Source organism: Saccostrea echinata, unplaced genomic scaffold, assembly GCF_033153115.1.
Source record: "Saccostrea echinata isolate AGI-Se365-2 ecotype Australia unplaced genomic scaffold, CSIRO_AGI_Sech_v1 ptg000014l, whole genome shotgun sequence".
Taxonomy (NCBI): Eukaryota; Metazoa; Mollusca; class Bivalvia; order Ostreida; family Ostreidae; genus Saccostrea; species Saccostrea echinata.
This window is the reverse complement of record NW_026889763.1, coordinates 6,544,435-6,671,538: the sequence shown is the minus strand read 5'-3', so window position 1 is coordinate 6,671,538 and position 127,104 is coordinate 6,544,435. Positions and strand designations below refer to the sequence as shown.

General features: G+C 34.2%; 4 protein-coding genes across 6 annotated transcripts; 2 read left to right on the top strand and 2 right to left on the bottom strand.

Moving 5' to 3' along the window:
• Positions 1 to 5,719: 5,719 nt before the first annotated feature.
• LOC133186684 (synaptojanin-1-like) lies at positions 5,720 to 28,190 on the top strand. The gene is made up of 27 exons (XM_061321936.1): positions 5,720 to 5,848; positions 6,305 to 6,391; positions 7,082 to 7,346; positions 7,642 to 7,867; positions 8,061 to 8,144; positions 8,306 to 8,464; positions 8,854 to 9,020; positions 9,200 to 9,281; positions 9,789 to 9,944; positions 10,128 to 10,284; positions 10,673 to 10,861; positions 11,217 to 11,319; positions 12,017 to 12,157; positions 13,570 to 13,762; positions 15,938 to 15,958; positions 17,062 to 17,220; positions 17,627 to 17,786; positions 19,234 to 19,312; positions 19,777 to 19,977; positions 20,093 to 20,171; positions 22,760 to 22,925; positions 23,106 to 23,189; positions 23,431 to 23,588; positions 23,762 to 23,885; positions 24,361 to 24,446; positions 25,276 to 25,426; positions 25,803 to 28,190. The coding sequence occupies exons 1-27, from the start codon at positions 5,728 to 5,730 to the stop codon at positions 26,957 to 26,959; spliced, it is 4,755 nt and encodes a 1,584-aa protein (XP_061177920.1). The 5' UTR covers positions 5,720 to 5,727; the 3' UTR covers positions 26,960 to 28,190.
• Positions 28,191 to 29,526: 1,336 nt separating this feature from the next.
• On the bottom strand, positions 29,527 to 44,410 carry LOC133187163 (PIN2/TERF1-interacting telomerase inhibitor 1-like). 3 transcript variants are annotated; one of them, XM_061322527.1, is made up of 6 exons: positions 44,338 to 44,410; positions 38,391 to 38,513; positions 32,920 to 33,073; positions 32,374 to 32,509; positions 30,193 to 31,886; positions 29,527 to 29,706 (listed from the first exon to the last, which is right to left on the bottom strand). In XM_061322527.1, the coding sequence occupies exons 1-5, from the start codon at positions 44,408 to 44,410 to the stop codon at positions 30,207 to 30,209; spliced, it is 2,166 nt and encodes a 721-aa protein (XP_061178511.1). In that variant the 3' UTR covers positions 29,527 to 29,706; positions 30,193 to 30,206. The 3 variants fall into 3 exon arrangements, with proteins under 3 accessions (XP_061178511.1, XP_061178513.1, XP_061178512.1); XM_061322529.1 differs by having other exon boundaries at positions 31,163 to 31,886; XM_061322528.1 differs by lacking the exon at positions 29,527 to 29,706 and having other exon boundaries at positions 30,188 to 31,886.
• Positions 44,411 to 44,631: 221 nt separating this feature from the next.
• Positions 44,632 to 52,834, top strand: LOC133186683 (serine/threonine-protein kinase PLK1-like). Its single transcript, XM_061321935.1, has 13 exons — positions 44,632 to 44,885; positions 45,751 to 45,858; positions 46,019 to 46,135; positions 48,087 to 48,304; positions 48,541 to 48,636; positions 48,824 to 49,023; positions 49,158 to 49,271; positions 49,386 to 49,487; positions 49,604 to 49,699; positions 49,855 to 50,008; positions 50,200 to 50,329; positions 50,816 to 50,932; positions 51,120 to 52,834. Exons 1-13 carry the CDS (start codon positions 44,781 to 44,783, stop codon positions 51,351 to 51,353), a joined length of 1,791 nt encoding a protein of 596 aa, XP_061177919.1. The 5' UTR covers positions 44,632 to 44,780; the 3' UTR covers positions 51,354 to 52,834.
• Positions 52,835 to 64,843: 12,009 nt separating this feature from the next.
• Positions 64,844 to 69,787, bottom strand: LOC133187162 (cholecystokinin receptor-like). Its single transcript, XM_061322526.1, has 2 exons — positions 69,558 to 69,787; positions 64,844 to 66,306 (listed from the first exon to the last, which is right to left on the bottom strand). The coding sequence occupies exon 2, from the start codon at positions 66,304 to 66,306 to the stop codon at positions 65,116 to 65,118; it is 1,191 nt and encodes a 396-aa protein (XP_061178510.1). The 5' UTR covers positions 69,558 to 69,787; the 3' UTR covers positions 64,844 to 65,115.
• Positions 69,788 to 127,104: the final 57,317 nt, after the last annotated feature.

Sequence of the window (127,104 nt, the reverse complement as noted above, 5' to 3'; positions counted from 1 at the left end):
AAAATATTTTACCCTGTCACTACAAAACTATGTAACTAATAATACCTCTACTGATTTTTTCCCTATATAACATTAAATCGTTAGATTTGACTAATTCCCTAGAAATCGTTATGAATGGACTAATCCCCGTGCGTTAGTCAAGTGAGCTAATCCCTGCATCAAAAGCTAATTCCTGGTTATCCGTAATCCTCTAGATTTTACTTTTACATTGGTATGATATGTGAATGGACTAGGCCTAATCCCCATGTGTTAGTTCAGTGAGCTAATCCCTCCTGTGAAATCACGCTATCTGAATCCTCTAAATTTTATGTTTGTATCGGTGTAATAAAACAGTTAAATGTGTATCATTGAGGGAGTTAGCAAGATTCCAGTTCCCCTCAACCAGGACTATTTCCCTCGGCTTCGCCTCGGGAAATAGCCCTGGCCTTGGGGAACTGGAATCTTCCTAACTCCCTCAATGATATACTTATTTTGAATAAGATAAGACTGCTAGAATGAGCTGAAATCCTGATGACGTCACAATGCTACTGAAGTCAGGATGACATCATAAGTCTATAGATTGATTACAGGAAATCAAAATTGGCGGCAAAAATTGCATGAAATTTTTCCGAGGGGTGGATAATACTATCCACCCCTCGGAAAATTTTCATGCAATTTTTGCAAGGGGTGGATAATACTATCCACCCCTCGGAAAATTTTCATGCAATTTTTGCCGCCAATTTTGATTTCCTGTAATCAATCTATAGACTTATGATGTCATCCTGACTTCAGTAGCATTGTGACGTCATCAGGATTTCAGCTCATTCTAGCAGTCTTATCTTATTCCAAATATTTGTTCAAAACTTTTATAATAATTTTTTTTTTCATGTTTTTTCTTATCGAACTGTAGTATCAGGTAAATCCAACCCTCAAAAATTATGATATACATCAGTATAATAAAACGCTTATCCACTGGCTGTGACTGGGATAGCTCTTTCATCACTGAAAAACCCTTGACAGGAACTATTCCCCTCGGGGAATAGTTCCTGTCGCGGGTTTGATAAAAGAGCTATCCCACTCACAGCCAGTGGATAAGTGTATAATATCTTCCAATATTTACATTTGCAAATGCTTTCCTTTATATAACACTATTGAAAGCAATGTGTATCTATTTTAGGAATGACTCTAATTCTTGGCCAAATTATTCGAGTATAACCTGGTTTGGGTCAGTTTACGCTGTTTTATAATCCGCGAAGCGGATTATAAAACAGCGTAAACTGACCCAAACCAGGTTATACTCGAATAATTTGGCCAAGAATTAGAGTCATTCCTTATAATTTAATTTTAAAATCATTAAATAACTATGGGTGTAAAATTTCGTTACTTTTTATCAGTTCAAATTTGCCGCTCAATAATACAACCATAGTAACGGAAGTAACGGAAGTGATGGGAATCGAGGGGAGGTAAAAACTGATACATAGGCATAGCAGCCATGTTGTTTGGTTACATGTGGTAAGATCGAATTATTGTTTGAAATTAAAGGTACATTTATTAAATCTTGAATTTTCCATGAATCCCGAGGACTGGAAATGAGAGGACTGTATGGATACAGATGATTCAGCTGGTTGTCAGGGGGGTGTGTCCCCATACCAAACCAGGTTATACAGAAATAATTTGTGTTCCTTTTTGGATATTAACCAATCAGAGGCTAGTATACAAGCAAAATTAAATTATTTCTGTATAACCTGGTTTGGTATGGGGACACACCCCCCTGACAACCAGCTGAATCATCTGTATCCATACAATACTCTCATTTCCAGTCCTCGGGATTCATGGAAAATTCAAGATTTAATAAATGTACCTTTAATTTCAAACAATAATTCGATCTTACCACATGTAACCAAACAACATGGCTGCTATGCCTATGTATCAGTTTTTACCTCCCCTCGATTCCCATCACTTCCGTTACTTCCGTTACTATGGTTGTATTATTGAGCGGCAAATTTGAACTGATAAAAAGTAACGAAATTTTACACCCATAGTTATTTAATGATTTTTAAATTATAAGGAATGACTCTAATTCTTGGCCAAATTATTCGAGTATAACCTGGTTTGGGTCAGTTTACGCTGTTTTATAATCCGCTTCGCGGATTATAAAGCGTAAACTGACCCAAACCAGGTTATACTCGAATAATTTGGCCAAGAATTAGAGTCATTCCTAAAATAATTTGTGTTCCTTTTTGGATATTAACCAATCAGAGGCTAGAATACAAACAAAATTAAATTATATCCGTATAGACACGGGTTCCTCGCGTCATAAACGTTCGACGTAATTTCTCAGTGACGTCATAAAGGGTCAACGCGCAATCAAGGGATCAAATACATGCCGCTGAGTTTGAAAAATAAAAAAATAAAACATTTCACGCGTTAAAAATTATAATCAGGAAAATATAAAATGTGAATAAGTCATAAATGTAAATATAAGTAATAATGTATCATTTTTAAACATCTATCGGGATATAAATACGGGTTGGTCACGAGATCAAATATCCATAAAGCCCGAATTGTTTTAGTTTATGTTGGGCTGATTTGGCGTTCGGGTCATTTTTGGTGTGCATGTGTGATTTTGAAAAGGGATGGGGGTGGTGGTTACGTCAATCTAATAGACTTTTTTCAACAAGGTTTCAAATACATGTGATCAGATCTTCTGAAGGGGGGGGGGGGGGCTATAGGAAGTTTATGTATTACAGTGAATAAATCGAAGAAAATCCTAACTCAGCCCTAACCCCCACCACCACCCCCCAACCACCAGACTTTCAATATGGGAACATTTATTCCCTTTTCCACCTGGTAATTTCTTTACTTTTATTTTACTATTTTTCATAAAAAGTTTTTATTAAACTTAGGTGATTTTCATATAGGGCCTAGAAATTGTTTTTTGGATTTATTTTCAGATGAGTTTATACGTACATGTGTAGACATATAATCAATGATTAATACCCTGTTCACCATGGTTCACACGAATGCCCATTGTTTAAGTATATAGATCCTTCATATAATATATTGTGTGTCTTTAAATATTCTATTTGAAAGATTTTTTAAAATTAAAAACATTGAATAGGTCTATGAGAAATTAAATCGGGCTCGAGATTAGGGAAAGGGGAGGAAACTTGAAAGGAATTCTGGATGTTTCGGGACCGCGATGTTTCGGGACCCCGACGTTTCGGGACCTGACAACACGTTTCGGGACTTGGGTTAACACGTTTCGGGATTTGGGCTAACACGTTTCGGGACTTCTAAATATTTTGTAAAGGAAATGAAATAAAACTTGTTTACTTGTGTTTTTATGTTTATACATGTATAATTTCTCAGTTTGATACACAATTTATAATTTAAGAAGCACTGATTGGAGTTTTTATTAGTTTTAAAGTTTGCCTGCGGCATGGAGCACGCATGCCGAGAAAATCAAACGCCCGCGGTGTTGTCTCTTTAATTTCTTATTACAGTATTTGATATATTACCTTTATAAAGTATTTGGTTAACACTTGACCAAAATTTAATTCAATTTTTTTTTTAAAATATGTATTTGATTTATTTATAGTGTTTGATACGAGAGTTTGTAGAATTAAAGTCGGGAGACAATCGTAACTGCTGTGTGAAGACCACGGACGTGTTTTTTTTTTTTCTAAGACTTTCCTTATCTCCTTTTTAATAATAATTTTGGGTATTTGATTTCATATTTGTTTACAAAATTTACAAAGGCTCAAGCTAGCACATGTGCAGTAAAAACTTTACGTTTTACGGGTAGTTGTTTTGAATCAGAATCTGAAATATTCCATGTTCAACTTTTTAAACATCTATGTATAAAATTTATAATTATTATTTCAGGTTATATATGCAACAAAATCATAAAAGCAAATTTATACAAAATGTTACGGGTAAGAGAAATGTTATAACTTAAGCTATAAACTTCCTACACATCCATGTATACGTTAAGCAGAGAAGGAAAAAAAAAACGAAATGGGTAAGAAAATCAGCATGTATTTGACATTTCAAATATATATAACGTCAAAGAACAGCTTGTAAAGTAAATTTTACTGAAAGTATGATGTGTATATATATACCATGTATGCAACATTTGGAAATAAACCAAACTTACTAATTTTCAAAATATAAACACGTTTAACTTATTTTTCATCTTAACGTTTCAAAGTTAGACAATTTCTTCGTCTATGCAAAGTACATGTACCCGATGGCTTAAGAAAAATGATGAAAGTAATCGATTTTATTCATTTATTTTAATTAGAAAAAAATTATTCCCACGAAAGTCGCAAATATTCCCGCTATATATTATTGTACTATCAAAATTGTTAATTTGTCTACAATGATACGGATGTCTGAATTTATGTTTACTGTGTATACACAGACTACAAATCTCAATGAAACTCAATTATCGATCTTCTAATATACCCGACCAGTGCGTAAAATTATATGTGGTGTTACATAGTTAGATACATGACAAACTTTAAATAATACTGTAAATAAATACTAAATATTATTTAATTTGCAAATATTAAATTTTTCATGCTACATGTACGTTGTAAAAGTGTTTAAAAGACATTCCACATTGACTACGTTAACAGGTCAACTTAAATTTCAAATTTCCACCTTGCTACATTAAATAGATAAAGCTATGATGAAATTTAAAATGTTTTTAAAGACATTATTTGAAACGATATCAAATGAAATCATGTTTTTTATACCATTTAATGCTTTTTTTAAAGTATGGTATTTTTTTTTTAAATTTAGGGCCAATGTTCTCGCAACATTTGTAAAATATGTTTATTTACAATGTTTTGGAAACTTTAAAAATGTTTTCGTAACATTTCCAGGGAAGAATCTTACAGATACTATGCCAAAACTTTTTGGAAAAAAAATATTTGAAACCGTTTGGGAAAAGGTAGACAAAATCAAGATCAAAACATTTTGAAAACCTTTATATTTTGTTGAACTATTGTTTGATTCTGAATTATTTCATTTACCAATAAACAAACGATATTTTTTCCATATTTTTAGATTTTTATTTTCTTAAAATAATTTCAAAAGAAACCACACAATCTTTTTAGTTCCCATTACCGGCGGCGTCTTTATACATGTACGTAACACCTCCCTATGTACAGAGTATCAGTTGGGATATGTGTACCTGATCCCAGTTGTTGTTTTAACAATTTACTGACATGTTTTTTAAAAGATATATTCGACGGTAGCTGGAGATCACTTGAATATTTTAAAATATCTATCATCAACCTGAGAAGATTAAATTTTGGAACCCCCCCCCCCCCATCACCACACACACAAGAAAAAATAACTAATAAAAAATGATAAAAAAATAAAAAGAAATAAAAATGAATATTGTAAAGATTTATTCTTCTTCGTCTGTTATGAAAAAACCCCCATCAAAGTATATCGATCTTTATGACAATTTTTATTATATATATATATATATATATACATAAAAACTAAAATTCGGATTTAGCTTGAAATATTACGTACTATGTGTAATTAGAATAATATGCTATGTCACCATAATAAAATAATTTGTTTAGATCCCGAAAAAAATTAACTCAAGGCCCGAATCGTCTTTACCCAAGTCCCGAACCGGCTTGTTGCTAGTCCCGAAACGTCGTATAAGTCAGGTCCCGAAACGTCGTGGTCCCGAAACATCGTGCACCCACTTGAAAGTTGAAAATGGCGATGATTAAAAATTTCCGGATATTTCACAAACTAGAACCGCCGTATAGTGTTATTATTGAGAACAAAAATTACGAAGAATCACTACTTCTGGAGTCCAATGCTTTAGCAGTTTTACGTAAGAGAAAAACTTGTTTTTTATTGTACTTAAAAAAGATTGTGTGGAGGGCAATCGATTTATGAAAATAAGCAAATGGATGGGGCAAAGTCAACTTGATTATTTGATAGTCAGAAACTGATAAAAAATAGAACTTTTAATTCACATAAATTTTAACTTCAAGTTAAATTATTTTATCGTTTGGAAAGTGTAAATTGATGAAAGAGGATTTGCAATTTGTGCATAAACTGAATCGATTTTTACCACCACCATGAACGACGAAATGATAATGACTTATAGTTTCTTCCTGAATGTTAGATAATCATGGTAATATAACTGTAATGAACTAGTTTACCCGGAAATCAAATAATTTAAAGAAAACCTACTGTTATTAAATATTGAATGTTTAATTGGAGACACAAATGACATAATACTGTATTTCTCTTGGTTTATATTAATACAGTTTATGCACTTCAGATTCAAGTGAAGCTGAGCTGGTAAAGAAACAATACACAAAAATACTTGATGCCTATGGGTGTCTTGGGGTCCTGAATTTTGCAATTGGTAAGTTTCCTAGGAATTGCAAAAAATACATGTAATCACTATTGGCAGAAATGAAGACAATTAAATACGAAATTTTTAGTATCATTTGGTGAAGTAAGCCGGTAAAGAAAAATGACTGATTAGGTGCTCGTGATTTATATTCTAAAATACAGAGACAAAGAGCGTACTTTAAATGTGATGAGTTATTATTATATTCAGATCCATCAAGAATGACATCAATATTTTATATGTATATATGAATATATATATATATATATATATATATATATATATATATATATATATATATATATATATATATATATATATAATATATAATATATATAATATATATATATATATAAAATATGAATATTTTACATGTGTGTATGGGTACATGTAACATTGTGCGAAAGGAGTTAGAAAATATTCAAAATAACAATAGATAGAACTTAAATTTGTTTTTCATTCTGCTGTTTTGACATTTAAAAAAATGATTTTAATTGTCATCAATGCAAACAGGCTCGATATCTCTCATCACTTTATGTTACAAAATATTAATACAAGTTTAAGGAACTAGCTGCACAGATCCCATACAGTGGGTATTGATGATCCTCATCATTTGACTTTCAGAAAAATTGCAAGTTGGAGAGTCAGACCTCAGTCTTTTCAAACATTTTCACTTGAATTATTTGATTTTGTTTTTCGGAGAAGATAATGTACTTTTCCTAGTACTGGTCACTGGTTGTTTGTCTGTGGGTAAAATATGCGATTCAGAAATATTTCGGATCACATCAACCCACTTCCTATCTCTGAGGAATGGCCAAAGTGATGAGGAGAGGATCTCTGAGGTTAAGAAACTTCTGAATTCGGGGACTTTCTACTTTGCTTGGTCTGCAGCTGGGACCACATGGGATCTCACTTTGTGTGCCCAGAGAAAAATCCAGGAACATGACACGGATAATAGATTTTTCTGGTAGGAATTGTAATACAAAGGAAGAAATGTGTCTTAATTACCATATTAATTTCTAGACAGATTGTTGTAAAGCAAAGAGTATTTTAGACATCTTTTATTTATTCAATTTTCATTTTTTATTCATTTTTCATGAATCTTCTGTTTTATGAATGTCATGTGGCATATGACAAATATTCATGAAAATTGATATTTTCTTACAGTTTGGTTATATTTACGAGAAAAAGCATGTGATGTTTTGTAAAAAATATTAGAATTTTTTTTGTATAAAAATCATTCAACAAATTTTTACTTTTAGGAATAGAATGCTGCATGTACATTTCCAGAGATTTGCTATTGACTGTGACAGGTGGTTGTTTAAGATGATATGTGGAGGTGTAGAGATTAGGACAATTTATGCTGCTCATCGACAAGCCAAGGCTTGCCTTATATCACGACTCAGCTGTGAGAGGGCTGGAACCAGATTTAATGTTCGGGGGACAAATGATGATGGCCATGTGGCCAATTTTGTGGAGACAGAACAGGTTTTAATTTCTACCCCCAAAAATTATTGAAAATTTATGTATTCTTATTCCCATTTTTATATCTTGTGTACAATGTGAAAAGAATATTCCTTAATGTATGTGAACTTGTTTTTTTCTATTATTTTTAAATGTAAATGTACTTATCTAATTAAAATGTAACAAATGATACATGATTTCACCTTATTTATTTCAGGTTATTTTCTTAGATGAAAAAATATCATCGTTTATTCAGACCAGAGGTTCAGTTCCATTATTCTGGGAACAGCCTGGAATCCAGGTAAAATGGATTACCTGTGTCTTCTTACTTTATATTATTAATTTGCAGTTGATGTAGAATGTTTGTTAATATCCATTCTGAAATTGAGAGTACATGTATATTATAACATCACTGTAATGCAGTGATTTTTTAATTAATACAAATGATTCCTTAATTGATAGGTTGGGTCCCATCGAGTGCGGATGTCCCGAGGTCATGAAGCTTCAGCCCCAGCATTTGACAGACATCTTAACATGCTTAAGGACTTGTATGGGGATCAGGTGCTGATAAATCTGCTGGGACAGAAGGAGGGGGAACACATGCTCAGTCAGGCATATCAGGTAAGTGAAACCAGTTAGGGTAGAGTAGGAAAGATAAGTGTAAATTGTTAAATGTTTAGTAAATTAATTGTGATTATTAGTGCTCTTACACAGATACACTGTTTGGGGGATTTTTTTTTTTTTTTTTTGATTTGCAAGTGTTTCTATAATATTTGCTGAATAATGGGTATTACTGTAACTGCTGATGGGAATATTAAATACTTAAGAACATTGTAATGTTTGTAATTTCTACACAACTTAAGACTCTATATGTACTTATTATGGTCATACAAGTACATGTATTATCATTTGAAAGAGTTTGATAGAATAAATGGCAGATGATTATACATTATGTATGTTTTCCACAGAGAGAACATCATGTTTAATTTTGAAATTCTTTTGCTTCTCAGAAACACCACAAAGCTTCCACATTTCATCAGAGGATACCATTGATTAACTTTGACTACCATTCTGAGTGCCGTGGTAGTACTAAGAATCTGGACAAATTAAAACACAAAGTTCTGAAGCAACTGGTGGACTTTGGTTATTTCTACAGTGTGGACAATCAAGGGGATAGGTAGGAGCATGCCAAACTCGCAATTAAATGTCAGATTTAGCTAAATAAATGCCCTCCTTTACTTTGAAATGTTCATTATCGTTAGATATGGAAGATCTGGATTTTAAGTTTTTATTTTACCTTGAAAGGTTCAATTTTAGACATGTTTAAAAAAAATCATTTAATTTTTTTTTATATAGATTTCAGTCAGGTACCATGAGATCCAACTGTTTAGACTGTTTAGATAGAACCAATGCCGTGCAGTCCATGCTTGGGATGGAGGTGATATTTTGCTTTAAATCAATACCTTCATACTCTGTTTTTTTTTAATGCTCTTATATCAGATATTCCGGGGCATATAGTTTTTGGTCTGTGTGTCTGTTTATCTGTTTGACTTCAAATACTTTAACCTCCACCATTATCCATAACTTCTGAATGGTTGGTGCCAGGGCTTTCATATTTCACATGTATATTTCTTGTGATGAGAACTTTCTGTTGATACCAAAATTTTTGACCTCATGACCTTGATCTTGGAGATTGGCTTACTTTTGAAAAGCTTTAACTTTGCCTATGAGCTGCCATATGGGGGCATCAGTGTTTCACAAACACATCTTGTTTTATATTTAGATTACAAATATTTTGCCAATATTTGTAGTGACACATGTATATGTTTTGTTTTTTTAAAACTTCAAAATAAATAAATGAATAAAGTACATGTAAATAAATACATGTATTGGCTATGGTTCTTAAAAATTATTTACATTTTATACATACACTGTATATACATAGATGCTACCTCGTCAGTTGGAGAGTTTAGGACTGGCTGAGAAACAACAGATGGTATCCAGGTTCTTAGACATCTATCGTCAAATATGGAGAGCTAATGGGGACCATGTCAGCAGAATTTATGCTGGAACTGGAGCTCTTGGAGGGGGCAGATCAAAGGTCAAAAAAAAAAGAATCATGATTGAATTTCTTCAATAAACTTAAATTTTAAGATTTTGCATAATTTAAGCAGGAAATGTCTTATTTTTACATGTGCTTACAAAATGGAAATTCCAAACAAAGAATTGAGGTAACTGCTGATACCAATCATACAAAATGTGAAAAATATTTCAACTTTTTCAGTATTCTGATGCCACCCGCTCAGCCTCACGTACCATTCAGAATAACTTCCTTGACAACAGTAAACAGGAAGCTATAGATATTCTGTTGCTAGGCAACACATTAAGGGGAGAGTTAGCAGACAAGGCTCGTGCATTGCTAACTACAAGAATTTTACATGGTTTGTAGACTGATATTTTAGCAATATGGCATGGTATTTTGAAAGCAAAAATATTTCCTGATCTAGAAATCTTGCATATAGAATAATGAACGTATATTATTTGTATTCTTTTGGATAAAATATGTAGAATTTTTTTTCCTTGGAATGATATTTGTAAAATATACATGTAAATTGCATCTGTACTTAAAACAAATAGCAAGCACTTGTTAATCGATTTCCATGTAACAAAGTGTTCATGTAGGGGGTTACTTTTGGTGGAAACTGAAAAAAAATACAAAATGTATAGGTTGGTTGTTTAGTATAATGCTTTTAATGATAGTAAAATTCACAGAAAATTCCACCAGGCAAACACTTCCATGTTTACAGTAGTAAACTTTAAAACTTTCAGCCCCTCCAGCTATTCTTGAGGCAATGGTCAACAGTCATTCTGAGTATACAGAGGTAGAAAATCTGAGGATTTTCATTGGAACCTGGAATGTGAATGGAGGAAAACACTTTAGGAGTATTGCACACAAACACGAGTCGATATCAGACTGGCTGTTAGATGCTGCCTCCATTACTAAAGAAAAGAATCCAGGTACAGTGTACACTCGTATATCAGAAATGAAAAATCTGTAGAACTTGTGTAATACATGTATATATATTTGAATAGAATATTTCAAGGAAAATCCATTTAACATATCTTGTATCAAATGTGATGGTGTCAAGAAATTCTTTTCACATACAGTCAAACCTCGTTATATTGAACTCAATGGGACTGAGAAAAAACTTCAAAATATCCAAGGAATCAAGATATCCAGGGTAAAATACATAGAGAATAAGTGGATAGGACTTCCAAATCACTTCAACATATCCATGGTATTCAAGATATTGGTGTTCAAGATACTGTAGGTTAACTGTACTGTTTTATCATTTTTTTGGTTGGTTTTCAGAAATGGTGGACAAATCGGCCGATTTGGATCGACCAATGGATATTTTTGCCATTGGTTTTGAAGAGATTGTTGATCTAAATGCCAGTAACATCATGAAAGCCAGGTTATATATTTTCCTTCATAAGTTGATATCAATGTTCCTATTGGTTAATATGAGTTCCAATGGAACAGAAAAGTATTGTGCATTATTTTGGTAGTTGATACATGTTTAGCTCAACTGAGCCAGTGGATCACGCGAGACCAAAATAATGTATGCAATCCTGTTCAGAAATACATACAGGGTATGTATAATCAAAGATCGGCCGAAATCTTCTGAACAACAAAACCACAAGTCTGCTATTTTATTCACCAATTATTTTAGTTTAGAATTAGGATTGTACAAATATAGCATTTTGGACCAAAAATGTTAATCCACCTCTGTATCAATATAAAATTAACATACATGTATTGGTACATGTTAGTATAGAAAAGTAGGAAATCATACTCTCAAGAACAGAAATGCTTTATTCTGTCCATTGACTGGTTCAGTATAAACCTAGAGTCCAAATCTGGGATAGAAAGTATGCAAGATTTTTTTGGGGTGAAATCAAGACACATTTAAATACTGTTTGTCAGGTTGACCCATTATAGAAGATTTTTGAATGGTGTATAATGAAAGGCATACCCCTAGTATAACATATCAAAACATATTTTGAGAATTATCTGTGTGTATACTTGTGCAAATAAATAAAGTGTACCTTGTACTGTGAATGTACATATGTAATTGTATGATGTCAGTAACTTCCATACTTTTCCAACAGTACCACGAATGCCAGGGAATGGCAGAAGGAGCTGTTAAAGATTCTCTCTCGTGACCATAAATATGTGATATTGACCAGTGTCCAGTTGGTGGGGGTCATTCTCTATGTGTTTATACGTCCTCACCTGGCTCCATTTATCAGGTATGTACTCTCAATTCAGATGCTTAAATATGAAACTTCAGTTAGTTTTCACATGCAGTTTTCTAAATGTTTTGACTGTCATTACATTTGCTTTTGATGAAATGAAACATGCTTGTAGAGTGTGAAAAATTGTGAATGCACCACAGGACTTATGAATGCATTTTTAGCTCTACTGGTCAGAGACCAGAAGAGCTTATTATACCCCCGCTCCGAAGGAGAGGGGGGTATACTGTTTTACCCTTGTGTGTCTGTCTGTCCGTCAGTCCGTCCGTCTGTCTGTCTGTCCGTAACAAATTTTGGTCACAGTTTTCTCAGCAACTACTCATTGCAGATGCTTGAAATTTTAGCACAGTCTTTGTTTAGGCATGCCATATGGTGGGATTCATTTTTGTACTAATCTGATGTCAACTTCCTGTTTATCTGTGCATCTGTCCGTACCATACATAACAAACTTTGGTTGCAGTTTTCTCAGCAACTACTCAACGCAGATGCTTGGAATTTTAACACACTCTTTGTTTAGGCATGCCATATGGTGGGATTCATTTTTGTACGAATCTGTTGTCAACTTCTTGTTTATCCATGCGTCTGTCCGTACCATACATAACAAATTTTGGTCGTAGTTTTCTCGACAACTACTCAACGCAGATGCTTGAAATTTTAACACACTCTTTGCTTAGGCATGCCATATGGTGGGATTCATTTTTGTACTAATCTGATGTCAACTTCCTGTTTATCCGTGCGTCTAACCGTACCATACATAACAAACTTTGGCCGCAGTTTTCTAAGCAACTACTCATCGCAGGTGCTTGAAATTTTAACACACTCTTTGTTTAGGCATGCCATACATTGGGATTCATCATTTTTGTACAAATCCGATGTCGACTTCCTGTCTATTCGTGTGTCTGTCCGTATCATACATAACAAATTTTGGTCGTAGTTTTCTCATTAACTACTCATCGCTTGAAATTTTAGCACAATCTTTGTTTAGGCATGCCATATGGTGGGATTCATTTTTGTACGAATCTGATGTAAACTTCTTGTTTATCCGTGCGTCTGTCCGTACCATACATAACAAATTTTGGTCGCACTTTTCTCAGCAACTACTCATCGCAGGTGCTTGAAATCTTAAAACAATGTTTGTTTAGGCATGCCATATGTTGGGATTCATTTTTTACTAATCCAATGTCAATTTCCTGATTATCACTGTGTTTGTCCATAACTGAACTTGTGTATTCACATCAGAGCGGGGGTATTATTAGTGAGCATTGGCTCACAGACTTCTTGTGTATGATGTCTTCCTGTCTGTAAACAGTTTTTCAAAATCCTACAGTTATGGACCAAATATCAATAAAATTTGGTATACAAGCAGACTACACTGAGATACATAATTTTATGTATACTTTTGAATACAGGGATGTTGCTACAGACTCTGCTAAGACAGGATTAGGAGGTGCCGCTGGTAACAAAGGGGGCGTGGCCATACGTTTTCTGTATCAGAGCACATCATTGTGTTTTGTTTGTGCTCATCTGTCTGCAGGACAGTCACAAGTCAATGATCGCAACAGCGACTACCACGAAATTTCACGCAAAATCTGCTTCCCAATGGTGAGAGTTTTTTTTTATTGTAATTTGGTATATGCTAATTCATATCATCTCCCTGCACTTTTATTTTATCATTTATTCTTAATTATCATCAAAGCAAAATACAGATGTATTTTTATAACCCTATCTTTCATACAAGGCAGATGGTAGCTTCTTTCTTAAGAGGATAAAAAAATCTTTCTCTTTAATCATTATAATTATTCTTTCATTTTTTAAAACATTATAATTCAACATAATAATTTAAATATTACATATTAAATAATAATCATTCTGTTGATATACAGGAACAGTGTATGGTAGGATATTTACATATTTAGCATGTATATTGATATTGTATGATGTATGTTTCAGTGTTATTTGTCATTGAGATGTATGTTTGGGTTTAGTTGAACATTATCCTTTGGATGTTTTTATAAAGACCTGAATTCAGACATTTAAAGAAACCTGGATGTTCCTATTTATTATTCTCTGTATGCATGCTTGTAACCAGAGTAATACATTTAGATAGGAAAATACTAACATCTTCAAATTATTTTGTATTTGTATTAAGTAAATGGGGTACATATAATGCCAAGTAATAAAAAGACAGCAGGGAAATGCAATGTAGTGTAGCAAAGGCACACCAATTCATGAAATGAATCATAAGACCAAAAAATGTTTGTTTCCTGGAACCGGCTTTTATGTAGAAAATATATGTACAGTCAAACCTTGTTATCTTGAACTCGATGGGACTGAAAAAAACTTCGAGATATCCAGGGGTTTGAGATATCGAGGGTAAAATACTTCAGAAATACGTGGATAGGACTTTCCAATCACTTCAACATGTCCATGGTATTCGAGATATCCGTGTTAGAGATACCAAAGTTAAACTGTATATATGCATTCATGCACATGTATATATATGTATAATGAAGTACTTGCAACAAAGACAATTTGGCATAGTTAGGATACATGTAACACATTCCAAAGAATTGAACAGCCACGTCAATTACCCTGTAGTTCTTATTTTTTGTGGCCACAATATTGACAAAGGTAATTTTAGCAGGAAACAAGCAGCTGCATAATATACATGTATACTGTGAATTCACTAATTGTCGTGGGGGTTTAATATTTGATGTTTTCATGATATGAAGAGACCCATGAATTCATGTCCTCCTCAAATGTAAAATTTCAAATAAATAACAACTTATCACTTCATCGTCCAAGAAATCAAATCCCCACAAACTGATATCATTTCCCTAAACAGCGAAAATTTGATCCCACGAAAATATGTGATTTTACAGTAGTTTTAAAATGCCTTATATTATATTTTATCCAGTTCCATCATCATATATTTTGGAAAAGAATCGGATTATAATACCCAGTGCAGCATTTATATTTAAAAAACTCATAGAGGGCTGTTTTAGAAGGTTAATCATGTACAGTAAACAAACTTTTTTTTTTTTTTCAAGGCTTTAGTTACAGTGTATATATGTTTTTGTGTTAGACACTTTGTTATGCAGTATTAGGTGAACTGTATATAAGGTTTTTTTTATCATTTGTATTACATTATTTATTACTCAGTGTTGTCAAGATGTTAGATATCTGTGACTATTACTTGTACAATAGAAGATTCATGTAGTTTAGTGTTTCATGGTATCACCATTTAGTAGGTAACACCTATGTAGCATCTACTTAACCTTTTTGGTAACAAAGGTCAAGGTGATGAAGTAACTGATCTAGAATATTTTGACATTTTAGTCTTATAGGAGGTGCCCAGAGGAACGGGTGCCCAAAGGTCAAGGTCAGAGTAATTAAATAGTTCATATCAGTGCTATAATCCTGTGTGGAAAACCATTTGACCTTTTTTCCTCATACTTGCTGTGAAGAAGTTTGATGGCCCAGGGTCAAAAGGTCAAAGAAAATGATTAGTGTTCCTAATGTTGTGAACACCATATCAATTTAGTATGTGTGAAGCAGTGTTCTCTGAAAGAAAGCATGATTTGATAGGATCCTCCTTTGTGAGGTACCATTGAATTCTTTTATATTAATTTCTTATTGCATGCAATGTGTTGGCTCATTATTGGAGACACTGTGTATGTCATTCAAAATGGAAATTGCATTACTTCAAAAGGTCTTTGTGTAATGTGTTTTAAACAGGAAATAGAAAAATAATGCACATTTTTTGCTTTTTTTTAGATTACACCAACCCTTCGGAAGGTTGCTGAAACATTGCAAACATGTATTCATTTAATCCTGTTACAAAACAAACCATTTCACTTTCATGCACATGAAACCTTTGCTTAATAATTACACAAATTGTTTATGCTTCTGATTTTAAGAATATTTCACTAAGCACTGCTATTATTTAAGAAAAATTATGACAAAATACCGGTAATTTTTGTTTCCAAAATTTTAAAATCTTGAAAGTGAAATGATTCCAATACTTTCCCTATTTATCAAACATAACTGGAACTCTCCCTCGCTCTTCAGTTGATGATGTATAAATTGCTGACTTCCATTTTAGCTTTTCAGAGCTACACCTTCAAATATACAGTTCAGAACAATCTCTTCTTTGCAAAATGTATACAATACATATAATATATATATATACTGTATATACAGAGGAGTCTTAATGAAGTCGAAAAATTTAAAACATTTATGATAAAGAAATGACCAAATTTTACCTTGTAGTTGCTCTCCACAAATAAAATTGTAGATTTTGAGGATAGGGTTTTGCATTGAAATCTATCGATCTTTTACAAATTTACATTTCCATGAAATCTTTGCAAAGTGGTAGTCAGCTTTGGGTCTTCATCAATTACCCTATACATTCTTACTGAGGGATAATATTAACATTGTAAAATGTTTTCTCTGTGAAAATAAAACACACAAAAAAATCTTCAAAAAATAATTTATTTCCTCTGTAATGTTCAGTATAATTGTTTTACTAGATGGAATGTAAAACATGGAAATATACTAAAAACAATTTTTTCATGGAAATAGAATTACTATAAAACCATAATTTTGGCAATATCTACCAACCAATGCAAAGAGCATGCATTTATATAACAAAAATAAATTCTGTACAATACTTTTAATTATTATTTTCTTGTGTACTAAATATTTATACATGAACTGTACATTATACAATGTACCATATTTAAATTTTGAAAACATAACAATATGAAACAAGAAAGAAAGGGGTAACAAGATTTCATCATGAAATAATACATATTAATTTATTTTCATCTGTACTCAATATTTTACACCAATTCATTTATTCCTGGATCTATATGAATCTTTTGCACTGATTTTTGTAGGGGAGGACAGTAGGATCCCATGACTATGTATTCTGGTGTGGGGACTTCAATTACAGAATTGACCTTCCTCGAGAGGAGATCTTGAGTCTGATCGAGGACAAAAACTGGGGTGCTCTCCAGGCATGTGACCAACTCAAAGTCCAGAAAGAGGCTGGCAATGTAAGTCTTGGAAGTTCTGATACATGTGGTGTTAAAGGGGACTAATGTTAAAAGAATTCTTATCCTGCTTGATTAAAGATCATTACTTGGTGTAATTTGAACATACAAGTACTCTGATGCCATTTTGTTCTGTGTACAGTGTTAGTTTGGCTTAAGAATTCTTTAGTTTGGTTCCTTTTTGGTTTTTACAATATTCTATTCATATTGATTTTGTGTTTTTGTTAAGTTACTTTCACTTTAAAAGTACTAGTATATTTTCCATGTTTTGTTCTACCCCAGAAAAACAGATTCTGAAATAATAGGACCGTCTACACTATAGTTCTTCTAAAATATCAGTCAGTATTTTAAGAATTATCCAGATATATTGAAACTACCCTCAACTGTATTGCTGTATTTTTATTAAAAGGTATTTAAAGGCTTTAGTGAGGGCCCTACAGACTTTGCCCCGACCTACAAGTACGATCTTTTCTGTAACGACTATGATTCCAGTGAGAAGTGTCGCTGTCCAGCTTGGACAGACAGAATCCTCATGAGAAGAAAGCCCCTCATTCACCATCAGCCCAAGTGTGAGTGCTTGTTATGTATAAATTTAGTGATTAACAATCAATAATATTCTTATACAAAAATAGACTGTATGTATTCAAAAACTACTTTCCATGACAAGTACTGTGTATGTACTTTATATACATGTATTTGTTGTTACCCCTTTATGTTCTTATTTATTTATGCCATAAAAGTTTATAAGGAAATAAGCATATAAATGTAATACACAGAAATGCTATTTGTGTTAATAATACCCCCAGCAAATGAAGTTTGGGGAGTATATAGGAATCACCTTGTCTGTCTGTCTGTCTGTCCATCCAGCTGTCTATCTGTCCTTGTTATATAACTTTGTAACGAAGAATTATTGGATGCTCATACTTGTTACAAAGATTGTTTATGATGTAAGGGTGTGTTTTTACCTTGACCAAAGGTTATACTGGCAAGTTCAAGGTCACTGGCAGAAAAAAGTGTCCCATTTTCAACTTCCTAAAGGAGAAACATTGAAAGTTCATACCTCATACAAAGGTTGCATATGACCTAAAGGTTTGTCATGATTTAGACCCAGGGTCATTTTATCAAGTCCAAGGCCACTTTAGAAAAATATTTAAATTCCTGTCTCGACCATATCTTGTAATGGAGAACATCAGAGTTTCATACTCATCACAGATATTGCATATGACCTGAGAGTATGTTATGATATTAACCCAAGGTCATTACAGCAACTTCAAGATCACTGGCAGAAAAAGTGTATTTTTTATGTTCAGTCTATTATTCTCAAATGGAGGCTAATTGGAAGTTGAAACTTGACACAAGGATTGTTTATGACTTAAGGATATGTCTTGAGCTGACCCATCCAGGTCATTTTCGCAAGTCTTTGGTCACTGGCAAAAAATAAAATGTGAAATTTGTGTCTGGCCTCTAACTTTCTAATGGGAAAACACTGGAAGTTTATACTTAACACAAATATTTCTTATATCCTCAGGATGTGTCTTGATCTTCACTCAAGGTGATTCTGGCAAGTTCAAGGTCACTGGCAGAAAAAGTATAAAATTTGTGTCTAGTTCATTACTCTCTAATGGATAAGTACTGGAATTTTAAACTTCAAACAAAGATTATTTTTGAGCTGAAGATATTTCATAACCTTGACCCAAGGTCATTTTTGCAAATTCAAGATCAATTTAGAAATGTGTATATGGCACTTCTAAAAAACTGCAGTGGGGATTATAATTTTGTGAGCTTGCTCCCAGCACCTCTAGTTCCATGATTGAATGATACAGTACCAGATCTATTTTGAATACGCTATTTTGAATACCAGTGTTACATGTAGAACTTAGTAGTCACAGTTTTTCAGAAGTTCTTAGGGAATGTTAAACCAGGGAAAAATAGTTTTATATTTTATTAACAGTAAAAGATAATAAGAATGTGTTAGGTCTTTTAAAACTTTATCATTGTTTGGTTTTGTAATTTCAGTGTTACAGGATGGACCAGTTTGGAATCCTGGGAAAATGATTTTATACAACAGGGTAGAACTAAAGACATCAGATCATAGGCAAGTTTAGTGTGATAGTCAACAATGGAGAGAATTCCAATTTTAAGTACATGTATTTATTAACATTGTGTAATAGGTCATGTGTTGTGATTAATAAGTTTTATAGCTCAATAACTTAGGGAGTGGGGGGGGGGGGGGGGTAGGATGATAGATATTCCTTAGCTCTATTGTGATGGAAGTAGAAAATAAAAGTTAGACTTTTTCCAGTATTTTTATAAGGATCATTGAAAAAAGATTGAATGGAAGAAATTAATCATAGATTTTCTGGTGTACTAACTTTCAATAATTTCTACATCTTAAAAGAGAAGGATTTTTGTACATATGTATAATTATTTGATGAGATATACCGGTACATGTAATCTGTTACAGAAGTGAATCTGAGTGTTTGTGTGGGAGTGTCATATAAAGTTGTTTCAGAAACTGTGTTTCAAATTACAAATACACAATCGTATGTGTTACTTTAGGCCGGTGCTGGCACTGTATGACATTGACACATTGAAAGTGGTTGAAAACAAGAAGGAGCAGAAGTTACAGGAAATAGTGAGTCAGCAGGGCCCACCAGATGGCACTGTTATTGTTTCTGTGGAAACGGAGGAAATGGAACAAGACTTAGTGGAAGCCATTGTTCACTTCTTCTCAGATGTTGGAGAAATTGTTCTTATCAGGTAGACATATTGTTTACAAAGTGTTTAATACCTTTTTGTACCTGTAAAAATTTTAAGTAGAGAAATAAATGAGGTACCTTTTCAGAGTTCATACATGTATTTTGTTGATTTACAGATTTGTAGAAGCTGATTTGTGGTTAATCTTCAAGACAGGACAGTTTGCACTGAAGGCATTGAACTATGATGGCACAGAGGTAAAATGTTTAGGTCACTGAGTCACTCAAGTGACCTATTGCTATCTGTTTTTGTCCGTCATCATGCTTCAACATTCAGGGTTCGACACTAACGGTAGGCCGCTAGCCCGGGACACCTGAAAATTGAGGTCAGGCTTCTAAACATGTCTTCGAGCTTGTCCTGCAGGGCTACTGCAATTTATTATCAAACACTCACTCAGAGCATTTAAAAATTAATTTAAAAATGCACAAGTCCCGTCGATTTTGTTACTTTCCTAAAAACACCCCATGTTTCGCGATTCTCGGTAACTTACCTTATCGCTTTACATTGCACGACACATCCACGTGTGAAAACCAACCAGTTATCAAAAGACTTATCAGATACAAAAAAAAAATTAAAGAGATAAACATCATGTGTTAATTAAAAAATTAGCAATTAAATTGATAAAATTATCCTTATTGAAGAAATATACGTGTTGAAAACGTTGCATGGTTTTCCTCATCCATGTCGTAGCATTGTTGGTGGGTGCATTAGGAATTGACAGATTGATAGAACGGCAATTTTAAAAGCTTCCATGAGCATTTATTGTGTTTGACAATTCCTCAAAATTAAAAAAAGAATAATTACTGCATTTGTAATCCCCTACAGTTTGGGTTGTTTCAAATCACGTGTGTACATGACCGCAACCGAACAAATTGCACACGCTGCACACTTGCTGAATATGTCAGATATTTTTGTAACATGTAGCTTTCTTTAAATGCAAGGAATATAAAAGTTAAAGTATGAAAAAGCAACAGCTATTAAAGATTACTAGATTAGCCTGAGTATATATTGGTCAGTGTTGATCTTTTTAATCATACACTGAAATACATTTCACACAAATCTATACAAGCATGCCGGTACATTCATGTTATACAGAAATAATACATGTAATACTTTGTTTCTGATATCAATTTTCATTTTCATACATTTTTGACTGTATTGAAGATGAACTTGCCTTGTAATGTAGATCTGGTTTTTCATATACAAAATGTACTTGACTTTTCTTTAATACTAAATAACCAGTTACGAACTTTTTAATCAGATTGTTTGCAGTCAAAATGTAAAAGGTGATTCAGAATACCCTAAATGACTGTAAATGTGGAATTTTTCAATAAGAAAAACGTCTTTTGTTCAGTCATGAAGTGACATATAATTTTACCCAAAAATGTAGCCAGAATGCAGGATTTGGCAACTCTAGTTTTAAAATTTTCTGGGGGAGGCCCCCCATACCCCCTCCAGCAGGAGGGGGAAATCCCCTCCCGCACCTACCCCCCTCGTCGCTTTGTGACTCGGCCAACAGCCTTTGGCTGCTGGACAACTAAATCATGATCAGGGCTAGTAGAAATTAGAAATTGCTAGCCCTGTGGGCGATTATGGTTTAAAAGTTAGTGTTGATCCCTGACGTTTGAACATTTTCAGCTTCTCCTCAGGAACTGTTCAACCAATTTCGGCATGTAGCATCAGTGAGAGTGAAGGGGAACAAAAATTATGAATTTCTTGGTCCTTGCACCCCTGAGGCCTAAGGTCTGGGGCTAAAAGCATCAAAATCAATGAAATCTTTAAGAAATCTTCTTCTTTACTCCCAGATATCTAGCAGTCAAACTGTTGGCATGGTTGTAATAAGCATTGAACCTTCTACAGAAATTGTGAAATTCATGGCCACAGGGTCAGGGGTTATGGTGTTAGGGTGGGGCTCTGTTGAATATATAGTTAAAATGCATTATTTCTTTAAAAATCTTCTCCTCTGGTCCTGGTATTAAGCAAACAAACTAATGCAGTTATGATGAGCAAGGGTGCCTCTTCCAAAATTGTGAATTTCATGGCCCTTGGGTCAGGAGTTCTGGTGTAAGGATGGGGCTCTTTTGATTATATAGTAAAAATTCATTAATTCTTTGAAAATTTCCTCCTCTGCTCCTGGGTATTAAGTCGATGAAGTAAGTGCATGGTTATGATGAGCAAGGGTGTCTCTTCCAAAATTGTGAAAAATGTGGCCCCAGGGTCAAGGTTCAGTGGGTGGGGCTGTTTTGATTATATAGCGAAAATGCATTAATGCTTTGGAATTCTCCTCCTCTGCTCCTTGGTATTAAAGAAACAAACTAAATGCATAGTTATGATCAGCAAAATTCCAAAATTGTGAAATGTTTGGCCCCGGGGTCAGGGGTTCCTGTGAAGTGGAGGCACTACTGATTATGTAGTAAAAATGAATTATTTCTTTGATAATCTTCTGCTCTGCTTCTGGATATTAAGAAAACAAACTAAGTTTATAGTTATGATGAGCAAGGGTGCCTCTTTCAAATTTGTGAATTTCATTGCCTCTTGTTTAAAACAATTCAATTGTGGGAAAGTTGTTACATGATAATCAGGTGACCTATAAGGCCTTTGGTCTCTTGTTTATTAATAGGATGGCTATTTTCAGTCCAGTTTTATGACCTACTTACAGCTGAATTTTGAATTATTTATTATTTTCCTATGAATCAAGTTAATTTTGTAAGGAAAATAACACTTATATTTCACTTGCATGAATGTTTTTGACATGGACATGAAAAACCCAGCCTATCTTTGATAGATAAATGGAACTACAGTAAGAACTCGACTAAAGACACAGAACTGGCAGGCTCAGATACAAGAAGAGCTTAAGATCTGTATAGTTAAAACTACCCCACTCTACAACCAGTTCTCTAACAGCCTGCTCGGAGAGGACTTCAGCACACCGGCCATGGAGTTTGAGTCAGGTCAGTGGCCTTGTTGTTTCTATGACATAAAACTTTTGCCTGAAGTGATAGCAAAAGAAAGGGTGAAGTCATTTTCAGCATGGTTTTAGTTTCAATTTTGTGACTAGTGTGAGTAAATTATATTACTTTGTTAAGATGGTGCAGAGCATTGGTTGTATAATTTTTTGTTGTCTATTGTAGAAGAAGAGGATGACGCAGAAGTACAGGAATCTTTGTTAGACACTCCTTTTGAACATCTAAGATCAAGTTCACCAACAGGGTCAGGTAGGTCAGATATCCAGGTATAATCTATAGCTACACATAACAAGGTCAGATATCCAGCAATAATCTATAGCTACACATAACAAGGTCAGATATCCAGCAATAATCTATAGCTACACATAACAAGGTCAGATATCCAGCAATAATCTATAGCTACACATAACAAGTGAAAGGAACATTGATATTTCTGTATATAGTTTTGTAGACACTTATTATTTATGGAACAATTTGTGTAACATTTTAGGCCGATACAGTCCATATTCTGATGATGGGTTTTTAGATACTCCTTCTGCCCCCCCTCCAAGGCCCCAACAGGTGAACAGACCCCCAATTCCTGCCACAGGACCCAACAGAGAGTCACCAGAACCATATACAAGTCAACCTAAACAACCAGGACCAGAGGTATGAAAGAAGTAAAGAAGTCAAGTTGGTAAAGCATGAGGAGGCATTTCAATTTCCTTTTAGATTTACTTTAGCAAGGGTCATATTTCTTGTCTATTGCTCCTAATTCTTGATCATGCATAATGATGCTGCAATAAATAATTCAGCATAAAATTCTGTTACAAATATTACAGCCTGGGTCCAGACCAGGACCTCCACAACGCCCCACAGGACCCCCAGCCAAACCACCGCCCCCACAGAGACCAAAAGCTCCTCCCTTCAAGCCATTACAAACTGCTGCTAAATCCATTGAACCTGGTACATAGTGCTTTAACTGTTTAAGAATTATCATAGTTATTACAACATGTACATGTTTATGTGAATTTTAATTCTTGGTAAGAGCATTATGGAAGGATGTACATGTAGTTAACTACAGAACTTAAAAATATAGAAAATCTACTCAATTTGGGGAATTAATGTACTTTTCTTGAAAATCAATACATGCATGTGTTTTAAAAAAAACAAGAAAAATTCTTGCTTGACTCAAATTTGTGTATACATACAGTTTTTATAAAGCAAATGCATGAAACCACTGGGCTTTTCAAAGAGGTTATCAAAAGTGAAATATAAACTAATGATATGAAATTGTGTATTTATAATAACATTTGCATGTACATTTAATATATTATAATCATAATATACTTTTTCTCAATAAGAATTTAAGAAAAGATCTTAAAATTATTTTTTAATATGTGTATCTTTATATGCACCAGTATTTATATTTTCCATGTAGATGTCAAAAAGCCACCTCCAGTTGTTAGAAAACCAATCAGCTCACACAGTATAAAGAAAATCAAGATAAAACAACAGCAAACAACGGTAAGTTCTTTTGGTAGAGTTCTTATAGGACACTTTAGTCACTGATGTGACCTATGACCTACCAAAATTATGAAATTCATGGCCTATGAGTTGAGGGTTAAAGCCCAATGGTGGGGCTAATTTGGTTATATATTAAAAGTTCATTTAACACAATATTTTGAATATTTTCTTCTTCACCCATTGTCTTATAGCAGGCAAAAATGTTTGCATTATTATAATGAGCAACCTTGTGAAATTCATGCCCCCTGATTCAGGGTTAAGATCACTTTGGAAGTTGGGTAAGTTAGTAATATTGAAAATACATTATACATGTACCTTTAAAAATCTTTCCTTTTTTTTCTTATGGACACTTTATAGTCAATATGTTTGCATGATTGTAATGAGCAGATAGCCCTTAACCAAAGTTTTGAAATAGGTCTCCATTGCTCAGACCCCAGGGTGGGCCAAATTTATATCGATATTGAAAATGTATTACATTATATCTTTTAAAATTTTGTTTACTCCGGAGCATCTAGAAGATGAAATTAATGCAATGTAAAAAATTCACATGATTCCAGTCCAAGATGGTTTTGAGTTCCTCATAGCCTAAGAAACTCATAATACCCAGAGTCAAGGCCCAAGGGCTCCTTTTTAAAGCATTTTAGTCTCCATAGAATTCTAAGAATGTCAGTACCTTAGTGTATAGAACATGTATAAAAAGACAATCTTTTTCTAATTGGTGACTTCCTGCATTTATTCTGTTCATCTTCTCAGAATTAATTTTTTCTAATTGGTGACTTGCTGCATTTATTCTCAGAATTTATCAATTTCCCTGTATTTACATGTATAGACCACACAGATGCAGCCAATGAATATTGGTCTTCCTACAAATGTGACTCACCATGGACATGCTACCTCTATAGAAGATGCACAGTCTCTGATTGAAAAACTGATGGAGGGGGGAGGTAACTCATTACCCCCAGCCCTGCTGCCAAACACAGGTGAGACACCTTATCTGGGATAGCATGACAAAGTACATGTATTCATTTGGCTCTTGATTTTTAGCTCTACTGTTTAAAGATCAGAATAGTTTATGCATTGAAAACTATGTCTGAAAACAATTTTCCTTTCAGTTAAAAAAAGCAGACTAGTACATGAAGAAACTTTTTCATTTTTTTTCATTGCCTTGTGAATTATGAGATTTAAAATATAGACGTCCATGCATATCTAAATAAAAAATTGTAAAAATTGAATTCCATGGAAATTTTATGAAAGCTATGGTAAGTTCTGGGCCCAGGCTGCAATATTTATAATATATATAATTACAAAATGTAAATAGAAACATAGTAAAATTTAAAGGTGTTTCTGCCTTTTTAGATAATAAAATGGTTAGAAGCCAGACAAGTGAGTCTGTCACAGCTAACAAACCTACACTAGAAGCACCAAAACCTGTACCAAGACACAGAAGTACAGAGAACATTTCATCCATGACAGAAGCCCCACAGCGGCCCCAGCGACCAAGAGACAGCCCTCCTAGTGTACAGCCCCGTAGTGATACTCGCCCTGTTCCTGCCCCAAGGAGGGAGGTTCAGAGTATGGCCATCCATGGAGGGGATCAACTCAAGCCCACCAGGGGGCCTCCTCCCATTCCACCGACTCGACCTCAGAGCTGGATGCCCTCAACTGGAACTGTACCAGATGATCAGACATATGCAGTTGTAAATAAAACATCAAAATCTATTCCTGATAGCTCTAGTCAGAACATACTTGATGTCCCTTTGTCGCCTGGTAGCAGTGATACAGCACAAAAAGATCCATTTGACACATCAAGTGTTCCTAGTCAGTTTCTAAATCAGGCACCACAAACTGCTGGTAAACCTCCACCCAGAGTTAGTAGACCTCCACCTCCAGTACCTACCCGACAAGTGTTCAACGACCAGGATATCACAGCTAGTGCTTCCGCAGACCTACAAAGTGACCAAGCACAATTAAACGACATTCAGAGCAATTCTGAAAATCAGGCAGATTCTCCACAAATTCCTTCTTTTAGCCCTCCAGAGCTCCCATCCTTTGAGAACACTCATGAACAGTTTACATCATCTATGGGTTCCCTTCCCGACCCAATCACAGGAGGACCCCCTTCTGAATCCCCACCTCCTTTACCATTCGATGGACCCCCTTCAGAACCTCCACCTCCTCTTCCTACAAAAGGTCCCCCCTTGGAGCCCCCACCATCTCTACCATCTAATGGTCCCCCATCTGAGCCCCCACCCCCTCCACCAATCGATGAAGATGACCAGTTTGCAGAATTCAAAGCCAATTTTAATCATTTTCAAAATTCATCACCACCTCCTGAAAGTTTACCTTCCGATCCCCCTCTTACTGCCCCACCCCCTATTCCCAAGGGACCTTCTTCCAATGGACAAGCACCTAGAAGAGATCTTCCTCCTGTTCCTACAAGGGGGCCAGCCACAGGGCACCCTCCTATTCCAAAAAGACCAATGAATTTACCCCCTGTGCCACCAAGGTCTTGAAATAATCAATGATCATGTAATAATTCTGCTTCTAAATAACTTGGCTTTGATAAATATCAGCAGTAATAAGAAATCAGTCTTTTTGTTTTATTTGTGTAGGCATGTTAATAATGCAATCCTAGAGGTTTGTTATTGGTGTGTTCTTTGTTATGTTTATAACGTTACATTTTTATTGTGGTAGAACCACACCTAGACTGTGATAATACTGGACTCGGGCATGGTTTATTGGATTGATACCTCTTTTTTGTTCCAACTGCTTGTTTGGATTAACTCAAGTCATTCAATACCACGTCATTATTTTGAATGCAATGCTTCCACATAATATCTGAAAGTATTGACTAGTCATATTTATGATTTATGAAGTAAATTATCAGGATCTCTAAAAACTCAGATAACTTTATATACATGTACATGTAGGTATAAATATGCAGTCATGATGCCACTACTTTTTTTATATGTACATTTATTTATTATTAACAGTGATTAAGATGCAGTGAGTTTTAGCTAACACAAAATAAACATGAAAATGTGATTTCATTTTTCTCCCAGCAGATTTCATTCCAAATCCTACATTCCTTCTCTCTTATCCGTAGTCTTTGGTTGTGTCACAAGTATATAAATTTGTCAGTTTTTTTTTTAGAGCAATTGACACATGTACCATATCATTTAATTTCAGTTTTGATATCATTTGTCATTCCAAAAGATTTGTTAAAATAGTAATTATTTGTGTTTGTCAGAATACTGGCTTGCAAGTTAATCAGTTATCCATGTTTTTGCAACTTACAACAATACTGTGTTATACATGTACATGCATGTCCAATGGTAGACCAAATATTTTTTATTATTATTTTGCTGGCTAAGAATTTACTCTGACATAATATGTAATTGTGTGCAATATAAAAAAAGCTTTGACCTTAAAATTACTTAAGTGTATTGTCCTACTTTAAAAGAAAACTTATTTTCTCTGTGCTGTATTCTCTTAAGATTTTAGTACATATCACCTGTGTTAAATTACTTGTGAAAACTATCACAGTACATGTGTACTAGTAAAGAATTAGAACCATTCATTTGCTGATTGTCTAGATCTTTTCTTTGTTTTAACTGATACTACTCTGCATGTACGAGTTCAAGGATAGTATTTTCTGTGATAGTGTAAAGGTGAAGTGCTAGTTACCAACAGTAACATAGTGATATATGTAACAGTAATAAAATGCTATTTGAATCAAAGAAAGTTGCTGTTTGTTTTTAAACAATCTGAAAAGGTATTCTGAATTGGAACTTGGTAATTCTCGAAAATAAATTCCCGTTGCTATGCTTAGAACTACACTGTACATTTATTTGTGGCTTATAACTCAACTTTAGTAAAAAATAAAACCTTAGGATGAAAACGTATTTGTAATTGATGTCAACAATATCTTATTTTCGACCTTTTGTCTACAATTACTAAAAAGCCCTTTTTCACTTTGCAAACGAATAGTCCATAGCAGGATGATAGAAAATGTGACAGACCAGGCCCCAGAATCAGGAAGTAGTTTTAAGACGAGACAAAATTTCAGTCATTTGTAAGATGATTTTTTATAGACTGTCGGACACAATTTCAAATTTATTTTTTCTGTACTATTACATGCATATTTAAATCAATTTACATCTGATTTGAGTCTAAAACTGATTCAAGATCCTAGGGTTAGATCAGGATTCAAACTTGGTCCCTCTTATTCTATATCAGTTTGTTAGATACTCCAATAGTTCACAAACTTGCCTGCCCTCCGCACACAGTACTGTGTAACAAGAGAGGAGAAAAATGCAGTGGACCAGACCAGGATTTTAACCTGGGCCCCCTGAATCTCCAGTCAGGTGCTTAATAACAGTCATCTGGCCACCGGCCATCGAACCCGTCTGACCGCCATAACTGAATGAGTAATTATGTTCATGTATGTCACCTGCATTCTTTGTTGCAAAGGATAATAAAACTCATGATTTATTTCTTTATTCCATTGGATGATATACCTTGCCATTTTAATTAACCAAAGCCGTTTCATCATTAACAATAGGCTCATGGGTCTTAATGATCACACAAGTCACGTTTCCCTTCCCTGGTTTAGTGAACCAAAAGTTATTGATTTTTTTTCCCCATAACAATAAATGTTAACTGTATTTGAACACTCCGAGGTGAACTGTTCAACTCTGCAACAGGAAAGAAGACAATGTATGGCTGGACTGGGAATCGAACCCGGGACCCCTGATCACTTGTCAGGTGCTCTACCGACTGAGCTACCCAGGCTGATATCCATGGCCCAAACCATTACATTCCTCCCTCCCTAAATTGTCTTCGCCCTGGAAGACACAACCCAAGTTCTTATTGCTCCTGGCAGGACTTTCACCTGCAAGTCCAGAGGTGGTCAATAACACCAAATCCGTAACAGGAAAGGAGAAAATGTATGGCTGGGACAGAAATCGAACCCGGGACACCTGCATCACTAGTCAGGTGCTCTACCGACTGAGCTACCCAGGCTGATATCCACAGGCCAAAATACATGTAATAACATAAAACAATTGTTCTTTCATTCTTTATCACATTCACTATTCATAACATTTCAATAATTTATCAATTCAAATCACAATACATTTCAACTTTACATAAAAATCATATTCCTTATAATCACAATCATATCAGTCTCCTTTTTAACAATAAATGGCATTTTCCTTTCCATCTCCAGGTGTGGTCTACGGGTTCTAGTGTTTTTTACCTATGAAGAAATAAAATATGCAATATAGAACTTGGGAGAGAAAATTCATCTGACATAAAACCTTTGGTCTTTTTTTTATGTCAAACACTTTCATTTTAAATTTAGAAATAGCTAGTTTTATATAAATACATCATGTATCTGAGCTCGCTTGGAACCAAGAAGAAAAGAGATATACTCTGAATTCAAGTAATATCAGAAGGATAGACAAAAGAAAGGTTAGATTTATGGATCACGTATGCCTGCACAGCAGGACTCCAATCATTTTTGCATTATCAAAATTATAAATCTGTTGGAACTGATCAATCTATGTTATATTGTCCATGTATATAAATGTAACTTTACTCTTATACCAGTACTCTATTAACAGTAGCTTGTTTCCTAACAGAAAAGTCCTAAAAATTTAACCTAACAACAGCAATAATGAGAAAATCAAGTAAGGTGCACACATTTGAATATATTGCCAAAAAAAAATGAAAAACAATTTACCATGTGGCATGTCGTTATGTTTTGAACTTTTGTTTAGCATACCACAGGGATTTTTTCAACTGATGGCGAGTGAGCGTTTTTCCAGTACGTTTGCGAATTTGTTCAATTTTTTCCTTTTCTACATCAGACAATGCTTTTGGTTTGCTGCTTGTCTTTTTCACATTTTTTGCCTGGCCTTTATTTTTAGTTAATAGTTTTGCAGAATTTTCTTTTGATACAGTTTTTTTCCCTTTCTTTGCAGAGTTTCTGTTTTTCACATTTTTTCCTCCATTCTTTCCATTTTTTACTAGATTGTTGCCTTTGTCACTTTTATCTTGTTTTCCACTTTCTATAGGTTTTTCATAAAGCCCACCAACAGCATGAACACTAGCACCTTTTGATTTAAACACATCTATAATCGAGGGGAGCTTAGTTTTCATATCTTGTTCCAATATCTTCCTCTTCTTTTCCCGAGAAAGGAAAGATTTATCCTTTTTCAATGTATTTTGAACTGTCCTTTTCTCATTTAATCTTTTTACAGTCCTAGCTGATGGAGAGGCTTTTCTATCAAATGGAACTTTTTTCCTGCCAGAACTGTTTCTTGTCATTTTGTTTTCTCCAACAGATTTTAGCAAATCAAGCTGTCTATTTGGCAATGTTTTCCTTGCATTTCTTGCGGGTGCCATAGTCTGTTTGGACTCTTCTGTAAATGTCTTACTTTTCTGTGTTTTTTTCACTGAGAGTTTTGCTGTAGGTTTTTCAGCTAAAGATTTTACCATCTTCTTTTTAGTTTTGTTCACTGAAGTCCTTTTCACCTTACTGCCTGCCTTCAACTTTTCAGTATAGTTAGGCATGAAAGTCTTCATGTAGCTTTCCTTCAGTATCTCTACAGAACTGTCTTCCACCTCGTGAACTCGCTCAAAGTTTCCCTCAGAATCAAACACCACTCGCTTTGCCCGACCATCAGTTGTCCCACTTTTACCCAACTCACCTTGTTTAGACTTCTTTTTCTTTGACTTGGGCCCCTCTTCCTCATCAGCATTTTCTAGCTGTCTTTTAACTGGCACTTTATCTATTGTCTCTACCCTTTCCTCTGTCAATTTTTGTTTTCCTCTCTTCTTTACTTTTTCCTTTTTGCTCTCCTTTGCACATTCATTGTCCCCAGATATTACATTCTCTTCTGAAGGAACTGTAATCTCCCTTTCTTTCTTCTTGGACTTTCTTGATTTTTTCACACACTCACTACTGTCATCTTTAATCTCATTGGATTCAACAATTTCAACAGATTTCTCCTCTGCTGAAACACTTTCTTCTTTCCCTTTCCTTTTTGACTTCTTTGATTTTTTCACAAATTTTTTACTGTCATCTATATTACTGTCATCAAACATTGAGCCAGATTCAACTGCTTCTACACTCTTACTTTTCTTTGCTTTCTTGACTTTTGAACCTGATTCATTATCTCCCAGTGAGAACATGACATGCTCGTCTTCTGTTCTCTCACATGCCTTCTCTTCACTACTTTCAGGGTCAGCTTTCCTTTTCTTTTTCTTCTTCTTTTCTTTTTCTAAAGTTGATCCATTTTCACCTGAGTCTTGCTCATTAACAGTCTCTAACTCCTTCTGTTGATTTCCTCCCTTTTTTGCAGCCATTTTCTTGGCAAAGTATTCCTGTAAACTATCAGTGCTATTGAAGGTGACAACAGATACAGGGTCCTCCTGGTAAAGACAAAATAGTAGTTGTCTTATTTCTTTAAAACATATGGCAGATTTCCAAAAAAAAAAATAATTGGAAAAAATACTTCATTAACTAATAAATCAAAATAATTTTGAGATATCCCACTTTTTGAAAATGTTGAACTAAAATTTTAAACGCAGCTTTTTTTGTGTGTGTGTGTTTTTTCCCCGTTTTTGTTTGTGTATGTGTGTGTGTATATGTTTTTTTTTTTGGGGGGGGGGGGGTATTTTTATTTGGGTGTGGAACTTCTTTTCTTTCTTGGTGTTTGATTGCAATCAATTTGTAAATTTAACGTCACAAAAATATTTGGTTAGAACATTCTCTGATTTTTTTCAGAGGGAAAGAAGACACTTTAAAATAACAGCCAATACCCCCAAAAAATGGAAACCCAAAGAATTTTTTCTTAATATTTGTATTAGACACACTTAGAAGCAGCAACAAGCCACAGAATGAATTTATTTGACTGACCTTGGGTTTATCTTCAGTTATATCATCCTCTTTCACCATCTCCTTGGTTTTCTTGTTGCTACGGACGCCAAAAATGGAGTCTAAATCTGAGGCTGATCTTCGGGACAGATCCTTCCCCTGAACAAACTTCTGGTAGCTGTTAAAAAAATTTTCCATTCATGAAGTGAAATACTTGAAGCTTTAAAAATATACCATGTGTTTCGGACAAATCCTTGCAAGTCAAAATTTTGATTATTTTGTTTGCTCAATTAAAGCAATATCTTAAATAGAAAGTCCAACTGATAACTTTAAAATCATGATTGATAGATAATTACAGAAATAATAATTATATTGAGAGTATATAACACTGAAATGAAAATCAAATGACTAGTTTTGATTTGCAAAATGGGCCAGGGGATCTCAGAAAAAAATCTTTTCTTTTTACATGTATCGATCGAAAGATTTACACATCAAAATGAACCATGCATACAATATTGTGCCGGAAGTGTTTCTGTAACAGATTTAAAGTAGCAATTTCATTTGTACAAGGATAAATATATTACTGACTGCACACGACTCCTGGACTTCTCAGACGTAGACTCTATGCTGGATACAGAGGCTGGCTCCCCTGTGCTTCCTTCGTTTAAGTTGGCCAAGATGGCATTGAAGTCATCCTGATGTGCTATCCAGTTATCACTGTGATTGTGTTTGTATCCTACACCTAATGATCAACAGAACAGGTAAAACATTAACTACAGGTGAACAGGTCAAGATTCTGTTTACTTTGTTACCATTTCTAAAAATATTGTGGCAAACTAAACCCCCTTTCTTATGTGTTGAAATAAATGCAGAACACTGAAATATTTCTTCAGTTATCAACGTACATGTACTGAGAGAATATGTACCAGGTGACATTTTTAATGACAAATTTGAAGGACCAGATTTTTTATTCTTTCCAATAATAAAAGCTAAGAAACAAAGGAGTTTAGCCAGGTGATATTGTACTGTCTCTTTATAACCAATCTAATTTAAATTAGACTTGTATTTTCGCTCCTCTACTGTATGCTTCAATACAAGACTGAAGCTTATCGTAGAGGAGCGAAAAATACAAGTCTAATTTTAAACTTTTAAATTTTATAAAGTACATTTGAAAGCCAATATGATCATGAATACACTGTTGTTAGTTTTTAATTCCATCATATGTGAATTTATAATTCGACAACTAGGACTCTCACACCACTTTTTAGGAATGGGACCGTGACCATCAAGATTGAGAAAATAGCGACTATTTGGAAAATTTTGTGATAACTACTATCCTTTAAAATCATGATGTATTGGGTTTCTGGCTTTTGTTATCAACTAATTTTTGTTTTGCAATACAGAGGATTACGAATAGCAAGTTTAGTTATTATATATCCAACTATATTTTCTTTAATTTTTGGGAGAAATGACTATTGGGAAAATTTTAAAACATTCAAAATTGGAAAAAAGGTACCTTTTTGGAATTGGGAATGGGGCCCTTTGGCCCAGTTAGAGACAATCGAGAGCCCTAGCTGACAACAGCCTTGAATTAGGGGATGACCATTTAATTCTGAAGGGGAAGGGGGGGGGTTGCTGGTAGATTTTGTTCTGCCCATAAAAATTTTGATAATAATTACATGTACTTTGTTTTACATAGGTAAGAAATTAAATAAAATAACCTGACTTTAACTGGTGCCCCCCCCCCCCCCCCCAGGAGTTTTTTGAGTTTGGGCTGACAGTTTACTAGTCCAGTCAATTTAGCGAAAATATCATATGGGCTTAAGGTCAAACTAATTGCAACACGTCAAATTGTTCTGACATAAATAAATCTAACATGTACAAAATATTTGCAGTAAAAAAATCTAAGAAAATCTAAACAGCCAAAAGCGTTCTTTTTCAAATTTTGCATGATTTAATTAAACTATTGAGATTACTATAAAAAATCAAAGTACTGAAAGTACTGAAAGCCGGGCTTTAATATGTTCGAGTGTATTGTCTAATCCTAAATTAGTACATATTTGAAAATCTTTCTTTCTGACCATTGATATTTAACAGGTAGAGTTTGTATGATTATAAATAATAATAACCCATCTACCAATAATTAAAATTTACGGTCCAGAACCCAACGTTAAGACCCCAGGATAGGACTTGGTGATATTTTTAATGAAAATACATTTATACCTTTCTAAACATTAAGCTCACAATGGTTATGCATGGTGACAGTGCACTTTGAGTGGTTTTGCTGATTCATACAGACACATAGTATCGGAGGAGCTAGGGGTGTCACCATTTTTCAAACATAAACTTTTACAATGGACAATGTACATTGAAAGGTTGATTGACTCTTCGCAATCAAATTTAAATTAGAACTTTCATCTCACTCTTCGTAATATAAACCAGGTATTTATCACGAGCGACGAACAGATTTACTAAAAGCAAAATGGATAGTCTAATTTTAATTAGATTGTACCCATCATTTTATTGTAGCATATTAAAAGTACGGTAATTTGGTAATGAATTAATGAAATTCGAAATGTGAAAGTAAGTTGTAGCCCACCCCTACTCCTTCTCCAACGGAATAGGATTTTCGGGTTTGGACAATTCTCCTTTTTTCTGATAATGATACTACATGCCTGTATTAATCAGAAAAGAAATATTCTTTATTTTTGGTCCTCTAGGAAACCAGCTGCACGAAAATTATAATTATCTAATCTTTATGACATGAATATGAGTCTAGTTCTAGTTCCAGGTTCGGCCATAATGGTCATTGCCTGAGAAAATCATGATGTATTCAGGTCTTTATGGCTCGTACATAGATGGCTCTTCATTCTGAACAGGAAGTTTTGAAGCAAAGACTAACCAACTTTTTCTGAAAAATTATAATGTGTTGTACTTAGATAAAGACTAATGAACATTTTTATATGTTGTTTTCTTTTAATTATATATTAACATAAACGATTTTTATTTCCCAGCACCCTTGAGAGCTTGCATGTGTTTTAAGACCATTTTTTTTTTTGGAATGCGCACGCACGCTCAATATACTGTAAAGCGCTTTGGGAGCACATGCGAGATGAATCCAAGGTGAGAAGTCTCGAACAAAATTTTCACATTCAAAACATACCATTGACTTTTCACTAAAAATTTGATCTGAATTTGTAAGCATAAAAATTTTCGACGCTAAATTGATTGTTAAATGGGTATAAATAATTTATATATTATACATAAACATATTCACATGAAATTTCTATCTTAAAGTTTACATTTTTATTTATTTATATTCAATGCTTCACAGAATATAAATCTTTATCCCAGTCATTTAAATTGATACTATTAAATTAAAATATTAACCAAATGGAATCGCATTGTTTATTTCATATTATGAAAGAAAACAAATAGTTTTGAACTTCATTTACATCACCTTTACACAAGATCTTAGTTGCCCGCGTGGCGCAGTGGTAAGAGCGTCTGCTCTAGAGTCGCGAAGTAAGGAGTTAATCCTTACGTCACGGGTTCGAATCCCACTGTGGGACGTGGAGACCGGTCCTTCCGTTGAGACCGTATAAACCGAGGGCCCGTGTCGCAATAGGTGCTTGCATGAAAAAGATCCCTCACTGCTCAATGGCCGTAAGTGCCGAGTATAGGACAAAATTTGGAGCTCTCCACCGGCAAGTGGTAGTGTCTCCATATGAGTGAAAAAATTTTTGAGAGGGACGTTAAACAACATACAAACAAACAAATACAAGATCTTAACCATCATAAGGATTTTTGTTCGAAATTATTTATTAGAAAGGAGAAAGTTATTTTAATTGCATTCAGGGTTATCGAAGTAATACCGTATTTTCAAACCCTTTTCTTTAAACGCATTCAAATTTTTACTTTTTTATTTGAGTAGTAATATATTGAAAACATTTCAGCATTACCAGTATTACAACTGTAAGATTAATCTTCATGAATATAAACATACATAGGCTAAATAAAATTTGTTTGTTTCCGGTTATACCCGACTGACCTCCTACACATTTTTTTTCAGAAAATTACGAGTATCCGTAACTGTTTCTTTGTTTTACGAATTCGTAATGGCGGCGCACTTGTTTGCTGCATGTAGTCGGTGTTCGCTGTTATTTTATGCCGTTAATATAATCATAAAATCATCATCTTTTTGCAATTATTTTGAAAGGAAAAATTTAATAAATTGTCTCCTGTTAAGCCGTTTTCACAAGATCAAGCCTGAAAATATCAGCAGGAATTAACACAGTATCGTACCAAATTACATCTGATAAATGACCACCGATGTTTTTAAAATTCATTATTACATTAAATTTCTTGCCATTCAAGACACCTTAATGCTATACTGATCTTAAAAAAAAAACAATTACAGATATCACGACATTGTCAGTGGGCTTACTGTTTATACATGCATCACGGACGTAAATAAATATAGGTCAGACTAATTATACTATAATATCAGTAAACGAACAAAAAATGTCATACAATTTTTTTTAATTCTACCAATAACATATGGCTAGTGAAGTGAATATATAAGTCATTTGTTTTATTTAATGTCACTAATTTAAACATTTAAGGTAACTGATTTTAACTTTTAAGAAAACAATTAATTTTTTACAAAAAATGTTTGTCTGTCAATTGCCAAACTTTTTTAAAAAAGAATGTTGAACCATATGGTTTGCTGATTTTTCTTTAGATAGATTTGAATTAGAATTTAATTTTAAAACAAATCAAATTCATATTGGTTTAATAATTTATGTAATTCATAGTTAAAGTTTTAGAGATATTCTTAAAGTTTCAAACAAACACTACTTTTATCGCCGACTAGATACACCAGATACACCATGTACAATTGTCAGGCGACCTAATTCAGGCATAACGCACATTAATTAATTCTTTAAACTCCAATTTACTTATCTATTTATTTGCTGAAAGACAAAACAGAGAATATAACCACTCACTTAACATCGACGAAAACGATACGAAATATAGGCAACCTGTCGAAAAGCCCGCGCTTATTGAAAATAGTTCGCTTACAATATGCATTCAGTAGCATATGTGCACAAATTGTTATATCACGATAATAATAAAGTAAATATCTAATTCCTCTTTCAATTTAATTCTCAAACAAAATTATTGATCAATTAACAATTCCGTAGATTGAGATGTAAAAAAATTTGTTTAAGTATCATCTTTTAATGTGACTATTTTGTTTATCGGAAGCGTCTGCTTTGACGCTGTTAGGCTTTTTGTTTACTTTTCTGAACATGTGCTATTTATAGTAAGGCAGTCGATCACGATGCCTACAGCCAGGACTTTGCTTTCAGCAAAGCCCGGCTAAAAAGGGGCATAACTCTGTATATTCATCCAATGTTTTGTTGAAGTAATCAAGAGAAAATTCCTGTTTTTCATGAAAGCATAATCTGATTGTAGACTATGATGTGTAAGTTAGAGCAATCATGAGTTAAAACTGCTATTAAATTCCATCATATGTGAATTTATATTTGGGCAATAGCTGACTAAGCCACGAGTTAGCTCACACAAAAAGTCAGCAAATAATTATACAGGAATATCATTTAATTCCGAGGGGGGCCTGGCAGATTTGGGAAATATATATTCTGTCCTTAAAAATAAATAACCTGGCCTTGACTGATGTACCCGCTCCCCCCAAAATAGTTTTTAAGTTTGGGCTATCCACCATCCCCTTCTGGGCCGGAGTTTTTGAGTTTGCAGGTTACCATGTATCCCCTTTTTTGCTTGTGAAACTTTTTAAGTGAAGAAAATAAGTAACTTGTCTCTGGTCATCTTGGACATAAATAAGTTGCCCTGTGAAGGCATGAAAATAAATAATCTGACTCAACTAAATTAGCAAGCCCCCTCCCCACCCTCAAAATCAAAAAAGACATTCCTCAAGTACTAAAATACCAGTTCTGCTCATGCAGATAAAAAACACAAACTTTATGTTTCAAGGTAAGATTAATTATGCTAAATCTAATAGTTGTTGTACTTACCTTTATTTCCAAATTTAAAATCTACTTTGACATGCTCTGGATTGCCATCTTCCTTTACCCCTAGTCCTTTTCCTTCAGTCCATCCATATTTCTTCATCAACTTCTGGCCAAATTTAGTATCATCTACAGTTGGACACAATACATGTATTAGTTTTCGTTTTAACAATATGAAAAAAAAAACTTTCAAACGTAAAACAATATCAGCCCTGTAGTGAAGGTATTAATAATATACAAATATTATCTGCATGATGTTGGTGGCAATGTTGATTATGTTAGCCCCCAAAGGATGAAATATTGCCCGACATGGATTTGAGGGCAATATTTCATCCCAAGGGGGCTAACATATTCAATGTTGCCCGAAAACATGGGCAATAATTGTTTTGTAATATGAAAAAAAAACAAAACACAAATCCATAAAATAGCAATTTGATTTGAATTCATCAAAATTAAGCAGCTAATTTGTATTCAATGCATTACGTGCATGTTAATTAGATGCTGGCAAATCTTGCCATGATTGTATTACTTTGATTTTTATAATGATGTTATGTTTTTTGCAAGATATGATGGTATCATTACGTCACAATATATACATTTGTGGTATCTCTCCATTATATAAACATGCAGAGAGCAAATATCTTCATAACTGTATGAAGTTTTTCGAAGGTCATAGGTCATTACGTGACCCAATCACACAGCGCAGTAATATCTACATAAAAAGACTTACTCCACTAAGCAATATAGCATGTTTTTCATACATAAAAATGTAAAAAATACTCAAGTAAATTGTAATAATCATTTTATTTACAATGTAAACGAGTATTTAATACAGTTTTTGATCGGTTTTACATAGAGAATAGAAAACTACATGTTATAAGTTCCATGTCTGAGCTGCATAGTCTCAACGTTTACCCTTATTTTTCTCGCAGACCTCTGAATGCTATAATTTTTTTTCGTTAAACTTTACTCACAATAAATTTGAAAATCTGTTGAAAAATATCAATGTAATGCAATCACGCCACAAACAGCTGACAAACACTGCACTTTGGAAGTTCGGTAGGCACACCTCCATCATCGAGATCGTTGTGACGTTGTCTTAACAATGTAAGCTGTCGCCAGTGTCTCCATGTCAACATCATAAATTAATATAAATATGCCTTACTGAAATCGTAGATTTTATGGTTTTGATCAAATTTTGTACTTGATTTCAAGTTATCTGGTCCGGACAAGTGTCTCCATCCATCCCTTTCCTACCGAAATTCCTCCAACTTTTTATTATCAAACATCGGACGTGTTTCTTGTGTTTTTTAACATCGAATATGGGTTTTCATGAATACAAAAATTCCCAGACACCAATATGCTCACTATAATTGATCGCAAGTAGCCTTTCACAGAATATTCCCTTCAAAACAGAATCCTTTGCCAGATGAATTTGAAGCGTAACCGCTTTTCAAGCCGATTTACACCTAGCGTAATTTGTCGAAATCTACGACGTGCGGTTAGTGCAATATTTATATTCGATTACATTCAATTGTCCATCTCAAATGTATATATAAGTAATAAATAACAAGTTTAAAAACTTCAATGGGAATTGAAGTGGGTCGGTAATTGATCAAATCTTCTGAGAAGGCCTTCGGCCTTCACAGGATTTGATCACGTGACCGACCCACTTCAATTCCCATTGAAGTTTTTAAACTTGTTATTTATTTCTTAAATAAATCAATTTAAGAGACTATCAATACTTTTTGGATGAGCTAATATTAATTATGTTGACTGTTTCTCTACATATATAGTATATAGAAACTTAAGAGACATTTCTTCACTCAATATAACAATGTATTTGTTATGCCTTTACAAACTGGTTCCTATGTAAATCTATACCAAAAAAGTCTAACATTTCCAATACTGAGCAGTCATAAAAAAATCAATGTTTGACCACAGAGTGAGATATTGGACCTGTCAATGAGATACTGGACTGCTTACTCCATACTGTGGGTGGGATCAGCTATCTTTTAATTGCATTCGTTGGTGTTCAACAGTGACAGAATTTTACAGAGTTGACACAAGAGTTTTACAAAAAATAAATAAATAAATAAATAAAAGGTATTACAAAACATTTACTGACTGTGTTCTCTGCAAAATGTGTTTTGTCGAACCCAAGAACCAAACTGTTTGGTTCTTGGGTCCGACAAAATGCACATTGACCTCAAATTTTTATCAGGTCATCTTTCATAATGCTTGTCATTGCTTGACCAAAGTAAACAATTCAAATACCCAGTGATCATCATGTATGATTATGCTAATTAGCCATGTGCTTGTCATGTCCATAGGTGGTGCTTCCGCACAGTTAAAGTATATATTTAGAAACTGCAAAAAGAGTATTAACAAAATGGCGGCTTTTATTGATGCCCATGTTTATTTCATTAATGTATAAATGTTTCCTTCGCATATTCAACTTTTTGTTATAGTGTAGGCGCTTCCTTCTCTAATCTTTGAAAATCATTTGTTTATGATGTAATCATGTAGCACGTGACCAACATATGACAAATTAAAACAAAATGATCACGGCTCTCACACCACTTTTTGGGACTGGGGCCAGGGCCGTTCAAATTGTGAAATTAATATCATTTTATAAAAATTGGGAAATCCAATATTCATTAAAAAAAAAAACTCAAATTTTGTTTTTCTAGATTTTGTCTTCAATTCTGGTTTTCAATAAACTGTTAAAGTTAAACAGAAAATATATGGATAGAATATTTATGGAAGTACATTGGCTTTGCTCATTACTAACTTTAAGTGTTGAAATTGTGGTTTATTTGTCTTTCTGACTAATCTGAGTGACAGTCGCTAGTCACATCCTCCTGAATTTCCTCAATCACATGGTCATCATGGTTTTCAGATCTGACTGGCCCACGTGGTGCTAGGCGCAGCTTACTGTTGTTTAAATAAAATGTCTATTTTTTAAAAAAAATATTTTGCTACAGAAAATTGGGAATTATACACCTTTCTTTTGAGAAAAAAGGTACCTTTTTTGTATTGGGAACAGGGCCGTTCAACGGGCCCAATTATAGAGAATCGAGAGCCCTGATAATGCACAACTACTGGGCACGCACGACTACAGGACCCTCGACCATATATCCTTGCATGCCATATTTTGACAGTCTATCAAGATGTGTCAATTTTATATATCAAATAATTAAAACAATTATCCACAAAAATAAGTTGTTCCTAAAATACTTCATTCAAAGGGTACTATTTTCTGTATCGCGATATGTGATGCATTTAAATAGTGACATATAAACAACGGGGGCTGCCATACTGAGTCCTAATTTTGATGGTTATGTCATCGATCGATATGCAAGGCCAAACAAAACAAATTTTTAGTATCTATAGATATAAATATTGTTAAATTTGTTGCAATTTAATCTGAAATTAATTCAAACAAAGGTAGAACTAGAAATCTGACCAGTCAGCAAGGGCCCCGCCGAGGGGTAGAAATATAAGGGTGCAGATTAGGGGATGAGAATTTTACTTGATTACAAAAATTTAAAAATATATAAAGAAGAATAAGCAAAAGCAATTTAACTGCTAAATATCCACCAACCTGTAAATAGTTTCCTTGTATTTACATAAGGCAGTAAAAAATATCATATCCATAATAACTCAATTAAATGTATATTTAAAGAAGAATGAAGCATGTGTTTTCTAAAATGCCAGCCTTCAGTGAATGCAAATATTACCCAGGCTTGACCTTAACTTCAAAACAAACATCAGTTGCAGACAAAGGTGTTAATTAATCTTAAAGTGACAGAAACATAACCCTCTAAAATTTTTCTGCTGCGATCACCAAGATAATCAATCCCAGAGGATTATTTATACTGCTATCTCAACCTTTTCTTCTAAGTTTACAATAAGAGCTTTTTCAGCAATGATAGAATGTGGTTATTATCTGATTACCTGTTAAAATAAATAGTATCTTGAATTTACATAAGGCAGAAAAAAGAAAGAAAAAAGAAAGATAAGGAAAAAAAAAAAATAAAATAATTATAAAAAAGATATCTTTATCTATATCTTGTTTTTAGAATTCAATAAAATCATAAATAACTCATTGTGTATTTTACCAAAATAAAGTATGAACATTAATTAAATCCACATATCAGAGAATGTAAACATCATTCAGAATTGACCTTAACTTCTAAACAAACTTCATTTGCAGACAGAGGTGTTAATTAATCTCAATGTGACAGATAAAGATAAATGCTTTGGATTTTCTTCAAGAGGAAAGTTAATTAATCCCAAGAGACTCATTGCAGCCTTTCACAGTTTATAATAGGAACATTCTCAGCAGTTATCTCTCTTTGCCCATTCACTCTTCTATAAAGTAAAGGAATCTACCCCACCACCCCAGCTCCAAACTGGATGACACAGAGAACCAAACTTAGCATCAAAATATGTCTTACTGCCTATTCAACCAACATACCAAATTTGAACTTAACTGGTCAACCCTAAAAAAAGTTATTAGAAAAAAACAGAAAATTTGTGGACAGAAGAATGACAGACGGACAGACAGACAGACAGACGGACGGACAGACAGACAGAGTGATTACTATAGGGCACCCGCAAATCCTTGCGGGGCCCTAATTAACATCTGATTGGCTAAATGTCATTCTTAAATATATATTGCACATTGTTCTGCCTTGCTGCTCCAAAAACTGAATATGCCTATTTGTCATTTTGTATTAAGAAGTAGACATAGGGAGGGCAGTTGGTTAATAGTGTCTGTATTTAGATAACTCCTTTATATTTATTAAGATAACAAATGCAAGCATTCAAATTATGTCATTATTTTCTCTTTTGGATCTTGACAAATTCTTGGTTTTAAAATATAAAAAAAATCATTTGCATTAAACTCATACTAAAATTGTCTTGGTCTCTTTTTTTCCAAACATGATTGTGTAACCTTCAGTCTATGCAGATGACATTTTGTCAAATTATGCATTGCAAGCTTTTCCTAATAATATGAGTAAGTTAACATAAATCAGACATTTTTCATCTGAAAACTTTATGAAATAAGTCACTTACAGGTATAACGTAAATTTTAATTGCATGTGGGTGATTAGATAGAATGTTCTATCGTTAAAATGATATTATCTTATGGACCCAGTTTAACAATAGAATTTGTTCCGTGTATTGGCAATGTACCAAAATAAACACGGGCGAAAACTCAAACTCCGTGCATTTTCTATGAACAATCCCGAGATTTTTGAATGTCAGCATGGCGTGTAAATTTAAAGTGAGGAAAAAACGTTGAGAATACGAGTTGAATTTTCATATATACGTGGATTATTTTTTAGGTTAAAAGGTATATACAATCTTAAAAAGGTTTGTTATGATTAATTTCGTTGTTATTTTCAGTGCAACTCCTTTTCTATTCTTCAAAATCATTTCGGAGCGGATCCGCTGCGATTTGCTACATTGCAAGTATATGGGACGTATTCTAACTGTGGTGAGGGCTTGTCCCGAGACACAGTTAGATTATTCTAACTAGTGGGTGATGCGATTCAAGTCTTCCGTAGTACGTTTTGTTTACAAAGATGAGTCTATTCTTGTGAGATCGAAGCCCTTCGAAGGAGATATAAACAAAATAAAGAAACCGTCGAAATTCGGACCCTGTCGAATTTAGGACCTTTGACCATTGTGTATACCTTGAATTATATCCTATATGCATCCCAAGACATAAATTTAGAGAAAATGTAAAGACAACCATTAATCTAACAAATGAAACAACTTTTATCTGTCACATCAGCATCTACATTAGACATTACAATCCAAACCCGAATTTCCTCTTAACAGAATCTTACATATCATTAGTGTAATTTAAGTTTTTTTCAATTAAGAATTGCAAAGTTCATGGAAATTGCATTATAATTTTACTGAAATACAACTTTACCATTACTCCAGGCATTTCCGTTTGGATTTATTGAAATTTTTCGTTTAAATCGACGTTCTGCCAGCATAGCCATGTGGAACTGTTTCCATTTGCGAATGAAAGGCCTTCGTTCATTTGATATAACTGTCCAATCAAAATAATGCACACAAATGAGTACTCTCCTCTGGCATTTAGGTTGATAAATATGAAAAAGTCTAGAAAAACAACGAAAAGCTTGTACCATCTGCCCTCTAGTGGGAAAACCTTTTTAACCAATGAAATTAAACTTGAATGTAATAGCCAATCAGTTGGTTGTTGCTGTACACAATCTTCAAACTGCTAAATTTAAACCAAGTCAGGTAGAAAGGGAAGGGACGTGTGAGAAAAAAGAAACGGATCTCTATTAAGTTTGTATTTACTTTTGTTTCTATTTATTTATGTCAACATTCAAAACTTAGAAGAAAATGTCGAGTGCGTTAAGACGAGAAGAAATACGCAAGGAAGTGCCAGACATTGTCATTGATCCTGGGAGTGGAAAAAGATACCTGAAAGGCAGATTTCTGGGAAAGGTACAACTTAAATCTGATGCATTATATATATTAAACACATTTTATTAAAATTCATGTTTAAACTTCATATAAGAATACATTGCATTCATATTACAGAAATAGAAGAAGCAACTTCGTTTTCAAAACGTGTACAGGCATGTCGCAGATTTAAATTGAAAATGGTGGACTATTTTTATAAACAGAACATTAATAATTATATAATTTGCTCACTGTTGTTTGATGTCATGAAAATGACAACAATAATTGAACAATTACATGGTATGTTATATTTGCCCCAATGTTATTTTTCATTTGATAATAATTTTTTTATGCAATGCACTTTCAACTTATAGCAATCTTTCATGAACAACACTGACCATGTTGACAGAAAAAATATTTCCAACTTTCCAACTAGGCCTAATTGCAATGGTCGTTTAATTTTTGTAATTTGATTGATAATTTTACTTTGTAACTTTGTATGAATGCATTGGTAGTAGTGATTGGAAAAGGGGGGGGGGGGGGTAATTTTATATATTGGAATTCTTTTTATTTATATTCAATTTCATTTTTAATTTTTTATTGAACTAATTTGGTTCCCCATTATGTCCTTGTCTGGATTTTTAAAATTTTTTTATAATGTGTTTTTTTTTAGGACGGGGTTGGGGGGGGGGGTGTTTAAGGTGTAAAAGTTTTAGACATGAGAGGCTTGATTTTACTTTTATTTTATAAAGGGATCAGGTCCTACCATTTGTACTCGGTTATGACTATTATTCAATAATATAAAACCTAAGGAGCATTTCATTTTAAGGTTTATTAAGTGGGGGGGGGGGGGGGGGGGGTTCTATTAAAAAATGATTCACAATGAAAATCAACTATTTTACTTTAGGGAGGTTTTGCAAAATGTTACGAGTTGACAGACACAGATACAAAAGAGATATTTGCTGGAAAGATTGTTCCAAAGTCCCTTCTAGTGAAACAGCATCAAAAAGACAAGGTACAGTGATTCTTTTGGAATATCTAATTGGGAACATATCAGAAATTCTTGTACAGATGTGTGAAATATTTATGCTCAGTTCTTTAAATGTTTTTAAATTATCACCATTGACACCATCATTGAACATGTTGAAAAGTTTATTTCACTGAATAATTATCAGATGACCCAAGAGATCAGTATTCATCGCAGTGTTTCCCACAAACATATCGTCAAATTTCACAGTTTCTTTGAGGACATGGACAATGTTTACATACTTCTGGAGCTGTGTCGTAGGCGGGTAAGTATTAATGGATGCCATTAACACCCTGACAGCCAACAATGTTTGAAAGGTGTTAAAATGTGACATTAATAAAGTACCTGACGCTGCATTTGTCATTCATCTTTTGTTGTCTTCTAAAATATTATTTCCCGTTATAAGTGTCATATCAAATCAATTATATATATAGAGAGAGAGAGATTTATATACATGTATATCTTTAAATATATATTTTAAATTTTTTTGAATGATGATATTAACAAATGATTTTCTTAACTTTGCATTGTTTAGAATTAGGCTAAATGAAATTATGGTTCTTGGGCCCTTGCTGGTCCATTTTAAGGTAGCCACATTGCAAATTTTTTTTCATATTTTCAATTTTAAAAAAGGTGGTAATGCGGAGACCAATGCAGAAGAAAAAATTCTGTCCTCAATTTTTCATAGTTTTGCACTTGATAAATAACGAATTATAAAGGAAGAATTTTCTGGAATTAAAAAAAAATCCCTCCCCCCTCCCCCCAGTTTAATTTATTGACAATAAAAAGGCCAAAAAAAACCTCCCACCGTCATCTATTTTTAAGAAAATTGACCTGAGAACCATAGCTTCAATTTTACTTAAGAAATAAATAACAAGTTTAAAAACTTCAATGGGAATTGAAGTGGGTCGGTCACGTGATCAAATCCTGTGAAGGCCGAAGGCCTTCTCAGAAGATTTGATCACGTACCGACCCACTTCAATTCCCATTGAAGTTTTTAAACTTGTTATTTATTACTTGTATATACATTTGAGATGGACAATTGAATGTAATCAAATATAAATATTGCACTAACCGCACGTCGTAGATTTCGACAAATTACGCTAGGTGTAAATCGGCTTGAAAAGCGGTTACGCTTCAAATTCATCTGGCAAAGGATTCTGTTTTGAAGGGAATATTCTGTGAAAGGCTACTTGCGATCAATTATAGTGAGCATATTGGTGTCTGGGAATTTTTGTATTCATGAGAACCCATATTCGATGTTAAAAAACACAAGAAACACGTCCGATGTTTGATAATAAAAAGTTGGAGGAATTTCGGTAGGAAAGGGATGGATGGAGACACTTGTCCGGACCAGATAACTTGAAATCAAGTACAAAATTTGATCAAAACCATAAAATCTACGATTTCAGTAAGGCATATTTATATTAATTTATGATGTTGACATGGAGACACTGGCGACAGCTTACATTGTTAAGACAACGTCACAACGATCTCGATGATGGAGGTGTGCCTACCGAACTTCCAAAGTGCAGTGTTTGTCAGCTGTTTGTGGCGTGATTGCATTACATTGATATTTTTCAACAGATTTTCAAATTTATTGTGAGTAAAGTTTAACGAAAAAAAATTATAGCATTCAGAGGTCTGCGAGAAAAATAAGGGTAAACGTTGAGACTATGCAGCTCAGACATGGAACTTATAACATGTAGTTTTCTATTCTCTATGTAAAACCGATCAAAAACTGTATTAAATACTCGTTTACATTGTAAATAAAATGATTATTACAATTTACTTGAGTATTTTTTACATTTTTATGTATGAAAAACATGCTATATTGCTTAGTGGAGTAAGTCTTTTTATGTAGATATTACTGCGCTGTGTGATTGGGTCACGTAATGACCTATGACCTTCGAAAAACTTCATACAGTTATGAAGATATTTGCTCTCTGCATGTTTATATAATGGAGAGATACCACAAATGTATATATTTAACCTTAAATTCCTCACATTTCCTGCAATATTTTGAAATTGGTATTTAAGTTTAAAAACCTATTCCTATTTACATATACAAAGCATAAATTTCTATGATTTTTAGTACATGTATATATCAAAATTAAATAAATATAATTGTCAATCTTTGATATTTTCATTTGTATTAAAAAATGCAAAACTACAATTCTTGTAATAAAGCATAATGTCTTGTTATAAATATATAGTCCTTGATGGAACTGCACAAGAGAAGGAAGGCTGTAACAGAACCAGAGGCACGGTACTTTGTGCGACAGGTCATTCTCGCGTGTCAGTATCTACACAACTTCAAAGTCATTCACAGAGATCTGAAACTAGGAAATCTATTTATCAATGATGAAATGGAGGTCAAAATCGGAGACTTTGGATTGGCTACAAGAGTGGATTATGATGGAGAGAGGAAAAGGTCAGATGGCAAAGATGGTGTTTGATTATAATTTAGCCCATGCAAAATTAATTATCTTGGACTTGTCAACCTCTATTCAGATGGTGCTGCATGACTAATTGCATTGTGTTATTCTGAAAGAAATCTCATTTTGGACTCCCAAGTTTAGATATTTTATACTTAGTCTCAAAAATCTTTAAAAAGCCAAATGGAAAGAACAAGCATTTGTTAATATGTTGTTTTTTTTTTCTTTACAGAACATTATGTGGCACGCCAAATTACATTGCCCCCGAGGTCCTTGGAAAGAAGGGTCACAGTTACGAAGTGGATGTATGGTCACTCGGTTGTATACTGTGAGTAAAAGGCCCCAAGGTTATCAGTTTGTTTATAAAGCAAGAGCTACAAATAAATCTATATGTTGCATCCATTCTAAGCATTGATCGAACATATTTTATAATATAGTGTATAATGTATCATCAAAGAGCTGTTCATGGAAAATGAGTAATGTTATATTTAGTTTGATGCTTTGTGTTGTGGCAGGTATACTTTACTGGTGGGGAAACCTCCATTTGAAACCTCCTGTTTAAAGGATACCTACTTAAAAATCAAGAAAAATGAATATCACATTCCCTCCCGAGTCAGTCAGCCCGCCAAAAACTTAATTGCTAAACTACTCAAAGGTGACCCCACAGACAGACCAGGAATGGAAGCTCTGTTAGAGGACGAATTCTTTCACTCAGGTAATAGACACATGCCAAAAAAAAAAAAAAAAAAAAAATCTTAGAAATCTGTTTGAGATCACATGAAAGCATATTAAAATAAAGATCATTGTATTTTTAGTTTTATAGTTAAAAGAAGAAATGTTTCTTTATAGGTTACCTTCCCCCAAGACTCCCTACCAGTTGCCTGAGCATGGCTCCCAGATTTGATACACTAGCACGCTCAGAGGCATTATCAAGACGACCTCTACTAGAAATCAACAGAGCTGGTAAACAAAAAGAAAATTCAAAATTTTTCTGTATCATAACATTCAGAAACTAAAAGGAAGAAAAAGAATTGAACTAAGTACCAGTTTTGATTTCTTTTTTTATTCTTGACTCAGATGGAAATTCACGGCCACAGACTGCCCCAACAGACATGAAAAAAGATGACAAGTATCCACAAGAATCTGAACAAGACGCTGATGAAGGACGAAGGAAAGGAAGTAAGCAGGAGAAGAATTTCGGAAATGATTTTGGAGATTAAATGTTTCAACAAGTACAAATAGAAAGATTAAAATCTGAAGTATTTTTTTATGTAAATTTGTTCTATGTGTTGTAGGTGATGAACCGGCAGACTATTATTTATCTGACCTATTTGCCGTCCTTTCGACTGTGATAGCATCGAAGCCATCGGAAAAAATCCAAATACAAGAGGGTAATTCAACTAAGATTTTAAAAATTTTTGTTCAAAAATTGCCTTTTAAATATTTGCATTTACTAGCTTTACTATAAAATCAAAAATCAAAGTGGAAATACCAGAGAAGGGTTATTATGTTTCATGGAATGATCAGAATTTTCTGACTTTTATAGAGGAGGCAGAAGACCCTGCTTCTATTCCTATTTACTGGGTCAGTAAGTGGGTAGATTACTCGGACAAGTATGGCCTAGGCTATCAGCTGTGTGACAACAGTGTAGGAGTACTATTCAATGACTCAACACGCCTCATCCTTCTAGCCAACGGAGAGTAAGTGTTTTTGAAAATTTATATTGAAAGGGAAACCTCTAAAGCTGTTTGACATTATAATTTTTAAAAAATGGAATGGGGAAGTTTATTTTTCTCTCTTTCTATAACAACAATTCTGCTTCTAAACAATAAGTGAAATTATAAACACAAATAATATTTTTGATAAATGGTAATGGTGTTGTTCAATTTAGGAATGTGCAGTATATAGAGAGAGATGGCACTGAGCATTACCACACCCTCAAAGTGTTCCCAGAAACCCTTACCAAAAAAGTTACTCTGCTAAAATACTTCAGAAACTACATGAATGAGCATCTACTCAAGGTAACCTTGTATTTCAAGAGATATTTCAAATTTAAGGTCATACGCAACATACATGTACATGTACTTTACAATGTAAATTTCCTACTGATAAAATTCCAAGATATTCTTAATTTAAATCATTGTACCATCAGATGTTCTTAGATTAAAAAAAATATATCATCAGATACGATGAAACTCTTTTTTTTTTTTTTTTTTTTTTTTTTATAAAGAAAAATATAGTTTCAGCTGGTATTTCCTCAAAATTTGATTCAGAGGAGGTGTACAGCATTACCAAGCATAATAAAATTGCACAAAGGTCCTTCCATTATTGGAACTCATAAATTACACAAAGAATGAAAAAAATAAAATTCAAAACAATGTTGCATGTGTCCTTAAAAAATGATCATAAAATTATGAATTTCATTTTATATTATTTCCATTTCTTATTGATTCTCTGATTTCTCTTCGTTCGTACATTTGTTCAGACACTTTATTTTTCCTGCACAGGCTGGAGCCAACATGACACCCAGAGAGGGAGATGACATGACAAGATTGCCTTTCCTCAGGCACTGGTTTAGGACGAGGAGTGCCATTGTTTTGCACCTCAGTAATGGAACTTTACAAGTAAGTGTAAATCAAAGGTTGTTATATCTTTTATTTAGAAAAAAAATTGAATTTTATTCCTTCCATCCATTAAGGCTGCTCAATAAGTTTGGAGAAAGGGTCATTCTATTTTTAGGGTACACATACTTAATTAAATCTTCATTAAAAATAAGAGGGAGAAAATTGGTAACTTGCTGATTTCTTTCAGATCAATTTCTTCCAAGACCATACAAAGATTATTTTATGTCCACTAATGCAAGCAGTCACATACATTGATGAAAAGAGAGATTTTCATGTCTTTAAACTGAGTGGTATTGAAAAGTTTGGATGTACCCGAGAACTTGCCAGCAGACTCAGATATGCCAGGACGATGGTGGAACGCCTCATGACCTCTAAATCTGGGTCGGGTCGTATTAAGTCAGCTAATCCTTCAACATCCTAGTGTGTTGGTAGTTGTGTGGTGTGAAATTCATGACTTTGTAGTGCTGGAAAGGAGATAGGCACTCTACTGACATGGTGAGCCCCCAAGTGCCAAGATCAAGACAAAAAGTCTACTTGCCTAAAAGGTCCATTTTGAGGGAGTGGTTTGAATGTCATAGGTGCATGTAGGCCTAAACAACTTGAGAATGTTTTTGTAGAAGATATTGAAAATGTTAGTTGAAGAATTATGAATGTGATTACAGATCAAAAAAATTACTTTGTGTTTGTCTTTTACCGTCTCTATGGAAGATTTCACAATTTTTTATGTCCTAATTTTTTTTTTGGTCAGGTTTCATAGATTTCAATGACATAATTATAGCTCACTTCAGTCTTTGGTTCAACAGGTGATGTCATTTCAGTTCTGTTTTCCTTCTTTAGGAAATTGCTAGGATGTCAGAATGTCATACTAAAATAATCATGTAAGGAGAGATGGAGTTTTATGGAATCATGCATTAGTGGTCATTGGGTTAGTGCTCAGTTGTCTCTCTTTGAATGTGATAAAGTACATGTACGCAAGAGCCTCATTGTACATCACACCCGTTTTTCGGTGCTTTGTTTTATTTGTTTTGTTGACACTGGTTTTTTCATGACTTGAAGATTGTTGGATTTTTTTTCTTTGTAATTAAAAAAAAAATAAGTAGTGTGAAAATAAAAATTTGATTTTATAATATTTTCACTATTGATATTCTATGCAAGCACTTGAAAAATTCTTTTAAAAAGAAAGTAAGGAAAGTTATGAGGTATTATGAAAAGAAAAATGTGTTCAGATTGTAAATATTAGCTGTTCTATATGTATTAAAACTGATCGTATGCTATACAATGGATACTCAAGTATTCCATAATATATAAGGTAGAAACTAAATAGTTGTTATCCAGACATAAAAATCACTTAATTATCAAAGTATTTATTTTTGTGTTTTATTTTGATAAAAGCATATTTATGTTGACAGAGTGCTGGGAGCAATCATCCCTAAAGTTGGGGATGGAATGGGTTACCCAAAATATACAATACACAGAATTATGGGATGGAGGGTAGTGTTATTTTTCTAAATTTCTGTTTTGCAGATGATTTCTATGTGGCTGATTTTTAGTGAATTTGCCAACAAGATAAAATATTGCATATTTTAAAACAGTAAATATTTTTTTAAGATACTTGAGAATTGTAACATTAAGATTTGTATAGTAAAATCATGTGAACATGAATATGTTGAATGTGCCATTTTATGTTTCAGCAGATTTAAGAACACCACCTGAGTGCATTGAATTGTATCGATTAATTTAATGACACTGGGATTTTTCTTTTTCTGGCACATCTAAGATAGATGTCTCTAGAGACTGTTTTTTGTACTTAGAAACTTTGTTATACTGTCTCTGTCTCCCCTTTCTGTCTATCTGTAAAATCACACAGTATCACACTTATCAATAAAGAAATAAAACACTGCATCTGTAAGGTTTTTATGTTATTAATACAAAAACTGTCATTTTTAACTTCTATTATTCTATGAAAACGAGAGATCCACGGGCCTTGAGGATAATTGGTATCTAAGACACAAGCTACTGTAATTAAGGAGGAATGCCACACCAAATTTTTATCTCGTAGATCTTTGAGACATCCCAGATGATCCCTGTTAAGTTATGGTTTCAGGATTGAAATTCCGATATTAGCTCTTAATTATTTTATAAAAACTTTTTTCCATTTTCCATTTTTTCATAGAAAATAAAAAAAAAGTTTTATGCAAATTAGATGCTTTATGGTTTAAAATTTGCTGTTAATAAATGCATAATATGAATGTTCTATGTCTTAAAGATCAATTAAATGAAATTCTGATGTGGCATTCCTCCTTAAAGCTGAACACGATTCGTGTAAAAGATTTTGTCTGCCATGTTTTATTCTGTTTTCATCTGTGCAGACGGACGTATGCTACATAGCTACTGTATTGTAAAACACTTCTTTGGCAGGAGAGAAAGTTACAACACTTGCACAGGTCAGTGCAGTAAACAAACACGTAAACTGCAAATAAAATGTAAACAAAGTTAATGTTTACGAGATAACCGGCACGAACTCTTGTCGTCCATTCAACGCGAGTGCGTACCCGTGAGTAGTAACAAATCATCAATGCAAAAGGTATACCCCAGTACTGATATCGGAGATAGGAAAACTAATATGCCGTATGTCTATTTACTTGTGTCAACTAAATGGTATCTTCGCTATAGCCAAGGGTGACGATGGTAAAAAGAGGAGAGGAGCGGATCGTCACCCTTGGCTAGCGAAGATGTGGACCAAATGTCTTGCCATCGCTGAACTGGCAGCGAAGTTTTTAACGGTCTCAGGCCCAGGGGGACTGTTAATTAAAATGGTTGTGTCGCTGAGGGGAATGTTTTATTGTGGAAGTAGTAAGATAAAATGGTGGTAAATCATTGTTAGAAATATTTTGAGATGGCAGCTTAAACGGAGAAGTAAATCAAGACAGCGCACACTTTTTTCAATGGGTGTTAGACTAGCTTTCTAGGTCACCCGAGTTTACTCAGGTGACCTATTGCTATCTGTTTTCGTCCGTCGGCGTGCGTCGTCCGTCGTGCGTTAACATTTGAACATTTTCAGCTTCTTCTCTGGAACCACTGAACCAATTTCAACCAAATTTGACATATAGCATCTATGTGTGAAGGGGAGTAAAAATTGTGATATTCATGACCCCTTCCCCCTGGGGTCTGTATTCAACATCACAAATGAATACACAGATTTTCAACAACAATTGATTACAAAATTTCAATAATAGATAAAAGTTAAAAATATATGAAATTTAAAAAAAGACACAGGCTTTCCAGAATTATTTTGTTCATAGATATAAACCATAAAATTTTCAGCTCTTTTAATGGATTTTTGATACAGTTTTCCTCTCGTTTTAACTTCTTTTTTTTTTAACTCAAGGACATTTTTTTTTATATAAAAACTTAATAAGCAATTATATAAACTATCCATTCCCATGGTAGTTTAAAATGCAAATTTAGTGCGTTGCACGAGTACTTTATTTTAAAAACAATCAATAATTGAAAATGTAATAGTAATTTAAATGGATATTTGATGTTGCATACGTAGTTGGATATCGCACTCCTGATATTATAAATATTTAGGAAAAAACTCTCTTGTGAAATATATTCCATATCAAACATTGGTTTTTCTGTTTATATTTTTTTATTTATTTTTTTCTTCCTATTCTCTGTCTCTCTATCAAAATTCTAAACAAGGGTAACAAAAATATATCCGAACTTTCTTTTAAACACAGGTAATCAAAGATTACTAAGCTCACCTCGACGAATGTTATTTACAAGTAAGGCAAATCTCACATCATATTTTTTCCTAGTTAGTGTACATCCCAAGATCAATGTCCATCAATATCAGATTCAGAATCCAAAGGAAGTCTAGAAGTGCCCATCCCTAGATACATCATCATCCATGCTAATTTGGTTAAAATATGTCTAAATTCACTCATGTGGAAAATCTAGGTCAGATCCAGAACGCGAAGCAGGTTGTTAGTGTACATCCCTAGATGCATCACCCATGCAAGTTTGGTCCAGGTAGGGCTTATAGTTCCTTGGGAATGGACCTGCTCCAAAAACTTTAACCTGGTCACTCATCTGGAAAATCGAGGTCAGATCCAGCATCCGAAGTAGGTGTGGTAGTTTCCATCCCTAGATGGAAACTACCAATCCATCCATGCAAGTCCATCCATGACCAATCCATGCAAGTTTGGTCAAAGTAGGGTTTAAAGTGAAGTAAATGTACCTGCTCCAAAACTTTAACCTAATCACTCATCTGGAAAATCTAGGTCAGATCCAGCGTCTGAAGCAAGTATATGGTAGTGTCAATCCCTAGATGCATCATCCATGCAAGTTTGGAGGTAAGGCTTATAATTACTTGGGAATGGACCTGCTCAAAAAACTTTAACCTAATCACTCATCTGGAAAATCTAGGTCAGATCCAGAATCCGAAGCAAGTGTGGTAGTGTCCATCCAAGGTAGGGCTTATAGTTCCTTGGCAATGGACCTGCTCCAAAAACTTTAACCTGGTCACTCATCTGGAAAATCTAGGTAAAATCTACGCCAACGCCGGCTCATCTCGACTTCGTCGAGGTGAGCTAAAAATGAAATGCCTTCATACTATCGGAAATGCTTTTGAAGAAACATTTTGTGGAATCTGTCAAAACTCAAGCTTTTTTCTTCATACAAAGTAAAAATTGCGATAATAAAAAATTGAAAACCATATGATAGGAGCTTCCGGGGGTTTCACCCCCTGGGCCCCCAACCAGGGCCCCTGCATGCCCTGGACCCGCTGGGACCTCAAGGCGGACCCAGACCTTTGCCTTTTTTCGAATGCAGTAATTTTTATGCCCCACCATGAATATACCCGGGACATATAGAGTTTGTCATATCCGTCCTTCCATCTTTCCGTCCTTCCGTCGCGCTTTACGTTTACATCAGTTCAAAGCTCGGTTTCAAAGAAATTATTCAAGATATTAATATCAAACTCCATATACTGATAGATATTAATAAGAGTTATTCAACTGCATCAATATTTTTTGAACTTGACCTTGACCTCACTTTTCTTAAATTGTTTAGCTTAGTTTTAAATAAACCATTCAAGATATATTTTATCAAACTTCATATGCTGATACATACTGATGAGAGCTATCAACTGCATCAACATTTTTTGACCTTGACCTTTCCTGTGACCTTGACCTCACTTTTCTTAATTAGTGTTTCGCTCAGTTTGAAACAAAAAAACATTCAGGATAGTGTTATCAAACTTCATATGCTAATACATACTGATGTAAGCTATTCAACTGCATTAATATTTTTTGACCTTGACCTCACTTTTCTTTAATTTGTCTTTAGCTTAGTTTTAAAGGTACCATTCGTGATATTTTTATCAAACTTCATACGCTAATACATACTGACGTGAGCTTTTCAACTGCATCAACATTTTTTTACCTCGGCCTTTCCTTTGACCTTGACCTCACTTTTTTAAAACTAGAGTTTAGCTCAGTTTTAATAAACCATTCAAGATATTTTTATCAAACTAAATATGCTGATACGACTTAGTGAGAGCTGCATAAAAAACTTTTGGCCTTGCACTTTCCTGTGACCTTGGCCTCACTTTTCTTTAATTTGCATTTTGCTAGTTTTAAAGAAATATTTTTATGCATCTATACATAATTTGGTGATAATTAATCATCTATATCCAACTTTTTAGATTTCAATTTTAAAGAAACTTTTCAAGATATTCTCATCAAACTTCATACACTAATACCTATGATTTTCATGTTGCATTAGTAATACACACTCGGCGGGGCATTCATATCCTATGGACATATTCTAGTTTTGCTAGCTACGCCACTGGCGGTACCCTAATGATAATATAGTGAAAATGCTTAAATTCTTCTCTCCCTCTGTGGATAAACTAAGTGAATAATATGATGAACAACGGTGCCCCATAGTGAAGTTCATTACCTCTATAGTTCAGGGGTTCTGGAGTAACGGGTGGGGCTCTTTTGTTGATATGGTGAAAATCCATTAAGGATAAATAACACAAACTTTTTCAGAAATTACATAGATTTATATTCAAATAGGTAACCTGAATAATGTTTGCCAGGTAAAGTTGGAGAATTTAGTAAGATTTTGTCACAAGTTGATGTGTTTAAAATTTTGTATAGAATTATATAGAAAACAAGTCGCGTATATCTAAATACTGTACCAAAGATTTCTTTATATTTTAGGTATTTATTATTTATGTCATTTCTATTCAAAGTCAGTCAGAAAATACAACCCGTGCATCAAATTTTTGTTTGTGTTATATCCTTAATTCTTTGAAAATCTTCTTCTCTGCTCTTGAGCATTAAGCAGACAAACTAGGTGCAAGAATGCCTCTTCCAAAATTATGAAAATCATGGCCCTTAATTCAGGGGTTCTGGTGTAAGGAGGGCTGGGGGGATGAACATATTCTCTTCCTGTGTATTAAGCAGACAAACTAAGTGCATAGTTGGATAAGAAGAACTACTTCTTTCAAACTTGTGAAATTCATGGTCCCTGAAACAGGGCTTCTGGAGTTAGGATGAAGCCCTATTGATCATATGTTTTCAAAGAGCGAGAGTGCCTCTTCCAAAATTATGAAATTCATAGCCTCTGGGTGCGGACCCTGGGGGGATCTGATGTTAGGGAGGGGTTCTATTTGTCCTATAGTGAACATGCATTATTTTTTTTGAACATCTCTGCTCCTGTATTTAGCAGACAAACGAAATACATAATATAATGAACATTAGTGCTTCTTCTGAAATTCTGAAACAATGGCCCCTTTGGTTAGGGTTCTGGAGTTAGGGTTGGACTCCACGGATCCTATAGTAAAATGAATTATTTTTTGTAATTGAAAATCTTCTGTATTCCTGGGTAGTAAGCAGATGTACTTAGTGCGTAGTTATGGTGAGCAAGAGGTTTTTTTCAAAAATTGTAAAAATTCAAAGTCGGGGCTCTGGAGTAAGGGCGGGACTCAATTGACCATATAGTGAAAATGCATTAATTTTTTGAACATTTTCTTCTCTGCACTTGCATGGGTATCAAGCAAGCAAACAAACTGCATGGTTATGATGAGACGATCGCTTCTTTAAAACTTAAGAAATTCGTGGTTCCTGAATCAAGGGTTTTTGAGTTAGGGCATGGTTCTATTGATCACATGGCAAAAATGCATTAACTTTCATTGCAGATTATCTCCTCTGCTCTTGATTATCAAGCAAACAAATTAATTGCATGGTTATAAAGAACAAGAGTGCATCTTCCAAAATTATGAAATTCATAGCCTTTGGGTCAGAGGTTCTGATGTTAAGGAGGTACAATAGTGAAAATGCATTGATTCTTTGAACATATTCTCTGCTCCTTTGTTCTTAGTAGACAAACTAAGTACATAATATATTGATCAAGATGCTTCTTCTGACATTTTGAAATTCATGTCCCCTGCGTCAGGGTTCTGGAGTTAGGGCAGGGTTCTATTGATCATATAGTAAAAATGTATTAAATTCCTTGAACATATCCTGTGCTCCTGTTTACTAAGCAGACAAACTAAGTGCATAGTTATGATGAGAAAGAGTGCTTCTTCCAAAAGTGTTAAATTCATGGTCCCTGAGAATTTGGGCGGGCATCTATTGTTCATATAGTAAAAATGTATTAATGCTTTGAGCATCTCCACTTTTGAGTATTTTAAGCAAATAAACTAAGTTCTTAGTTGTAATGAGCAAGAGTGCTTCCTATCAAATTATGAAAATTACTGGACCTGGATCATTGGTTCTCGTGTAAATGCGTTAATACTTTGAACAGTTTAGCAGACAAACTAAGTGCAAAATATAATGAACAAGAGTGCTTCTTCCAAAAATGTGAAATTCATGGCCCCTGGGTCAGGAGTTTTGGATTTAGGATTGGGCTTCATTGTTCATATATTTAAAATGCATTCTTCGAACATCTTCTTCTATGCTCCTGCATGGAAATTAAGCAGACAAACTAAGTACATGGCCTTAGGTGAGAATGATCGCATCTTTCAAAACTAGGAAAATCGTGGTCCCTGAGACAGGGGTTCTGGGGTTAGGGCGGAGTCCTTTTGATCAATTGTTAAAAAGGCATTAATTCTTTGAAAATCTTCTTCTCTGCTGTTGGGTATTAAGAGAGCCTCTTCCGAAATTGTAAAATTCATAGCCCCTTGGACGGGGGATCTGGTGATTAGGAGGGGTTCTATTAGTCCTGTAGTAATATGCATTAACTCTTGGAACATATTCTATGCTCTTGAAAAACTAAGTGCATACTAGACAAACAAGTGCATTTAAATGTAATGAGCAAGAATGATTCTTCTGAAATTGTGAAATTGACCACCCCCAGGTCAGGGGTTCTGGAGTTAGGTTGGGCTCCATTGATCCTGTGGTAAATATGATTTTTAATTCTTTGAAAATCTTCTATGTTCCTGGGTACTAATCAGACAAACTTAGTGTATAGTTATGATGATCAAGCTTCTTCCAGAATTATGAAATTCCTAGCCCCTGTGTAAAGGGTTCCGCATGGAATTGGGGCAGGGTTCTATTGATAATTTAGTGAAAATGCATTAATTCTTTGAGTATCTTCTTCTCTGTTCCTGGTTATCTAGCAGACAAACTAAATGCATGGTTATGCTGAGCAAGAGTTCCTCTTCCAAAATTGTGAATTTGTTATTCACTTATGACATTAATTAATCAGAGTAAATAATGTAATTGATAGGTGAATTGAATAAAACAATTATACAAGAATTTTGTTAATATATAATATAAAAAGTACCTGTACTTTCATAATTTTAATAATCAGGTAGACGTGTAAATAATGAATGAATAAAAATGAGACAAAATACTTTTATTATTCATGTACATAAATACATGTACAATTTAAAGACCAAGAGAGGCCAATATGGTATGTGATAGTGCTGTTATACAGGCAAGTTTCTGAGTTTCTGCTAATTACCTGACTACCCATTTTTTTTTTTTTTTATCCCTGACCATCCTTTTTTTCTCTTATTGTTGAGTTTCAGTTTATTTTGTGTTTGTATTATATAATTATTTACCAATCCACAGATCCTTTACAGAGTTGTATTATATTCAGGTGACCATTAAGGCTCTTGGGCCTCTTGTTTTCACTGCTATCTTTTGAGAAAAAGTTAAATTAAGTGCAATTTATGGTCAAGGTTTATTTGTGTATATGTTTCTTTGATGCGTAACGAGCAGTAACAAGAAAGACCGTAAGATATTGTAATCAACGATTTAATTCTCTTTGATGAGTTTCAGAATATAATTTGTTTGTGACAGATTCTTACTTCAAACGTATGAAATATATGTAATGAAGTTCAGTACCACAGACATACAGCTGGATATGAAACCTCGAGATATATATGTACTTTTTTTTTAGAAACAATAAAACAATACCCCCTCCCTCCCACAGAGAGAGAGAGAGAGAGAGAGAGAGAGAGAGAGAGAGAGAGTATGAATCAGCGAATTCAACCACATGCATCGTAACAGAAGCTCCTATAAGCCAAGCATTCCCATGAACTGAGCTCCTCATAGTTTGGGTTCGGCGATTTTACGCTTTAACTTCACGTGCTGGGATTTATTCATCATTTTGTGGGGAATATGTGCTTTCGGTTAAAAATAAAAACATATAAAAGTTTATCTTACATCGACCTACATATATAAAACTGAAACCAGAAATGTCAGAAATAAAAAATATTAAAATAAAAACAAAGCATATTAGATCAGTAATTATCAGTAGTACTATAAATCAGTAATTATCAGTAGTACTATAGATCAGTAATTATCAGTAGTACTATAGATCAGTAATTATCAGTAGTTCTATAGATCAGTAATTATCAGTAGTACTATAGATCAGTAATTATTAGTAGTGCTATAGATCATGAATTATCAGTATAGTACTATAGATCAGTAATTATCAGTAGTACACTATAGATCAGTAATTATCAGTAGTACTAGATAGATAAGTAATTATCAGTAGTACTATAGATCAGTAATTATCAGTAGAACTATAGATCAGCAATTAACAGTAGTACTATAGATCAGCAATTAACAGTAGTACTATAGATAAGTAATTATCAGTAGTACTATAGATCCGTAATTATCAGTAGTATTGTACATCAGTGATTTTCAGTAGTACTAGATAGATAAGTAATTATCACTAGTACTATAGATCAGTATTTATCAGTAGTACTATAGATCAGTATTTATCAGTAGTACTATAGATCAGTAATTATCAGTAGTATGTATATAAAGTAATAGCTTCCCTAGTATTAATTCTCAGTATGCAATCGTTCATTGCAAATGGTTACTCTCAAATGCAATCATTATCATATTTGATATTGAATTATACTTCGCATAATTTTAATATATATATTTTTAAGCTCTTGGCATCGGAAAAGAAAACACCCATATAAAATTGATGTTGACTGTGTACCAGTCGAGAGGCCTTCCAGACCCGTTGCTTTCGCAAAATATTACGCATTTTCTGGCCTAATACCATCTCAAATGAAGAGCTGTACAAAAGGACTAACACCACTCTTCTATCCCAAATAATAAAGAAAAGAAAATGGCTGTGGATAGGTCATGTATGCAGAATGCACCCAACTTCCATCCCAAGGGTTGCATTGAGATGGATCGACACCAACCGGTAAGAGAAAAAGAGGAAGACCAAAAGAGACCTGGAGAAGATTGGTGGAGAAAGAAATAAAAGAAACAACTGGACATCGGGGCAGGTCCAGAGATGGACACAAGATAGACCAACATGGAAGTCTCTAATGACCAGCACGAAGAGGACTAAGTAGTAGTAAGTGACAGTCAAAATTGCTTTAGAATATAAAATATTCTTGATAAAAGCAAGCATGTAATTAGTTCTTTTAACGATGAAAGATAATTAGTACAAGTAAACTGAGAAATACAAAATGTTTGTTACTTGTTTTTAATTTTTTAAAATGCGTCCGAATGTGAGAGTTGCTTGATTTTTTTTATTTGAACATTTTATTTGAAAGTATCTTTCATGACGTTAAAAGTAAATAACATGAATAAAATATTGACGGTTATATAACGATTTTCTCGCCTGTCTCGTTAAATTAAGTTTTCAATTAGTTATATGATTTATGTACAAGTTTAATTTCATTAGCATAACATGTCATCAATACTTTATAAAGCCTAATCGAAGTGCACTTGAATGTTCGTTTCAGACAACAACTTTCATGGAGGTGTATACAAAAACCAAACATCAACGAACCGATTCTCTAGAAGTACAATTTGTATATAGTATAGTCCACAAAGAGGTAAAACATTTTTAAAAACTAATAATAACATTTGGTGTCCACCAGTATCCAAGTGATGGAACAAAAAGAAGCTAAATTGGAATTTGCGATATCAGATGAGAGATTTGACATCTTGTCACCACAACTTACGTATTTTACAGAAGGAGGAGTAATATTCTAGAAAATAACCCGTACATACTTGTCTTTGAGAAAACCAACTTGTAGATTAGTTCATTTAATAATAATAGGTACGTGGAGACATGATAAACAGAAAAGTTATCTTGCGTTTCATTTTTCACCACTGAATAATATCTGTAGAAATGTACATCAATCTCTATTGAATTCATTCAAACGTTAATAAGTATCACATCACTGCCGGAGGAACGGGAGGGGGGGGGATATATAGAATGCTATAGAAAATAAAGCTTCTTTATAGATATGACCCCTCAATAACTACGTCTGATGACTTTTTTTTGTTTGTCAAGGTTACAATTTTACTGAAAATGCCCCCCCCCCCGGGAAATTACAGTGTAAAAATTGTTGTATGTTTAAAATATATATACACTGTCGATATTGCATTATTTTAATATTTGAAAAGATAAAAAAAAACAAACAATAAATTGTTGTATTTATATTTAAAATTTGAGTTTCGAATTTTATGTATTTCAAATTTTCTAATATTTTATATATTTTTCTACACGCTCTTTGCGCCGGTTTGGCGGAAAATTTCCTTATTTCGGACACATGATTAGCTTGTTTATATACATTCTTGGTTGTTTACATCTTGTGACCGACAGATGTCGGGGGATTTACATAAATATACCCACAACGATGGAATAAATTGCATTAAATGTGTGTCAGACTGATAAATTATTCTATATCTAGGCCTCTGATGTAAGACAGATCAATGAGATGAAGAAATGTTTATCAACTGCTATCAGCACCAAAACTAAAACAGACTTCAAGATCAAAGCCATTCATTTTACAGGATATGTATTTTACTTCAATCAATCTATAAACTACAATTTATTTTTTAAAAGTATTTCAAAAAACTTTAGTTTCTGTTTTGATCCTAGTTTTTTATGTAACGTGCAAACTTCTAAATTATCGAAATATTGCAAGGGGAATTAGTTTAGTTCACATTTGGACGATTGTGATGATTTTGAAAGCTTTCAGACGTTATAATAAGAATTCCTCAAAAGATTAGAAATGCAGTTTGGGGGAAAAGACAACAGAAAAGGCACTAGGAATTGATGACCAGTGTTTATAAGAACCAAGTGTAAAGCATCTCAATCAAGAACGTCGGCCCTGCAGGTGTGGCCAGTTTTTTTTTTTTTTTTTTTTTTTTTTTTTTTTTTTTTTTTTATAATTGGACAGAGCCCTTAATTAAGAAAAACAGAGATTTTTTTCTGAGCCTTTACAGTACTTCCTTATCTCAGTGTACTTGTTAGTACACTTAACCTTTTACAAATTGGAAACAAAAAGAAAATTAATGCACTTTTCTAATTACAAAATCATTCATAATTAAACAAGGTTTTTTTTTTTCTGGGAAATTTATACCCAACAGAATCTCACAATACCACGACTTTTACGTTGACTTTAAAAGAGTTAACTTTGTATACAATTTGACAGGATCATCTTTTTGATAATGTGCTCCATGCTACATGTACCATATAATCATGTGCATAGAGCCGCAGTAACGGGCGAAGACGATGCAATCTGTAAGCTAAAACACAACATCACGACCCTCAATTTTGTTAGAACGACATTTTCCACTGTAATACATTTAAATTATCAGCACACCGATCCCATAACAAAACCGCCTGTAGAAGAAAAAATATTCTTTTGTGCTAATTTTGATCAATTTACGCTGATAAACGGTTGCACGTGTGTCTATTATCATATTTTCCGCCCTGATTTCAGCTGGATAACACAAAGAAGCACTCCGTTAAGTCTATAGCAGTCCGTGTAGCGCTGTGGGATCGAAAGTTCAAGACGGTGGGTTGAGATGGTTTGTTACAAACCAAACCTTTTTTGAAGTTTTCGAAAGGCGTACAATTAATACACGAAAAAAATCCGTCTTTCGGAGATAAGATTTCTTCAAAAGAATTTTTTAAAAAAAAGAATTCTAACATTTTTTAAACCCAATGTGCAAAGTTTATAGAAATTTTGCATATCATTTGGTGTAACAGTTACCTTTTGTATTGTATAAATGGAAGTGCTCATTCTGAGAGTGATATATGGCATACAAGGATGTTTTCTGCTTCTGTGAAACCTCAAATCTCAAACGAAAAAAGGGCTTAAACTTATTAAGTTTAAGCAATTAAACTGCATTTTGGAGACATCTACAAAATTCTAGCTACATGTACACTAGTTTACAAGACAAAAACAATGCGTAAACATTTGAAGTATGTCACATTTTACAGAAATAAATTATGTAGTGAATAGAATTAAAGACAGATTTTATGCCGCACATAGTCGGAGATCATTGACACTTTCCTCACAAAAAACTTTTACCCAGTTTAATGCATGATATCTAAGCAAAATATGAGAATTTTCTTGAGTTCCATTTTATCATCACAAAAAAAACAACAACATTCTGAAATAATTCATTTTAATACTCAAAATAAACACAAATCATAAAAAAATCAGCTATACAACTTTTATGAAGTGTCATTTGAACCCTTTAAAGTTTCTTGCAATCAGCATATCATAAATTTAGTTTCAGAATGTAGAATCTCTTACATTTACGTGAGGTAATCATTCTGGGACTGGTTGCTAACACACGTGTTTCTCGTATAAGTTAATGACTCGTGAGAGACTTATATAATTTCATCTCTTGATAAAGCACAATCTTCTTCACGGGAATTCACAGGTCAATTTTACTGATAGTGTTACAACACAGCTTCCGGATTTCGTCACGGAAACGCCCGTCAAATAGTCCATACAGGAACGGGTTCATGGCATGGTTTACAACCCGCATGGCACGCATGAACTGAAACAGCTGTTGTAGGAAACCATAAGGGTTACGGAACCATGCTTCAGGGTCGTTCACGCAAAGTATCACATAGACTATTGTAGGAATATTAGACACAACATTAGTCAAAGATATAGTCATAAACATGAACGTTAGTCGTCGAGTAGACAGTTTAATTTTGGATCCTGAAGACCGTTTTAATTTTGGCACGTCAGTCGGAACTTGAAGACTATTATAATTTGGTAGTTTCACTTCCTTGTCTTTTTCGCGGTTGCCATTAATTTCCTGTCGTTTCGTTGGAGGGGATTCACTTTGATCTTTGTCCTCACCCGGAACCGGAACATCCGATGCCTCAGACCGCGAAAAACTTCTACAGTGATTCAACTTCCGGACTCTAGTTTGTCTTATGAGATGTTTAAGTATATAGAGGTATATGATCACTATAACAGCAATGCTTATAACAGATACAGACATAGCGGCCGCAGTAAAACTGATCAGTCCAGTGGCCATGCTTTCTGGTTGTCGTATTGGACCACAGATGTACCCAGTCACATTGTACTTGGCACTCTTTACTGGAACTCTGCCGTAAAATATTAGTTCCGGTATAAGAATAATGGTAGTCACTAACGAAATGGTAACTAATGAAAATCTTTTCCAATACAGGGTCATTTGTTTTTGGAATGGTCGACAGATTTTCAGAAAACGTTGTATGGAAATCACTACTAACAGAAATATTGAGCTTTGTGTTGCTAGGTAATTTACATAGAGTAGACATTTGCATAGTACATCATCCGGAAACATGACCGGGAAGATGTTCACTTTTAGAGCGAACCAGGTGGAGAAAGCACAAGCCAACATGTCCACCACAGCTAGAATAGGAATGAAGTAGCGATCGTCCTTGTATCCTTTCATCTTGAAGTTGTATATGAAAATAATGAAAAGGTTTCCAAACGTGCCAACTGTAAATAAAACGGAATGGACCACGGTACTTAGCGTAAATGATCGTGATATTTCGTGATTCCATTGTCGTAGGAGTTTTTCCGTATCAACGGATGTCGTTAAATTTTGCATCGTCAACGTCATCTGAAATTATAAAGATTTAAAATAAGAAAAATTGAGAGGCTTAATTTCTTTAGGTATGGTTAATAAAGCAGCTCACATGCTTCTACACAGACATTTAATGCCTATTTAATGGCAAACATCCTCTTTTATCAAGTAGGAGCTCACAATGGATGTCAAGGTATTTATATTTTACTGTATCGAACTTAAAGTCAGTAGAGTAAAATATTTAGCCACAGCTTGTTTTTAAAGGATGTGCCCTAATTAGCCCTGCACGCCAAGGTTAGACAGAACTGTTTACAAATCTTTAATTAGTGACGGCATTTTTGATTTTCAATTGAACAAAGGTTATTGATGAAATGCTAGATATGATAGTTAAACCTTTAGACGCACAAATTTGTTTACAAATTTGAATTAATGACGGTTTTCAATTTTCAACTGAACAAAAGTTATTGTTGAAACGCTAGATATGATACATCAACAAACAGGAAGTTTATACAGAATTGTTTACAAATATTTAATTAATGACGGCATTTTCAATTTTTCAATCGAACAAAGGATATTGATGAAACGCTAGATATGATAGTTAAACAAACAGGAAGTTTCCATTGAACCGTCCGACTCTTTTACGTGGCTTTGGAGTGACGTTCTTTCACTTTTATTGGAAATATCTTTTCAAATTAAATATATCTTTTTGAAGTGTTTAAATCTGCAACACTGATCTTTTTTAAAAAAGGGAAAGAAATTTTTCTATTTTTGTTTTTTCTGTTGATGTGGTATATTTGATTTTAGAAAATTAAGCACCATGAAAATGTCTGACGATATAGGAATTTTTGTTTTCAAAAATAATGCATTTGTTCAACAGTAATAAAACTACAATGTTTGTCGATTCTGCATTTGCAATCATATATCCATTTCCGAATTTAGCTCTGTTAAGCAGAATCAAATCGAATTAATGCCTTCATGTAATGGATTTCGCATTTTATAGCTCGTTATACACAAGAGATAAATGGTGTACTTAATTCACTCATCTTGTTCGCCAGCACAGGAGAGCAATAATTTTTATAAATCTCCGTATTAATTTGTTATTATTATTTATTTTGCAATAGGAGGGAAAACTGCAGCCCATAGATGCAAATGCCTTTGCTAAGTTGTCAAAGTATTTGTCAAAAGCATTGGTTTTCTTCTGCGCCAGCGCGATCAAAAAATATTCGTGCGTACCTTATGAAAAATGCATCGAACGCCAAAAGGCACAGACAATAATTATCACTTGATATTTACATGTTTACAAATACATATACATATATATAATTTCTCGATTACCTTAGCAAGCCCAATAAAAGAAAAATTATGCAAACCCAGATCTTCAAAGATTACAAACGCAGAGAGAGAGAGAGAGGGAGAGAGAGGTAAGTTTTTGATAAATAAAGAGAATTGAAGAAATGTGTGATTTTTTAATATGCATGGGAAAAGACGCAAAAGTAACTTTTGAACTCTTTCTAAAATATAAGGCTTAAAGTTAAACCAAAGTGACAAAATGCATATGTATATACATATATGTAAATGAATTCTTAAACTTTGGATTTTATGTTTAGATTTAAGATTAATTAATTTAACTCTAAGATAAAATTGAATTTGATTAACTTTTGAAATTACAAGTTTTTTAAGTGTCTTTGAATCCTTGTGTTCAATCCATTGCATACCAAGTAAGGAAATTGGAATTGACTAGCTTATATATATATATATATATACACACACACACACACCCACACCCTCACACACAATGTACTTGGATGTGCTTGATTCAATGTTCTTGAAGTATACGGTAAACCAATCTTATTGGTGTGCTTTTTATTTTCACACAACACAATGCGCTTAGGGAAACTTTGAACAACAAAAATGTTATAAAAAGTTTACCGAACACATATACAGTAATAAGAAACGACTCTCTCTCTCTTTCTCCCTCTCTCTTTCTCTCTCAGCCTCTACATGATGGAATAGTATACACAAGGAAATTTATAATTAAATATTGTTTCTCTCCCAACAATTTTGATATACACATTGTATTATTATATAATAAAATCATGAAGGGAAGATTATAATGACACAAAAACCTAAATACAAGTAACATATCCGTGTAACACAGGTGTGGTTTTTTTTTAATTGAATTAATTTTGTTGCACTTTAAGGCAAGGAAATATATTCTCAACAGATAAATCTTAAAACAGCTGATTACGCTGACAGGTATAATTCAGTGTTATCTATATCTTCCCTGCCTTCACGAAAGAATTATTTATAAACTCCACTGGCTAATTTTGCTCACTTGAACGTTAACCGATGTGACACAACGTTAAATGATGAACATTGTGTTGGGGTTTGATGGTTATCATTCCACCCACTGAATAGATTAGGAGAACATACATTACGATTAACGAGATGAGTTTAGTTTCACGGTTTTTAATGCATTGGTTCGAATGCTATAATATAACATCCTTCTCTCCCCCCCCCCCCTTCTCCACATTGATTTAAGCCTGCTACCCAAGTTCCTCTCCAAATTTACTCAATGACGTATCACACATTGGAATAATAGTTATAGTCATATAAATATACAAGAATATCAATAAATCTTCCCTTTCTTGATTGAAAAAAAAGACTTGTAAAAGATTGTCTTTTTCATATTTTGAAGGTTTTTTTCTCCCACAAATTAAGATTTTGATGGAATTACTGCATTATGTTTGCCCTTTTGCTAGGTTAGTCAAACACACTTTAGCATAAATAATGCTGCTTTTAATCTCGCGGTGCAATTTTTAGAGGAATGACGTTAATCAAAGAAATATAGCTATAACTATATGATTTAATCCTACTCTCTAACAGCTTTACGATATAATGGCAATGCTTTACAAAAATAACATGTCATATATCTCGGCGGCGGTGAGTAATTCTAAAGGTGCGCCAGTTGGTATTGGATGAAGATTTAATTGTACGAGAGGAAACGCGAAATCATGGACATCAAATCAGAAATCTTATTAGAGGGATAATATAGTTCTATTTCGGACCATTTAATTATTCTAGCTTATATTTTTATCTTTCAAACTACGGACAGAATTGGGGTGAATGAATCCGTATCGTTAATTGGGGTTTTATACATTTTTGTATTGCCATGCAAGGTTAAAGCCCTTTGAAAATGAGGGGAAAAGTTTTTAAAAGATTAAAAAAGATTTTCTTTTTTAAAGTTTGGAGAAAGAATTAAATGCCTTAAGATACAACAAACTTACCGGGATCTGTTACATACATAAAGCTATTTCTTTCATCGATTCACCACATCCTTTATAACCACATCCTAGAAAGTAATCCTTGTAGAAAAAATTATTTCTGACCAAGAAATTGCAGACATTGATAACAAAAATTGCTGCTTTTTCTTTTTAATCCCTTAGCGTCAATTTCACAAACCCACGTGGTTAACTTTTCCTCGCTTCGCTAGGAATGACACCGGAGGTCCATTCATCCATACTATAGGTTCATTTTTGGTTGGTCGATATTTATACACTTAGCTGAGACTTTGGTTCGCGCACCGAAACAATCTTGTCAATTAACACTCATACATACACATATTTGTATTTATTAACCAATATTTACATAACTTTTTTGCCGCTGGGACAACATGACTGTTTCGCGATTCTTTGGTGAAATACACGTTTTTGTTTTTTGCTTTTATTTTATGATTGGAAAGTTTTAAAAATATATATTAAAATCTGGCAATCGCCTGAATTATTTTTACTGAGAGCAAAAGTCTAATAAAGCTGCAGAGCTGCAACTCTCCGGAGAATTTTAGGCGTACAGACAGAATTTTTCAGGGTACTGTATTGAGGTTTTACATATGGAACATCTTACAGGACGTAGTTATCTAATCTCAAGCATATCAGATGTTGACGTGTCAAATAAAAACATCATACTAACACGCACAATTTGAAAAGTTGAGAAGAGTTTGAGGGATTTTGTAATGAATATCAAGGAGATCTGTTTAAATTTGACAGGAGTAAACCATATATTTTCCACAACTCGGGTAAATGGTTCTCATACTCAGGTTTAAAAGTCAAAAGGATTATTTCGAAGTTAAAAAATAAAATATGAAAATTGTTTTATTTTATTGGGTCATCTGAGTCATTCAGTTGACCTGTTGCTATCTGTACGTTTTTGTCCGTTGTCGATAATCTAATGCGTCGGTCATAAACTTTTGAACGTTTACTGTTTCTTTTCTGGAACCATTGAACCAAAATCAATCAAGTATATGGCATTAGATAAAGGGAAACATCAATTGTGAATTGCATGATCTCTGCCTCCCTCGAGTCTGAGGGGTTGGGTGAAATCTGTCAAAATTCATGCGATCTACATCATTACTCCTAGACATAAAGCAGTCACACTGTTTGGATGATTATTATAAGCATTGAACCCTCTACCAACATTGTGAAATTCATGATCCTAGGTTCAAGGTTCAGGTTTATGGAGGGGATAATTTGGTCATGTATTAATAATGCATTATATCTGATAAAATCTTCATTCATGGACATCCGACAGGCAAACTGTTTGCATGATTATAATGATTTCTCAACCTTTTACCCAAATTATGGAATTCATACCCTCTGGGTCCATGTTTCAGGTACTAGTAGGCTAGGGATTTATCATTGATTGGTCAGATATTGAAAAACATAAATTCTTTGACCCCCCTCCCCCCCAAAAAAGGAAGCATCTGTATAATAAATGTACCCTTTTCCAAAATTATAAAATTCTTGTCAGGGAGGGGGGATCAGTATTCAGACATTGCTCATTTCAACAATAACCTTGAACTATTTCAGGTTAATAGGAATACAATGTATAAAAGTGTAGGACTACTATAACATGTTATCATTTATAAATTTGCCCACAAAATTAAGAATTTCCTTGTCTTCAGTATTGAGTAACTAAAAAAGTTTCTGTTCATTATCTAAAGCTGAAAAATTTAGAAGTTGGTCATATATTGAATATACATAATGCATTTGAAAATCTTCTTTACTTGTTTATATCTAGCAGGCAATTAATGTATGAAAGTTTATAATAAACATACATTTACCTCTGTACCAAAATTTTGAAATTGCCTTCTCCGGTTCATGGTTATGACCCCAGGGTAGGGTTAAGATGTTCATATATTGAAAAATACATTAAACTAATTACACCTTCATTTGTCCACCGTTCAGACTCCAGGGTGGGACTTAGTTCGTCATTCATTGAAAATACATTACATATTTGAAATTCTTAATATTTACATGATTATTTGCATGGTTATAATTATTATTTTAAGCGTAAAATTCATGGTATCCATGCAAATGGTTCAGGGCTCAGGGAGGGACTGAGTTGTACATATATTAAAGTAAATTACATTTTTGAAAGTCTTTATTACTTATGGACATATAGCAAATAGCCCTCTTCAGAATTTATGAAATTCGTGTCACCCGGGACAGGCATCAGACCCCAGGGTGGGGCTAAGTTGGTCATTATATCTTATTCTTTACTTCTGAACTTCCAGAAAATAAGCTGCTTGAAAATGATAATTATGACCGAGTCCTCAACAAGCTGTAAAATTTTTGTCACATTAAGTTCAGACCAGTTCCTGGTGGGGCCGAAGTGGTCATGGCCTGATAAATCAATGATTTTCTGGTGACTGTCAAGGCCCATAGGCTCCTGTTGATAGTTGACAATGGTGCGAGATTGTCATTTTTTGCAAAGAAAATCCCCCCCCCCCCCAATTTCTTCACGGAATTGACTTTGATAGCGGTCTGTTTAAATTCGACGGCAAAAGTGTATGGATAATACAGTTTTTAAAAACCTACTGTCCACACTTTTTAAATATAGGTTTCCAAAATTTCCTTGTCTCTGTTGAACAAACAGAGTCAATGTTTGAAAGCCAGCTGTTTTATAAACTTCTTTCCTGAATACCCTTAGTAGATTTCTTGCTTTTTTGTGTTTTATCTTTAAGCTCGATTTTTTTACGTTTTTTTCCCTTCGGATTCACAGTCTTCTAATTACGTTGTACTTGCAGCTCCGTCCCACTCATCATATTAAAACCACGTAAAAAATGATGTCACAAGTATACCAAAGCAAAGAGAATCAACCATTATGTAGTAATTAGTGTAGATCTCTGCATACTTGGCATTCATGGAGATACCTTCTTCCGTAATAACCCCCAGAAACCAGAATATTAACCCTTTTTATAATAATTTATCTTTATTTGTTTTTTAGCAATGAATGCATGCTTGGCATTCATCTGAAAATCAGAATATTAACCTTTTTTATTACCTCACCTGAGCCAAAGGCTCAAGTGAGCTTTTCTGATCAAAATTTGTCCGTTGTCTGTCGTCGTTGTTGTTGGCGTTGTCGTTGTTGTTGTAAACTTTTCACATTTTCATCTTCTTCTCAAGAACCACTGGGCAAAAATTCAACCAAACTTGCCATAAAGCATCCTGGGTAAAGGGGATTCAAGTTTGTTCAAATGAAGGGCCACGCCCTCTTTCAAGGGGAGATAATTAGGAATTAGTGAAAAAATAATGGCATCATTTAAAAATCTTCTTCTCAAGAACCACTGGGCCAGGAAAGATGAAACTTATGTGGAAACATCCTCAGGTAGTGTAGATTCAAGTTTGTTCAAATCATGACCCCCGGGGGTAGGGTGGGGCCACAATGGGGGATCCAAGTTTTACATAGAAATATATAGGAAAATATCTTTAAAAATCTTCTTCTTAAGAACAACAAAGCCATGATTGGTCATATTTTTATGGAAGCATCCTCAGGTAGTGTAGATTCAAATTTGTTCAAATAATAACCCCCGGGGATAGGGTGGGGCCACAATTGGGGATCAAAGTTTTACATAGAAATATATAGGAAAATATCGTTAAAAATCTTCTTAAGAACAGTAAAGCCATGATTGGTCATATTTATATGGAAGCATCCCCAGATAGTGAAGATTCAAGTTTGTTCAAATCATTACCCCGGGGATAGGTTGGGGCCACAATGGGTGATCAAAGTTTACAGAGGAATATATAGGAAAAAGTCTTTTTCTCAAGAACAGAAAAGCCATGATTAGTCAAATTGATATGGAGGCATCTTTTGGTAGTGTAGAATGAAATTTGTTCAAATGAGGGCCCCCGGGGGTAGGGTGGGGCCACAATGGGGGATCAAATTTTTACAAATGAATATATGGGAAAAAAATCTGCTGCTCAAGAACAACAAAGCCATTTGTTATATTGATATGAAAGCATCATCAGGTAGTTTAAAATTCAACACCCCCCTCCCTGTAAACTTTTCAATACTGTACTGATTTTTGCTTTTTTTCCTAGCCAATGTGCTCAGGTGAGCGATGTGGCCCATGGGCCTCTTGTGATAATTCATCTCGTTGGGATTTTTTTATGTACACATATTCACTTGGAATAAAAAAGATTTTAATATGTAAAGACACCTGATTGATTTCATATTTCAGAAACTTTAAAAAGAGCTGATCTAGAATATTTACATGTATCACACAAGTCAAAATCCCTTTTCAGCGAAATATTTTTTATTCGTATTTTGCAAATAAAAGAAAAAGCAATTCTAAAGACATTTTGAATACCCGAGAAGATTGAGATTGTTTCGAATATGGACATCATCAGAATTTTGGGTTTTACTTAAAGTAAGTTCTCAGTACTAGTATTGAGAAAACTTAAAAAATAAAACTAATTTTATCTCTATTAAATAAACGATTGACTACTTATTGCAATTGTTTTATATCAATCTTTTGTAGAGAACACTGTAATGAAACAGGAGGAAAACATGACTGAGGGGGTGAAGTCATCAACCATTTCCCCCCTCTGAGAACAAATTATTTTCATCTTAGGATCATGCATGTGTTAAACTATATACTTTACAAGGATTTTAAGGGTTTTCCTGATTCGGAAGAGATAAGTTAACTATTCTCGTTCTCTTTTTCTCTCTCTCTCCTGTGTATGTGTGTGTGGTGTGTGTGTTACAGGATACAACTGCAACTTTCAGGCAAATGAATGATCACTGAAAGGTTTGCAAAGGTAACTGAATGGAGGAGCTCTGCCATTCAGTCACATTTTAGTTAACTGAATGACAGAGATTCATCGTGTGTGCATATGTGACGAAAGTGCAATTTATGCAATGACTAATATAATTTCCTTTTAAATGTTGTATTCACTAATGCTTCATTAAATATTTTTAGTAGGACATTTTATATGATTTAAAGATAAAACGCATCAATAATTGAACATTTTCTAAAAGCACTGTATGAACGTGCACGGGATTTCAGTATTATCTTTTACACGTCTAAATCTTTCTAGAACGGTGCATGCATCAAGAGATTGGGTATCAAACCAAAAAAGTGTATTTTTGTTGGCATGAATTGGTTCACATTCCTCCATCGTACATGACTTCCCACGTTGTTCATACCACTACAATTTCATATAAAAAAATAATATGTAAAATATACATTCTCTTTACCGACCTATTTACACACATCTTTTGATGAGAACAACATAGAAACCATAAAACACAAGTAACCCTCATTAGATGAGGCAAACTAAGGTTCCTCCTTAAAAAAAAAAGAGTAAAGAAAAAACCGTGAGTTACCCAGTGGCGTTATTAGTCCCCTACCGGTGAAACCGGAGGGGACTATAGGTTTCCTCTGAGTCTGTCCGTCCGTCTGTCCGTCTGTCTGTCTGTCCGTCTGTCCCTCTGTCTGTCTGTCAGTCTGTCCCACTTGGTTTTCCCCATTTTTTTCTTAAACGCTTGTAGATATTGAGCTGATTTTTGGTATGTGAGTGTATCTTGATGAGTTACAGATCAAGTTTGCATTTCGTTCCGCTTCATTGATTTTTGACGGAATTACGGCCTTTTCAATTTTTAAGGGTTTTCCGCAATTTTCTTCTAAACGCTTGTAGATATTGAGCTGATTTTTGGTATGTGGCTTTACCTTGATTAGTTATAGATCAAGTTTGCATTTCGTCCCGCTTCATTAATTTTTGACGGAATTATGGCATTTTCAATTCTTAACGGGAACCAAATTACACTTGCCGGTAGGGGACTAGTATTGCTAATGCAATACTCTCAGAATGCTTGTTCCTTTCTGTCCATGTGTAGGCCAATTAAAGTCACTTCACTAGGCGCTAAGTGTCAGTATGAGAAGGGTTCAACCTATCTTGAGGGGCGGGGAGGATGTCCCCCATTGAAAAAAAAATCGGAAAAAATATTGCGATTTTATATTATGAAAAAAAAACTTTGGGGGGGGGGGGTGCTATTCATATTATATTTTTTACACATGTATTCTGGTCTAAGTATCAAATAAAAAGAAATGTTGTTTGCATTTGAAATTTTCTGTGAACTTGAAACGTCCCTGATTGCCATTTGATTATAGAATATAGTAATATAAACATTTTTTTGGCAATCATGAAAATAGAATCGTCAGGATCACTTAACAAAATTGTGCAATTTTAATCCTGTACAATTCAGCCCTTTACAGTGCGTAGGTAATATGGAAACTTCCTTTTTTTGCATAATCCGATTTCAAACAGTACTTTGTTTTATGTTTTCCCAATAACACAAAAACATATCCCGTTAAGAATTTCTTATTTCATTGTTGAAGAAGTTAAATGCAATTTGCTGAGAACACTTATTTGCATTTGAAGTCAAACAAAATTATGGCCAAGTTCTATGATAATCTTTTCCCCATTTTCAACCATACTGCAGTATACATATTTAATTTTTGCGACTTGAGAAAATGATGTGTATGCTACAGTGTACAACCTTTTACCTATATGGAAAAGATGCTAATAGCATAGAAATGGGGGATAGTTTCAATGAATTATTAGTCCCCTACCGGTGAAACCGGAGGGGACTATAGGTTTCCTCTGAGTCTGTCCGTCCGTCTGTCTGTCTGTTTGTCCCTCTGTCTGTTTGTCAGGCTGTCCCACTTGGTTTTCCGCACTTTTCTTCTAAATGCTTGCACATATTGAGCTGATTTTTGGTATGTGAGTGTATCTTGATGAGTTACAGACCAAGTTAACATTTCGTTCCGCTTCAATGACTTTTGACGGAGTTACGACCCTTTCAATTTTTCAGGGTTTTCCGCAATTTTTTTCTAAACGCTTGGAGATATTGAGCTGATTTTTGGTATGTATCTTTACCTTGATGAGTTATAGATCAAGTTTGCATTTCGTTTCGCTTCATTGATTTTTGACGGAATTATGGCATTTTCAATTCTTAACGGGAACCAGATTACAGTTGCCGGTAGGGGACTAGTATTGCTAATGTAATACTCTCAGAATGCTTGTTAGTCCCCTACCGGTGAAACCGGAGGGGACTATAGGTTTCCTCTGAATCTGTCCGTCCGTCTGTCTGTCTCTCTGTCTGTCCCTCTGTCTGTCTGTCAGTCTGTCCCACTTGGTTTTCCGCACTTTTCTTCTAAACGCTTGCAGATATTGAGCTGATTTTTGGTATGTGAGTGTATCTTGATGAGTTACAGATTAAGTTTGCATTTCGTTCCGCTTCAATGATTTTTGGCGGAATTACGACCTTTTCAATCTTTCAGGGTTTTCCGCACTTTTTTTCTAAACGCTTGCAGATATTGAGCTGATTTTTGGTATGTGACTTTACCTTGATGAGTTATAGATCAAGTTTGCATTTCGTACCGCTTCATTGATTTTTGACGGAATAATGCATTTTCAATTTTTAACGGGAACCAGATTACAGTTGCCGGTAGGGGACTAGTATTGCTAATGCAATACTCTCAGAATGCTTGTTTCAAATTAATTTTTATAACATTAATGAAAATCCGTATGTGTATTCATAATTCATTTATGTGCAGGTGATTTAGGCTATAATTTGATAGTTGTTTTAAAAATGACTTGTATTGACCTGAGAGTATTGTATTAGCAATACTAGTCCCCTACCGGCAAGTGTAATCTGGTTAACGTTAAGAATTGAAAATGCCATAATTCCGTCAAAAATCAATGAAGCGGGACGAAATGCAAACTTGATCTATAACTAATCAAGTCAGATATCAAAAATCAGCTCAATATCTGAAAGCGTTTAGAAGAAAATTGCGGAAAACCCCTAAAAATTGAAAAGGCCGTAATTCCGCCAAAAATCAATGAAGCGGAACGAAATGCAAACTTGATCTGTAACTCATCAAGATACACTCACATACCAAAAATCAGATCAATATCTGCAAGCGTTTAAGAAAAAAGTGCGGAAAACCAAGTGGGACAGACTGACAGACAGACAGAGGGACAGAGAGACGGACGGACAGAGTCAGAGGAAACCTGTAGTCCCCTCCGGTTTCACCGGTAGGGGACTGATTACTATGAAACCTACTGAGTGGTTCTATGAAGATGATTTTTGATTTCTTGGCTTATTTCTCGAATAGAACAAAACTTTATTTTTCGAAAAAGTTTTTGACTCCAAAGTTTCGAAAGATGATAACGGAATCTATACTTCTATATTAAAATAATAGACTCGAATTTTTGGCCTTTAATACCGATAAATCGGAAGAGTACCGTCTTTTATTTGATATATTTTAAACATCATTGGTACTTGAAGATTACCAATTTGTTTTTATTTTTTCTCAATTAAGCTTCGCTAATTAATAAACAACGAAAATTCCTCAAAAAATTCCGGAAATCATCTGGATTTTTTGGATTTTACAATCTTGCGCGTGCGCATTACATTCACGCTAAATCAAGGTGTTCAAATCAATCTCCCTTGCAGAGTTGTCGTTCTTTTCTCTCTTATACACGAATGTATGAGCCGTTGGTCGAGAGTGTGTTCAAATCAGAGAAGACAAAAGTATATACTAAGTAGATATATATTTGTTATTGTATAATTTCTCTAATAAGAAATCATTAATGTATATGAACAGAATATATAGCAAATTTCCAGTGACAATTTACACGTATTTGTCATAGGCGTCGGAACGGGGGGGGGGGGGCTAGGGGGGCTTAGCCCCCTCCCCCCCCCCACTTTTTTTTGCAAAGATAGGCATAATATAGGCATTGAAAACTGGGGCTTACCTTTTTTCGTTTAATCGTTTCTGAGTTTATATCCATACAAATGTGATATTGTGGCCACATGGGTAATCATTGGCCATCTCGGAGACACATTTATTATAATTATGTTATTTATATCTCTGGCCATCTCAACGGAGGCAAAAAGCTCATGATCGTAGAAGCAACATTAATGTAACTACCCGATTTATTTTATCCCTCCTTTCTTTTATGCTTTTTTGAGGGGAACTGAAGGGGGGGGGTACAACTCCAGTTAGTGAAGTAGGCATTCTTTTTCCGCCAAAAATTACAATAACTACTATATAAAAATTATAGACTAGAATTTTTGGCCTTTAATACCGATAAGTCGGAGGAATACTGTCTTTTGTTTTGTCATATTTTCAATGAACATCGATCCATAATTTCTTTTATTAAATTTGTTTGGAAAGGTGAAATTTATGTAAGCTCCGACTTGATTTATAGCTAACTGGTGGTCAAACCCATTCTGCGCTCCGCCGTTACGCAACAATTTAAAAAAACAAAAAACAAAAACAAAACAAAACAAACACAAAAAAACAGAATTATATTAACATTCACTGTTTATTTCAAAAATACCTTACAATATGAATGTGTCGATGTATCTATTTTGTAAATGTCGGATATGCACATGGATGCATTCATAACAATGTCAACCCGTGCACGCACGGGTCAAAATCTAGTAACTTTACAAGAAGATTAAATATCAATATCACTAGGTCAGAAACTGGTAATTTAAAAGAAATGTTGACCCCAATTAAAGTGTCAAGGTCTCGCCTCTCGTCAGGGTTCAGAATATTTGTTTTCATAATCTCTTCCTTATATATATGTTTTCTCGTCCTATATTTTGCTTTTATAGTGATCTATTTCTGTCTATATGACTATGTCCTCTGCATGAAAAGGACTTATAAGCAGACGTTGTCTGTTCCCAAATCCAGTTAAATATATAATAACCATGATGAAATATAGTTTAAATCAATTTGTCCATGACTCCAAGTACACCTACATGAAAGCTTGTTAACGGCTATATTCATGATCTCTTGCTTTCAGCTTATCGGTGCAATTTCATATCCTTTTTTTTAATGTTTCTAAAAATACGATGAGAATTAACGTAAAACTTTCAAATTCATTGAATTAAAAAAACCCAATTCATAACCTTAAATAGGCAGATAAATTTTAAGTGATATACGTTTTGTCATATTGTAAATTTTGTATTTACTGCATCCCAGTAAATTCCAAAATTTACAATATGACAGAATTCTGTAACTTGTAAATCTAATACATGTATTCTATTTCCAATTAATGAACGGGTGCAATCATTTAATCATTCAAGCTGCAGATCATCTTTAAAAAAATTGCAGATCAGCCTGCAAATTATACTTTCAACGGAAACTGAAGATGTTTTATATTCATTTTACTCATTTACAATGAATATTTTTTAGGTCACATGAGTCACTCAGGTGACCTATTGCTATTTGTGTCCGTCGTCGTGCGTAGGTCGTAAACGTTTGAATATTTTTAGCTTCTCATAATTTCCTACACCAATTTCAACCTATTTTGATAAGGAGTATCATGGTTCCTGCCCCCATGGGGCCTGAGAGATGGGACTAAAACCATGAAAATTAATCAGATGAAAACCCCCTTTCTTTACTCATGGACATCAAGCAGTCAAATTTATGGCATCATTATAACAAGAACTGAGTTCTTTGCATTGCCAAAATTATGAAATTCAAGACCCCAGGGTCAGGGTTCTGAACATAGGGTAGGGGTCTGCTGATCATAAAGTGAAAAAATTCTCTCCCCTGTGTAATGAGCAGACAAACTAAGTGCATAATTATGATAAGCAAGGATGTCTCTTCCAAAGTTTTGACATTTGTGGTCCCAGGGTCAGGGTTTCTGGTGTTGGGGGATAGGGGTGGTGGTTGTAATGACTATATAATGGAAATGCAGAAATTCTTTAAAAATCTTCTTCTCTGCTCCTGGGTATTAAGCAGATAAACAGCATAGTTATGATAAGCAAAGGGCCCTCTTCCAAAACTGTGAAATTCATGGCTCCTGGGTCAGGAGTTCTGGTGATAGGGCAGGGCTCTATTGAACATGTGGTGAAAATGCATAAATTCTTTGGAAATCTTCTCTGCCCCTAGATATTAAGCAAACAAATTTATTGCATAGTTATAATAAGCAAGGGTGCCTATTCCAAAAATGTGAATTTCATGGTCCCTGAGTCTGGGATTCTGGTGTTAGGACGGGGCTCTATTGATTATTTAGTGAAAATGCATAATTCTTTGAAAGTATTCTTCTTCGTTCCTGGGTATTTAGCAGATAAACTAAGGGCAAGGTTATGATGGGCAAGGATGCCTTTTTCAAAATTATAAAATTCATGGCATTTGGGTCAGGGGTCCTTGTGTTAGGGCGGGACTCCATTTATCAGATCGTGAAAATGCCAAAAAAGATCTCCGTTGCCTCTGGGTATTTAGCACACTTATAGCATGGTTATAATGAGCAAGGATCCAAAATTATCAAATTCATGGATTCTAAAACAGGGGGTCTGGTGTTAAGGTGGGGCTCTGTTTATTATATAGTGAAAGTGCATTATTACTTTGAAAATTGTCTTCTCTGCCTCTGGGTATTTAGCAAACATACTTAGTGCATAATGAACAAGGGTGCATATTCCAAAGTCGTGAATTTCTTGGCCTCATGGAATCGGGGGGGGGGGGGTCTATTGATTATAAAGTAAAATGCATCTTCTCTGCTTCTGAAATTGAGAGGTCATTTCAATGAAAGAATTATACAAGAATTTTTACTACAAAAAGTACTTTCATGGTTTTTAATAGTCAGGAACACTTGTGGATAATAGATAAATGAAAATGAGACAAAAATACCTTATTTTTGTACAATATTTGAATGTTCTTATAAGACCAAGAGAGGCCAGTGTGAATTGGAATGAGATTGGTTTATTGAAAGTGCTTTAAAAGCACTATTACCATGTTTAGTCTGCATGGTGAAAGTGACAAATGGGGGCATGCTCAGACACATTATGATTTTGTTACTGAGTATACCAGACTAACTACATTGTATTTTGTTGATCCCAGACCATCCTATTCCTCTTTTTTTTGGGCTATATATTGTAATTAGGGATGTAAACGAGTACCCGGTTAACCGGGTACTCGAATACTAAAAATGGTACTCGGTTACTCGGATGTGTATTTTTTCTTATTTCAAAGTACTTATTTTTATCAAAAACTTATCAAAAACTAATTTAAATACATGTATGCATACGGTAATTATAGCGTGTGGTCTTCTACACCTCTAAAACACCAATTATCGCCTGTGGCTGTGTATATACAGTGATTAGTGACCCAGCTGTTCTCACCTATTGTGGTCCTTAATTTTGGATGGCTTCAGTGATTGTTTTCAGCGATTTTCGATGGTCTATTATCTTCAAATCATTTTTAAATTATTTAGTTAATATACGGCAGCGAAATCGGACATGCATAGAAATGCGCTACTCACTTCAAAAGTGAAGAAATACTTAGAAATAACTAAATATTTTTAAAAAAAATGTTGAAAGTCAGCGTAGTAAGTTTAGTCAGTTAGTGTATACGGGGGAAGCAATCAACATATAAAATTTTTTCCTCTTATACACTAAACTTACTATAATATTAGACTAAACTTACTATAATATTAGACTAGCGATCCCAACAACGTCCGTTGCTTCTCTTTCGCTAGTCTAATCATCACAAACCTGCGTAACAGAGTGTCTTCCTTTTGATGAAATATAGATTCTAAACAAGAACTGTAAACCATTTGTAATTTTTATGCCCCTGGATCGAAAGATCCCGGGGGTATATTGTTTTTGCCCTGTCTGTCTGTTTGTCTGTTTATCTGTTTGTCTGTCTGTCTGTTGTCAACTTTAACCTTGCCCATAACTTTTGATTGGTTGGAGCTATGACTTTCATATTTCACATGTGTATTCCTTGTGACAAGACCTTTCTTAGGGTACCATCATGTTTGACCTTTTGACCTTGACCTTGGAGTTTGACCCACTTTTGCAAAATTTTATGAGACTTTAACCTTGGCCATAACTTCTGAACAGTTGGTGCTTGGGGTTTCAAACTTCACATGTGTATTGTTTGTGACAAGGCCTTCCTTCGGATACCAACAACTTTGACCTTTTGACCTTGACCTTAGAGTTTGACCTACTTTTGAAAAACTTTAACCTTGGCCATAACTTTTGAACAGTTGGAGCTTGGGGTTTCAAACTTCACATACGTAGTCCTTGTGACATCACCTTCCTTTGGATACCAACCACTTTGACCCTTTGACCTTGACATAGGAGTTTGACCTACTTTTAAAAAACTTTAACCTTGGCCATAATTTTTGAATGGTTGGTGCTAGGGCTTTCATACTTCACATACGTAGTCCTTGTGACAAGACCTTCCTTTGGATACCAACCACTTTGACCCTTTGACCTTGACATAGGAGTTTGACCTACTTTTAAAAAACTTTAACCTTGGCCATAATTTTTGAATGGTTGGTGCTAGGGCTTTCATACTTCACATACGTAGTCCTTGTGACAAGACCTTCCTTTGGATACCAACCACTTTGACCCTTTGACCTTGACATAGGAGTTTGACCTACTTTTAAAAAACTTTATCCTTGGCCATAATTTTTGAATAGTTGGTGCTAGGGCTTTCATACTTCACATACGTAGTCCTTGTGACAAGACCTTCCTTTGGATACCAACCACTTTGACCCTTTGACCTTGACATAGGAGTTTGACCTACTTTTAAAAAACTTTATCCTTGGCCATAATTTTTGAATGGTTGGTGCTAGGGCTTTCATACTTCACATACGTAGTCCTTGTGACAAGACCTTCCTTTGGATACCAACCACTTTGACCCTTTGACCTTGACATAGGAGTTTGACCTACTTTCGAAAAACTTTAATCTTGGTCATAACTTTTGAATGGTTGGTGCTAGGGCTTTCATACTTTACATATGTAATCCTTGTGACAAGACCTTCCTTTGGATTCCAACAACTTTGACCTTGACCTTGATGTTTAACTTACTTTTAAAAAAACTTTAACCTTCGCCATAACTCTTGAACAGTTGCAGCAAGGGCTTTCAAATTTAACATTTTTTATCTTTTGGCCTGGATTTTTACTTGTATTTGAGAAACTTTAACCTTCGCCATAAGCTGCCATACGGGGGCATCAGTGTTTCACAAACACATCTTGTTGATCTAATAATTATGTCTTTTGTGTTTATTTGATATATAAATTTAGTGCCAAAAATCATTTACGTTGGAATCGGTGTTTATATAGTACATTTATACACGTGATAAAAACAGCCTTGGGGTTTAACGGGGTTCAAGAAAATTAACACAGTTGTATTTACACTTTTACCGAGTATCCGGGTACTCGATCGGAAAATTGTCCGAGTAACTGATTATCAAAAATTGACCGATTTGACATCCCTAATTGTAATCTATCAGTTTATTTTGTTTTATTAATTTATTCTATACTTCTGGATCTGTACAGTGTTGTATTATACTCAGGTGAATCTTAAGGCCCTTGGGTCTCTTGTTAATTGAATAACTTCAGTTGAGTTTCCTGAAAATCCTCCAAAAGAGAGCTCAGATGATTTCATTATGGAGAAGGTTAGGCTTATCACTGAGATGAATTTTATAATTTTCTGTAGGAGTGCATTCAACTTTATTCAGTGTTGTTTCAAGCAATGGTGTTATGCATGAATTAAAGATGTTATGGAAGCTGTAAAAACTTGATAAAACACTCATTCTGAATAAGATAGAATGATGATTTGGAATATTTCAATTAATGTTTTTTAATAATTTGAGTAGGAATGGAAAATGAATGACACGTACACGTACTATATATACATATCCGAAGTAAAAAGGGAAATCACCTTAATATTTAGCGTTAATTTTTTTTTTTGATCTATGAGTGACTCTCTTTCATGATGACGTCTCCTTCTGAAAGGATTTTTAGAAGAATGTTGACCCTTGTTTGAAATATGTACATTGACCCATGATTAATTTGAAGATCAGTTAAACACCAAAGATGAATACAATACATTTATGGAGAAATGATACTTGAACATTTGCTCATTTGCATAACAGCCACATTAGATCTACAATGGAGGCCAGATTTTATACAGGTTAAAAAAAATCGCAAATTCTCATTTACAACTAATCCGGATACAGTTTTTCTACCGATGGTGTGACTTTTATTAAATGAAATTTTCCATTGGAAATGACATGATTTTTGATATGAATTTGAAAGTTGCGACTGCCTTTTTTATTTGAAAATTCGAAGCGCGAGTTCCTTGTTTATTAAAGGAAAGACCAGAATTGGCCTCTTCATGATTTTTGCTGATGAAATGTAAGTGTTCACTGGAAGTTGGCAGAGTTTTCCGCCGATTAATAGGCGCAAGAGAAAACGTACTTTTCTATATACAGATAAAGAGTTGAATTCACACTTTTAAGGACATACGCAACGTACATGTAGTTCGAACTATATTGTCTTTTCCCCTGGAGTTGAAGAGCTCCGAGACTTAAAAGAACTGTGTGTTACATTTAAATGTCTATATATGATGCTGCACACTTCTTCTAAAATAAGTTTGGATAAACAAAACATCTAGATTATATGCTTAGTAATTTTTGTATATTTTTCTTTGAATTATATCAAAATTTTCATCAATTGATATCTTTTCAGAACCCCAGGTAACGCATGCTGATTTTTAGTCTACGAACATCTGATGGCACCAGAATCTTAAATTAAGAATATCTTGAAAATTATCAGTAAGTAAGGTACGTTGCGCATGTCCTTAAAAATTACATATCTTGGGGGGGGGGGGGGCTTCAGATTTCTCACAGTGGTGTTTGTAACTTTCAGGTTTGTAACTTCTAAATTGACTTTGAAAAATTTCTGCATCTTGTATGTTGAATGACCCAGTATTGAGCTACCAATAATCTAAAGAAAAAAATTAAACACGTTAAATTCATTGCAGCACGCCCAAATGTTTGATAAGGTAAAGAATAGAGATATTGTTATTTTCCCTTTTGTGAATTGGTGTAAATTGAACTACATATGCATTGCCGTTTTGAAAGAAAAGACGAAAGCCTTTTTAAATTTGAAAACGACAATTTTGTTAATCACAATCTACTCTACTCATATAACGATCTGAAATAATAAAAAAGAATGGGACTCGCCTGCCCTTTTAATTAAAATCAAACGATTTTGAGATTACTAGAATCTTATGAATAATCACGTGTGATAAATCTCATAAATGAAATGTACACCATTTCCCCTATGATTTGTTCAACAAATTTCTTTGTTTATTTGGCAGGGATTTCAGTGAAAAGGACATATTTATACATTTATTGACTGGGTTCGAGGGCAATTGTATGCGTTTTGACCCAAGAACCGAAGTGTTTGCCAGAGGCCATTATACCTTGTTTTGTTATACATTTTATTTTTTTGGATAAACATATATCTTGTGCTGCCTTCCAATCCATGATGCAAGTTTCCTTTACCACACTGTAGTGAAACTCGGTCAATTTTGTTACTGTCCAATACCAACGTTTAGCTGATCCCGCCCACAACGTGACGTACGCGGTTACATACATGTATCTCATCAACAGGTCAATATCTCAGTCTGCGGTTTATGGCCGTTCAGTAAAATATTGAAAATGTTTGACCTTTTTTTAGTACCACGGGTAGATTTAGTTAGGAACCAGTTTTTAAAAGTGCATGTATAAAAATGCTTATCAGTAAATCCTTTTATTTTACATTATATTTGCATTCCCAACTCTCCCCATTCCATTTAAACAATAATCTCTCTAGGAAAGGATAGTAAATTATATTGTTTACCTTTGAAAACTGCTTCCTATACAAATCGATCCTAACAAGTCTATCATTTCCAATGTTTTACTGAGCGCTGAGTTAGATATTGGATCTGTAAATGAGATATTTGGACTGCCCTGGCGTTTTTCACATCACTGTATACACGCGAGATCAGCTATTTCTTATTTTCATTCGTTGTTGTTCGACAATTGTAGAACTGACCAACTTATTGACTGTGTTCTCGAACAAAATGCATTTTGCCGAAACCTCGAACAAAACCGTTTGCCTTCGTCCTAACTGCCTCAGACAAACTATTTGGTTCTTGGGTCCGAAAACGAAAATTGGCATCGAAAAAGTCAAACGTCAAAAAATGATTAATACTTGCCTAAAAAGAGTTGGCTGTTCAAAAGAAATGGGGGAGGGGAGGTTGTTTTGAAATCATTTTTAGACGGTGGCTATTTATAGCCACAGGCTATTTCTGCTGCTCTGGGCAATGAATAAACAACAGTGTAAAATCACGGGGACCCTAGCGGCGATTTATGCAGAGACAAGATAACGAAAGTGGGGTCGTTTCGATGTTCGAAAATAAAATGTACATGGTTAACAAATGCTCTCAAGTTATTTCAATGACATTTGTTGATGGACGCAAAGTTTAATTCCTAATATTTCCCGTTATAATACTTCTCGCTTCATGAATATTCATAAAATTACTCCGACTTACAGCTAATTCGTACACAAACCGATTCGTATAAAAGGAGTCCATTCGTATGCAAATCACAGAAGTCTATTCGTACATAAAGTTTACTAAACATGAAACAAATGCGAAAAGTCAGTTCGTACACATGGCCTTTTTCACGTTGTGTAAATGTAAAAATTCAATAGAATTAATTAAAAGTCAAAAAATCTGGGGAAAATATTGATGGATAATGGTTTCACATTTTAACACCTTACCATCTTCAAATAATTATTGTTAAACCAACACACTCTCGGCGGTTTCTTCACTGTTGGATATGCGACAAACGCTAGTTACGAGATGTTCCCAATTGGTATTCCCTAATTACGAGATACTCCATGCTTGAAAAGCGTCGACCCATAAATTTCTCCAATTCCGAAAATTCAGTTAACATGGTTCGAGGGCGGTGTATTCCTTGTCGCATAAACTGCATGTTTTAAATGTTTTATTTGAGACGTTTTGTGGAATTTTTACGGTAATACTTATGCAGTTAATTGAAATTTTACAATGTCTTTTGATTATTTGAATTTCTAGTACCTTTTGACGATACTATAATATTAGAAAAAGATATATTTTCGGAATGGAAAAAAAATCACGACATCTTAATAGAAATTTACATAAAAGAGACTTGTTGAAGGCAGATACGATGGTGTGAAATTTGCAAAGTTTATTACGGTTCTATATTTTAAAAAGCCATTGCCTAATTATCTTGTACACAAAAACTACTGAACGGATGCTAATTTATCAAAGCTATAACTATAAGTCTGTGACGAACAAAAGTTACTAATATATTTCATTTGTTTTTGAAAATTCTATCGTGCCTCGAATAAAATTTACCTTTTAAAAGATGTAAGAATAAAAAAGCTACACAAATACATGTATATGAAATATTAGGATTTTCTTTCGAATTCAGTTGGCTTACTTTAGATCAGTCTTCTCCTGCATGTGTTTTCATTGCGAAATGACTAGCGGGGTCAGTGCATATTAAGATATTCTGAGAAATAGAGGCTGAAAAATATTTTGTTACTCTGTTCTTCTGGATTTTTTTTTCTTTTCGAACAGTATATATCAAACAAAAAAGTAAGACTACTGTACAATTCTTGAAGTCTTTCAACCTTTTAGAAATAAGTAAATTACTGGAAATTTTGCAAAAATGGGGATCCAAAGATAAAGTCTATTTCATTATCTTTCAGCATATGATTTATGTCGCACAATCTACAGTGCATGGCCAAATGTGATTCATCATTTCCCTTTTTACCATATATTTTATGAAAAATTAGTTATTTCTTTAAAAAAATATTGTGGGTTCAATTTTACTCCAGGTTAGCAAAATTTAAAAATTGTTCACTGAGTATAAGATTTTAAATTCACAATTTCTAACTTCCAAAACACCACGATTTCATAACATTTTTGTTGTAAAATTTAACTTTCTCATTTGATACTTGATATCACTGAAATGCATGCTGATAAGATTATTTTAAATTATGCAAAGAAGGTACAATGAATTCGGTATTTACTGATACCCAATTCCCGAAAATGAGCTACATATAACGTTTCAATAAGTCTTTACAAAAAGCAATTCTTAATAAAAAGTCAAATGATTCACTTACGGAGTAATACTGCAGATGTTCAATTCCCCCTTGAAAAACATGACAAATCTCAGCTTATGATGTTCCATTACAATATACAGTAACTAAATACACTATCATAATGCACATTCCACTTATACAAAAGATCATATCTGCAACTCACAATGGGTTGATTAATTGTTCCTCGAATATCTCAAACACATTTGAACTAAAAAAAAAAAAAAATGCACATCTAACTTGGAAGAGCGTCTAAATGGAACCACCACAGGCATGTATAGAAAGTTTTCTTAAAACAAATATGTTCGGTCACCACGTTATTATATTAGGACCTTTAATTCCATTAATTTAACATTTAGGGTAAAATGACACGTTTTAAGGAATAATTAATGAAAAAAAAATATTTAAACACGGGGATTCCATAGTCTATTATTTGAATATATAATTTCAATCCGTCTATCATCCTAAAATATGTATTTATTTTAAATTTACAATTATGACTGTACACCAAATAGTACATGTATACATATAGCAAAAAAACAAAAACAAAAACAAAACAAAAACAAAAAACAAAAAAAATGGGAGGGGGTAAATGTTGATTATACTACGTTTTCTAGTAGGCTTTTAATGGAAAATTCTAGATTCAATAAATAGCCAGATATAAACCTATAGATAAACAAACGGGAAGGTTACATAAACCTGCGGGTAATGACTCTATATTACAATGTTTCCTATGACTTCGGCAGCGGAATGTGGCTCTATCGTTTCTGCATTTCAGCGCATTTTTTTCTTCAAACCTTATTTTATAGGAAACTTAATATGTAGTAAATTTCATGCAATAAATTGTTTAACAACTTCAATTAATACATGTCTTCATCATACTGACGCAAATATAAATTAACTTATCAAATACATGTATTGTGAAAAATTGCAACAAACTTTCATAATTTCCATATCATTTAATAGATTCTCATATCATTTCATTTCATTTAATTCATTCATGCCAATAGCCATGTGGCGTAGTGGTCACAGAGTTTGCTTTAGAGTCACGGAGTAAGGAAACGATCCTTACGTCGCGGATTCGAATCCCACTGCGGGACGTGGAGACCGGTCCTTCGGGATGAGACCGTTTAACTGAAGTCCCGTGTCGCAGCAAGTGCTGGCCAGAAAAAGATCCCTCACTTCTCAATGGCCCTAGTGCTGAGTGTAGATGTAAAATTTGCAGCCAACCAATGGCAATGGTGGCGTCTCAATATGAGTGAAAATTCTCGAGAGGGACGTTTTCAAACAGAAAACAAACAAAATCATTCATGCCACCGTCTATCAGTACTCACAGTACTTTGATTTTCCTTATTGTTCTTTTTTGCGCTAGTTTCTCTAACAAAGAACATTTGTATTAGGATCATATAAGAATACAACATTATACATTTATTGACTGGGTTTGAGGGCAACATGCGTTTTGTCGGACCCAAGAACCAAATTGTTTCCCTGAGGCCGTTAGGCCGGAGGCAAACAGTTTGGTTCGAGTGGTCGACAAAACGCATTTTGCCCGAGAACACAGTCAATAAATGTTTTGTTATTCCTTTATTTATTTTATTATTTTTTTTTTTACATAAATTTATGTCGAACACCAACGAATGCAAATGAGATTTAGCTGCCCATTATGTGACGTAAGCGGTCCAACATCTCATCGACAGGTCCAATATCTCACTCCGCGGTCAAACATCGATTTTTTTATGCCCGCTCAGTAAAACATTGGAAATGACTTTTATTAGTATTGATTTATATAGGAACAAATTTTTAAAGGTATAACAAAATCCGTTGTTAGTAAAACAAATAAAAGCCATAATGTTGTTGGTAGTAATTGTTTTACATTACCCTTCTGCTCATTATTGAAGTCCAAAATACTGATGCAAAAATGAAAAGTTTTTTTGTAGAGGTATTTCTGCATGTCACTTCTGCATGAACAGATAGAAAGAAAATGAAAATGAAATAAAAGTTTTCACTCCCAGGATGTTGAAATGTACAAAGATTAATTGAAAAAAAATAGGTATACTTATACAGTATACATCTAGCTCAATATTATCAAATGCGTTTTTCCTTTGTCTATTTCTCACAAACGTCACATTTTTGTTAGATATAAAGTTTTGATAGGTTGTACTTGTATATTAAGATTCTGTTATATTTATGTATTATGGGTTCATACAATGTCAGAGCAATTGGCCTTGGATAGAATTAATTTATTTTATTACTACGTGAAAATGAAGGAGACGATTGTGTTTGTCGATCGCGACATCTGAACGATAAAAATGCAAACTTTCATTTACATGTACATACATTTTCTGTACATGCTGGCATGCAAGACAGAATTTGTGACGTCTTTGAATAAAGATTTGGAAGAAAGAAAATTAATTCGATTTGTCAGTATAAGTAATATCATAACAACTAAAATAGGCCTGTTTACAACTTGTACGTGTTGTTTTTCTTCTGGCAATTTTCCCCCTAAGCTCTTTTTGGCTAACGGCTCGTAATAGTACCTGCATTAGCAAGCAAATTTAGAGAATTGTGGTCACTTATTGGTTGGGATACAGTGAACCAGTTGGCGTATCGTAACTTTGCCATGTGCTCTTTATGATGTATCTTGCCTGCCCGTCACGCTAAGAAGAAGTTATACATTTTTGAAGTAATATGATATGGTGCAAACATTACAGCCAAGTTAAATTTTTGAAAGGTAGTTCAAACTTCAAGGTCATGAAGTAAAAAATTATAGTGCATTTGAAAAGATCTTGACACATGTAATGCAAGTGTAAAAATATGAAAGCCTTGTGCTTTCAGATACAAAACCTACATAGAAGTTAATACATTTGAAAAGGAAGTCAAATTTCAAGGTAAAAAACAATAAAATGTGTGCATTACCTGTGACAATACCGTTCTGAATATACCATAATTATCGACCCAGTGACCTTGACCTTGAAGTTTACCCAACTTCTTTTACAAATAATAATAACTTTTGAGTGAGAGAAGATAGTACATTCATATTTTACATATGCATTACCTATGACATCACCTATCAAGAAGTACTACCATATTTGACCTCATGACTTTGACCTCTAAGTTTGACCACCTTCTTATAAATATCCACTGTTGGTAATAACTTTTGAATGATAGAAGTTGGTTCTTTTATATTTCACATATGCATTACCTGTGACAGTACTTATCAAAAAGTACTATCATTTTAACTTCATGATCTTGAAGCAGAGCAACATTTAGGGATCACTTTACCCGACGTCTGTCTGTCTGTCCGTCTGTCACACCTTATATTTCGATAACTGAAAGGGGTATGGATTTGATATTTTGCACATATATTACTTGGCACTATGGCTTTTGTAAATCATCATGGTTACTGACCTTGTGATGAAGCATATATTTAACATTGAAGAGGTACGTCTGTGTTATTTAGCATAAGCACTGTTTGTCATTTTTATATTCATATGAAGCAGATTTTTTTCAAAATCTTATACGAGAAAAAGAAATCTCTTGCTGTGGCCTTCAACTCGACATTTAGATATATTGACGACGCATTAACCAGGGGTGTAGCTACGGGGTGTTTAGTGTGGAAGCAAATCAATGCAGGGAGTTTGGGGGCCACCTTAAGGCCTGAATGGGTCCAGGGGCGAAGCCCCCGGAAGCTGGCGAGTTTTCAGCATTTCTGACACTTAATTTTGAGTATCCAAAAAGAGAGTTACATTACAATAATCCAAGTTCCAACGTTTAAAATGCTTATTTCCTCATCTTGAAATTAACGATAAAGAAGAAAAAGTATTGCCTGATTTATGATGGAATTTAATTTTTATCCAAGTTTTGTGCTATCGGATACATGTATGATGAACGCGACTTTATAGTAAAACTAATTGATGGAATATTTATATGTAATATTCCGGAATAATGATCGTATAATTATATTTATATGGTTCTTATTAATTTCATTTTATTCCTTCAACAAAGATTAAATTAATAAGTATTAAGTTTTATTTTTGTTTTATTATTATCAATATTATTATTTTATGTTATTTATTTTATTATTTTTTTCTTTGTGAAAATGACGTGGAAGCACTTGCGTACGCCTAGCTGCGCGTCTGTTATCTATTAACAATATTAGTTATTTCCATTCATATGTCGACTAGATATATCCCAGTGAGCTTAAAATAAAAGATACCACAGAGTCGGAAACATCTGTTTCATATGGATATTCTACTAGAAAAAGACGTTAGTGGTAATCTTACAACAAAGCTTTATGAAAAACGTGATGACTTTAACTTTTCAATCGTCAACTTCCCTTACTTATGAAGCAATATACCCTTATCACCTACATATGGGGTGTATATCTCTCAGTTCACTCCATACGCAAGGGCATGCTCTACGTATGAACAATTTCTAAAACGAGGTATTATTGACAGACAAGTTGATGAAACGAATATAAACAGTTTCGCTTAAAGTCATCATTTCGTAAGGTCTACGGTCGATACAATGACCTTTTCAGTAAATACAATCTATCATTAAGTCATATGCTAACTTACGTTTTTCATGCTAATTGTTAGGCCATTACTTTTACACGGAATTGTCGACGGATTTTTTTTCCGATGTCGGCAGGGGATGCTCACTCCTCCACGGCACCTGATCCCACCTCTGATGATTTTGGAGATCATTGTTTTCTCTGCTCCCGATTTGTATTGTTTGAATGGACTTTGAGCTTGAAAACTGTTCGTTATCTCCATATTTCTCATTATGAAAAATACCAGTGTTACAATCCACTTGACTTTAAACCTACTTTGCATAAAATACCCCAGGCAATTTAATTTAGCTTATGTCTTTTGAATTCTAAGAGGCAAGGTTTTGATGATTAGCATTTATATACAGTTATAGGCTCATGATACTGTACTTTGAAACTGTACAGGCGCGTAGCTAGGCGTACGCAAGTACGCAAGTGCTTCCACGTCATTTTCACAAAGAAAAAAAAATAAAATAAATAAATAAATAACATGAAATAATAATATTAATAATAATAAAACAAAAATAAAACTTAATACTTATTAATTTAATCTTTGTTGAAGGAATAAAATGAAATTAATAAGAACCATATAAATATGATTCTACGATCATTATTCCGGAATATTACATATAAATATTCCATCAATTAGTTTTACTATAAAGTCGCGTTCATCATACATGTATCCGATAGCACAAAACTTGGATAAAAATTAAATTCCATCATAAATCAGGCAATACTTTTTCTTCTTTATCGTTAATTTCAAGATGAGGAAATAAGCATTTTAAACGTTGGAACTTGGATTATTGTAATGTAACTCTCTTTTCTGGATACTCAAAATTAAGTGTCAGAAATGCTGAAAACTCGCCAGCTTCCGGGGGCTTCGCCCCTGGACCCATTCAGGCCTTAAGGTGGCCCCCAAACTTCTGCATTGATTTGCTTCCACATTAAACACCCCGTAGCTACGCCCCTGCTGTATGATATTCAATTACCACACTAGCTTATATCTAAATACTATGAAAATGCCTTGGGATCGGTATTCCACAACGGATCGTGTATACTGACAATATTGCAATAAAGATAGACCGAAATCTTTTTTGGAGGATTGTTGAAAACATGTATTAATAAAATGATAAATAATTATTTCTAATAATTTTAATCTAGTTGTTCATTTGAAGTTAGAGAACCATATTTTCTTTGATTGCCAGATTCTATCGCAGTCATCTACTATCCTTGGACTTTTTTTTTTTATTTGCGTGAAGTATAACATATGCTAGTAGTAAATAAATAGCTGACCACTCTTACATTGGGGGCGATTCATGCATTCCTTAAAACACTCTAGTTAAAAAAAGATTTGGCTGTAGCATTTGCACCTGAAGAGACATAATGTTTTCATATCCATGGCTTGTACATATATAATATGAAAACCCTTTCTTTTCTGATTCAGATGTTATGTCCAATTTAAGAGGGCTGGGTGGTCGTGGCCATTTTTAGACTATATTGATCTCCTTTAGAAGAAGAGTTCCATATAATGATATACAAAAATTATCAAATTTTAAAACTAAAATGTATGAATTTTTTCTTTGCCAAATGATAGTTGGCAGCTTAAGATATCATATCTAAATAAATAAGTTATATCTGATGGTTAATTTGTTGACCCCCCAGCCTCCTTAAAGTAATGTTAATATTTTTGAAAGGTAGGTCAAACTTCAAGGTCATGGGTAAAAATCATAGTATATTTAAAAGGTCTTGTCACAGGTTATGTAAATGACAAATATGAAAGCCCTATCTTTTCTCAATCAGAAGTTATAAGCAAAGATAAAATTTTTGAAAAGTAGGATAAACTTCAAGGTCAAGGTCACGGGGTCAAAAACCATATCACATTTGGAAAGGTCTTGTCACGGGTAATATACATGTACAATAAGAAAGCTCTATCTCTTTTCATTCAAAAGTTATGAACAATTTTAAGTAATGTTAAAATTTTTGAAAAGTAGGACAAACTTCAAGGTTAAGGTCACGGGGTAAAAAAATCATAGAATATTTGGAAAAGTCTTGTCACAGGTAATGTACATGTGAAATATGAAAGCCCAATCTTTTCTCATTCAAATATTATGACCAGGGTTAAAGTTTTTGTGACAGACAGACGGACAGACAGACGAATAAAATTTAATGTCCCCTCGCTTTCATGAAAGCGGGGGACAATAAGACCTCGAGAACGGGGGACCACAATTCTCTAAATTTGCTTGTTTTAATGTAATTTCAAAATGATTAAACGAATATGTATGGTTTTGCAAACCATTTCGTTGGCAGATATTGGGTACTAAGTATGCAACCGATTTTAAAGAAGAGTTTGGTTTGGTTGTCTGTCTAAAGCTACCCCCTTTTTAAATTAAATGTATTGGAATGAGCTAAAGAGTGGTATTTGATGGCAGCTTAAGCACAAACACGCACCCATTTTTTTCTCTTTCACTCTCTTGCAAGAAAGTATATTACTAATTCCAAGAATACATCCGGGGTTTTATTCTTAGTGTCGGTAATTCAATGAAGAATGACGTTTATAAGTCTTAAGATGATATAAGACTACCATGATCTTATATGAACGTCAATCTTTATTATATAACAGGAAGAATAGAAGCAATGACGGTAAAGTACATAATCCTTGGATACATCAGATGGGAACAATTCCCAGTTCTATAATGTCGTAACCATTCTCATTTCTGATGTCGTAAACAATTACGATTCCTGTATGTCGTAAACAATCATCGAACACCCACATTTGAATACATGTAGTAAACCTAAGATGATTTGAAACGGGCAGGTATCAAAGAAATTTGATTAGGCTATAAAACCATAGACTTTATTAACAAACTGTGTATAATTTAAAGTTGACAAACTGTGTTTGATTTAAAGTTAAATGGATTGGAAATTTATTGTGTTATCGAAAGAGGTACATTTGTATAATTCGTTTTCCCCCCAAAACTATGTAATTTTTTAAAGCAGACCGGCTGGCAAAATTTTATACGAAAATCTTCAGTTGGCATTTATTGAAAAAGTGCTCATATAAAGACAACCAGGCAAATTGAAAATAAAATTTGAAAAAAGAAATGACTTGCAAAATCCTGAATCCAGCCATGAGTATTACAGTATTAGCAGTCACGCCCATAATACATACAGTATCAGGATGTCCAGTATATACCCGGTATGACAACATGCGTACAAACTGCACCGCAATATGCTTCATTGTATTACTGTTGAACATGCTATGTAAACTTTTATCATAATAAGCCTGCTATGAAAACTTTTATCATAAGAAGCCTTAATTTTAATTTTATAAAGAATTCTTTATGAAATTTTCAACCTGAATATATAAAACTTGAATATGAAATAGAAATAAAATAAATCCTATATTCTAATTGTATTACACTGCCTGACCCCTTCAGTTTCCTCTTGTGATAGGAATACTACTTTTAAAGTTGTGTAAACAGCACAAAACTTTAAATAAAATGAAATATTGATACTTCTCTGGAGGAAAGAATGTTTTAAGGCAGAGTCCAATTGAAAAAAAAAAGTTTATATTAGAAGTGTAATTTTGCTAAATGGGCTTTTTTTTTCCAATAATATTTTACGTTAATTCGTTAAAATCGCGACGAATCCTTTCGGAATCTGTTGTAGACCTAATAGACAGAAGTTGTTGCATTCAACAATCAATATCTGGCTTGATACACTGTGCATCAATTTTTTTAACAAAGAAAGTTGGACATTTCATTATACATTAGAACTCGTTCTTAAAACTCTATTTAATGCATAAAACTCATATTCTTCCGTTTTAATATGAATGGGCATAGAAATTATTGTATAACATTTGATACGATAAATAGTGAATATAATTATGTATAGAAAGATTGTTAGTGAGTAAGTATATTCGCTTCTTTTATTCTTGATGGAAATGGAAACAGTTCATCATCGAAACGAATCTAACGTGCAAGCATGTATACACAAAAGATATAACAAAATAAAGTTGATTACATTGTAAAAATGACATGTGTACAGTTAATATTGAAATTCTGAGTTTACCGTAGGTTTATTAAGATATTAGGCCTATACTTAAGGTGTGAAATGAAATTTTTACAACAGACATAATATGTCAAACGCAAATTTTATTTTTTTAAAAGGGGGAGGGTGAGGTATATCTACTTCTGCTCTCAAATAACTGCGAGATGTTGAATAAAGGGTCAAACTGTCATTTTTAAACTGTCAGTAGAAAAGCACCAATGGTACCCGTGCTTGCGCGGGATTTCATCTAGTAACAAACAAATCAAATATATTTCAGAGTTAAATTACCTATCAGGGAATTTTATTTAAAAAATATATATATATACGCATACGTGATAAATATCTTGAAAGGCAAAAAACATGTTCATACGCCCAAGTAGGAGATAGAGTAGTCATTAAAACAATATCGGTCCCTGACCGCAACGCCTGTTGACCATAATGTGTCCACATCTGATATCGTGTATAATGAACTTTAAAGACAGCTGTTATGTTATTATGTTACCATATCTAAATCCCTTCAGATTAATTTGATAGCTTCATTTCTATTCCATGCTATATATTTGATGTGGGATCTGAATCTTTAAAGATCTAATAGTATCCATTATTTGAATCGATGAGTCTTAAAACTGATGTCAATAACAGCAAATGACGTAGAAACGATATAAAAAGTATCCAATTATGCCAGTATACCAGCATTACTATGTCTATAATGGCAGTTTTTTATAACCTCAATCAACTCAAACTTACTTTTTAAAAAAGAAGAGTTTAAGAGAAAAATCTCTTTTTGCACACAAGGATTTTGTACTTTAATTGAAATGAAACTATTAGTTGTCATGAAATATAAGTGATAAAAACAATCCCGTTAAATATCTTGAAATAGATTTCTTCTGTGTTGAAAGCTCTTCATGGGTGGACGTGCAAAATAGAATTATGACAAGACGTCCGTTATTTCTTTTTTGTGATAAAAATGAAAACGCACAGCTGACTTGAAGGTAAAGTGACGTATATTATGTAATCAATATTTCGGAACAAAATGATGGATATTCTAACACATCAACCAAGACCATTTTGTTTCCTCTGAATACATGAGGCGCCCGATCTTGAAAGAGATGTATAAAATCAAGCGATATTGGTCTCTTGGGAATTTCAGTTGCATGACTACTGCAAAAATAAATATTTCGGTTATTGCTGATAAAGAAAGTGTTTATACATTATATTCACAGAAGACACTGATATCTGCACATTGTCGTTGATTCAATTTGTTGAAGTTCAACGTTTTATTTTAATACAGTATACAGAACATGGCCTCGTATATTTTCTTTAGCTTCACTTTATGTACACACTGGCTTTTAATAAGTGCCCTTCTTAAATACTTTCTATTAATCATAAAAAAAAACTGCATTATCGCTATTATAAATATTTATATTGAATAATAGAAAATATGTCTGGTACTAATTTTCCGCCAGCAAAATCAGTGAGTAATTTTTTAAGTTTGTGTCTAACCAGGTTTGTATAATGCAAGTGTCAATTACAAGGTTGAAATATGGAGATAACGAACAGTATTCAAGCTCATAATACAAAGCAATTTTGGATGCAGAGCAAACACGGACCTCCAAAAAAGATCAAGGGTGGGATCAGGTGCCATGGAAGAGTAAGCATCCCCTATCGACCGGTCGCACCTTCCGTTTGCTCCTTGTCATCATCGGGATGTAAATGAGGAAAAAAATTCCCCAAGCCTTTAAAATTTTGCTCCCTGTTTGATAAGTTTGAATGGTATGAGGACACTAGCAAATATAATTTTTTCGTAAGAGGAAAAAATTGATATCCAAAGACAAAATCATTAATGAAGACTTCGCCATATTTATTTTTATATAGTTTTCTAGGAAAGACTAGTTTACATCATTTTTTTTAGGTTAGAATCAATAAACTAATCTCTGAACTCATTTGCTTTTACATCTTGCATTATATAATGTTTTTTCAAACTACAGCTACTTTCAATTTCATTGTTGTAAAGTTATTAATTTGCAAGAACCACAAACGACTATGTGACTATAAAGAAATGTTTTAAATACTGTGTCATTGCTAAGGTTGGTGCCACAGATGGCAAAATGGTACAGTACCAGTTCACCCTTTTGTTGTATCACCATAGAAAAGTGAGCCAAATGGATGATGAAGAACCGTTCAGTATTATATGTTCCTTGACAGGGCACCTGTGTTATGAATGATTACTGCAATCTTTCATTGGTTCCATCGGTGAAGAGCAAAATGTTTTTTGCGAGTATCGATAGCATTTGCTGCAGTTATGTAGCTCGCTGACCTGAAATCAAAGTACTGAAAAAGCAGTTAGCCTGCTTCCGTCTGGGAATTACAACATTTGTACGAAATGATGACATTAGATTACTCTAGAGTTTACGTTCAATGACATCAGACAAGAAGCAGAAATACTTAACTTTGCAGTATTTTACTAAATGAAAGAGCCTACAACAACATGAAGACATAAGTTTTTTTTTATCTAATGATGTCATAAATGCATGTTCAAAAATTTATCAAATCGTAATTTCCTTTTGAAGACAAAAATTTGATATATTAAATTCACTTCCGGTGGTGACCGGAAGTATCGACGACGTAAAACATTGATGTTGCACATTTATCTGTCATCTTCTATGATCTCTGGCATAAAAAAACTACTAATTATTATCTCACATTAATATTAAGTATATTATGAATTGTAGAAGGGGTGAACTAGGGGGATCAAAAATAAACTCTTTATCCCAATTTTTCTAGTAAACCAAACTACAAGATTATAAATATTTAAACATTTCAAAGTTAAAAGTAAGAACTGTATTTTACTGTATATTACCCTTACTGGAAGACAGACCAAGGTAATCAAGTTTTAAGAAATGTTTACAATCAATTTGAAAGTATGAATGAGTACTAGTAAGTGGGTGAATATGACAATGATAAACTCGGAGTGTGCTGTCTCTTTATTATATACAGCCAGTTAACACATGGTGAACATGGTGAAAAGACTGTGAGCATGTGAAGTAGACAAAACTATGATAAAAGAGGGAACAAATCTTGCCAGCAACCTGGGCGGAAATACTAAAGTAAACATACAGTAAACAGAAAGAACCAACACAGGTATAAAAATTCCGGAATACTACCGGACTGAAAAGCCAGCACACTCCTCGCCTGATATTACATGTTACAACATAATATCACTAATTAACAAATACAAAAAAAATACCTTTTCAAAATGCATGTAACCAAACATATTCAGTTTCTTTGGAATAACATTACATGAAACCGTTTAAAAATTTTATCGCAACTTCATTTACTTAACATGGCACCAACACAACAAGTTCATTCACTGGACGTACATAAGTTCTTGGTACTTTGTCTATGATAGCACGAACCAAAACTTTTCGTACGAGTCCATCGTCGCTTTGTACAGCCTTAACGACTAGTCCAATTGGCCAACTTATTCGGCAGACTTCTTTGTTGCGAATAAGTACAACGTCACCTGCAGCTACATTTCGCTTGGGGAGATTCCATTTCCGACGGCGTTGCAGTTCATTAAGGTATTCAACTTTCCAACGCTTCCAGAACACTGAAGCCAGATGTTGAACTCTTTTCCACTGTTTACGTAAGAGGTCTTTCTGATCAACTTCAGAGTTCACATGGGTTGTATCAATCACGTCCGACTTTTGGGTGAGTAAAGTTGAAGGTGTCAAAATATGTGGATTTTCTGGATCTTTTGATATGGGTATTAGTGGGCGCGAGTTGATAATAGAGCATGCCTCTGCTAAAAAAGTTGTAAGCACGTCATGTGTCAAACTGTGAGATCCATATTCCAACAACATGGAATCAAGAATCCGTCTAGTAGTCCCAATCATCCTCTCCCACACTCCACCCATGTGTGAGGAGTGTGGGGGGTTGAAGACCCATGTAGTCCCTTGTTTGGTAAGATAGTCATGTATAGGTCCATCTTCTACGTTGATTGTGTTGATCTTCAATTCATTGACTGCACCCACAAAATTTGTCCCTCTGTCAGAACGGATGATTTTAACACAGCCTCGAATAGCGACAAATCGTCTGAATGCATTTATGAATGCGGATGTTGTCATATCCTCCAGAACTTCAATATGGACTGCTCTAGTTGCTAGGCATGTGAAGAGGGCTGCCCATCTCTTGTTATTGGCCGATCCACCTCTAGTTTTTCTTGTTATGATCTCCCAGGGACCAAAGACATCTACTCCAATGAAGGAGAATGGTGGGTATCCAGGGAGAATGCGCTCTGAAGGTAAGTCTGACATTTTTTGGTGGTCAAGAGGTTTCCATAGCCTTCTGCACATAACACAATTGTACATCAGGGAAGTTAAAAGTCTCTTTCCACCAACTATCCAGTAGCCCGATGATCTAATGCGTCCCTCAGAAATATGCCAACCCTGATGCTTTACCTCCTGATGACACTTCCGAGTTATCAAGGTTGCAATATGATGCTTGGCTGGTAAGATTACTGGGTTTTTGAACATCGCATCGAAGTGTGAATGTTTCAAGCGTCCCCCTACACGTAATAGCCCATCTGCATCAAGATACGGGTCAAGTGTGAAAATAGGGCTGCTTTTCTTCAAAGGTTTGGAAGATCTCAGACAATTAATCTCTTCCTGATAAACACTCCTCTGCACATCTTTGATCACAATTCGCTCAGTGTCAAGAAACAAATCCACATCATTCATCTTGTGGAAACTGGCCGACTTCGCACTCCGACGTTGTTGAATAAACCGGCGTATGCAAACCAAAGCCAAAATTAACCTTTTCCAACTGGAAAATCTAGAGAATCTGCCATTGTCGAGTCCAAAGGAGACCTTCTGAGTGATTTCTAACTTGTTACTTCTAACTTCTTTGTCAACATCGGGGTTGATGAGAGGGTAAGTAGTGTCTACAAGTGTTGCATGTTCTTCTGCTGAGATACATACTGTTTGAGGTCCCCGGAGCCAAGTACTGTTCTGCATGTCACCTGGATGGATTCCCCTTGTGCTGACATCAGCAGGATTTGCTTCACTGCGTACGTAGAACCACTGTGTTGGTTTACTGAAACTTCTAATGTGTGCGACGCGATTAGCAACATATGTGAAGAAACGCTTGGTTTCGTTATTGATATAGCCTAACACTACACGACTGTCACTGAAATAGTTTATAGTGTCTAATTTCAATCCTAAGTGTTCCACCACAATCTGTGCAACTTCCACGGCGAGGACAGCTGCACAAAGCTCCAGCCTCGGTATAGTATGGCCACTCAGTGGAGAAACTTTTGCCTTGCCAAGCAGGAATCCTATGGAGGAGGAACCATCTGCATAAGTTGCTTTGAGATAACAAACTGCTGCGATAGCAAGTTCTGAGGCATCACAGTAAACCAAAAGTTCTCTAGAAACAGCTTCATTGAGGTTAGGTACTATGACACGGGGTATTTGCAATTTCTCTAAGACAGGAAGTGCCGATTTCCATGTCTCCCACTCTTCAACCAACTGAGCTGGTAGTTGGTCATCCCAGTCTAAAGTAGATGATACGATTTTTCTCAAGATGATCTTCCCACTAATGGTAACTGGAGATAAAAATCCTAATGGGTCATATAGACTGTTGACTGAGGAAAGAATTCCTCTCCGAGTAGATGGTTTGCTCTCATCTGATATGCTGAACCTGAAGGTATCTGTCTTCAAGTCCCATAAGAGGCCAAGGCTACGCTGGGTAGGTGTGTCCTTTTCAAAATCTAACTCCACTAGGTTCTTTGCCAAGTCTTGAGAGTCAAAAGCATCCATTACTGTCTGGTTATTCGATGCAAACTTATGGAGTCTTAGATTTCCATGCACTTTCATTGCGTCTTGTGTTTTATGGATCAAATCAATAGCTTCTTGTTCCGTAGGACATGACTTCAAACCATCGTCAACGTAAAAATCATTGATGATAAACTCTTTTACCTCTGGTCCATGGGTGTTTGCAGAAAGCTCCCCTATGCGTTGAAGTCCATACATTGCTATAGATGGCGAAGGGCGATTTCCGAACACATGTACTCTCATCCTGTAAGTTGCAAGTGGATATTCTAATTTGTTGTCTTTGTGCCACAGAAATCGGAGGTAATCACGATGTTCTTCTTCTACCAGGAAGGAGTGGAACATCTGTTGGACATCAGCGACAACAGCTACCATGTGTTTCCTAAAGCGAATTAGGATTCCCAACAGATTGTTGATGAGATCAGGACCCTGCAGAAGCTGGTCATTCAAGGAGACTCCTTCATACTTTGCTGATGCATCAAAGACTCCTCGTATCTGATCAGGTTTGCGTGGATGATACACTCCAAAAAGAGGGAGGTACCAGCGTTCTTTACTATGGGGTAAGTATGGAGCTAATTCTGCATGTTTATTGTCCAATATCTTCTGCATAAATGCTAGGAAGTGGCCTTTCTTTACTTCATTATGACGTAAGGAAGCATCCAAAGACTTAGCACGTCGGAGAGCCATTTGATAATTGTCTGGAATAGGTTCACGTGGTGAACGGAATGGCAAAGGTGCTGTCCATTTCCCCTCTGAGTTCAGGTGAAATTCTTTATCCATAATGTTCAAGAATTTCTGATCTTCTATGGAAAGTCCTGGTTTGTTGTCTTCCCTTGTAGTCTCAAAAATGTTTAATTTGGTCACTTGTGTCTTGTAAGTGTTTACAAAATTATTACGGATGTTGACTGTCTGATCACAAGGTTCCAAGGTTGTAGGCCTACCATTGTCACTGACAAAAGTCTTGTTTGAATTGTTTCGAGATAAAGGAATGTGTTGTCCTGACAGACAGACGTCTCCAATTATGGTCCATCCTAGCGGTGAGCGCTGGGCAAACGGCGCACTTAGTGGTCCAATTCTCTGGTCTATTGAGTGATGGGCCTCAGGAAGGTCTCTTCCTATGAGTAGTAGTATTTTCACAGATGAGTCCATAACATGTAGATGTTCAGCTATGTCCCGCATATGAGGGTAACAAAGTGCGACTTCAGGAGTTGGAATCTCAGAATGATTCTCTGGAATGTTGTCACATTCAAGCACAGGAGGTAGTTTCAGTTGAACATTCTGACTGTCATTGATTCCTTCCACAATCAAACCTTTGGCCATCCTTCCATAACTAACATTCTTGCCAGAGCACGATTGCATAGTGTATTCAACTGGTGAGGAATTTATTCCTATGGAATCAAAGAGAAGACTTCTTCCTAATGTCTTATTACTTTGGTCGTCGAGCATGGCATAAGCAGTGATGAGGTTCTCTGGTTGTCCTTCTGGGTAAATACGAACAGGTACAATGCGGGCACAAGATCTTCCAGAAAAGCTTGGTTTGCCACAAATCTCTGTGCAGTTTGAGTTTATGGTGAGTCGACTCGAGCCAGATGACTCCTCGCCATGCTTTTGTACAGGAGGGGTAGTCATGGTTGATTGTTGTCTGGGTCTCTGTGAATCAGCCAATGGGTGAAGTGCTGTACAATGAAAATTACTTTTACAAATGTCACAACAAATCTTGGATTGACACCTGTTGGCAAAGTGATCAGAGGTTTCACAGCATCTTAGACAAATGTTATGATTGCGTAAAAGTGTCTTTCTGTTTTCCAGGCTTTTAGATTGAAAGGCTCTACACTCATTGATAGAGTGTTTGGCTGCTTTGTGAATTAAGCAGCTTCTTGAATTTTCTGCAGTAATATTTGTCTTATGCGCAGACACAAACACAGGTTTGTTCTTTTTCACACCTCTATGTAAACAGCTGGTCTCTCTTGGAGTTTCATACGTTAGTCCAGGGTCATTCCTTATGACACTCATCTCTCCTATGAACTTAACAAATTCAGAAAATGGTGGAAAGAGTACTGCGTGTTGCTTTTTGTAGTTAATCGCACGAGTGACCCATTTCTCCTGAATCTGCTTGGGTAGTTTCTGAATGATGGGCTTAACACCAAGTGAGGAATCAAGGTAGGAAAATATGCTGCTGTACTCACTAAGATTTTTTACAGCTTCGATTTCTGTCAGCAAGTCATGTAGTCCATAAAGTTTTTTACGGTCTGTAAGGTCAGGCAAATCCATGAGCCTAGTTTTCAATGAAGCCTCTACTAATTCTGCTGAACCAAAACGCTCATCCATACGGTTCCAAATGGTGCGTAAACACTGTAGTGGATTGCTCGCACATGAAGTTCTAGCACTCATCACTAACCTGTAGGCATCAGAGTCCTTATGAATACAGTTTGTCAAAAGAGAGATCTCCTCTAGAGGTGAACACTTGATGTCAGCAACCATGGTTCTGAATTGAGTCTTCCACACGATGTACCTGTCTGGTCTATCCTCGAATCGCTGCTGTTGAAAACTTTCTAAAAGAATATTTTTCTTGATGAGAAAGTTTGATGTTATTGTATCATGAACAGCGTTCACTGGATGTGTAAAAGTTGTATCCACCTGTCTCGTCTGCACGATAGGATGATGCAAGGTAGAATCAATCAAGGGTCGATTAACATTTTGATTGTTGATTCCCGGAGTAGAACTTTCCACTTCTCCTGGCATTACACGAGATAAAGGTATAAACGGTGTAGCCTGTGGTGAGAGTGGTTGTGTGGGTCTTGCAGGAGAATTTAGACCATCTAAATAATTAAGAGTTTTGTCAAAAGGACTCATTTCTTCTTTTGGTGGATTAACCGACTCTGCTGGATTCACTATGTCATCATCAAATTGTCTCTCAAGATAGGATGCTTCAGCATCAGCTGCTGCTGCTATTTTCTCTTGTTCCAAAATTTCCAGTTGTAAAGTTTTTGCAAACTGTTCTTTTTTAATTTCCGTCTCTTTTTTCACAAATTGTAGTTTTACTTTTTCAGACTCTGCTTTGGCTCTTTTGTTAGCAGCAAGGCTTGCATTTGATGTGGTCGAACGACTTGTCCTTGAAGACCTGTGGGATTGACTTTCAGCAGACTCTCTTTTCAAGTGAATTTTTTCCATCAAACTGTTGAATTGTTTTTTAAGATTTGTCATGACAGGCCAGTAATTCTCCAGTTCTTGTGTTGCTTCAGGGTCTCGAGAACGTGAAAGAAAGTCAAGATAGTTGTTTGCACAAGTGTTGTAACGCTGAAATGTGCTTTGTAATGTTCCTTCAGCATTTTCCAAAAGACTGATAGATTTTGGTAATGGTTCAGAGTTGACAATGCATTCATTAAGGATTTTGCTTGCTGATTGGAGTTTTCTGTAAAGAATGTCTTTCTGATTCTTAAAATATTCTTCTCCTTTTTCAGTTAGTTTTGCCTCACGGGGCTCCTTACCCTCACTACCGTCTGTTGGCAACAGTGCGTTGTGAGCTGTGGACATGGTGTACAGTCTTTTCACTGTGCTGTCTCTTTATTATATACAGCCAGTTAACACATGGTGAACATGGTGAAAAGACTGTGAGCATGTGAAGTAGACAAAACTATGATAAAAGAGGGAACAAATCTTGCCAGCAACCTGGGCGGAAATACTAAAGTAAACATACAGTAAACAGAAAGAACCAACACAGGTATAAAAATTCCGGAATACTACCGGACTGAAAAGCCAGCACACGGAGTATTGCTCATTATATACATTTATAGGGAAATGCAGGTACTGAGTAATACTCTTGATAATAGAGAAAATATGTGTTTATTGCAATTCTTTGTATTTTTCAAAAAATGGGATTGAAACTAGTACGGAAATTTAAAAAAGAAAATATCTATAGTACTTCAAACAATTCTGTAAAAATGTATAATTTATGACGATATATTTAGTTATATTCTATAATATTCTTGACAAATGTAAACTACAAAATTCAAACTTATTTCCTGCATGGAAACTAAAATCTTTGTTAATTGTCAAAATTTTTTTTTGTGCAACATTTCATTAATTTTTTTTAGGTTCTTTTCAATTTTATCAGCTGAATATTTTTATATTTTTCAATGTTCGATGAATTGTAGAAGAGAGTAATGCCAATTAAATTTTCTTAAGTTTTCTCAATTATTTTTTATTTACTATTCTTAGTGTCCCATAAATATTTTTTTAAGTAATAGTTTTAAAATTGTGTGATTGTACATTGTAATACGAACACAATATTTTAAAACTCATATACGGTATATGATTGTTTGTAAAAACTTTAACAGACAACACCCATGCTACTTTCGACCGTGGTCGCAGAATTTACCGGCGGGATATACCCTGCAGAGTCCATAGTCCCGCCCTACACCCGGGGGTCATGGTTTGAACAAACTTGAATCTACACTACCTGAGGATACTTCCATATAAATATGACTCATCATGGCTTTGCTGTTCTTGAGAAGAAGATTTTAAAAGATTTTTCCTATATATTTCTATGTAAAAATTTGATCCTCCATTGTGGCCCCGCCCTACCCCCGGGGGTCATGATTTGTACAAATTTGAATGTACACTACCTGAGGATGCTTCCACATGAGTTTCATCTTTCCTGGCCCTGTGGTTCTTGAGAAGAAGATTTTTAAATGATGCCATTAATTTTTCACTAATTCCTTATTATCTCCCCTTGAAAGAGGGCGTGGCCCTTCATTTGAACAAACTTGTATTCCCTTTACCCAAGGATACTTTGTGCCAAGTTTGGTTGAAATTGGCCCAGTGGTTCTTGAGAAGAAGTCGAAAATGTGAAAAGTTTACAGACAGACAGACGGACAGACGGACGCCGGACAAAATGTGATCAGAAAAGCTCACTTGAGCTTTCAGCTCAGGTGAGCTAAAAAGTGTTTATTCATTGCGCACCAAAAAATGCGCTGTTTCTAAATTTATTTCTCCATGTATTTAACTTCCAATCTCAGTTTATTATTAATCGTGTGTTCCTAACATTCTTTCACTATTTCCACAAAACATTACCCATAACTGTTGTTAATAGCCCTTCTGGACCTGATATTGAGACGATATATATTTTGCTATTTAGGCACCCTATACTGCCTTTTTGGGTGGCAAGACAATGCAGTTCAAAGCGCTTCGTGCAGATGTCAACTAAAGACAATTTGTTGAAGGTCTAAAGAATTTTTTTTGAAATCGAGCTTTTGTGCAGTTGAGATAAGAATTTGGAGAAATACACATGTAAATCCAGAACCGAGCGCAACTTTCTGTGAGCATTAAATAAATATTTTTTTCTATCAGTGGCATTGTCAATGTGTAGAAATTGACTAGGGTAAAGTGCGTTACCCTAGTCCAAGATGGCGATATGCAAAAGTATGGAAGGGAATTACCGCCAAAAGTCTATTTATCTTGCTTTTATTCTTATTCTGCCTACTTCTTTATTCTTTGTTATTATTGTAACTATATGTCACTTTATTGTTTTCATATTCGTCTTTATTACATTTCACTTTGAACTTTTTTCATTCTTCATTTTGTCCTTACTTCTATATTGCTATATTCTTGTAAATTCGTTCTTCTTTCTTTTAAATTGATACAGTTTCTTTAATAAATAATTATGATCATCTCTATTACAAATGTAAATTCAGTCACGCAAACCATGAAGCGCATTCAACGAAGACGAATACAAGTACAATCTCCTATGCAGAGTTGTCGTTCGTTTCTCTCTCTGAGCCGATGGTAGAGAGTGATACAAGTAGTGTGAATTTAATGCGGCATTATAACGCTAGGTGGCAGGGTGTTCGCTGCGAGTGTTGGTAAACTTAGGTACGCAAACCTGGGCCGAGGTTATTCGAGATTTTTCAAATTTCTGCCTTAATACTTTATCAATCGAACCCAAATTTTCAAGTTATGTTATTTATAGGTTTAATTGTATACGCGGTAAAATTGCCCCGAAATGCTCAATATTTTAGATTTTCTCGAAGAAAATTATTTGATTTCCAAGTTTTTGGAAGGCAGTATCAAGCTGACATTTTTAATGGGGTTTTTTTGACAAAAAGCTAATAAATTTATAAATTATTCTGATGCTAAACATTATATTTTTACTATTTATAAGCATTTCTTCTTTCAAATGTGCTTTTGTTGCTTTAAATAACACGTTTTAAGAAAATCTGCATGGGTCATTAAAACCGGACCAATGATGAAAACTCCAAAATAATTGTGTATTTTCTGTCACCTGAAAAAAATAATTATTTCTATTCAAGTTATTTGTTGGATGATTGAATTTCAGTTTTATTGATATAAAAAAAATATTAAATATTTTGATAATTACTAGTATACCCTTATAAATTGAGTTGTTTTTCAGGACCCCTATATATTCTTAAACTGAACTGACATTTCTTTATTTCAGGATAATAACTGTTCATGCGCAGTCGCTTGATTCTGGGGACCGCGGGGCTAGTCTGGTTTCGGCCAACCCATAATGCTCTGCAAAGTAGTGCGGAACGTCATGGGTAGGCATGGCCGGAACCAGGCTAGACCGGGGCGTACTAGAAATTTCCCCCGGTTTTTATGAATATATGTATTAATTTTTTTAATAGAAATAGCACTTTTCAATAAAGAAATAAATATCTTTAGTAAGCACACAGTGTTTGACATCAGAATAACTCAAAAAATTATTTTGTCAATGTCTCGTTTGACAAAAAATACGTAAAATGTCGGCTTGATATTGCCTACCCATCTTAGCAAACTGGAAATCAAAAATCGCCAAAAATAATCTAAAATATTGAGATTTTCGAAATATAAATACATGAATATAAATATTGGCAATTTTTACAGCGAATACAGATAAAACTTAGAGACGTAGCATTGTTTTTGAAAGGGGCAGCCAGAGAAAAACAAATAACTTACCTAAAAATCTTGACAAGCAAAAAAAAAAAAAAACAAACAAACAAACCAAAAAAAATAAAGAGAAAAATTCTTCAAACTCGAAAATTCTATTTGGGGGAAGGGGGGTCCAACTTCTTTCAGTACCGAATTTTACTCATACGTCACTACGTACATGGCCCTTATTTGACTAAACTAAAACAAACAGTGGGAGGGGGTCAACCAGACTTTCATTGAACATTTTCAATAGTAAAAAGTTATGGCTAGAAAAATGTTTGGTGGACACCCCCCCCCCCCCCGCTACCGGTGTCATATAGCGAGACTTACCCCATAGTGAGTCTTCCCCCCGGAAGTCTGGCTATATAGTGAGACTTCCCTTCCGGGGGGGGGGGGCAATGGCTATATAGTGAGCCTTCCGCCCTAAACGACCATAGTGGGACTTCCCCTTCCGTGTTTGGTCAGTTTCGATTTTATTCACATCGACGATGTATATATTGCATATTTAGGTAATGATCTTATATATAAAAAAAAGATGAATAGTTTCAAATGAATCAATATAAAAGTGCGCATTAAAAATTTATCTTGCACAGCAGATTATAGTATTGTTCCGAGACAATTCTTATCAAAAGAAAAAAAAACATAATTAGTTTAACAGTAAAGAGGTCATTACCCGTATAAACGTGCAGTTTACCTATGTTTACCTGCATGGTTAAGAAGTTTTAATTATAAAAATCACTATTAAAATGTTTTAATTATTTATTCATATATTTATTTATTCATTCATATAGGACGGATAACTTTTATCCAAACACTGAAAACGTTAGTATAAAAACATTGTTTTACAAAAAAATATTCAGAAACTAAATTAAAAGGGGAAGTTTCGCTATGAAGGGGGAAGACTGACTATATAGTGAGACTTTCCCCTGGAGAAGTCTCACTATATAGCTAGTCTTCCGGGGGAAGTCTTACCATCTAGGCAGCCTTCAGGGGGAACGCCACCGGGTACATGTCTGAACCTATAACATACATATTTGAAAACTTGGGTTCGATTGAAAAAGTATTAATTAAGTCAGAAATATGAAAAATCTCGAATAACCTCGGCCCGGGTTTCCGTACCTAATTTACCAACACTCGCAGCGGATACCCTGCCACCTAGCGTTGTAATGCCGCATTAAATTCACACTACTTGTATTCGTCTTCGTTGAATGCGCTTCATGGTTTACGTGACTGAATTTACATTTGTAATAGAGATGATCATGATTATTTATTAAAGAAACTGTATCAATTTAAAAGAAAGAAGAACGAATTTACAAGAATATAGCAACATAGAAGTAAGGACAAAATGAAGAATGAAAAAAGTTCGAAATGTAATAAAGACGAATATGAAAACAATAAAGTGACATATAGTTACAATAATAACAAAGAATAAAGAAGTAGGCAGAATAAGAATAAAAGCAAGATAAATAGACTTTTGGCGGTAATTCCCTTCCATACAAAAACGCTTCAAATTTTCTTGTAAAAATATTGGTGAATTCTAGCTTAAAGTTTTACTTTATTTTGCATCAATCTGTCGGGCAGCTTCAGTTTTACATGCTTGCATGGAGATTGTATTCAACTTTAGCGTAATTAAAAAGAAAATGCGTGTCAAAGTTTTGCTGCAGATTAGGGTAAAGTTTCTGAACTATTTATTTACGATTAGGGTAAAGTTTTTTCGAGACTAGGGTAAAGTTATTTATTCTACAACCTGATAGTGTACGATTTTGATTTTTTAACTGCTTTATACAATTAATATAGGTCGCCCGCGTGGCGCAGTGGTTAGAGCGTTTGCTCTAGGAGTTGATCCTTACGTCGCGGGTTCGAATCCCACTGTGGGACGTGGAGACCGGTCATTCGTATGAGACCGTATAAAACGACGTCCCGTATCGCAGTAGGTGCTGGCACGAAAAAGATCCCTCACTGCCCAATGGCCCTGAGTGCCGAGTATAGGTCAAAATTTGCAGCTCTCCATCGGCAAGTGGTGGCGTCTACATATGAGTGAAAAATTCTCGAGAGGGACGTTAAACAACAATGAACAAACAAACAATTAATATAGTTGGAAAAGGCTTTCTTAAACGTATTCAAGAACTGTTGCTTCCACAAAGATACCATACCGGTTGCTATTTTTTAATAACCACAATTTTCATACAAAATATTATTCTTATTATGAATGTTATATTTTCCGTTTCAAGTACACGTATTATTTAATTGTTAAATGTACATAAATACATGATGTAATTAATTTATTTGATTTAACTTAAAGTATTGTTTCCTGTATGAATCTAAATCCACGTTGTATCCTTTAAGGTCAAGATCTGGTAAACGAAAGGTGCCTACAGATTTCTCAAACTTGAGAAATAAATTCCTTTAATGATGCTTTAATTAATAACTTTAGCTTGGTCAAATAAGGTGTTTCGGGGCATAATTTGTAGGTAAACAAGACAAAAAATCATATTTAAAACTGTCATTTTCAATGAAAAATTAATAAAACCAGTTATGAATATGGGAGTTTTTTCCATATCAGGCTAAGGAAATGTATCCAGATTGCCTACAGTCTGTCAGAAAACGGTAATTTATATGTTCTTAGCCTCTTCTTTAAAATAATGTAAAATTGAATATAGGTATCGGGATTACTTTTCACATGATTTCAAATTGAATTCCATGTAAATACTTTATTTTCTACATAATTCTATTAGAGACGTAAATTACGGGAAAAAGAGTTTAAATTGATTATGACGTCTTAATGGATCTAGCACCAAAAAGACAGTCTAAAGTCATTTACTAGATCTTGACCTTAATCCCAACTTTGAGCGAAATCATCAAAAATGATTCATCAACCTATGTCTAATTTGCATTTGTTGGTACTCGACAGTGACGGAATGTTGACCAAGTTAAATCCACATTACGGGTAATTGAAATAAACTTTTATCAACTGAAATGCGAATATAACATATAGTATTCATGCTCAAAGTCCAATTAAATAATGCAAATTGTGAACTGAACAAACAAGGACCTCGAAAAACATCAGAGGGGAGATCAGATATCATGGGGAGTAGGCATCATCTTTTTATTGGTCACCTCCGCGTATCCTTCGTTGTAATCGCATAAACGGAAAGTGTGTTCATAATTCAATAATGAACTAACAATTTAAATGAAAGACATCAGTAAACATTCGAGCTAACAACATAATATATTTGCTAGCAAGATCATTGCATTGGCCACATAAATTGCGAAATGTTAGCTTTTAAACGAAATTGTTGATACCATTGTGTCATCAACTTAATCGTCAGCAGTCTGTCTCGTATTAGATATTGTTCGTACGAAAACATTCTTTTGCTCATCGAATCCACTGACGAAATAAACCCTATATGTAGGGGGAAAAAAATGATATATTGCTACATAAATAAGGGAAGTTGATGAAAGAAGAGTTGGAGTCATCACGTTTATCATAAACATTTAAGCTTTGGTTTTAGTTTACAATGAAATATAATTTTTTTGGAGTAAAACATCCAAACATGTAATTTGATACAATATTAGGTGTCTTTTATTGAGTTTAATGGGACATAACAAATCAATCTTTGAATGTTTATCGCCAAAACGTCATCAATATATCTAATTGTTAAACTAGAGGTCACAGCAAGAGACTTTTTTACACTAGATCGCAAACATGGAAACAAGTGTCGGATGTTCTTTTAAAGCATAGTTATGTAAATTGTGAAGATATCAAACATTGAGAAATCTCATAAATCTGTTAACAAAACGAGACATATAGATGTATTGACAAATGTGCAATGATGAGGACATAGCCCTATCAGTATCTATTTACAAAATGATTTTGACAAATATGATGTAATATAGTAGTCGAACTAAACACCTCCATCACAAAAGAGCGCACGTTTTGTTCGGAAAGACTTTCTATGCGTTGCTGAAAGATTAAACTTAAGTGTTCTGATTTTTTAAGAATAATTTATTGAATGCTTGAATACCAAATTTTTTTTTTTCTCAGTTAAGAATGTTTTAAGTACTCAGGTGCATTTTTCTGAAAAGTTTTCTGAATCTAAGCTCAGTTTAATCTGCATTTATCTTACTCTTGACAAATGCTTTACCAAAGTTTTCTCAACAGGAACAGCAAAGTTTATTTTGCCCGTTTTTCTCAATCTAGGATAAGGCGTAAAAGTGCTAGTAAAATAACATTTTCTTTTTATTATGCAAATTTAAATACAAAAAGGTAAGAGAGAGAGAGAGAGTATACACATAAGTTGATGATACAAGATATCAACCATCTCATTTAAAGTCAACATTTCGCAAATTCCCTGTTTGATACAATGACCTTGTTTGCAAAATTCACACAATCTATCGTTCGAATGTCTGCTGAAATAGCATTTTTTAAACCCTGAAACAGGCAAAATGACATTTTACACATGCTTTACCCTAATCACTCAAATAGGTCAGAAAATCTTTACCCTAGTCGTAAATTTGCGTTACCCTAATCTTTATCAAATTTTCTACCCGTAATTTGGCAACAACCAGCACAGATCATGCATATTTTTTGCAATAGCTACGTATTTCTCTTTAAAATAATTAAACTAAACCCATCCATTACATAATGTAAGCCTGTATAATGTGTAAACTGTGTGCAAAATTATCGAAGCGGATTTGCCTGTCGCCATCTTGGACTAGGGTAACGCACTTTACCCTAGTCCGTTTCTACACAGTGATTGTAACTCTGCTATCTTTCAATGATACAGTTCTGCAGCTAATAGCTCACAATATTCTAAATATCAAGGAGCAGTTTGCCTTCAGATCATAAATTGAATTTTAAGAGAGTTTACTGAAATCAGTGAAATGTGATAAAATTTGTTTCCTGTATACATGTATCTTACAAGTTTCTATCTTTGTCAGATATAACCAAAAATTAAATATTACCTTAGCTGCAGAACTGTAGGCTATGCGGGAAAAATATTGACAGTCCGGAAAGCTACAATGCCACCCATAGAAGCAAGAGGCCCATGATCACCTATTGTGGTCCTACCTTACGCCGGGAGTCATAATGTAAAAAGAACTTGAATCTATACTATCTGAGGATGATTCTTTATCAATATGACTCATCATGCATTTTTTTAGAAGAAGACTTTTAAATATTTCCCTATATATTCCTATATAAAAATTTTCGATCACCTTATATGGCTTCAACCTACCTCTAGGGATCATGATTTAAATAAACTCGAATCTACATTACCTAAGGATGCTTTCTTATCAATATGACTGTTCATGCCTTTGGTGTTCTTTAGAAGAAGATTTTAAAAGCTTTTTCCAACATATTCCTATGTTAAATTTTAATAATCCATTATGGCTGCATCGTACCCTCGGGGTCATAAATTGAACAAACTCGAAATTACACTATGTAATGAAATTATTACATAAGTTTCAACTCTTCTGGCCCAGTTGTTCCTGAGAAGGTTTTAATTTTTTTTCCAAATATATTCCCAAATAAAACTTTCATTACCTTATGTGGACGCACCATACCCCTGGGGTTCATGATTTGAACAAACTAAAGTCTTGATACTACACTGCATGAGAATTCTTCGATATCAATATGACTTTTATGCCTTTTCTGTTCTTGAGAAGATTTACAGAGATTTTTTCTACATATTCCTACGTAAAAACTTAAATCGCCCATTGTGGCCCAACCCTACCCCTGATTTGAACTAACTTGAATTTACACTCTCTAAGAATGCTTCCATATCAATATGACTAATTATGCTTTCTATAGAAGAAGACTTTTTTCTGAATACTCCTATATGTAAAACTTTGATCGCCCATTGAGGCCCCACCCTACCCTTTGTGGACATGATTTAAACAAATTGAAAACGTCAATACGTAAGCAACTTTCACATAAGTTTCCATTCTTTAGTCCCAGTAATTCTTGAGAAGATTTTTAAGAATTTTCCATATATTCCTATGCAAAACTTTGGTCGCCTACTGTGGCCCCAACCTACCCCCCGGTGGTCATAATTTTTACAAACTTAAATCTACACTACCTGAGGTTGCTTCCACATAATTCTCATATTTTCAGGCCCAGTTGTTTTTGAGAAAAGATGACAATGAAATTTTCACTGTCTCTTAATTATGTCCCTTTGGAAGAGGGTGTGGTCCCTCATTTGAAGAACTTTAATTCCCTTTAGCCAAGGAAACTTTGTGGCAAGTTTGGTTGAAATTGGCTCAGTGGTTTTTGAGAAAAAGTCGAAAATGTGAAAAGTTAATGTGATCAGAAAAGCTCACTTTAGCCTTCGGCTTAAGTGAGCTAAAACTGTGTATTTATTGCGCACAAAAAATTGCGCTAAGTTCTGGATTTATTTCTCCAAAATTCTCATCTAAACTGCACAAAAGCTCGATTTTAAAAAAAAAATATCTTAAACCTCCATCCACTTTGCTCATAGTTGTCATCCGCACGAAGTGCATTATTGGTCCGCGTTGTCTTGCCACCCAAAATGGCAGTATACATACTGAAATTTTCTATTTCGGATCCAAGAAGGTTATTGGTGATTTAAAAGAATATGTAATAAAACACACAGTTTGTAATAATTTGAGATTGCAGTTTAAATATACGGAAAAATAAATCGAGAAACAGCGCATTTTATGTTGCGCAATGAATGTATACATTTTTTTCAATGGGTAGCATTGAAGCTCTGGTTGTCCATCCCATTTTTTTTCAGGCCTATTGATCTGCAGACAGATACCGGTATTACCCGTGATTCATTTTGATAGTAAAACTCTTAATCCGGTTCCTTAATTTTTTTTATTGTGTCTGACTGATGCATTCACTTTTCAAGGACCCCCAGATTGGCAGCTTTTCTACATTCTTCGTTACACTATTGTTTTCGGCTCCAAGGCTACAATGCTACTCAGTGCATGAAATCAATCATAGATCTCAAATAATGAGCGTTAGTTGGTAAGAGTTTCGTTATTTTTGTTGAAAACGGTGCCAACAAACACAGTTGTGTATATTGCACCGCTGTCAGTAACACTTATAGAGATGAGGTAACTATCCTGAAATTGCACCAGAAAATAAAGAATAAAAATTAACTTTATTTTTGCATTTGCTCTGTTATATACCGAGGAATCACCCTTGATCGGGCTGGATGAATCTTTGTTTTTTGTTTTTTTTTTGGGGGGGGGGGGTTTGGTTTTTTTTTTTTTTGTTTATTTATTTTTTTAAATAAATTGATTTGTTTGTTTTCATGAAATTTAAGTAATAAACATGTTCATTGATTATGCATTGTCATACTAAAATCAAAACTTATCTTCTACATTTCTTTCATCGACGTACCACAGGAAATGTTACAAAAGGGGAAAAAGACAATAGAAAGACAGGCTGTCTCTTGTTATATATATGCTATACCCGGTGACCTTCCATCTATTGTTACATCACGATACATCTGTGATGCGAATAATTTGCCAGATATTTGTCTAAAACATAATTCATTGACAAAACAATTACAGTGTACTGTACACTTGGTACCGTAACAGACACATTTGTTACCCTTAATGATATTTCATCTTTGTGAACAAAATGAGACGGTACATTTTGTACATCAGCATCTTATATTAAAGATCTGTTCTTTGTCATTAAAAAAAAGAGATATAGTTTTTGATATTATCAGGAGTATTTGAGAGTGCAGATTCTTTTAAAACAAAGTTTATTCAACAATGGCATGAGTTTTAGTTATAAATGTATACACTGTATTTCAACGCCCTGTTGATTGTATTTAGCTTCTCAGGAAAATTGAATAAGTTGGGTGAGAGTCTGCAGGAAAAAAATATCTTAAACCTATTTATCAGTTGCAATTTTGTTCATGTATAATATTTAAATAATTTGATCTGAAATAAAAATCAGCGATATAGAATTATGCAACTATAAAGAGATTTTTTTTCAAAGAACTTTTAAAAAGGAATACTTTAGAATGCTACTGTATGGATTTGAATCATGGAAAAATCCCCATAATAGGTGGAAAACATCTAGACGCATTCCAAACGTAGTGCCTAAATGAAAAGTAGGAATTTAATCAGAGGCAATGACATACAACAAACAAAATGGAAAAATTATGAATGGATAACATCAGTTGTGAATTACATTGGGATGGAATTGGATATGATACAAACTCAGGAAAGAAGGCAAAATAGTCTTAGGGCGGCAGCCAGAAGGAAAGCGGACAAGAGAAAGACGGAAGACGAACAATTGAAAAAGAAAGGAAATGCAGTATTGCCAAGCTGAAATGTCACCAAGGTAGCGGCTAAGAAAAAAAAGCCTAAAAGCATATAACAGACAAGTGCTCATTTAGGCGCGAAAGATCCTCAAAAAGCATCATTCTCTGATTGTTACAGGCAGGCCAGCCTAAGAAAGAGTGGTAATTTAACTTTCCTCTTTTAGTTATCTACACCTAGTACAAGATGCCGTTTCACTTAAGGTATCCGACCCATTAAAGCCTCAGATTCAATTAAATGAAATGCATAACAGATATGCATAGGCTGAATACCCAGTATATTTTGACATAATTTTTATGTTTAAGTATCAGTGTGTAAGAGCGGAATATGTTCTAATTCATGACCCTGTCCTGTCCTTGAAGAGTTATTCCCTTTGCTTTTAATCAATAAAAATTAATTTTAAAAAATCTGATAAAATGTATTTAATCGCTTTTCTACTCCTAATGATTGAATACGAATATTCTCCACAACATTTATTGATATTTTTAGTATTTCATTTTTGAACATCTTTCTTAATAAATCTTTTTCTACTCTTAAATTCTTTAAATTAATATCAGAGTATTTAATGCATGATGGATATTTAAGGTTGGAAAATTAGGTCCCAATGTGGATCGGATACCTTGAATACTAATTAAACAGATGAACATTTAAATTGCGAGATTCAAATCTCAGTTGACAATGTACGACGTTTTCTCCGCGGTTATCCCGATTAAAAAATATGATATTTTTATTCCATCTACGATAGGTTTCTTAAGACAATCTTAAAAGAAAAATACATTTTTGTTTTTAATGGCAAGTTCTTCCATAACTGAAGAGTAGAAGGAGGTTTTCATGTTGAATTATGAGACTGTTCTTGACTGAGGTTTGACAAAATTAATTTTTCCAATATATCTAAGATTGTAACAATGTTTTGGTGGCATAAAAGGTAAGATCATTTCTTGTACATGTGAGCTATGCTATACCATACACTATTTTGTAGAATAATAAAGAGCTTTTGTTATTATCTTCTCTTATTTAATGATCCCCAACCTAAGTCTAAATACAAAGCATTTCCGGAATTTTCTTAATTCAAGTCATTTATTAGGATGTTTCACTAGTGGTTTACGTATGGAAAAGGATACAGGCAATTGTATAAATTGTTGTTGTTTTTTGCATTAATGTATAAGCAGAAAGGAAAACAAATTATGCATGCAGTGTAATAGAAGATCTTTTTAATGAAATTATTGCAATGAAGACATGCACACGCAATAATATTTTCTCAATGGGTAGTTATTGTAGATGCTGCTTCACTATGTATTACATATTCTAGTATAAATATGGAAAGCATAAAAATGAAAAAAATAATGTGGAAAAAGTTACCCCTAGCTTTAATGTTGATATTAAATGTGTAAAAAATTAAACAGCAAGACACATCTTTTCAATGGTTTATGTGCGTTTAATCGATATTCGCCAAAGTTACCATGATGTATTACATTCAGGGTTGGGGAGGAATATATAGTCAACCATTTCGGTGTAATTGACTTTGCAATGAAAGATTTAATTAAAACATGTCAATATAATTAAATACGGGCAGCTTCCTCTTATTACGAAATCATTGAATTCATTAACTAGTTTTATATGTAGTGGTTCTCTGAATTCTAATGAGAAAATCCTTGCACCTTCTAAGCATGTAAAGGGGATAATGACCAACTTCCGGCAAAGCAACCCTACACGGAAAAGAGAAATTTAGCCATAACAGCAATAAACAAACTTGAATTTTTTTGGGGTCTGATTTGAATATAATTATTTGTATCGCGTGAACCCAGATTTGTATTTTGCTCCAAACTGAAACGTTTCCAAAGCAAAGTACATACATTTCCTTCAACTGTATTTATTTTAAGTGAATAATGGTTGTAGTAATCACATTTTGGTTTAGTGTAGAGATGTTAATTGTTCATGATGCGCGTGATTGAAATAGATCATGTTATGTATTAAGATGTTATCAAGACAAACAACTTTGTGTGTATAATTCACTGCCACCCCCATTGTATGTTCCACGCAACGATGTAGAAAATCAATACATAGATTTTAGGTACTTTTTTTTGTTAAAAATAAACTATTCAAAATCCAGATAAAAACAATGGAAAGTCTTCAAAGTCAGCGGAAAAATTGAAAACAATAAAAAGTGAGCTTTAAATATAAGGTCTTCCATCTTTGTTTTTTCAAATTAAAACAGGTGTTAGAAGTAGCTTATCCCAGAGGTTTCAAGGGCACTTATCTACTCCTCACACAGGATGAAACTGTACCTTTCAGTCAACTGAATGAACATTGAAAGGTCTGGAAAGGTCACTGATTGGCAGAGCTCTGCCATTCAGTCACATTTCAGAAACCATTCAGTTAACTTTCATCTTGTTAATATTGTTAATTGCATGGAAAATTGCAACATTAACATTGATTTTAAAGAATAATTAAATGATCCAATTCATTTTGGATAAATAATATTTCCACATTTGGATTAATTCTTTTGGAGTCTATATTTGGTAATTGTGCTCATTGCAGAATTGATTTTGTTGTTTAAGAGGAAGAAGGGAAAACTGTCATAGGAAATCTGTTTTATCATTTATAAGAGAGAGTGTTTTTTGCCAGGCGTAACAATTTTTTTTCTTAATTTTTTATTTGTTAAAATTATAGAAATTATAAACTAGATCACACACACACACCCTCACACACACACACACACACATATATAAAATTATATATTTATTGAGAATGGAAGTATATGGCAAGCCCTTCTACTATTTATTCGTGAAATAAAAAAATTCTTAGTTTCAATTTCTTTGAATAAGAGAGATATCTCTTTAGCTTAGAGAAATATTTCTTTAGCTGATAGAGATATCTCTTAAGTGTATAGAGATATCTCTTTAACTAAAAGAGATATCTCTTTGACTAAGAGAGATATCTTTATAACCTAGAGAGATATCTTTATAACCCTCTTAGAGCGAGAGGGATATCTCTTAAAGTTAGAGAGATATCTCTTTAACAATGTTAAAAGATATATCTTTCAAAGTTAGAGAGATATCTCTTTTGAATTTCAAAAAGAGATATCTTTCTAAGTTAAGGAGATGTCTCTTTTAATGAAAGAGATACCTCTTTTCCAGTTATCTTTAAAATAGATACACATTGTAATGAAATTAATTCTTTATTTATAAAGCACATTTTACAACAACTCTTAAACTAACATATCTGCCATATGTGAAGAAATATTAATATAGATATAGGTACCAGAAGACCCACTTCCACTCCAACCCTATATATGTATATAATACAACATATGTGCAGCTTATACATACATGTTGATTATTCTAATTCATATACAGTATCTTACAAACAAAGAGAATTTAAAATAAGCAATGTCTCTGTACATGTTTTATTTTTTAATCTTAACATCGCTCTTTTTGAACCAAGAACAAGTTCAACCACGATGAGCACAAAAAGTTCATTGAGATGTAATGATATTGCTAATCGCAACTGTCATATTAATTCTATTGAAAGAGGATGAGATTAGTACGTATAAGTATACAAATTTAATGGACCTTCGTATGAATAAATCGATGTTTATGTCCTTCATGTATATTTGATTAAATCATTTTGGTAATGATGCCCTTTCCTTGCATCGAGATACCCCTTGGTGCCATCCATGAATAGGTACAGATTGAAGTAATTTGTCGAGATATTTCATAGATAGTGATTAGGGATTCTTGTATTTCAGCGATAATGTAACTAAATTGTTCATATCATCTTAGCGTCAATAGATTTCAATTAGTTTCACTCAGTGCAAAAGGCGAACGATATCAAAATCTAACTGGTGATTAGCAACAATTTTTTTTTGAAATGTGCTTGCTTTTATATATTTTTTTGGTATAATGTGTAGATAAATCTACAAATGTAATTTTTTGGATGACCTAAACATTTTAAAGAATAAAACAAAAATCGTGACGAATTGTATTACTTTCTTGAAAATTTTGAAAATCGTCATAACATGTATAATGCTCTAGGAATAGAAAAAATATTCCAATAAAGTTGAAATGTGTGTGTGTGTGGTTTTTTTTTTAAATTTGCGTACGAATGTAAAAAAAAAGTGACATGGTATGTAAAAATGAACCAATTTCATTACCCTAAATGTGACATTTGTTTTGCCAGCATATGGTTTCTCAACCAAATAACAAATCAACACGTCACTAAAAGTGACCCAGTTTCGGTGTACTCCTTCCCCTTAGCTTAATAAACTTGCTTACACTGACTTGAAGGGCTTCAATCGTGTCACTTTGACCCGTCAGAAGGCACGTCATTCTTTCATTAAACAGAAATGTAAGTAGATTCTGTTGCTTTAATTTGATTTTCGGCATATTTCGTCTTAGGAATTACTGTTATCACTGATCCAGACTGCTACAGAAAAATGTTCTTAACAAATACAGCGAAGCAGGGCATTCTCAACCGCCCGCTAATTAAGATGTAGGCTAAAACATTCTCATCTCCTATGAATGTGCTGTCTTTGCAGCTGGAGTAGCACAATGAGAAAGAAAGGAAATTGTTAGTCAAAATCTTGGCAGGGCAAGATTTGGAGAAAAAGCTCAGACCTTCCAGATAAGTCTGTAGCAATATCATTCCAGATTTCTTTTACAGTAAAAATTGTCTAATCCCGACTCTGATATTCCGGAATTTTGTCCATTTTTGCTATAAATTTTAGTCCCATTCACCTCCTTAACACATGTATTTTAAAGAATTCTGTGTTCTACATTCCGAACGGCCAAATCGGTCACAACTGCTCATAATTTTCAGTTATATTTTACTTAACACCAGATTAAAATTTGTTTGAAAACATTACATGTGTTCCTTTTTATTAAACCTAGTAATGTGTTCTCAGCTCGCAATTAAAATTGCACAATAGACACGTCACAGTGGCTATTGGTTAAAGCCACGTAACCAACGTAGAACGTAAGTCTATTGTTAACTGAGTTAAATCATTTCCATAAAGTAGTGTGCATTGATGTCGATTAATGTTGTCAATTTATCATATTGTCTTTTGAAAGATTTAATGAGAACAACGGATCATCGCTGTATCTTTATTTTACTTCAAGTGAGGATTTTGATCCACGAGTCCCGTGATTAAGAAAAATATATCCTAAAATCTACAACGGATCATTATTCTACGGAGGTCATTTTTCTTCATGTAGTGTATGCAGATTTTAAGGGTGATGCCATTTTTTCTACGGGCAAAAGAGTCATTTTTCGACGTCGAATTATGACCCGCGGTCATTATTCCACGAGGGTCATTATTCGTCTTTACACCGGCGGAATCCGGTTTGGACAATTCGTACTGCAGTTGTTGACAAGTGTAGGAACCCTCATTGCAAGAATTAATGTAGATCATGTGTCTAGTTATACAAATATAAATTGGATCTAAAGCTGATGACATTCTTTGAATTGGAACATGAAAACATCAGAAGAACGGGGACTCTCCAAAATAAAAAAAAATCTATAAAATATTTATCTTCAGACCAATCGACGATGTATACATGATGTTTCAGAATGTAAATTATAATCAACTATAGCAAGGAGAAAAAAAGATATTTTTGTCCCCCGCTTAAGGAAAAAAAAGAAGAGGGTGGAAGAACTTGAAAATTTTTTCATCGATACTGTTCACGGTAGCTCAGTCGGTAGATCGCAGGAGGATAAAACGTACGCTCAACTAGGACTTCGGATCATCCGCAAATAGTTCGTCATTTTGCGTAGTAATAAAACATTATATGAACTCTTCAGGCATTAAAGGCACAAAAGTAAATTCATCTGTATGAATATGGTGACCTCAGGTCACCCTATATTTTGATTGAATTTTATTTTAAAAAACTGTTTTCTCTGTCTTACTCCAATACAATTATATTAATAACTTTATATAGATCTTTCTAATGGATTAGCAGAGACGTGAAGGTAATGTTTTAAACATTAAAACATGACAAGTTGAAGTCATAATTAAGGCTCGGTGTCGGACGTCCCCCCCTTTCACAAATGTTTCACTGCTTAACTTTATCAACATACATGTATTATTATCAGCAGTTTGAGAACCAATGTATTTGTTACTTTGTTAAAAATTGCACACAGGGAAAATGAGACTTTTTCTTCATTCGTTCAGTCATAGACGTAAAGTGTTCAATTTAGGTCTATGGTTCAGTATTATCATCAGACATCTACGATACTTAACTCTGCTTAACTAAAAGACAACGGAAAAAATAAGGGCAAAAAGTATGAAAATAAGCTTCTTTAAAAAGGTTAATTATTTCTTTCACTCTATAATTTCTCCTATCTTACATTTAAACAGAGTACACCAGTTATTTCATCATAACACAAATAAAGGTTATTTTATATCATAATACAAATAAAGGTTACCTCTGTTCCTATAGAAAAAGGAAAATCCACAAACTTTAAGAACTTTAAAGAGAATAAGATTAAGTCCAAATTTAGTTTTAATATCCTGAATTTGTTTTCAAATTAACTGATTTTCAACTACAAACATATAGTGAACAATTGAAATAAAAAGGTTGAGATACCAAACAGAGATTGATCTCAAAATTCCTATTAACAAAGGAATAGAGTATAAAACACAGATCATTCAATACCAGAGATGAGATCAGATGCATAGGAGGGATCATCCCTGGTCAAATCAAATTTATTGTCATAAGCCTGCTTTGAGCAATATCTTGCATATGGAATAATAAAATAATGTGTCATATCAATGCGGAGACCGGAGGTCATCAGGTATTGTATATCAATAAAGAGACGAGAGTGTACAAAACAGTCACCAGATACCACCAATGTGGAGACCAGTGGTAAACTAATGTTTCATATCAAAACGGAGACTAGAGGTCACCTTATATTGTACATAATTAGGGAGACCAGATTTCACTTATTTTGTACATCAATAGGGAGACCAGTAGTCACCTTATATTATACATAATTAGGGAGACCAGAGGTCACTTATTTTGTACATCAATAGGGAGACCAGTGGTCACCTTATATTATACATAATTAGGGAGACCAGATTTCACTTATTTTGTACATCGATAGGGAGACCAGAGGTCACCTTAAATTGTACATCAATATGAAAATCAGAGGTCACCTTATATTGTACATCAATACGGACACAAAAGGACACCTTATATTGTACATAATTAGGGAGACCAGAGGTAATCTTATATTGTATATCATTAGGGAGACCAGAGGTCACTTATTTTGTACATCAATACAGAGACCATAGGATACCTTATATTGTATATTATTAGGGAGACCAGAGGTCACATTATATTGTACATAAATTGGGAGACCAGAGGTCACCTTATATTGTACATCAATAGGGAGACCAGAGGGCACCGTATATTGTACATAATAAGGGAGACCAGAGGTCAACTTATATTGTACATCACTAGGGAGACCAATGGTCACCTTATATTGTACATAATTAGGGAAACCAAAGATCTCCTTTTATTATATATGGTACATCAAGAGGGAGACCAGAGGTCACCTTATATTATACATCAATAGGGAGACCAAAGGTCACTTATTATGTACATCAATAGGGGGACCAGAGGACACCGTATATTGTACAGAATTAGGGTGACCATAGGTCACTTATTTTATACATCAATAGGGAAACCAGAGGTAACTCATTTTGTACATCAAAAGGGAGACCAGTGGACAGATTATATTTTTCATAATTAGGGAGACCAAAGGTCACCTTATATTGTATATCATTAGGGAGACCAGAGGTCACTTTTTTTCATCAATATAGAGACCATAGGACACCTTATATTGTAATTTATTGGGAGACCAAAGGTCACCTCATATTGTACATCAATAGGGAGACCAGAGGTCACTTATTTTGTACATCAATAGGGAGACTAGAGGTCACCTTATATTGTACATAAATACGGAGACCAGAAGACACCTTATATTGTACAGAGTTAGGGAGACCAGAAGTAACTTATTTTGTACATCGATAGGGAGAGGTCAGAGGTCACCTTATATTGTACATAATTTGGGGAACAAAGGTCACCTTAGATGGTACATCAATAAGGAGACCAGAGGACACCGTGTATTGTACATAATTAGGGAGACCAGAGGTAACTTATTTTGTACGTCAATAGGGAGACTAGAGGTCACCTTATATTGTACATAATTAGGGAGACCAGAGGTCAACTTATATTGTACATCAATAGGGATACCAATGGTCACCTTATATTTTACATAACTAGGGAAACCAAAGATCTCCTTTTATTATATATGGTACATCAAGAGGGAGACCAGAGGTCACCTTTTATTATACATCAATAGGGAGACCAGAGGTCACTTATTATGTACATGAATACGGGGACCAGAGGACACCGTATATTGTACAGAATTAGGGAGACCATAAATCACTTATTTTATACATCAATAGGGAAACTATAGGTAACTCTTTTTGTACATTAATAGGGAGACCAGTGGTCAGATTATATTTTTCATAATTAGGAAGACCAGAGGTCACCTTATATTGTACATAATTAGGGGGACCAGAGGTCACCTTAGATGGTACATCAATAGGGAGACCAGTGGACACCTTATATTGTACATAATTAGGGAGACCAAAGATCACCTTATATTGTGTATTGTACATCAATAGGGAGACCAGAGATCACCTTATATTGAACATCTTGTTTCCCTATTTATGTACTTTATTTCTTGTTCTCTGGTCTCCCTAATGCTATCTATCAGTTGATTCAATAGAGAAGAGCATGTTCTACGTATAGACAATTTTTAAGAACCCTCTCTACACTGAGTTCTGATTCTGTGGTATTTTTCTGC

Bases quoted from the DNA above. Each gene is read 5' to 3' on its own strand.
- LOC133187163 (XM_061322527.1), bottom strand. From the start codon at position 44,410: ATGGCTATGCTGGCAGAACGTCGATTTAAACGAAAAATTTCAATAAAT. The intron at 33,074-38,390 runs GTAAGTACAACA...GTTGATCATTAG, and splicing joins TTTTAAATTTGGAAATAAAG to GTGTAGGATACAAACACAAT. The intron at 32,510-32,919 runs GTCAGTAATATA...TTTTTTTAACAG, and splicing joins AAGTCCAGGAGTCGTGTGCA to CTACCAGAAGTTTGTTCAGG.
- LOC133187162 (XM_061322526.1), bottom strand. From the start codon at position 66,306: ATGACGTTGACGATGCAAAATTTAACGACATCCGTTGATACGGAAAAA.
- LOC133186684 (XM_061321936.1), top strand. From the start codon at position 5,728: ATGGCGATGATTAAAAATTTCCGGATATTTCACAAACTAGAACCGCCG. The intron at 5,849-6,304 runs GTAAGAGAAAAA...TATGCACTTCAG, and splicing joins CAATGCTTTAGCAGTTTTAC to ATTCAAGTGAAGCTGAGCTG. The intron at 9,282-9,788 runs GTGATATTTTGC...GTATATACATAG, and splicing joins AGTCCATGCTTGGGATGGAG to ATGCTACCTCGTCAGTTGGA.
- LOC133186683 (XM_061321935.1), top strand. From the start codon at position 44,781: ATGTCGAGTGCGTTAAGACGAGAAGAAATACGCAAGGAAGTGCCAGAC. The intron at 48,305-48,540 runs GTCAGATGGCAA...TTTTCTTTACAG, and splicing joins TATGATGGAGAGAGGAAAAG to AACATTATGTGGCACGCCAA. The intron at 49,272-49,385 runs GTAAACAAAAAG...TTCTTGACTCAG, and splicing joins ACTAGAAATCAACAGAGCTG to ATGGAAATTCACGGCCACAG.